The sequence below is a fragment of the Strix uralensis genome, chromosome 8 (assembly GCF_047716275.1).
Source record: "Strix uralensis isolate ZFMK-TIS-50842 chromosome 8, bStrUra1, whole genome shotgun sequence".
NCBI classification, from domain to species: Eukaryota; Metazoa; Chordata; class Aves; order Strigiformes; family Strigidae; genus Strix; species Strix uralensis.
The window spans coordinates 31,697,250-31,817,812 of NC_133979.1; the positions used below are offsets into that span (position 1 = coordinate 31,697,250).

Genomic DNA, 120,563 nt, shown 5'->3' on the forward strand with positions numbered 1-120,563 from the left:
ATCCCCGGTCTCTCCACACTGTGTCACCCTCTCTCCATCGTTCCTGCATCGGACAAACCCTGGCTTAGAGCCTGGCTCCAACAGCACAGGCCATGAAGGGAGGGCACAGTCGGGTGGCCTTGGGTCTCTTGGTCCCAGCCTGCAGCTGCGTCCGGGGACACCGGGGTCCGTGCTCCTACTCTGTGGTTCCTGCTCTGCTCTCCTCTTTCTATCCCTTTTCTCTGCCTCTTTGCAGCACAAAACCATCAGCGATAACCCCAGCTGGAGCCAGGCACCTTCCCTACCCACTGTCTCTATGGGGCTGGGTCCAGGCTGCCAAAGTGAGCTTCTGGGAACCAGCTGTGGGGGGCAAAGTTTCTAGCTGGGCTTCTTCAGGGCTAGAAATGAATCTGAAGTTTTCCACTTAGTGCCTACAGGAGCAAGAGGCTTGTGAAATCAGTGCCTGTATGTCCACTGTGATGGGCTCAGCCACAGAGATAGTAATAAGGAAAATTTCAGAGGGAAAAGATGATGATCAAAATCTCCTGACAGGTCTTTTGGGTCCTGTCTCTCCTTGCATTACAGGGTCTGGTCTCCTCTGAGAACTGCTGACAACACTCATGTTTGGAAAGGAGATGTGGGGAAAGAAAATAAGGACCACCTCATTGTCCTTCATTCAGAGCATCACACAGCTACTTTGGGTTGCCCACTACATCTCTCATCTAGTTAGGAGTGCAGTGGCCAGGGGGAGCGAGACAGAGAGGGACTGTTCCATGTCTTTGCTCCTACTGACCACACAGCGATCCCCATAGACATGCAAACCTTCCCAGAGGGCTCTGAAATAAGGGGTGACGGGCATCTGTGGAGCCCTCCAGGGCAGCAGTGCTCACCAAGTCTGCTGTGCTTGCTGGGGTGATGCAAGGCCACAGCAGCATTTCTCCTCAACTTCAGAATCCTGACCCAGGACCGTAAGCAGAGCAAGGCAAACTGGCAAATCCCAAGGGCAAAACTTGGTGCCTGCAAGTTGCTGAGAGCACCTTGAGGTCGCAGCCTCCATGCCACCTGCCTGGGGACCTCTCTCCTGGCAGGGCCTGGGTGTTTGGCTTCTCTCTCTGTTCGCCCTTCCAGCTCCCTCTCAGCAAGGAAGGGGAAATCCCCTGCTCCTCCTACCCCGACCTGCGCTTTTCCCAATGGTTTGTACTTCACAGCAGCATGGGTGTGTGACAAAGGATATCCTTTCTCAGCTTCATCAAGAGCAAAGAAAATATAATATATATTTATATATATATTATATATATGTATATATATATAATTAAGTTTAAATATTTGCAGAGAGATCACAACTACCTCGACCTTGCTAAAAGAAGCCTGTACAGCAGAGGGGGTGAATAGTGACACAATCCAGAGCAAAGACAGACACTCAGACGCCGGACCAGGACAAACATCCATGGCAGCGCCCGGGCTCTCTGCGTGGAGCCCAGCCCAGCGCATGGCCGAGGTGGCGCTGGACCCCTGGCTGAGCCCCTCAAGCGTGCACCTGGCGCCCGTGTCCCGGCGGGGTTCAGGAGGGAGCAGCGATGGGGGGGGGACCACCACGCTCCTGCCCTCCCATACCACATCCCACTGTCTGCTCGGTGGCAGCCACCCGTCCCTTCCATGCGTGGTGGCCATCCTCTTGCCTGGCTCTTCCTTACTCCTCCTTCCCCCTCACACTCTGCTGTTCCCAGCAGTCCCGTTACTGCCCCTTCGCTCCTCTGGTGCTCGCCTGACCGAGAGAGGCCCTTCATGGTGCCGCTACTGGTTCTCCTCAGCTGCTGGGTCTCGGCATGTGCATTCATCCTGGTCACAGTCAGCAGCAAACGGGATCACCTGGGGGGACCAAAGGGAGGTGTAAGCCTCTGCTTTGAGATCCCTGGCTCCTGGCACCCCTATGTCCCTGCAAGCCCTCTCCACCCCAGTACAGACAAACAGACACTCTGGGCTGCACCCTGATGTTCTTGGCATTGTGGAGACTGCCAGGCTCCACACTCACTAAGAAATGGGCTCTGATACAAGCTGTCCCTGGCTGAGTTTTATTCTTAGCATTTTCCTTTTTGTTAACTTGTGTTTCAAGTTTTGCAACCAAGGGTCAGCTTGAATCTGGTGCCCCAAAGTCTCCCCTGATGAGTATGAGGCATTTGGACTAGGGCTATCAGTGTCGAGGCACCTCTAGATTTTAGTTTTACTTTGGCCCTTGTTAGAAAGCCCCCCCTTGTCCATGTCTGAGCCCGTGAACCTGTCCTTAAAGCTACTCCTGGCTCTTCCAGGCTCAGCAAAGCATGAATGTAGCATAGCCTCATCTTCTGCAACTCTATGAAGAACTCAACGAAGCTCCCAGCTTCAAAGGCTGGCCTCCACACTACCCAATATAGGAGCCAGGGTAGATACATACAGTTCTTGTGCATTATGGATTAACAAAACCCAGGCAGGCTGGAGGCTGTGTGAGCAGGAACAGCCTTCAGTGGGGGAGGGAGTGGGTCCCTGTAGGGCCACCCACAAGCTGTGCTGCTTTGAGACATCCCATGCAGGTAGAGAGGCTCATTGCAGATTGCTTTCTCTACAACAGCTGTATGTGGCTGAGCAAGATTATGTCACCTTAGCTGGTGGCAGCAGAGCAAGGTGGGAGGGCACCAGCAGAGCGTCTGGCTCCTGGTTGACAGTTGCCCAGTCATGGGCCATGGGAGCTGAGAAAACAGTTTCCTCCAGAGGTTTTATACACACCAGGCTCCGAGCCAGGAGTTTTTCTTACTGTGAAAGCACATTTGATTTTTTACAGTCTGGGCCAATGAGGAGCTGGAGTGGGTTTTTGGTGTTTAAACCCCATATTCCTGCAGTTGCCTTAACAGTGACGTGCTGGAGGCTTGTGCCGCAGGAGATCTGGGATGTGTGGCTGGGGCTAGGTCTCCTGAGACCCATGGGACTGAATCCCCCCCCACCTTCCACTGTGAACCCATCCTTTATTTTGGCCAGAGATCCAGATGTCTCAGACCTCTTGAGAGCCATGCCTTGCTCTGAGATGTCATGATATCTCTGTAGATGTTTCACTCATCACTTGGGTGTAAAGCCTTTTCTCTCCTATCTCAACTGGATCTTCCCAGGATTTTATTTTTCCTTTTCTCTGTGTGTGTACGTGTGATGAAAGGAAAAATGATTCAAGCTCCACAACAAAGATGAGAAGATCCAAATTCACATATTTTTGCAGTGAGAAATTATCTCATGCCTATGATTTGTTTTGCTGTTGGATATGCTGAGGAAGGATGGGCTGTGAGTGCTGGATAGCAAGTTAGGTGGGAGGGGAGGTTGTGATGGGAAACAAAGAATGGTCTGTGCAACCCCAATGCCAAGTTGCTCCTTCTACACTATTCCTCCCTCCTTCCCTTCCCAGGAGAATTGGGAGGGAAAGACAGCCTACAGTGGATGCCAATGGATCATACCAAAAATCCCCTGAGATTTCTCAATTATATGACAAGGTGACTTCTGACTCACCATGGCTAGCACTACATTCTATGGAAGTCATTCCTTTGGGACTTGTTTCCCAAAATGAGAGGGAATCCCGTGAACCTCAGTGGGAGCTGGGCTGAGCTTTCAGTCCGGCTGGCCTGAGTCCAAACCCCGCTGTTAATCAGTGGGATGATGTCTATCAGCTTCAGCTGGCTTTGGTTTAAAATCATGGGTTTGTTCTCTTTTCGTGGGAGAACTGCATTACAGGCTCAGTTCCACAGCCAGCAAAGCATAAGAGCATGGCTACCAGTCACCACTTAATCCTAAATCCCAGCCAGCACTGCAGAAATTGCTCACTTACCTTCCTGGAGGACAGTGTGGAGGAGCAGCAGTCACCCCCGTCATACTGGCAGTATGCCCGGTTGTTAATGGTGTCGCACCAGCCGTCTGCTTGGAAGGGCTAGGCAGAGAAACAAGTCTTTGCTGAAAGGATTGTTCAAAAGCATAAGGTTTCCCCCAAAAGCAGAGATCCCAGGTCCTCAGCAAGGCCCCTGTGCACCTCTGGGAAGGGTCGAGGCCCAGTTCCACCATACACAACCTCCTCTTTAAAGCCAAAGGGCACCAGAAGACTGGTATCCTGGCTGATATGTGTGGAGGATTGGGTGCTCCGAGGTCAGCAGTTGTAGCTCGAGTATGTCAGCAAGTGAGAAAGCAAATCCACATCACTAGGGAGTGCCCCAACCTGAATGCCACATGTCCCCATTCCCATCTCACTCAGTGCTTCTCCACGGAGTCCATTGCCACCTGACTATTAGTGAGTTCACCACGTCATCTGCTTGTCCATCTCTCACACCACTCTCATGTGTCTCTGCTGTAACCCATCTCTCTGCATGTTCACAGCTGGGGCAGGACTCCGTAAGAAGCTGACCCAACTCTTCTCTGCAGCATCCCACCTCCCAAAGAGCTTGGCTCTGAAGTTGAGCTTGGTGACCTGGCTTGGGCGGATAAGTGCAGGGAGGCTGTTATGAGGATCAACAGAGAATTCTGCTAGAGGATCAATGTCAGGAAGGCAGGTGCTTTATCTCCCTTGGACTATGAGAAAGGTTCAGCAAGGTCAGGAGTCTCCCAGAAGTACTTGCACTCAAGCCAAGACAAGCCAAGCATTGACAAGTGCTGGTTGCAAGGATTATGCCTTTCCAGAATGTTCTTGCTCTGGCTCTGACCCCAAGCAACATGTCCCCAAATTCCTCTCGACTCTCCACTGGAGGCTTTAGCCCTGTCCACAGCACATGGCTCCACCAAACCTTGCCAGGTTGGACTACAAGGCTACTTATCTGGTGGCCAGCTGGGACAAACAGAAGGGATAGTCATTAAGCACTAGCTCCCTGTGGGCAAAATCCAACTCTGGATTGAGCAGAGAGGGCACAAGCCTACTGGTAACCAGCAATAAAAGAGAAGTGGCCACTTTGCAGCTTCAGGCTTGACCATCTTCCTCCTCGTTTCTCTTCTTGGTGGCCCAAATCTCACCCTCTATAAGGAAAGCATATGATTGAGTGGTGATGGATTTTGCATTGTCAACATAATGGTGGCTCCTCTTTGGCACTGGCACAGCCCAGTGGCCTTTGCTGCTCTCCTGTGAGTCACTGTTGGGTCTGCCTGGACAGCTGAGGATTTGCAGAGCCCAACTTGTTTTGGTGCAGCTCAGATAAATGCTCCATCACTAACAAACATTTACTTTCAGCTCTAACATGGAAACAGAAAGCTATTGCAGAATAGCTTTCTGTCCAGAAATGTTAAATGGCACAAGCTGCCATTCAGAAATCCATTTTACTGTTGTTTACATGAGTCATCTGATCAGAGAAGAGAAACAAGCAACTGGGGCTGAGAAGCAGCCAACTAGGGCTGAGAAACAATGCTGTGTGACTGGTGCAACCAAACAATGTGCATGTGAAGCACTTGTAATGAACTGTCAGAAACTATCTGCAGCCGAGGTTTATTGATCACAGAGACACATCAGCACTGCCAAGTAACAACCCAATGTGCTAACAGAATGGAGAGGCCATTCACTGACCGAGTGATTAGTACTGAAATGTTTCTCCCACTCTAGGCCCTGTGATGGTAGCTACTGACCCAGCAACCATGGCCAATCTCTAGGAGGACTGCTGTCATCAGAAAGGACTCTTGGAAACCTGGCCACCCCTTTGTTCATGGAAGCAGCCAACCCGTTTCGCTGGATCTGGTGACCCCAAACAACAGCTGGGCATCAGAAAATACCTGCACCCAGCCTTTGATGGACACTGACCGGTAGCATCCCTAAACTGAATGACAGACAGCTGAAAAATATCACTGCACCATGACAGCCCTGCTTCCACTGCGCCGAAGCCAACATGCGGGACTAGTGATAATACCAATAATTCACATGAAAAAGCCATGCCAAAACCAGGGAACCAATGTGGCTTTTTGTCATCATGACTCACAAGGAACAGAAATGGCCTCAACCCAGTCTAATGTCACTTTAGGAAGTAGCAGCAGGGATTATGGCAAACCACTGTGTCTGTGCTGTCAGTACCACAGTCCCTGGGACAAATCCAGGCAGCCACAGAGAGATTACATTTGCCTGGAAGATCTCACAAGAGAAGAAGAAAGAGTAACCTTCCTACAGCTGGGGAATTGAGGCACAGCCAGGTTAGGTAGCTCACTCAAAACCAGGAAGGGATTTGACTCCCATCATTGCTGTTGCAAACAATGTCTGGAGGAGACCAGGGTGCAATTTCACCAGGGCAATAGGGTTAACACTCCTCTTCCATTGAAAAGCGTCAGCAGATCTTAAATGACGGTGATCAAAGAAGGTCACTGAACCACGAAGCAACTTTGAGCCCCAGGAGGGCCAGGGCAGGGATGCCGGGGCTGGCCAGTGGAGGGATGCAGGCAGGGCACCGGCCAGGGCCACTGGCAGGGAAGAGCTCTTCTGGGTGTGATTTGCTTTTGCAGCCTTCCATGTGGTGGAGTTTTTCCTTGAGCTTTGCTCCATATGTCATGACTCACTGGCAAAACAACACCCGCCGCTTCGGTAGTTTCCATACAATTACGGGGAGGTTTGCCCATCCCGGCTGCACAGGTCTGAAACGATTTCCAGATCTTGTGTGCAAGGTGGGGGGAGGACAGAGGCAGGGACAGGATGGGGAAGGAGAGGCTCTCAGTTTCTCTCTACACCTATTAGGGCTAATTGCCCCCTCCTCTCAACCCGCTGAAGCCCGTACCCCACCCTAAACAAATACAGGCTCCTATGGCAACACTTGTTGGGGAAACTTAACAACTCATGCTCCAAATTACATTGGAAAAACATATGAGGGGAAAATAAAAAATGACTAATTGGACTCAAGGCTCAAGAGAGCCAGGAGCAGGGTTCGGGGACTGCTGTCCCTACTCCTCGCCCAGTGCCTGGAGAACACAGTGACTCCTGTTGCTTCACCTTGTCAAGAATCTCCAGCTAGTTTCATCTTTGCAAGCAGAAAGATCAAAGTAAGGTGCTGGTGGGTCACCATTGAGGGCACAGGTGGCCATCAGTCTCGTTTTGATCTTGCAAAAGTCACGGCAAGGGAGGACATGGGCAATGCAACATGCTAAGAGCAGGTGATGTGAGAGAGGAAAACTGTTCAGCCTGTGCTTGAGCCATGTGGCTCTGCAGAAAGCAACGCCAGTGGTGGGAGAAGGGAGGCTTGCCCATGTTGGTGACTTGCAGACCAACGATGTTTTAAAATTCTGGCATGAAAAAAGAAAACACCAATGCCCAGCCATGCCATGCAAAGGCAATGGATGTGATCCAGGGAAATGGCCAGCTGGGTTTCAGTCCCCAGAATATGCATCCTCCAGCACGGGGGGAAAAAGGGCCGGTTGAAACAGCTCATATAAACTGAGGAAAAAATGAATAAGGTAATTGCTGCAACCGCTTCACGCCACGTTAAGTGATAGGGAGCTGCTCGCCTAGGCGGCGTGCCACCGAGGCAGCCAAAGAGCCGGGCTGTGTCAGCAAATCTCCCCGCTCGCGCCATCCATCTTCCTTGTTTATTCAGACAGAAGCTTCAGCGGGGCATGTGTTAGCACGTGGAGGTGCAGCATCTGGCACTGCCGGACCCGAGCCCTGAGCTGCCGGCATAAAAATAGTAACCACGAATCAAGTGCTTGGCAATTTAAATAGGCTAAAAAAACACACACTCTCAAAGCTGGGAATAGGCACAAATGAAAAGAGAAAAAATTAAAGAAAAAATAAAAAGAGGGAAAAATATTGCAGGCAAAGGAGGGATGTGAGAAAGGACTGGTTATATCCCACTGCATCCCAGGCAGAAGCATCTCGGAGGGCTTGGCAGTGCCATTTCACTCGAAGCTGCTGAGAGATGCCATGCAGGGAGCAGCATCTGCACACAGTGTTTTTCCACCATCCCTGCAGAATCCCTGGGGCCAGGGCTGAGCTGCCTGGCTCCCTCCCCAGCTCTGGCATCCTGCCCGGTGGGGAGCACCCAGTGCCATCGGGGAGGCGGGCAGGGTCCAGACGTTTTTCTTCAAATCCACCTTATTTGTAGGTTGATTCACTGTGAAAAAGCGCGAAAGGGTGCGACAGAGTGAAGGAGAGATGGAGCATGAACAATAAGTCACAGATGCCATCGATATCATACATATTTTGGTGCTGCGTCATGAGTACTTGATGAACATTATTTCCCAGGAATGCAGGTTTTGCTCTGGTTGAGCAGACCTGAAGGCCCGGTACCTTGCTTTTGGCAATGAGCTGTTCCAGATGCTTCAGAGGAAGGTGGAAAAAAAGAAAAAAAATTCAGTGTGCACCTGGCCAATTGTGTAACCGAAGAGCTGAAAGGCTCTTCTGCACTGCTGCTGGGATGGAAAGCACTTGCAATTTCAATCTGTCCATAGCAAGAGAAAGCCCAGATCCCAGTTTCAGGGGATCAAGTCCAGCCTTAACAAGCAAAAAGTTTCCGCCCAGCCTTCAGGAGGCTGATGCTGCTTCCATCCAAGGAGGGTGTGTAGTTTGCTTTCATGCTGCTTCTAAGTCAGCATGGATTTTGCTGTCCTTGCCTCCTTCCCTTTGGAAACTGGTATTTTGTGCATTGACCTTGGACCTTTTGCATTCTGAGATGACCACATGCAACCCTGCAGCTGAGGATGTGCAGGTGTCTTCATCCCGTTTTCAAAGAAGCCCCAGAGGAACAGGGGAACCATCATTTTGGCAGGGCAGACAGACAGGTACCAGCCCTGGAAAAGCTGTTGTGCTGTCAGACCCACACCTCATGCATCAGCTTCACCACTGTTAACTCTGCTCTTGTGATGAACGAGTCACTAATGATGGAAAGATCAGTTGGAGGAGACAACAGGAAGATGGCATGACAAGGGAGACAGGGACAGGGTTGGGCGATAAACCTCTGACAGGGAAACACCTCCCTTCACTGTGCACATGGTCTCCCAAGAGCCACCACCTGGCAAGGTCTTCAAGAGCAAGCCCCCAAAGGCACCAGCACATGCTCAGCACCAGAAATGAGGAAGCAGCTGTAGCCAGGGCCAGGCTCTCACCTAGCACAGCTGCAAACCCCTGCCCATCTGACAGCAGAGGGATGCGTATTGGGTTTGTGTGGCAAGGTTTTGGTAGTGGGGGGGCTACAGGGGTGGCTTCTGTGAGAAGCTGCTAGAAGCTTCCCCAATGTCTGACAGAGCCAATGCCAGCGGCTCCAAGATGGACCTGCTGCTGGCCAAGGCCAAGCCCATCAGTGACAGTGGTAGTGCCTCTGCAATAACATACTTTAGGGAAAAAAAACTGCACAACACCAGCAGCAGCCAGAGAGAGGAATGAGAATATGTAAGAGAAACAATCCTGAAGACACCAAAGACAGTGAAGAAGGAGGGGGAGGAGGTGCTCCAAGCACCAGAGCAGAGATTCCCTGGCAGCCTGTGGTGAAGACCATGGTGAGGCAGGCTGTGCCTTTGCACCCATGGAGGTTATTGGTGGAGCAGATATCCACCTGCAGCCTGTGGAAGACCCCATGTTGAAGCAAGTAGATGCCTGAAGGAGGCTGTGACCTGTGTGAAACCTGTGCTAGAGCAGGCTCCTGGCAGGACCTGTGGCCCCATGGAGACAGGAGCCCACACTGGAGCAGGTTTGCTGGCAGGACTCATGATCCCATGGGAAGCTCACACTGGAGCAGTTTGTTCCTGAAGGACTGCATCCCATGGGAGGGACCCATGCTGGAGCAGTTCTGGAATAGCTGCAGCCTGTGGGAAGGACTCATGTTGGAGAAGTTCATGGAGAACTGTCTCCTGTGAGAGGGACCCATGCTGGAGCAGGGGAAGAGTGTGAGGAGTCCTCCCCCTGAGTGGGAAGGAGCGGCAGAGACAAGGGGTGACAAACTGACCGCAACCTCCATCCTTGCCCCTCTGCACCACTGGTGGGGAGGAGGTAGAGAAATCAGGACTAAAGTTAAGCCTAGGAAGAAGGGATGGGTGGGGAGAAGGTGTTTTAAGATGTGGTTTTAATTTCTCACTATCCTACTGTGATTTGATTGGTAATAAATTAAATTATTTTTTTTTTCCCCAAGTTGAGTCCATTTTGCCCATGATGGTAACTTCTGAGTGATCTCCCTGTCCTTATCTCAATCCACAAGCCTTTCATTATATTTTCTCTCCTTTGTCCAGCCGAGGAGGGGGAGTGATAGAGCAGTTTTGGTGGGCACCTGGCATCCAGCCAGGGTCAACCCACCACAGGATGTCAGCCCAAGCCGGGGTTTACAGAACTGCGGGACATGGACCTTGAGCTGCCCCAGGACTGGAGACCACTGCAGTTTCAGGGGTCTAAGACATGCAAGAGAAGCAGCATCCCAGTTGAAAGCTGCTGCATGTGGCAGGGATGCATGGAGAAAGGAAAGCATGAGGAGGCTACAGCAGCCCTTGGCCAGGGATAGGCAGAGGGCAGCTTCTCCCTGCCAGATGCCTTTCCTTCCTTCTTTCCCACCTCAGCCACTAGCCAAGATGTTACAGAAAGTTCTGGGAGGTCCCTGGGAGGACTTGAAGGGTACCCAAAGCCTTGTTAAAAGTCTGGTTCACTTAAAGCCCCTATGCATCTACCACCCCAGCTTAGGTCCCTGGAAATTCCCCCGCCTATCTCTGTCCACATCCCTCCAACAGTGCTCCAAACCACTGTTTCCCTACAGGAAACTCGGAATGGTGTCAGTCCCTTCAGCCACATGACAGGAGCTAGTTAAAGCAATGCTGTAGAACAGTGTCCCCAGGACACATCCCTTTCCTTGCACATACACACACACACACACTCATGCTGGTGAGGCAGAGAGCCCGGCCATTCTTGGCTCCCCCTGCTTGCCCAGGGAAGTTGACTGGGAATGCAGACTGTGGGAGGAAATGACAATGTTCATTGTTTGGATTAAATATTTTTCTTGGCCCTCTCTCTGTTGCAGTGTGTCTTTTATTTTATTATTTTTTTTCTTCCCCCCTCGACACCCCAAGCACATTCACTTTCCCTCTCTCCTTCCTGAGGCTCTCCAGCACGCAAGGAGGAAATCAGCTCTGAAAAACACAGAGAGGGACAAAGAGGGAACAAGACTGACTTCTGCTCAAAAAGCTTTTTGGGATGCCTCACTGCCCTGAGCCACTCCAAGGCGTGAGCTCTACCTGGCCCATTGCAGCGAGGCAGGCAGGGTGAACACCACTCAGAGGAAGAGAGCTCTAGAAATTTGGCAAGAGGCACCTGAGACCAAGGGGCCTGAAGAAGAGAAAAGAGAAACAAATTCCTACAGACCCAGCACTTCATCTATCATTTTTGTGGCTCCCAGTTTCTGTCCCCTAAGCCAGCCCTCTGCTCCTTCTGAATCATGGCAACTGTCCCTTGGAGCCACATGCTTGCAGGATGGCTTGCTTGGAGACATCATGGACCTGCCCCATCACCTCAGACACAGCCAGAAAGCAAAATGGAGAAATACCAATTGTTTCTGAACTTGCTGGTGTCCCTGAGCCACTCACTCATCAGCTCAGTGTGCATATCACCTCTCAGGTCTTTGGGAACATCTGCTCAGCTCCAACATCCTTCTTGCCAGGCCAGGCCTCACCAAGAAAACAGAGGCCTGTTGCTTGAGAAAGTGCTCCATATACTCAAAGGAATGCTTCAAGGAAGAGGTGACAGACTGGAAGGCAGCATCCTGCTGTCTTGTTTCAGCCTGTGTGCCATCACTTGTACCACCATGCCCAGGGCAAGCAACAGCTCAGCTCCCAGCAGTCTTGGTATGCAGCTCTAGGTGTTCTTAAGGACCAAGGGGGTCCCTGGACATTGGTTTCCTGTAAACATCTGGGCCCCATTTGAATCAGTCTGATTTGAGTTTGGACAGGATCAGTGTCTGAAGTGGGGAGGTTAGATTGTTGCTTGTTCTCCAGCCTGAATGCTGCTGTAAATTACTATACTGAGAGAGCAGGTCCTTGCTGTCATGGTGTCTGAAAGTGCTTCTGTGTCCCGGGTCAGGATTTGACTTGGACACACTTCTGCTGCAGAAGTAAGTATGCGGCACTTTGGGCTACTGAATGGGGATGCATTTCTTTATTTCTGTCCTGCTCTGTGCCTTGCTCCTCAGAGACCCCATGTCTCAACAGAGAGTGATGTGGAAAGGGCTTTGCACAGTCCATGGGGAACAAGAGTAAAGAAAGGGATGGAAAGCTGATGTAGATGAACATCATATCAGAACAGGTCTTTACTTCCATAAAGCATCCGTGTCCATGATCTATTCATGGTGGGGTCCTTAACCTTGTCCTTTTTACACTTTTCAGTGCTAGCAGGAGAAGAAAAACAGAAACAGGAAAGAACAAGCAAAGGGGAGCAGAGGAAGGTGTCATGTGTCAGTAGTGCTCCTGGCAAGCATGGTGGCTCCTGGAGATGGGTCCCCAGCACTCACCATTCCCAGGGCTGCTTCTGCATGCATGAGAGAAGCCAGGACTTCCCCTGCCATGAGCACCAGCCTGCAATCCTGCCCTCAGCAGCTCGCCTGCCGCCATGGATTAGATCTCCTGCCAAGCCGTTTGTGCAAAATATGTTGCAGGATAGAACGGGTTATGGAAAACAAGCCCTGAAAACCACAAGGGCCTCCTGACCCACTTGTATCTGGTTTCTGCCAAGTTCTTGTTACAGATCTTAAACAGAAAGAAAAACAATGTACAAGGGATGAAGGAACTAAAGGGGAATGAATATTCGTGTTGGAAGAGGAGTTGGCTGGGCTATGCCTGGGGATGTTTGTTTATTATCAGAAGCAACTCATTGATTTTAATTTCAGTGGTGCTTTCAGTGGCTTTCCACTCCTCCCTCTGTGTCACCACTGCATGACTGTGACTGCCAGGAGAGGGGAAAGTGGGATGTGGACAGGGATGGAGGGATGGCACCTGAGCTGGAGAGGGCAGAGAAGCAGCCATAGGTCAGGGCATCCCAAGTGCAGGCAGCCTGCGCAGTGTGGCCTGGGCAAGCTGGGCCTGCTTCCACCTCTTTGGCCCTCGACCACCACTGGTGGTGTGCCTGGATGCTGTGGTCCTACCCATGCCAAAAGGTCCCCATCTCTCGGGGCTCTTTAAGCCTGTCCCTGCAGGCAGGAGAGATGCACCTGGCCCCTGTCCTTGCATCATACTGGCATGTGATCATTTTATTTCCTTCTGTTTTTTCATAAGAGAATGAGGTTTCTATAATCACACTCTACGTGTGTGCAGGGGACAGAGATCTTCTCACAGTTTAGGAAAAGTATGCCTCAGCTGAGATTTGTGGAAGAGGAATATATTTCTTTGGGCCCATCCGCTGGAAGGCTATATCCCATGATAGCAGCCTGTGCTGATCATGCCAAGAGCACCATGAAAACATACCCAGCAGATATGTAGAGAGCTCCCCATCTTGCCTTCCACCTCCCCAGCATGAAGGGCTTTGCCTTCACCAGTCAGGGGCCAGGTCTGATCCAGAAGTGACTGCTACCTGCAGTCCATGCTCCTAGTACTCCCCCACCATCTGCAGTTGCTGCATTAAACATGGTGGAAGGTATAGCTTTGCCTGGGCCTTTTGGTATCTGTTTGTAGCCCTGATGTCCACTGATTTTTATAATCCCTTTTTGAACTTAAAGCTAGTACTCACCCCTGCAGTCTCAGGTAGCAGCCAGTTTCAGAGTCCAATGTTTGCTGTGTCCAAAGCACTTTCTTTCACTTGTTTGAAACAAACCCCTTGCCAGTCTCTGTGAGTGCTCCCCAGTTCTGCATCCATCGTACCCAGCACTTCTGTGACTTGGCAAACCTCCAGCAGTCTTCTGTTCTCCAAACTGAAAAGTCTCAGCTGTTTTAGGGTCTCCTTGAAGGAGTGGTATCCTCTTAATCATTTTGATCGCTTTTTCCAACTCTGCTGCATCCTCTTGAGATGCGGAGGCCAATAGGTCATGTACTATCCAAAATTTGAATGTACCAGGATCTAGGGCAACTCATCAAGTCCTGTTTGGTCACCTGGACTACATGGGCTTTAGACTTTGGCTTTGGTGAGACTTGTGAAGAAATAGCAGTCACATGGTCAACAGTCACATCCAGTAGGATCTTCTCTGCATTTTCAAAGCCAGACAGCAGACAGAGGAAGTGCAGGCTGGATAATGGTGTCATGAAATGCTCCCATGGGGACAAGAGACTGATGATGTGAGCAACAAGAGAGGGGGACTAAATTCTGGCCATGCTGTGCTACCTAGTTTCTCTAGAGAGTCTCCTTGGAGAAGCTGGGGTGCCTGTAGTCCTTAAGGCCCCAGGAGAGCAGAAGAGGATGTCTTTCCTGGAGCAGAGCACCCTACCATGTTTCTGCCTGGTTTCCTGTGCTGAGCTTTGCCACGGTACAAAACCAGAGCCCCCCAAGGTCTGAGACGAGGGATAACCAAGGGGCCCCAGCCCCATTGATGGTGAGGAGCAGAGCCAGATGCCTGCAGCTGGATCCCAACTGCAGTGCTTTGCTCAGGGAGCAAGTTGCACCCTGTCCCCTGTCACATTAAAACACAGTGGGACCCTGATTTTAGATAAGGCTTCCCACCATCCCTATTGCATATGCCTTCAAAGGGGTTAATTCTGGCTGACAAATGCTGGACACAAGCCACAGATATGTGGAACAAGGGTTTTGTGCGTGCTGGTGGGAAGAGCCAAGGATCCATCGGGATCCTTGACTACCTGTTGGATCGAGAGACTTGAGAAAAACTTGCAACCACAAACACACTTCAATCCCTATCTCATCATTTCCATTGTAATACCTCAGCAAAACCACAAAACAGGGAACAGATTAGTGTTTTACGATCGTGATAACATGACCAGCAGCACGCACAAGGGCAGCGAGACCTTGTCCACACACAGGGAAGACCTGAGAAATTTCCCAGCAGCTCACGTTCACAACAGCTTTCTGGTATGGCCCGTCTTCACCAAAGGCATGAAGCGGAGACCTCAAGCCAGAGTCTCTGCACGTTCCCCCAGAATGCAGGCAGGACTGCTCAGAGCAAAGCACAGCAAAGCCAACCCCAGCCAGAGAAGGCACCGAGTCACATCAGGAAGGAATTTCTACCTTACTGAGGCAGACCACAGCTGTGGTAGCTTTTGTCCAGCTCCTACCATACCAGTATGAAGGTCTGACTCCCTGTAGTCTGCCCAGAGCATGCTGTCTTAAATCCCTGCAATTAACCCTTTGCTACCTGCAGAAAATGATGAAATAGAGCTGGAGGGTGGGGGCAAGGTCAGCATGTTGCACAATGTATTGGCTGCCCAGAAGAGCCTGCCCACCTTCACTCTGATCACTGCAGCAGCAGCCTGCCTTCCTCTAAGTGTATTTGAGCAGAACAGTGGTGGTTACTCCATCCTGTGAGTAACACTGGGTAAACACGATGATGATAAAATAAGTGAACTTTTCCACCTAAACCACAGCCACAATGTTGAACCACAGGAGCCCCTGTGGTGGGACATCGCAGAGTGCAGAGCTAGTGAGTTGCACAACAGCAGCCACATTCATGCATGTGCTATTTTGGACCATGACAGGAATAGTCCAAGGGAGCAACCTGGATCACTGTACATGCTGTCTCCTCCTCTGAAGTCAACAGCCTCACTTGCTCTGGGGCACAGGAGGAGGGTAGCTGAGAGGTGGTCACCTCAGGATGGATTAGGAGAACTGGCTCCAGATGCTGCAAACATCTCCCTCACAGGAGCTGAGCACACCACCAGGACCACGACCGTGTTCTCCCAAATCATGGTGAGGAAGAGGGGTTTCTCTCCTCCTCCACTCCCCTCTCCACCCAGCCCCAAGCCTTCTCTTCCAACACCCCCCACCCCTGCATCCTCTCCCCCCCACACACAAGCCCCCCTGCCCCAGCACTGATGGCAGGGGATGAGGTGTTCCGTTGGGCCTCAAGAGGCAAAGCATGCTCGGTGCTAACTTGTATTCCTGACAGGCTCCTGGAAGGGTTTGCATCCCTCCCTCCCTCACTTGCTGAACTATGTGTCTCCCTGCGCTGGGAATGGGGAACTTGGCAAGGCACAGCGAGACACTGGGAAGCAGATGGATGACCAGATTAATGGAAAGAGAAGGGAGGTGGGGAGAGGAGCGAGAGGGATGAGCAAGCAGGCTGATCTGCTGCCAGTGTACAATAAAGATGAACGAGAATCCCTCTAATGCCATTGCGTGGTGACCTGAACTTTCCAATGTGAGGCAGGGCTCCAGCTGGGGCTGGAGAAGTTGAGGCTTGGCTACTGCTGCCGTGCCCCAGCCTGCAGTGACTACACCAGGGAGATGGTACAAGCAGCCCGGTGGCCTGGATTTCTCTTACATAGCGTTGTTCCCCTCACTGAGGCATCCAGATGAAAAAGCTTCCTCATCCAATGTGCTCTTGGCAGTCAATGGAGAGACAACATCTCTAAGGGGTGACACAGACCTGAGGTGACTTTGGCAGTCCAGTGGAACAGCATTTCATTGCCCAGTGGAGAGCAGAGGCTGGGCTCCTAAAGGAGGTGCCCCCAGTAAGGGATTACTGTGAAACGAGGAAGAACCTGGGACTAAGATGTCCCATGGACATGGCAAGTCAAGCTGACCCATGTCAGACCCAGCAGGGACTATGTTGTGCAGCAGCAGAACATTTCTTGTGTAGGTAAGTGAAGGGGAGAAAATGAAAAGGTGGGTGGAGGGGACCATGCAGCAAGGACAGATTACAGGCTATATTCCATCTCTACCTGACTCTCGCTGTCTGATGTCCCCAGACCCCACAAGAGATTGGGTCCCAAGTGAAATGGACCTCTGAGAACTGCAGTGCTTTTGGTCATAAGAATGGAGACAGAGGAGGAATAAGAATGAGGATGGAAGCCAGCACAGATGAGGTGGAAAAAACATTCACAACATTTTCTGTGGTCAAACAGAGGGACTGGTAACGCCTCCCTTCTTCCCAGTGATGAGCAGCAGCTCCCAGAGCAATACTTTGAATGAGACACTTTTAGTAAGAATTATTCTTTATGGCCAGACAATGACTACTATAAAACACGTGTGAAAAAAGTTATCTAGGAAGACTTGGCTTATAAGCCCAACCTTAACAACCTGCAGCATTGTAGAAGAAAACCTAATGGAAGGAATAATCAAAGACACATATGTGAGAAGTGAGGAGGGAGGAGGAGAACAGGGAGGAGGCAGCTGTGAGCTGTATCAAAAAGGAAAGCATCAGGGTGAAAGAAACAATCTGAGGATGAATCTTCATTAGTATTACAGTGAGTGACTGTGACCTTAAAAATAGGCCTGTGCTGATGAAACTGCTAACGAGGAAAAAGGCATTGTTCCACAGAGGAGGATCAGGATATCTGACCCGAAGGACTAGAGACAGAGAAACAGAATGACATTCACTTGTATAAAATTGAAGGGCAAGCTCTTGTACTGATGGTAAAACATCTGCTGTTAGCTTGGAGTTCATCAGCTGGAAACAAAGGAGGTAGAGAAAGGTCTGGATGTACTTGCTGACCTCAGGATATCTCTGAGCTGCCAGACTGATGCAACTGCAGAAACAACAGATAGAGTCCTGGGTCCTATCAAAAGAGACATTTCCAGCACAAAGAAGCTTTGTGCAGGGCTTTGGTGCGACCTCAGCTGGAAGAGTATGTACTGCTTGGTCATTCCTGATGAAAGATTAATTGAAAGCAGAAAAGGCATAAAAAATCCTACAAGTGTGTTGAAGAGCATGGATTCTCCATCTTCTGGTAGGACACTGCAAGATTTTTGCTTTCTAACAATAAGAGGGGATGTCAAGCATCCAGGAACAGAAAGAGGTCAGGCTGGCTGTGAGCATGTTTGGGTGGCCAATGAGAAGACTGTTACTGTGAGATGCTGGGACTTCAGGCAGTCCCCATCTCTCTCTCTCACACATCACACACAAATAAGCTGGCATTTTTCATCATCCCCTACAGGATCTCTTGCTGAAGACACAGACCCAAAGTGAGGTGCAGGAACCATAGATGAAGAAAGGCTGGGGTTGGTCCAGTGTACCTGAGACTAAGGGAGTACCCTCATGCCTGTGTTGGTGGCTTTCTCTCACCTGAGCTACATAAGAAGGGAAGAAGGAGCATCTCACACCCCATCTGTTTCTTTTTTGGAAGGACCAACTCCCAGAGGACACAAGGAACAGTTCTCCCTGGCCAGCAGGAGAACCATAGAGAGGATTACCAGACGGTTGATCTGGACTGCTCTTCCACATAAGCCCATCCTACTTCAAATACATTGCCCCAGAGCTGAGCTAAAAGATGTCATTTAGAAAGACCCGGAGCTCCCAAAATGCTGGAGGATCCATCACTAGGCTCTGTAGCACAGGACCTCATTCCCCTACGCTTGCAGACCATGCCTTGCAGTAGAGACGCAGAACACAGCCATCGAGTTTGGGAAATGACTGCTGCACCTTCTGTTGCCCATAACATTCCGTTCCTGGGGACATGCCCTCTGCAACATTACCCTTTCTCCCACACTTCAGTTGACAAAAAGCTGAGCTAGGCATAATCGGTGAGCAAAAGCGATCATTTGCATTGAAATGAGCACATAAAAAAAACTAATCAGCACATCCCAAGGCTATTTTTGGTGTGCAAACTTCATTTATATTTTTCTTTTTGGTAAAAATCCCAAATTTTCAGCATATAACATTCCAAAATACCCCCTCCTTTTTCCTTTTTTCCTCAATCATAATAACAACTAGTGCTTGACAAAGACTGCCTACTTTTAATTTCCTTTGCAAACTGACTCCAGGCTGCCTATGATTTTCTCCTGCCTGGTCATTATTCAAAGCAAAATGAGCGGCTAACCGATTTCTGCAAGGAATTCTTTGTCTGCAGATTCTTCAGGAGCGGTTTGTTTTGCATGTACGAGGCTGGAAATCCTAGTTGTTTTGGTTGGATGCGTGAGTCACGCAGGGCTTTTCTAGATCCACGCTCTAGAACTGCAGTTCTGGTTAAGGAAATATTCAGGCTTGGAGTCAACATGGGCTTTTTGGGGATACCCCTTGCCAGTGAAATCCTTTTGCTAGAACATTCTTCCTGGGATGGTTAAGAAGCAGCAGGCAAGGAAGGAAATGGGTTATTCTGCAACTCTTATTCCCCAGCATTGCCCTGGCTGCGGGGGACCATACCCAAGGACGCTTGCTCTGGCCTCTCTGCTCAGCCAGCAAGCCCTGGTCCCAGCTCAGAGCAAACACGAACTTAAAGCCCTCTGGCTTTGTGCTGGGGTGAGTCTTCAATGCCAGGAGCTCTCCTGCAAGGAGCAGGCGGCTCATGCTGGGGTCAGGGGGGGCTTACCTCACACGACTGGATGCAGTGAATGATGGAGGGGTCCGGATACCACCGCAGCCTGCCCGTGCACACAATATGCTGAAGAGGGAAGGAGAAAAGAGCTGTTAGGCAAGGCAGCAGAGGGAGGGCAACAGCCACCGATGCTTTCTGGAGGTAGAGGATCTGCCACAACACTGCATTGCTGATCACAGTGCAGAACAGCAGTGGCACACCCAGGACCTTCCCTGCACCTCTGCTCAGCAGGAAACACTTTGAAGCCCATCAAACCCAATGCAGCTACACCTGGTTCACCCACAAACCAATGTACATTGTTCAGTGCAGAGGCTCGATAGATGTGTGTGTGTGTGTGTAGGTGTATATGGACGTGCAACTGAGAGAGGACAAAGGGAGACAGCAGAGACCACCAGAGAAGTGGGTTTGGCTGGCAGTGCCACCTCACGGTGGCTGACCCGACTACAAGCTGGTGCTTGGAGGAAGCCACCCAGGGTCACAACAGGCTGAGTCTGCCATCACCTCTCTGCGTGATGCTGGATTCACCAGCTTCTTGCTCCCACAGGATGGGGGTTCAGCCAGTCATCACTCAGTGCCTGCCTCAATTTGCTCATTGACCCCTGCTCAGGCTCCAAGAACCAGGTCCCAGGAGGACTCACCTCCCTGGACCTGGTCTGAAGCAGATTTGCCAGACTCATGTTCACTCATAGGGCTGAGGTTATCGCTGGTATTTACAAGGCACAAACTCAGCTGTTGCAGCCAACTGGACACAAGAGCGAGATGTGAAGAGCTCTGTTTCATCATGCTGGAAAGCGCTGTCCCGCTCATTCAGCAGGGGTTTGTGGGGAGCACTCATGATTATACAGGGGGAAGAAAAGCCCCACCACACATGCAATTTCCTCCTTGTAAAGTTCAGGCAGACTTTGAAATCTGAGGCCCCATAAAATGATGGCTGGCCTGTGAAAGTGTCCTAGGATGCCCTTCACAGCACAGGAATCACCCAGAGGGACACATATGTTTTCTTCAAGCCTCCCATCTGAAATCTGCAGCAGCAAGCAGACCAGCTCCATCATTCCTGGATGGCACAGCAGCTGAGGATGAGCCATCTCTGCCCACATTGGGACAGGGTGAGGTCCTGGACATCCTCAGCCAGCACAGGGAAGGCAGACTCAGAGGGAGCTGCCATCAGACGGGGCAGAGGCTGAGGATGTTGGCTGAGCTAGCCTGTTCCTGCTCAGCCCGGATGATGTTTGCATCTTAACCCTACTGGGGTGTTTCATATGTGGTTGTTGTGCAACTTAAATGGCATTTTAGCATATCCATACTAGTATACTCATATTCCAGGCTGGGAAATAAAGGCAGAGGGACAAACCTGCTCTGCTGCAGGATGCAATGGATCAGAGCTGAAAGCAAAACAGGACCATGCCCTCCCCAAGTGCCCACTGCATCTCCCTGTATGGTTTGCCCCATCCTCTCCACCACCTCAGGAGCACAGCAGCTCCCAAGAATGGCAAGCTGCTAGAGGGTTGGAGGAGCAAAGCAGGGAGCGAGGCAGAAGCCAGGGCAGAGAGGAAAACAAGACGCTCCTGGCAAGGGGAAGCCACTGCTTCTTAAAATAACGCCTCCCTCCCTCCTCCTCCTCTCTGCAAAATGCCTCCTTTGCACGAAAGCCCGCAGTGGCGGTGAAAGGGAAGCTGAACAACCACCACCTCGACAGGCCAAGCCATCCAATCCCTCAAAGGCGAGGACTCCTTCCAAGGCTCGTGCTTAACCATCCCACACGCCCCGGGCGTCCTCACCCCCCGGCAGCGATCCGTCGTGGGTCTGATTCAAGGCGACATACAGTAGTATCCACAAGCACGATGCTGGGCCTCCTGCGGCTTCCCAGGAGGAGGGGAAAGTGTTTGGATGGGAGTGCTGGCTCCTGGGAAGACTGTTTGCTTTTCTTTGTTCCACCTCCTTCCTTATGCATCTCATTTTTATTTTAAGAAATATTACCCCAGCGGAGCTGCTTTTTGGGAAAGTCGTGCCATGAGGATCCAAACTATTTGAGCTATTTGAGCTGTTTTGCCTACAAAATGAGTAAGAGATGGGGAGGGAAAGGCTCCCCTGTTCCAGCAGCAGAAGCAACCGGCCGGCCAGCGGGTCCTGGCAGCCAGAGACACCTTTCAGCTGACAGTGCCCTGCCTCCTCCCTGGCAGAGAGATGCCTGCCTGGGATTGCATCTCTGCTGCCAGGTAATCGGGGACCCAGGCTCATGCTGTGCCAGGGGTGGTTTTTGGTCTCCCAGCACACTGGCTGACAATAACAGCAGCTTAGTAGGTTTAGGCATATGGCACGTCCCGAAAAATCAGCGGGATTCCTGCATTTAACTTCATTCATTGTGGTATCCTGCGAGTCCTTGAAAGCTGGCTTAGGAGCTGATAACTTATGCTGAACTTTGGTACGGGAGAGCAGGAGGCTGTTCAGTAGCATCCACAGAAGAGGGAAGAGAGAAAGAAGCGGTGGGAGGGGGGACCTTGGCACTGGAACCTGGTTATGGGGAGCAGCAGGTACCTCCAGAGCATGCAGCCTGGGCAGCTCCTTGGAGAGGGCCAGCCAGCTCCAAGCTCACTTATGCTGCTTGTTTTTCCAAATCTTACCCTTCTTCACCCAAGTCAAAGAGATTTTGGTTAAAAAACACTAGATAGAGAGAAGGGGGTCTCCCCTCTATGCTGCCAACAAACCCTCTGCTAGAGGAATCCACCTCCCTGTTTACCTGGACTCTGGTGGGCTGCAGACGGTGATCCATAGTCTCAGCAGTTACATTTTCGGGCAGTATGACAGGGTCGCTGGGAGGTATGATACAGGAAGGTATGCACACAGCACCTGCAGGAGGAGAGAGAGCCTTGAGGACTCCATCAGGAACCAGGCAATGATATTTTACAGAAGGGCACCAGACCCAAACATGTAGACTCCTCACTGAGGGTAGAAGCAGACATAGAGGAGACCCTTTTCCTCCCAACCTGCAATGACATTTCCTTCCTCAAATCCTGAATTATGCAAGAGCCTACAGGAGTTGTGGCCAGTTCCCTCCTCCCAGATGAGACGAAAATTCAACACTCCCTAAGAGACAGATTCAAGCCCTGATGGCAGGACGTGGGATCCAGCATGAAAATAAGTCTGGCCTGGATGCTATTGGATGTTTGTTGACATGTTAGGAAGCATCTTTCATAGTTCTTCTATCCCACTGAATTCCCACTGCCTTCCTATGACTCAGGAAATAAAAAAGCTGCAAAAACCACCTTGGAAAACCTGGTGGATCCCAGCCCTAACCTCAGCCACACATCAGGTCTGTCCAAAGCTTAATGTTAGCAGGCCCTGTCCTTAGACTGCCTCAGCCAGTTTTGATTAGACCCAGATGACTGGTGTGTTTGCTTCAGAGTTATATAGGCTTTGCTCAAGTGTCCTGTCCAGCAGGATGCCAGGCAAGATGCAACGACTGTCACCGAGCATTGCAGCTTTTCCTGAAAGCGCAAAGCGACCAAGTTCTGAAAAAAGAAATGGATGATGTGGTCCCTCATCTGGTGAAAGTGCCCTGTTACACACAATTGTCACTGCGGCTTTTATCTAGGACCTGCCACATTAAACCTGCAAATGGCAGCAGTATTAACAAGTCGAGAGACCTCAGCAGGGATGGAGGGCTAGAGATTAGGAAAATTACTGCAAAGGGCTGGGTTTGCCCTAGAGACAAGTCCCTGCTCCTTCTGACAAGAGAGATGCTTACACTGGATCCAGCTTTAGCTTTGAGTCTTGCCCATGAGTACAACCAGGGCATGCACAAGGCTAAAGCCACCCCTGGTTTAGAAAGAGGATGGAAGAGAGAACAGGATTTTTTTTTCATATATTTAGCAGGGATTGGTACAAGAAGAGTCATAATGACCTTCAGCTCTCTAGGAGGGCTGAGTCAACATAAGGTTTGGTTTACTGTTTAGCTTTTGCATGCCCTCACCTATGCCGTGCCCCTGCTCACACTTGTACTCCACAAAATTCAGCTCCAGGGGTGGTGGGCAGGTGCCCCGTAAGCTCTCGCACAGTTTGAACTCCTCTGTCCATAAGCCCTCCTTGGTGCAGACGATGGGAACCTGCAAAGCAGAGGAAGAGCAGCTGGCATTGCTACCAGCAGTGGCAGGGCTTACCCTGCCTGGCTGCTGCCCAGCTCTGGTGGCAGAAAAATGCAAGGACCCCCCTCCTGCCAGCAAAGTCCAGAGGGAAGTTGTCCGGGGCAGCCGGGTTGCAGCCATCTGGTCCAGTTTATGAGTGCTTTGCAGTACCGACCAGAAAGCAAATAGTTTTCCAGCTGCTGCTGGATCCCACCAGAGGGACACAACCACACTTCTTTTAACAAGACCCTTCCAGCAGGTTGGATGCAAAACCTGGGTGGAAAAGCCTGTCAGGCAGCAGCCTCCATCCCCACGCAAGCCCCTTGTCTAGCAAGCCTGCTGCAGCAAGGTTGCCCATCATCCCAGGCAAATGCATTCACATCAGCTCCCCAAACCCACTGGAAACCCTCTACTTTTGCTTTCTGACCCTTTTCACTCAAGACAAGCAGGCTTGCTTAGGACCAGTGCTTTTTGGAAGGGTCACCAGGGAGGAGAGCACCCCAGGCAGTGGTCCGCCATGTGCTGGTATGAAGCAAGAAAAGCTTTGGGTTTGCAGGGCAACTGCTGTTTGGTTGTACAAGGGCATGTGGCCCTGGGGATGGTCAAGCTGCTTTTGGGTTCTCCAAAGCACAATGCTTGGCCGATCTCTGCCTCACCCCCAAGTCACTCACCTGTTGTCCCTGCTGCTCGCAGTTGAGGACGCACTGGCTGTCCAGCTCGAAGCCCTGGGTGCAGTTGTACATGCCCTCGAAGACGGGAGGGGGTGGCTCGCACACCACGGGGACGCAGCGCCCCGTTTCCCACTGCCCACTCTCCAGGCACTGGACCTTCAGGAACTTCCTGGGGAAACACAGACACCAGGTTGGGCTGCAGCACCCCAAACAAACCCCACCTTGGCCGTACCAAGCATCACACAGAGGCAGGAGAAGCCTAGAATCATCTCTCCTGGAGCACAACCAAGTCCCCCTGCATGGGCCTTACTCACACCATCACAGCCCTAACCACGGGCAGGTCCTCCTGAAAGGACAGCCCACACTCAACCACGACCTTTTCTTCCCCTCATTGGGGGTAAATCACACTGATTTAGGAGAACTGGATGTTTTTTCCTTGCACTCACCACCCCATTGCTCCCTGCCTCTCCTGGTGCCTCTAAACTGTTCCTCTCTGCCTTGCAGACCCTGCGAGTCCTGGGCTGCTTTGTCCTACCGCCAGTAGCTACATACTTTGCTGGATGGAGTGAGCCTTCACCAGTAAATCCTGCTGGCCTGCACCCAGCTACTCCTGAGGCTTCTCTTTGTACTCCAGCCAGATCTGTCAATCCCGCTCTTGCCGAGGGGCTGTCATACTGCAGCAGACCAATACCATCCTGTGCTGCAAAAACAGCCCAGGCGCAACCTACTTGCCAAAAAAATGATAAAAAAGAAAGGAAGAAAAAGTTCAGGAGCAGAGCCCACCCGCTTTTCAGTCTCCTGTCTTTGGCAATGATAGAGACACTGCATCTTTTATATAGAGGTATCAAGACCCCACCACGCATCGGGTTGGCTGGGGACTGCTCTCCCAGAAGAGGACATGTCACCGCAACTGCAGACTTTGACACAGAGGTTTTGACAGTGCTGATGGGCTTTGCCTGAGCCGGTGCTGATTGCTCTGTCCTTAATGAGGCTTCTCCCCACCTCACTCCTGTCCTTCTTTACTAGATGGCCTGCTTACCTCTGCCCTCTCCCACCACCGGTGCCAGCAAGCAGAGCTCCAGACACCACGTTATGAAGCTTATAGCATGATGCAGGTATGCAGAGCGGGGTTTAACTAGGTTAGAGAACCCCCCGGGAGGAGGCACTAAACTGCCCCTTGTTCTGAGCAGCAGCAGCCATTGCATGGGGCCACCCAGATGCCTCCAACGCACAGAGAGGGGACACACAACCTGCAGCGGTGATGGCACCCCATCCACACCCCACCACCAGACCTGGGGCAGGAGCTGGTGGTCATCTCCATCACATTTCTGCTGGGAACTCCTGGATGGGAAATTTGAAAGCTTTTTGAAACATTCTCATCTTGTTAAATATTTGCAGCTTTTATAGATTTCCCTTCTCCCTTCAGAAATCAGGGATCTGTTTTTCCTTATGGACTGTATAAGGTGGCAGTGGGTTCCTGCTGTAGTGAATTCAGGCTCCGGCAGGTAGCATGGAGGCAGGCAGGGGAGGGGATGGGGTGTGGCAGGTCCCCCGGCACAGAACTCCGCACAGATCTTCCCACCCGACCACACCAGGAGTGTGGGTGGCCACAGTGTAAGCACCTGAGCAGTAAGTGGTGCTGCAAACTCACCTCGAGAGCAGTAGCCTTGAATTGACTGAAGGGAACTGCAACTACCTACTATTTTGGAAGGGTGGCGAGGAGGAGCAACTCTGGATCCCATAGTGGACATCTTTGGTTTCAGCCCACCCCTAATTTAACTTTCTTGGTTGCTTGTCTTTTCCACTGGGATGATGGTCACTGCCTTTCAAAGATGTCCCCATCAGACCTTGCCTCCTCCCTTGTCTGTCTGAATGCTTTGCTTTGCCCACCTTTAAAGGTGAGCTGAAGAGCATGCCTAGAGGTACTGATCCCATGTTGGATGTCCAGGTCCTCAAGTAGCATTTTCCTTTTCTTGAATTGCCTGGCACTCAGGGTGTGATCCAGCCGTACAACTTGCAGGGGGTAAATAGCTGGGGGTTAAGCTGATGTCATCACGGTCATAGGAGCAAACTGGTGGTGCAAAGCCTCACTGCAACAGCGATGCCTCAAGCACCAAGCAAACTCCTTTACAAACCAGGAGCATCCCAGCCACATGCTACTACTCACTCCCCCATGGGTCACTGGGGTATAACAGATGTAGACACTGCACCTCCCTATTGCTCCTCCAAATCATGGCAGAGGCCCTTTGCCCAGGAAGACCTGGGGACAGGGCCAGTGCATGGGGAGGACACGCCGCAGGAGCTGCAGTTTGCACAGGTACACGGTGTGGTTCAGAGGCCCATCAGAACCCCATCATCTTCACCAGGGCTTCATGTCTTGATGTGGTGCTAGAGTGACCCCAGCAGGGGCCGGCACTGTGCACAGCCTCTCCCACCTCTGCCCAGACCTGCACCCCACCTAGGTCTGGGGGGAGAAACCACCTCACTCTGGAGGCTCACCCCACCACCAGTATCTGTGCTGGGGAACTTCAAACAGGGCTAACCTGGGCTGACCCCAGCGTAGAAGGTGGTGTGTGGACCACTGCCACACATAGGAAGTGAGCAGTTTATATTAAGACACAGAGAAGTGAAAGGAGAGGCTTTAAAAAAAAAATAATATATATATATATATATATATAAAACCTCATAGCAGCTTGAAATTTCCAGAACACTTAACTTCTTCTGAACTGGGTTAGAAGCATTTCTCAAGGATTAACAAGGGGGCCAGGAAAATTGGAGTCAAAGCTTCCCCCTCCAAACAGGCAAGCATATACCTAATGGGTAGGGGAGGCAGGGGAGACGTCTGAGGCCAGCGAGGGCTGCGTCTGACGTGAAGGCATGAGCACTCACCCGGCTCCAGGAGCTGAGCACGCAGGAGCCTGGCTGGGATCCAGCCATGTACTGGGTCCGCCATACAGGAATGGCGATAAAGCCTAAAGCCTCATCTCCTATGGTAGGAGACTGACAGCTTCAAAAGAATAGAGGGGAAGGAGGGAGATTTGTTAGTAAATTGAAAGAAAGCAACACCAGCTTGTAGGACCTCTGCTGCTCTGCTCCAAACAGCCTGGGCAACCTGTGCTGTAAATCTTCATCAGGGACCTTAGAAGTGGAAGCGACACAGGAGTCTGTTTGACAGCCAGTGCTTTCTTTACCTGGCTGTTTGGCTCCCTCAGCTGTGTGGGCGTTTGCCTTTTATCTGGAAGGGGCCAGATGTGGGCAGAAGCAGCAAGCACCCCACGCCTTTGCACCCACCACAAATGTACAGTGGCCCTGTGCCCTGCTAAACTCCGATGTTCCCAGGACAGGTTGTCCTGATTTGCCTGCTGCAATCTTTCTGATGTATTTCCAGCCACTGGTCTGCTAGTTCCTTCCAGTCCATTTTGTCCTCCACATTCTCCCAACTCCTCTCCCTCTTTCATGATCTCCATAGTCTTTGAACAAGGAGAGGACATGGAGGGACTGACATCTCCATGGAAGCTCATCAGGGGGCTGCACTCCGCTCCCTTGATTTCTGGTCAAAATGCAGGCTGAGACTTTCAAAGCTACCTGAAAAGACCTGGATACCTCATTCTTCTTTGCTTCATTCCCACAGGCTATCAGAAGGGCCTCAAGCCCTCACAAAGGTGGCTTTGAGATCCCCAAATCTCTTCTCTCCAAGGAATCACGCTGCATTGTGCAAGTGAAACAACCACTCTGCAGGGTCTGACCTTTTCAGTTCCCAAATCGAGAGCACCCCCTCAGCATTAGAGTGCTCCTCTAAAGGACGTCCTAGATATTCCTTTTAGAGAGCTCCTTCAGATGGCACTTCATGGTGGAAACAACAGCAAGGACCACTGCAGGGGTGATGCCCATTTTCCCCAAAGTATCTGACCTCTGACTTTCAGGCCAGCTCTTTTCAAAGCTGCAGCTGTGGACGATGCCAAACATTGCTCCTTGACAATTCATTTCTCTGTGTGATCCAGGTGGGTAGGTTGGTGCTGGCTTTGGACAGATGCTGCCCAAAACCAGAAACCTCCCATCAGAAAGCACAAATGAACAATGCATACATTAAGTTTTCCTCATTACCATTGTTTTGGGGTTATACGTGAAACAGCTTGGCAGCTGAAAACCAGGCTGTTATGTGGACTCTCCAGGTTGAAAACCGATTTCCTTTAGGAAGAGTCAAAGAAGCTTTAGCCTTCATGTAAGAATTGTCAGTCAGATGATCCTGCCAGCAGAGAAGCAGCAAATCTCTGGCAAGATCTTGATTACACAATCAAGATTTCCTCAAGGATTCCTTGTAGACAAGCAGTGATTTCTGAAGGGCCTTTCCTCACCCAGGTTAATAGATAAAAGTATCTTCCATGAGACAACAGATTTCTTCATCCCCTTTCTCTTCTACTTGTGCTATGGGAAATGAATTTCAACTAAGATTGCAGGATTCTAATCTTCCTTACTGCCCCTGCAGTAAAATTCAACTAACAAAACAGAAGTGATAAAATAGCATGAATATCTGTGTCCAAGAGCATCTCAGCTTGAACAGAGACATCTGAATCTCACCATGGCTCAGGCCTGCATAAGGTGGACACCATAGCCCTACTGTGTGAGAAGCAAGGCCCCAGGGTTGGGTCCCCAGTCCAGGGGGTACAACACTGTGCTGGTAAAACACCAGCAGCCATGGTGTTTTACAAGGTGTGTGACAAAGAAAGGCACTCCAGAAGGCTGATCAAAGCCGCAGCTAGTCAGGAGGTGATGCTGAGCGCTGGCTGGGTTGAGTTCCTGCTCACTCATATTATAGCTTAACTGTCACTGTCCACAGGGGATCTGAAGCCATCCCTGAAGGAAGGCGCTTACAAGCAACCCTTGAAGGAAATGACCAATCTTCTCATAACAGTGCTGTGAGAAGTTGAGTCTGTCTTTCACATAGTAGCAGAGTGGACTGATCCCTTGGGAATCCATGAGCACCCTAAGATGCCTCTACACCTTCCCTGGAAAACAGACCGATCCCCATAGCTGTTGGCAAGGCCAGCTGGGGGGTCACACTCCCTCCATTGTTCCCCTCTAAAAAGGCATGATCGCTAGAGCTAGAGGAATAATTCAAAGGGAGCCTGATGATATTTCCAAGGTTGAGATAGTTAGCTGGCATGAGAAGTCTTCATTGTCAATGGTAGATCGTGCCTGATTGTCCAATATGTAGTACACATAGAGAGTCTTGTTTTCTTATGCCATCAACACCTGTATGGCACTAAATCCTTTAGCAAGGCTGGTTCTTGCTGGGTTGATGGACAACAGGGAGAAGATCAAGAACTCAGTTTGCTGGACCCAGAAATACTTCAGAAGACTGCAAAACCTGATGTCCAAATCACCAGCTGAGACCCTGCCTGTGCCCCCACCAGCGCCAGCCCCTTCCAGAGCTCTCCATCACCCTCAATAACTTGCTTTCTCCAAAACTGGCTGGAACAAAGCAAGCTCTCACTCCGACATCTCCCATCCTCCGCCTGCTGGGGCTGAAACACCAGAAGGATTTCCAACAATCCAGCAATTGACCGGCCTGCTTACTGGCTAGTAGCTGCTACTCACTACATGGGTTTGTACTCATGCTCAGTGTATACACAGAGCTCCAGATGCGATGGTACACCAGCATTTACACTTCCAAGGAAAGGCTTTTGCTTTGAATCAGGCCACTCACATAGCAGTTAATCTGCATGATGAGAAAGCAATGAATTTTCTGTTTCTGTTAATGTTTTTTGCTTAAAGTAACAAGATCGTACTCTAGCATCAAAGATATTAGACAAATTAGTAGTAATGATAATAGCAAATGTGAAAATGTTATGTCGACATGCATTGCTATGAAAATGTAAACCACTTCGCATGATTTTCCTCGACTTGTCTCACAAGCTGTTCAGACCCATAGGGTAGTTATACACACACCAGAGGAGCCTCAGGAAGTCCCAGAGGGCATCTTTTTTACCAGCAGTTGCCGTAGCATGACTGAGATGGCCTAACTTTGCAAGCTGAGTTGATCTGATTGCACGTCCAGTGCCTGAAATGCCACAGGCACGCAAGCTGCTCTGCAGTTTGCAAAGCAGTCCATGTGATCATAGCCATAATCATAATTTGCTCAGCTCCCCTTGGCCCAAGAAATGCTCCTAATGCTGTGAAAAGCTGTTTACAGAAACCACTTCCTTCATTACAAGGCAAGAAATTTGGCAACTGCTTCCCAGTGCACAACAACCCTACCCCAGAGCAAAGTAGAGATGAAGTCTGCATCCAATTAAAACTGGAAGGGGGCATTAAACAATTAGCACATAATTACCTGATTTGGGCTAGCGTCAAGACTCTGGGGAGGACCAGGCCAGTGCCAGGGAGTCTTTAGTGACCGTACCCAACAGGGACTTCAGCTGAAGGCGTTGCAGACAAAATGCTGCTTTACCCCCCAGCGTCACAATATTGGCTGAGCGCAGGGCTAGTGAATCACCAGGAATTTTTCCCCAAAGCATCAGGAAAAATCTTCTCCAATTGAAATGACAGTGCTCGAGATTAAATTTAGCCAAGATGTGCAGGGGGTAAAATGTTAACTCTGACAAAAGGCAGTCATTCATTCTTACAATTCCCAGTGTCTCGATCTACGTTTTATCACTTTTAGGAAAGACAGCAGCTCCAGGAATCTTCCAGCATCTCATTACATCTAATTACCTGAGAATCTGCAAACACTTCTGTACATGCTTAATTTTCACCAAGCGACAAGTGTGTTGAGGTGCATGGGAGAATTTGCATGCTTTAGGTTAAGGCACTTAATATACACTCATGTGCAATAGCAGTTTAGATCTTGCTCCCAACTGTTTTCATCTAAACCAGGGGAATGCCTCTCATATTTCAAGAAATCTGCACGACCAGAGCAAGCTGCTCTGTCTTGTACCTATCAAATCAGCTCTTCAGGACTGTCAGCATACCATCAGCTCTCCTCCTTGCTCACACTGAGAGAAGAGAAGGAAGGAAACGGTGATAACAGACCCACCACAGACTTACTTCTTAGGCTTGCCCGCTGTGTTCTCGGCCACGTGGTATCCAGGCTTGCACTTGTAGCGACAGACTGAGCCCACGTCGTGGTTCCCCTGAAGGCATCGTGGGACCAGGAGCTTGGCGTTGGCCACCACAGGGGGAGCATCGCACTCCAGCTTGCAGTAGGCTTCAGGGAGTGACCAGAGGCCATCCTCCAGGCAGGTCAGCCACTGGTTTGTTCCTGACCCCAAAATAGAAGTGTGTTAGTGTTACAGCTGACCCAGGGATGGAGTCCTGCTGAGGGAAGCTCAGAGCAACCAGCAAAAGTCCTCTTTTTAGAGTGGATACTAATGCCAAGGGAGGCAACAAAGACCATGGACTCCATTGCATGCTTGGTCACACTGCGGCAGAAATTCCTTGAATGCAGAAAGAAGCAGGGAAGGGACAGTTTCTAGGGGATGGAGAAAGGATCTTGGTTCTGTAAATTTCCCCAAAACTTTCCCTTAAACCTCCCCTCTCTGGTGATGCCTCGAGATAGCGTTCAGTGGGCTGGGGGCTCCTGTACATGACATCTATCTGTCATATTTAGTTTAACCCGTCTTCATTCTCCCCAGGTGCTTTCTGCAGCTCGTCCTTACCTACCCTTACAAGGTGTCATATCCTGCGCTACATGTGCAGAGCAAGATGGGAAGTGCCAAGAGGACAGACATGGAAGCCTTAACTGGTGTGACTGGGAATTCAAACCACTCATTATTAAAGGTTTAAGTTGAGTATTACAGCCCAATTCTTTTCTTTCCCTCTAGAGAAGAGGGCATTTGGTAGACCCAGCTAGTAGGTGGCTGAAACTACACAGCTCTGGGTGCCTGCCCAGGACCGAATCACCCACATGGTGTGGACTATGGGTGGTTCACTGGGAACTGCTGAGCAAGAAAAAAAGCTGGACTGGAGTGAATGGGACTCTTCCTACCAAGAAGTTTGGATCAGCAGATTCCTGGTGCAGCCAGACTTCTCCACACTCCCTTCAAGCATCGCTTTCTTTTTATGGGATCACTGCTCTGGCTACAACTGCTCTTGGACCAGGGGCAAGACCATGCCTCCGCTCAGCACTTGCGTTCCTAGCGGGCCGGTGCTGCCGAGGGTCGTCCCCCGCCTCCAAGCGCCACGCAGCCGTGTCATCCTTTCCTTGCCTATTCTTAGCATTTATTAGCCTTGAGAGCCTGCCCGTAAGGATGCGAGCCTTCGGGGAGAACAAGCATCAAGCACGTCCCTGCCTCAACAGCTCAGCCAAGTCAGCTGGACCTCTAAGACTTTACCCGCGTGGCTCGGCAGCCTTGGCCGAGCACCACCAGCCGTTGTGTCAGCCGCTGGAAGACACCCAGGGCGCTCCACCGAGGGGACGCCTTCCCACCGAGGGAGCCCATGGCAAACCTCCTGTTGACTTCAGCGGGAATAAGAGGCGGCTGTGAGTGAAAGATCAGACTAAAGCCCTGCCCTCAGCTGACCCACCCAAGGCAATGGACATCGGTTTGCACAGAATTTGGGCTGTCAAGTTGTTGTCCGTGTGCTACCCTTTGATCAGCTCACACTGGGGATCTGCCGGCATCCCCCTGTCATGAAATGAGACCTTAATTCCCTGCAGTTTTTGCTCCTTAGATTTAACTTAAAAAAAAAAAAAAAAGTAAATGATTTTCATACGTTTCAGCTATAAATGTCTCCATAAAATAGGGCACCCATTAAAATGATTTGTTGTATGTGATTGTTCAGAGCAAAGGCACTGGTGGAAACTCACATAAAGTCCCAATGCTTGAAGCTGTCAAGGCAATTACCCCCGAAATCCCATCCAGCTCAGCCTTGCATAGACAGGAACAGTAGCTCTCTTTCTCCGACTTGGCTTAAAAACATTCCTGCGGCTATTGATGGAGTCGGCAGAATGAAAGCCAGGCCATGGCGTGTCTGGAGGACTGCTGTGTGTCTGGGTGGTGAACATCTCCCAGACTGCTCTGCAGCTGTGGGCTTCGGTCTCTATGGCTTTATACAGCCCCAGGCCTCCTGAACCACAGGCTTTCCCACAGCCACCAGGCACCAAGCCACTTTTGGCTCTCTGAAGTCCTCTCTGTCTGTCCGTGCTGGCTGCCTGTACGCTTCTTGCCTCCCCCGTCCCCATAATACTGAAGGCTGCCAGACCTCACCAGCTATCAGGAGAAGACCTCCCTACACCCTGAAGTGGATGGATAAGGGCTGCCAGCCAGGGGATGGGAGTCAGAAGTAATTATCCCCACACTATGCTGTCTCTGCTCAAGGGGGATGGATGCCCACCATTTCAGGAAGTCTCTCAAGAGCCAACCCGGCTGGCAGAAGCCAGAATAACTGAAAAATTCAAAGCAACAATGCTCTGTTTGAACAGCTTGTGACAGGCACAAAAAGGTGGCACCAAAAAGGGTGGTTAAATCTCTCAGCACTCCAGACCATACCTTGAAGCTTGGCTGGGTGGATGCAGGAGAAGGAGCATCTCTGCAGGTAGGTGGTCCCCTTGGGGCAGGAGAACTTGGCGTAGTACACGTGGGACTGGTCAGGAACACCGCAGTCAACAGCATCACAAGTCACAGATCTGTCCCACCATCCTGAGCTGCACATCAGCACCACCTCCTGCTGCAGAGAAAACAAGGCTCCGTCAGACCCCTGTGAGTGAGCTTTAATCTACTGGTTTGCCACCACAGCAGAAAGGGCTGACCCAGGTTTCAGGACAAAGAGATCTTTCCCCCATTTTTCCTCCCTCAATGTGCCCTTTTCCCCCACTCTGGACACCGAGTCCCACAGCTCTCACCTCTTCACGGGGTGACTTTTGGGGTGTGAAAGCAGTGACTGGCCCTTGGGGTGACACACATATCACCTGCACAAGAGACATGCTGATGCTTGGTCTGTAACTCCTTGCCTCAGGAAAACGCCAGCTGCATGCACGCTGTCTGAACGGTGCCAGAGCACACCAAAGGAAAAAGGAAAATCCCTTCAAGATACACTAGAGCTTCCTGAGATACAAATTATTCCCAGCTCTGTGCACTGCAATTTTCTCCCCTACAAGATCAAATCTTACTTCAGCTGTTGATGGGCAGCTCTCCTGTTGATTGTTTTTCTCTAAATGCACAGATTCTCTCATGTGTCAGCCCACAGACGCTACTGAAATCAGAGATTCATATAACCTCACTTAAAAATCCTAATTACACCGCCCTTCTTACACAGCTGGGGACTGAATGAGAACCTGACCGCCAGTGGTCCCACCACTAAATGTGTTGATCATGTGCCACAGTCTTCATCAAAACAGTGGTGGATGACTGTGTGCAGCAAGCAGTCTGGTCTAGTGAAAGGTGTCTCTAGCCATGGCAGGCAGCTTGGACAAGATGATCTTTTCAAGGTCCCTTCCAAACCCTTTCCACTCCCAGACTGCTAGCCTCAGTCCAGCAGTCCTTAGGCAGACGTCACAGACCAAAGAGATGTCTTTCAACTGTTTTTGATGTCCCTTCACTGTCTGAGTACAACCACGCTGCTCGTACAGTCAAGTGTATGACCTGTCCTCCCAGCCAACACATTTTGATTGAACCCCGACGTGGTGGCTCTGAAGGAAATCACTAAAATTTGAGTCTGGTACTCCTGGGTGCACAAGCAGGATCATGATGTAGCTGAACCAGGTAGAGAGGATGCTCAGGGAGAGCTGTGTGCGTTTTCCCAAAATGACTCAAGTTGAGTAGGGTCACACAGCCAAACGAGTAACTGGAGGGCTCAGTGCAGGGCACTAGCAAGCTGCCATCTGCTGTGACAGCCACATGGCGAAGCTCTGTCCAGAAGTTTCCCATCTTGCTGCCAAACACAGGAAAACTGTCACCCGAGGCAGATTTATTTTGTGCGGTTTCATTTTAGAGAACGGGAACATTTTGTTTTCCCTGGGCATGCCTTGGCCCACAAAGCCATGCGGCCATGTAATTAATAACCTCCCCAGTGTCAAGGGGCCGAGCAGTGCATACCCAGATGCCCCAATGCACTTTCCAGCGCCCACCTCTCCTTCAACAAACACCAATGGCTGCAGCACGGGAAACCTGCCTGCCAGGAATCATGAGCGCTTGCAACTCTCCGAGGAGAGGAAAGGTCCATCCTGTTGACGTGGCCTGACTCACCTCCATCTGTCTCCACCCCGTGTGAGTTCACGCTCTCACTTGGGCTGGCGTGGGGACCAGCTCAGCCCCAGAGACTCCTCTTCCCCCTCCAGGAACAGCCTAAGGACGGGACACACTGTGCCCACAACCCTGCCAAGGTGACTGCCCAGACCCGAGGCAGCTCAGCTCCCAGGGACACATCAGTCCCAGGTCTCCTCTGTCAACAGCTAAGAGCTGTGCTGGCTTGTGACTTTTATGAGACATCCCCCGGCCCTCTGGAAAGCGGGACAAACTCTTTCATGGTGACCTCTGCACTGCCCCGCTGGCGTGGGCAGTGTTATTGCAATGCAACACAAAGGAAGAAAAGCTCTCTGTGCTGTCTGCTGCCTCTAAATATAGTCGCTCTGCAATGACTTCATTTTTTCCTGAGCCACTAACTTCAGCTTTAAGAGAGAAAACATCCCAGGGATGTTTAACCCTCCCAGCAATGCCCATCTGAAGAACAGAAATGTCTACCTCTCCCTCTTCAGGAGTTCATCACCCCAGCTTAGGATATCCCCTGCAGTAGCCTTTAGCCTGGCAAAGCCATGGTCTGCAGGCAGCACTGGGCTGGGAGAGCTAGGAGGACTGCAGTGAGGGAAAGAGAGGAACCTTCAGAGAAGGACCACCAGCAACCAGCACAGAGGTCCAGCACTGGAGCCTCTACTGGGCTGAGGTTTGTTAGAAAAATGATGAAGAGGTTGAGGCTAGAGGAACAAGATGTCCTGGGGTCACGCCAACCACCTCAGGGTGGTTAAATCTTTCTTAACTAGCACTCTGTCCAACAGGCTGTGAGATCACCTCCACCCTGAGGTCCACTCACCTGTGCGGAGCCCAGGCTCTTCCCATTGCTGGAGCCAAGGATGAAGCCCTTTTTGCAGGTGGCAGTGCATGCCATGTGTCTTGGGCTGTCAGAGGTACAGTTGATGGTGGCAGCATGAGCAAGCAGTGGCCGCGTGCATCTTCCTGATCCTGCACAGGCACCATGGACACAGCTATGGAAGAAAAGAGGGAAGAGATCAACCTGTGGGCCCCAGGACTACTTCATCAAGGAGGGGCTCTCTCTGGGTGGCACCTATGTGGGATGTTCAGCAGGGCACAGATGCCTACAGAGATGTACACCTATCCCTCGGCCCCAGCTTCTTCCAAGCTTGAAGTCTCCTGACGATGATGCCAGGAGGATAGTTTTTCACAGTTCTGCCTTGGCTGGACCTCAGCCTAACGCCAACCCACACCTTCCCCCAGACCATCGTGTCCTTCTAGGCTGATGAAAGGAGGCACAGCCCAACAACACTCCTTCCAAAATCCATGCTGTCTGGTGGTGCTAGGCCAGGTCCTCTGCCCCAGGGTGTGACAGCTGCACTGCACAGAGCCTGCACACAGCCTAGCACCAAAGGGCCTGGTGGTGCTTGGTGTAGGTGGACCAAGAAAGCAAGAGGAGGGAGGTGACAGGGAGAAGGCAGGCAGACAGCATATTCAGCAAGGCCACAACTCTCCCATGGTCGAAGTGGGAAAGTTGGTTTCAGATGGTCCTATCAAGCAGCATTCCTGAATGCACAAGGAGTAAAGCTATAAACAGCAGTTATTGTAGCACCTTCCTGAGGGTGCTGCAGCTTCTCCAGCAACAAGGGGGTCTCTACCACATGACAATTTCTCATCTCCAACATGCTCAAATCATATTGGACACCGGAGAACTTGTGGCAAGAGACCCCCTGAAATCACGCTCTGCAGCGCAATAGAGAGTACGCTGTTAGACTCACGCATGATTGCAGACACTCATGTGTGTCTTCCCATACATACTCTGCTCATACATATCTCAGACACTAGTGTTTGAGGGCAGACAGTGGACAGCAAGAGATCTGCACTTTCCAAAGGCAATAAAGCCCAGACAGTAACACTGGGTGTTTCTCCTTTCCGGTAACTTTTGAATCCACACTTCAATTTCAGTCAGCCTTTGCTCAGAATAAGACAAGATTTTCAGCAACAGATGCTCAGGAAGAAAAGACCTTTTTAAAGCCTCTGCTGATAGAAGAGTGATGGGTATGATAAACCCTGTATTAGACATTAGAAAACCCACAAAGGATTCTCCAAGGAATGGTTTAGCTGGAGAAGAAACCTCTGCAGATATTAGGGAACCATTAATGAGATATTCTTCAAACTATATGCAGTCCCCCCAGACCCAGAAGCAGAGCTGCCCGAGCTTCATGTCCACACGGCTACACCACAGCCTGTGGTGGAAGGGAGAAGCTGGACATGCTGCAGGTGTCTTCTCCACCCCCCTCTTGTCACCTTCCCACTTTGCTTTGATGGTCTGCAACACCTCTGCTCTTCCCACAGGCCCACGCAGCATTTCAAGCCTGTGCATAATGATGCCAGGCTCTTTGGGATCAAGACTATCTCGGCAGATACCTGTCCAGCTCCACAGACTCAGCTGTGGCCACCAAGGTGAGTTGCAGCTAAAAGGAGGAATTAGCCTCCCCCATGCGCCACCTCAAGTTACAAGAGGTCCCTGGAAAGCTTGCAATGTGTCACCTGTCCCTTGGAAAAAATCAGCCCCCTCCTCACTGCAGCAGCTTCCCACCAAGGACCAGCTATTAGGTACTGATTAATTAAGCATCACAAATAATCCCACAGTGAAGAGGAGCACTGGCTAGAGGGCTACGGTCTCCATCAGTGAAATGCAGTCAGTAGATGAATTACCTGGGATGGAATGAGGCCAAGACATGGGGTTGACACAAGAGCTCCCACAGGAAAATGCCCTCATCTGGCTGTCAGGCTTATCCCTTTACCAAATGATATAGGTGCAAAAACTGACAACAGCCCTCCTGAAGCAGGGGCAGAGGTGCTGCAGGTTCAGGTGACAACTGTGGTGTTGTGCCTGAACGTCTACCCTCTGCTCCCCGCTTTGCACAGAGCTGCCGACAGTTTTGTGCACTGCATTTCACCCAGAGAAGGCAGAGCCAGCCTTTGCCTCTTGCGTTCGCTCAACCTCTCCAGTCAAGGATGCACAACTAGAAATCCCACAAATGACACCAAAAAAAAAAAAAAAAAAAAAAAAAATCAGTGCCGACACGGACATTAAGGGAACGCAATGTGCTGTTGAATCTGGACAAGTCCAGAGAGCCAAAGACACGGTGGAAACCTGCAGGCCTTAGCCCTGAAAGCTGGTGGGCACGGGAGGGGACCACAAAGGAGAACAAGAAGAAAGGGGCTGTTTTTTCAATGCAGACCTGTTTATGAAGTGAGAAATGGTTTCAGGGCAGCTGCTGCAAATTCTTTCACTAGCTTATATTTCCATTTGCTTCCTTTTTAAAGAATTTGTTTTATGAGCACAGCGTTTGTCAGGTCATTAGCTTCTGAGGGCATCTGGTACCAATTGTAGCCCTCTCCCCTCCCCTCCCGCAGTCACCTTCTCCGGGCGGTTGCTTTGCTCCCTGCCTGTGCCCCCGGCGCAAGCACGCACACATGCTCCCGTCCCCGACTCCACTTCCTTGTGACGGAGCTGCTGTCCTAAACTTCCTCATGTGCGTGTCTCTGCACATGCATGTGGAAAAGAGGCTGAACTTCTCCTCTTTCCAGCATTGCTCTTGCATCCTATCTGCTTCCTTACCAGCCACGGGCATGCAGGAAGATGCAGCTGGTGTGCAGCATCCCACCTACCATGGTGCTTGGTACTACATCAACACACCACCGCAAGAAAGTCCTTTACCCCTGGGTGCCTCCAGGCATGTGGATGTCATCTAGCCAAATCACAGACCACATGTTGGGAAGCAGCACTGGGAGATGAGTGGTGGGTTCACCAAGCAGCCGTAGGCTACAGGGCAGCTGGGTGGCCACACCAGGACCCCAAGACACCTAACTTGATCTGCTTATGGTGTTGTATTGAGGTGCGGTGTGTGCGCTCATTGCAGCATGAGTTCGAGGAGGGGTGGCAGCACCCTCTGGACACATCCAGGCAGGCCAAGTGCTTGGTTGGAGCAGCTCTGCTGGTGCTGGTGGAGTGACAGTTCATTGTCTGGGACAGCCTTGGCAGTTGGGACAAGGTTGGTGTTGTGACAAGTAACAAAGCTCTGATCCTTTTCAGCACTAGTGGGCACATCTTGGTTTTCCACCAGTTTGGAAATGTAACTGGCAATGCTGGTATAAAGTGGATCAAGAGATCAGCAAGTTTCTTACTCCATTCTTATATATGCAAAATGTTATATAGATTAGTTATACATAAGGGATTGATAATTTTAGGCCAGAATATCAAAATCTTTCTTTTTATATACATCACATGTATATATTAATTCACATAGATATATTTTAGAAATAATTAGCTGTCTCTTTGCCCCAAAAGATGACTAATCGCTGTTTTCTCCTTGACTAACAACCCCCATCCCACAAAAAGCCAGTAAGCTTTATTTTGGAAATGGTCCGGGACCTATCGACTCAAGTTCTGAGAAACTGTTCTCATCCTATACATATCTTTGAAGTCTGGTGCTTCTATTCCAGACCTGAAGAAGGGTTCACATCATTGAAAGCTGTCTGATTTTCTCAAAAATACCAGTTAGCTTAAAAAATATTTATCATCTCTACCTACAAACTTTGCCTTGATCACTTCCTTTATCATTATCAGCATCACCATAAGTATCACTGCAATACTCAGGGCCAGGACACCCTTGAGCCTGACGGAGTACAAGTGCAGGACGAAAAAAAAAAAAAAAAGCTGTGTGGCCTGGCCCCATCATGATCCACATGCCTTACCAGGGTTCGCGTAAAGTGATGGAATAAATCACTGCTCCCAGCCGCTGGAACACTAACGAAGGCTGGACGAGGAAATTGTGCAGTTAGCCCAGTTCTGATCTCAGCATGAAGGAGCTCTTTCTCCTTTTGATGATAAATGAAATTCCTGTATCGCAGCTGCAAACTCCTGACTTTTGCCCATTTTTGATTCAGGCCGTATAAGATGTAGGATGAGCCAATATTTTTTTTTTTTTCTGTATGAAACATCCAAAAAAAATTTCCATTTTTATCCCAGCATCTTTTGAAGCTCAAACTAATGATTTGTCAACAACATTTTTATAAAATACCAAGGTTTTTCTCCTAACTTATTCCACGTCAGCACCAAGCCTGCATGATTTTCTGGGCTCACCGAGTCCCCTAACTCATACATCAAAGAAAGTTTCAGATCTGGAAATTTGTGAAATTCTGCCTAGCGATGGCCCTAACTGCTCTGAAATGATAAGAGCTTTGTTTTTAAATGGGACCGATCCCATAAACTAGAGCAAAACTTTTCCATTGGGATCCTATACCAGCAATGGAGCACACTGAACCAGTGGTGGCAACGCTGGTAGGGAGACATCGTTTTGTTATGACAAAACCCAAATTCTAAAAAGCTGGAATTTCAAATTTTACAGCAATTATTCCATGGAATCCAGAAAATACTAATGGATTTACCCAAGTCAAGCTAAGCCAAGCCAAATACAGTGCAGCTACCTAAAGTATAATAAATCATCTATACATTGCTGTAGTATCTACCCAAACTTTCAACCCAAAGATTGCTGCTAAAACAGCACTTATCATCAAGGTCCAACTCTAAGAGGGGAAAATTATTATAAAGAGGTTCATCTCATGGTGCAAATTTTTGGGGGGAGAAGGGGTTATAGGAGATGTTGATGGAAAGGTAAAGGTTTTGGTCAAATTTTCTGAAGTTAAAAGTAGTCATTGCATATACTCTGATGAAGTCTGGATTGTAGCACTGAACATCAGTGAGATAAAAGATGTTTACCCCAATGTGGTCTAGCAAAAGAGAATAGCTAGGAAATGAGAAAAGGTGTTTTGGAAACACTTGGGAATTTCTCCCTTCAGGCGTGTTTCTCATGAAGGGGAAAGGTCTCACTTTTCCAGTAAATCTGATAGCAACCATCCTTGTGGGAGCAGGCTACGTGTACAGACCCAACGGTGGTGATGCTTCTTGATTATGATCTTCATTGAGGTTGCCATCTCAAGAAAAGATGTTTGCTTCTGTACGTGAGTCCCAAAGAAACTTGGCAAAAAATAACATCTCTGTGAGTCATCGACTGTCATCTACCTCACAGATAGAGGAAAGGCATCAGTAAGATGTCAAATGACCTGTTGGTCCCTCCATAGCCAAGGAAGGCAAAGGAAGGAAAAGGAGCAAGAACAGGTCATTTTTTGTTGTTTGCTACACCGAAGTAGATTTATAGAAACACAAAAAGTGAGGCTGAAGGGATGTCAAGTTTGGTCTAGTCAGCTTCCCAGCCTGAGGCAGGACAGACTGTACCTTCATCACTCCTGAAAGGAGTTGGCCTAACTCCTTCCTGAAGGCAGATGGCCCACCTGCCCATCACGAGGCCAGCATGCAGGTAGGATTTATCTGCCAGTATTCCTCAAGGGTGCATATTCAGCTATCCCAAACACCACCTTTAACCATATCCGATCCCCACGGCAACACACTGCACCTCATTTCTGTCACCTCCTGTCTTTTCCAGAGAAATTAACTTCTGATCCACATCTACCAGCAAGACATAGAAATAGTGGAGGCGTTTCAAAAGGGAGCTTCAAGCAGATGTCATAGCTGGACTGCAAGACTTATGCTATAAGATTTAAGGAGGAAAAAATATTTATCATGACAGAGAAGACAGTGAGAGAATCTGATCATTCTGTACAGACATATATACACAGAAAAGTAATCTCTGCCAGGAGGCATTTAGACCTTTCTGTCAAGGATGCAGCAGAAGCAACAACTTTCATCTTGAAATCAGAGGCAACTTCTCAGCAGAGAGGGTTACTAGATAGAAGAATACTCAGCAGGGGAGATGGTGGACTCATCACCTCCTACAGCCTGTAACATGAAATAAGAGATCCTTCCAAAGGACACATTCAATCCCGTTTCTGCGAAAAACGCTAGTGCCTGTACATAACGTTAGGGAGTCCAGGGCAGAACAAGGGCAGGCTGACTGCAGTGGTATACCGAGGGCTCTGCAGGCAAACCTTGGGGTCTCTCAGCGCTTGTTGCCTTCTTCGCTGGACACAGGATGGACAGAAGGCTTTGTGTGGTTCACATAATGCCCATACGGGTAGGAGAACAAGGAATCAAAATCAAGCTTCAGGGTTTCACCAGGAGCTGTGCTGGGGTCAGGAAGGAAACCTGCCTTGCACCTCACACAACTGCTCTGTGTTGTGATTCACCTTCCCATGATGTATCGGGGGTTGGCCATACTTGGAACAAGTTTATCAGACAGGGTGGCCCTTTCCATGAGGTGACACCAAACACCCTGTTTCTAAGCTGTTCAGATGCTGTGATTGACTCAAGATCAAATTGGTGAAAAACTTTTCTGTTGGGAGATATTCTTTTCTAGGTGAGACTGGCTAATCTCAGGGAAAGACAGAAAATGCCTTGAGCATCCTAAAAAAAAACCCCTATACAAAGTATTAAACTCAAGAAACTGACTAGGCTGCAGAGAGCAAATAGAACGGGGCAGCCCATGAAAATGGTCTCTGCACCTCTAAGGGATTCACTTGTCACCTTACATCTGGACAGTGAAGCCACAGTTGAAGCAAACGATCAAGTCCTACAGTATATCCTTGGCCACCACTGACCATTAGCCAGTCAGGGATGCACAAGAGAAGCACCAGAAGTCAACAGGCTTTGATGCTGGGAGAGAGGCACCTTGAGAGGTCTCAAGGGCAGAGGCAAAGGCTGAGGTGAGCCCCTACCCCAGGAAAAATTGTGATCAGGGTCCTAGGCTTGGTTCTCGAGAGGTCTTTTCCTCCAGACCAAGGAGAGAGAATGTGCATGGTGCAGTACAGACACAGCCTGCTCTGATGGGCCTCTTGCTGCAGCCAGGAGGCTGCACTTGCCTGGGAGATGCAGGGAACAGACATCCAGGCAATACATGCTGTCCTCACAGCAGTCAACTCTCGATGCCGGCTGCACTGCTTGTGCAAGCAGAGCCTGAGCAGACTCTGGCTGGGAGGACAGAGTGGGGATGGAGGTACACCTTGACCTGAGCATTTCTCAGCCCATCAGACATGACCCTGGAATCCCAACATAAGGGTCCATCCCCTTCGTGCCTGGTCCCTGACCATGGGGCAGCCTAGGCCAGAGGGAAGGAAATGAAACACCAGCATCTCTGCCCAGGGCCCCCACAAATTTTCACACCAGCACAGATGCAGTTCATAAATTGACCATGCATAGATTTGGCGTCTGGAAGAAAGAAAACAAACCAAATAAAACCTGCTTGGGAAATGGCCCTCTTTGCTGAACAAAGTTCAGCAATTGAAAATATGTAAACAACCCCCTCCCTCCATCTGATTTTCTCTCCCTGACATCCACTTTCCATATAAAAGGAATCCAAACCAGACTCCCCTTGATGCATTAAACCCGCTTTGGGGAAGCAAAGGAGGGCACTCACACAGGAAATAAAAACACAATACAGATTGCATTTTGTAACACCTTTCCTGTTAACTTGCCAAGGAATTTCCCAGCACATGCTAACATAAAATAAAACGCACTAAAACCAAGGTAAAACTAAACATAACAGAGGAAATCAACAATGTTCCCCTCGTTCAGTATATAGCCTGTACACCAAGGAAAACAGGAGGGACTGTAGCTCTGTTTTAAAATACAAAGAAAAGAATGACAGCTGGAGAATTTGAGTTTCCTGGGTGGAAACTCGCTAGAAGTCTGATTTCTGCTTGACCTCATAAACCTGTGATTGGGCACAGAAAGCAAAGAGCCCTGAGCTGCTGGCAGAGACAGTGGAGAGGGGTTCCTGGTGCCAGTAGCAAGGTGCGAGGGAGGGACGCCACGCTGCTTTGCTCACCAAGTGCTCTTCCAACCTTCAGTGCCTCAAGCGGGTCCGAAAGCAAAAGGCAACTTGTTTTTCAAAAGAAGAATGTACTTTTCTAGCATCAAACGCCTGCTGCATCCTGACCTGGAGATGGCTACATTTCATCAGCTAAAACATGATCTCTTTGTTTTCCCCAGCCTGCAAAGCGCTCTGAGATCCTTCAAGATGAACGACACTACAGAAATACCAAGCCATCATATATTTATTATTTTGGCAACAAGCATTTCTAGGCTGAAGTCAGGAAACCTCGTTTCTTTGTTGCTTTTGTTACTATCCCTTTCTTGGGTTATTTTAGGAAAGCATTCACATGCAGGTACTGTGTATATGAGTCTGGGTGCGTGTGAATGGTCAGTTCAATTCTTTACAGGAATAACACAGATGATCTGTGATCTTTTGCAGTCAAATGTCTCAAAACTTCTTAAGATTTTATATTCCTGGATTTTTATAGGGAATTTTTTCCCCAGACTCCACCTGCCTTATATGAAATAGATTATTAGCCCTTAAAAATAAAAATCCTTCTGTACATTAGTTCTGGAGATGAAATAGATTTTTAAAATATAATAAGGGGGGGATACTTGGATGTTTCCTGAGTTAGTGGCAGTTCCTTTATTATTAGTGAGGCTACTGGAGGCTGTAAGCCTAACCCCCCTCTAAATATTCAACACTTTTGTCCAGAAAAGAAAGACTATAAATAGCACTTCCTACTCTGAAAAACTCTGGGGATCTGATTTCTTCTGAGTGTTTGCTAAGGGCATGTATGTAACCTGCAATTCAGCATACCACAGCTAAGCCAAGGCCACGGGGGAGCCTGCAGGACAGCAGTGAGAGGAGGAGGAGGAGGAGAAGACACGAGGATCCTGCTGGGTCCTGCTGCGCCCATGCAAAGGGGACAGCATGCAGATCTGTGCACTTTGGTGATATGGGAACTGGCTTGTGCTCCAGCTATAATGAGACTTTTAAGAGAAAACCATCTATTTTCCTCTCCGTTTGTCCCTATATGAGCTTCTCTTCATCCATAGGCAATGCTTAGCTGTGTCTGGTCAATCTATTCTTCCTTGCAGTCACTTCTGAGGGGGAGGGGGAAGCTCTCAAGCAATGAGAGTGCAAAATTATTTTAAAGGATGAGAAAATGTAATTGAAAAACCACATCAGTTGGCTGGGGTCTTAGAAGCATGTGTGTACATAGCTGTAATGGCTACCAGGAGGAAACGGACTGCATTTCAGGTGGACGCTGATCCTTTAATGTAAGGCTGAGAATAATATTTATATGCTGACTCACTGAGATTTATGTTCCTGTATAAATCACACATGCACTTAAAAAATAAAAAAGTAAAAAGCAACTGCAGAATATTCACAGCTTCCAGAACTCTACGTAAATCAGTTGTACCATGATCCCCCAAGCTTTTAAACAAACACACGCACACTTATTATCAGGAATGTTTGTCCATCCAGGGCCATCAACAGAAGAAAAATGACAGTAGCAGTGATGCAATGACCCTAGCCAAAGCCCTTTACTCTTAATGCCCCCACAACTCCAGCAAAGCTTGGACCCAGAATCAGTATTCCCAGTGGTGTGGTTTGAGTAACTGGCTGAACCAGAGCTTTGGATCAGCATGCTTGTAACTTCAGGGAATCTGGGATCCAAAAGCCAAGCCAGACTTGGCAGGTCTGGCTGTCGTCAGCTCTACTACCCCTCTAGGACAGAGCTGAGCACCATCGTTCCATTCTTCCTTGGGTCTGCGCCTCTGCTTGGCATGCTCTTTTTGCCTTGTTTATTTAGTCTATTTTGGACGACAGTCCCTCTGCATCCAGCAGGACCTGCTCGGAGAGCAGTGCCCGTTCTGCAAACGCTGCCTCTCATTTGCTGCTTTATGAAGACAGGCAGAGGCCTGTGAGTGCTGGACATCAATAAATTAAAGTGCCGTTGCCACTATTATTGTTATCGCTGCATTACGATGGGGCAGCATGAGACTTGATGAGAAGCCTGGGATAGATGGGGAGCCAGCACAGACAGGAGGAGGAGGAGGAGGAGGAGGGTTTCATCCCCACCTCCTGCAGTGTGGGGAAGACTGGATTGGATGGACATGGAGCCTCTCAAACAGCTTCAGCAGCAACCCTCAGCAAGAACTCAGCAGAAGGAGCTTGACTTTCCTACCAGGGAACAGTCCTTTAATGCAGTTTTGTGCAGATGCACGGGCCACACACAAAATCTATTTTCCTGCCTTCTCCCCTCACAGTGAGATAAGCAAATCAAGTCATTACACTGGATTTTCCAACAACACCTCAAAAGCCACCTGAGAAGAGTCATGAAACACTCAGAGTAGACAAAAACGCCAGAAGTGAAGCACAAAGCCCCAGAGGAGAGAGGTACTCTGGGTGCCTGTTGGAAAGTACCCCAAGGAGACCATACCTGTAGCGCTGATGGCTGTGTCCCTCCTCGTGTTGCAGGAGGCATGTGGTGGGGTCAGAGAAGCCAGGCTGAGCTGAGGTCCGCAAGGCCACAGCTGCGATGCCCACGAGCGGGGAGGAGAAGTTGAGCAGCACTGAAGCAGCACGGTGGTGTGGGACCTCTTGGCCATGGGTCACGTTGATGACAAGGGGGTTGTTCTGGCATGACAGCTCATACATCCCTGCGAGATGGGGCAAAGAAAGAAGCTACTATCTCAGCTCCAGGGATATTTTCTCTGCTTTCAATTTACCTCTTCTGCTCCCCCACACATCCCAACAGACCAGCTTGAGAAGCAGAAGATGCTGCAAGGGGGAATAGGGGACAGCAACACCCAATCCAGTGAGACAATGTGGCAATGGTGGGGGATCCTGATGTCTCTGCTGGGACAACAGAGACTGGTGCCACAGCCCATAGGTTGCTCACCCAAAGAGCGGTTCAGCCCATCTATGTCACTCAGCTGGACATTGACCCTTGGCTTGCGCTGGTTGCTTGGGATGGTGCCGTCAGAGGCCAGGAAGACCAGCAGGGAGGTGGGCACTGCAGGTCTCTCAAAACATACCTAGGCAGGAGGGCAAGAGAGACCCTGAGATCATGCATACCAAATACAGCCTTTCTGATCCCATATATGCAAGAAGGAGAGAAAGAGGGAGTGCAGTGAGAACACAGAAGCAGGGTTGGGGGGTCAGAGACTGCAGATGTGCAGGGCAGCAAATGGATGGGAAGAGAGAAAGGAGGGAAGGAAAGGTGCAGGAACACAGTCCTTTCTCTCCCAATTCCCCTTCTCCCTCTCACTAGTCTTCCCCACGTGTATCCGCCCTGCCTTGCCATAAATTTATGGCATCTTCCCAGCTTCCACATTTGCTGCTCTTAAAATTGAGCAACACCTGATTGAGATCTGGATAACTCCTTTTTTTGCCCTCCCTTCATGAGGCTCTGACTCCCACCCTGCGCAGTGCCGGCTGGGCAAGCAAGGCATCCAGAGTGCACAGCTACCAGCCTTGCCACCAAAATATTTCCATTAAAAAAAAAACCAAAATAAAAACAAAGAATGGCCCCAGTACCCGGAGTGACTGCAAACTGTCTGTCAGCCAACACGTGGAAAGATTTGTGGGAAGAAGCCCTGCCTGCTAGGAGAGCCGACAGCTCCCCACTTGTCTACAGCCCTGAAGGCTACAGGAGGCAGCTGGGAAACTCATGGCACAGTCATGGCAGGGCAGATGTTCTTTGGAAGTAAGAAGATAGAAATGTTTTTCTCCTCCACCCTGGTACCCCCCCACCTAATGCAGAGATGTGTTTTGATCAAGATCCACCCTATGGAGTGTTTTTGTTGAATGCCAGCATAGACAGAGCCCAGAAAAATCAAGGCAAAAGTGTATTTCAGAGGAGGACAAGTCCCAGCTGGACAGGCACAGCCCAAGGAGCAAATTGGGAGTGGAGGGGACAACCACCCAATTTGTGATGGCAGCCCAGACTTGGGGTGATTTGTGCCACACCAGGCATTGCGTGCATGGGAGCAGGAGAAAACCTTGGGCTTCAGCGCAGGGCTCCCAACCTGCATGGAAGTGCTTGGCCACAAACACCCCACAAGCAAGTCCCCGCTGCTGCCTACATGCTCCTTTAGCCAGGGCTTGCTCTCATGCAGGGCTGGCCTGGCTGCAAGGAGTGGACAGGGAGGCTCAAACATATTTATTCAGTCTATCCTCACTGAGAAAAGTAGGGGGAGAAAGCAAAAGAAACAGGAAAGCAAGAAGGGAATAAAGGAAATCAACAAGACAAGACAGACAGAGAAGAGCCAGCAGTGCTCACCACCTGCTCCAAGGAGCCCCCCAGGACAGGGGTGCAGCTGGGAAGCTGCAGGGAGCTGGCTGATTTTAACCCAGCCACCTGCTGCCCACTCCCCTCCAAGCATGGTTCCTTCAGGAGAGGAGACATGCTTGGAGAAGTCAGGTGAGGCTTTTGCTGGACTACATGGCTTAAGGTGGAGAGTTTAGTTTTTCCCTTCCTACAGCGCATCTACTTGGAGGTGAAGGACATTGGCCCCAAGTTACATCAACAGCAGCTGACTTGACTAACATCCCAATTCTTTTTTTCTTTTTAATACATATTATGTGCTTGGCCACAGCAGGCTATCTTCTTAATTTTTCTCCCTCCCTCTCCCCCTTTCTGTTTAATTTCCTGCATGTTACACATCCTGACTCGCTTACAAGTGATTTCGATTTCTCTCCTCATCGGATGTGTTAGAAACTGAGAACAAAGCATGGCTGGAGATCTGCAAATCATAACGATTCCCATCTGCAGACAGACCCAAGGCACATGGTAAATGCTTCGTTAGGTGGCACAGACACACACATGCCTCTTGCCCCCACCCCACTTACAGCATGACCCAGCCTTTCCCTTGCTTATTGGTGCCACCTCTTTAGAAACTCTGTAGGAAGTGATTCCTACCACCTGATGAGTTTTTTGGTGTGGCTCTAACCTGGGTGACACAGGTGCAACAACCTTAAAATGGCCATGGGAGTTAGTGGCCATGAAACACCACGCACACGTGGGTACGCATGTGCACAAACAGCACCATTCCTGTCCGGGCAGGCGGGTGTGCTAGGCAAATTGTCAACAAGAAGCTGTCTTTCCTAACTCAATATGTTACCAATCAGGCAAACTCTATTAAAAAAAGGGAAAAAAGAAAAAAAGAAAAAGGGCATATTTATTACTAGTCCATAAATAATTTTATGGGCGGAAAATAATAGCACTCCTAGAGAGAGCACGGAGAACCAGTAATGAAAGTCTTTAATATAAACATCCATAGAGGAAGGGAACTGACCACAAGCTCCAATAAAACTGGAACACGCTTTAACCCCTGGTGAGAAGTGCAAAGCAAGCTTTCATCTAGGTAGGGCAGAGGGGAAGATTGCTGCTTTCTCACTAGCAATGGAAGAAAGGAGGCACATTTGTCATGGCTAGAGACTGAAACCGGAAAGTAGGTTGTGAGCACACAGACAAGGAAGAAAGGAAAAAAAAAAAGCGCAGTTAAAGTGAGTTCTTTGGAGAGACAGAGGACCTCAGAGACAATAGCCACGTTTATTGACTCAGGTTTAACAATTCACTAAGTTGTCTGAGCATCTTCAGAAGAGGTCCTCTCTAGATAAAGCAGGGCAAGGTGCCCCTCAAACTGCAGAGGAAGCAGCACACCAGAGCTCAGCTTTCCAGTAACACCGGGCAACAGCCACAAAACCTCTAAACTGTGTCTGTGGTCAGAAAATCAACGTTGTAAAAATCACATTGGCCTAACCCTCAGTTCTCCTCTGTCCTGCTCCTCTGCCTTCCAGGACAGAGAGGTTTGACCCTTCAGGTGTCCTTCCAAAGCCCCTGGCCATGGAGGCAACCCCCGAGCCCCCACTGGGCTGCAGGACCAGCAACTTGGGCACAGAAGTGCCTTCTTTGGTCTGGTGTCACCAGGGCGAAGGAGAACCTGCATGTCACAGATGATTGCTGTAGGTTCGGGATGCTCAGCAGCAACCTGGAGTGCTCAGGACCCCTCAGGATGGCAGAGTATATCCAGCTACCCTCTGTTGCTCTTCACAGCCATGGGGAACAAAGGCAACTAAGACTTCAAACACAGCTTGTGATCACCCTTTGTGGGTGTAACGGCACAGCTTGACTGCAGGGAATAGTCAGGAGCAAGTTGTTTCTCAGCCTCAACACATTTCTGTGGGCTTCTGGTTTCGGGCACAGCCCTTCTCCTGGCAATCTGCCCCAGGATGGGTTTGCTGTTCACAGCAGGAATGGGGCAACTACATAAGACCCAGCCACAGGCATCTGGGGTTTACAAAGAGTTCAGCAGGATATGAAGTCCTATCTGAGCAGTTTTTAAGACTGCTGAAGCTCCTACAGGACAGAAAAGGATGGGTCTTTATCAAAGACAAGCTGATCCTTCTGTGCCTGACCACACACCCTCACTTACCTTGAGCCAAACTCCCTCATCACCCAAGGGCAGCCTCTCCTCATCTGGATCCTGAGCATTGGCTTGGCTGGGAGTGCAGGGGAACCAAGCAGCCAGGGAAAGGTCCTTTGGCACATAGTGAAGGTGGGATTTACATACCTGAAAGCAGAGATTTATTTCTTTCTCTCACTTTCCTTGCTTCTTTCTGGATTGAAACAGCACCTACAAAACCTCAAGGAAGATTCAACAGACATTGAGAAGGATCCCAAGTTGATTCCTAGCATGAAGGCAATTGGGATGTGGGTTCCTAAGCAGGAGCAACATCTTGCCACCCACACATGTGCACAGGAGGCCTTTGCCATTTTAAGGTGCTGTAAATATGCTGTTTAAGCACCCCATGGTGTCTGTGAGGCTGAGTAAGAAATAATGAGCCAAGCTGTGAGATGGTAGGTAAGACCACAGCCTCCTGATTTTGGCTGAGCTCATGAGATCCAAAGGTGTGATTCATTTGCCTGAATACCGGTCTTCTGTGCCATTTGATGCCCTATGGTATCCCAGGCATCCCCACAGGCCTGGCAGACAAAACCCGGGAGATATGTGTGTCATTCTAGAGGAGCAGACACCTAAGCCCAAGGCATCCATTAGACATGTACATCTGGGCAATTTAATCATGCTGTAGGTTTCAAGAAGATTGTTCCTTGTATCAGGTCAATAGAAACACATGTAAAAAGATCTAGATATGACCTCTCTACATATTTCTTGCCCTTCTTCAGCTTGCTAGGAAAGAACATACACACTCCACGTTAACACCCATCAGGCAAAATCCCATTCTAGACCTCCAGGCCCTGCTCCAAAGCCCATATGAAAGATGGGAATTCTCCCATTGATTTTTCCTTGGCTTCAGATCAGAGAGTTGGAGAACAGCACAGATGCTGATGTATAGCATGATTTTATCCTTTCAAGCCCTGACCTTATAAGGTATTAGATTTACGGGATATTTTTAAGCCAACAGTGGGACTACTCACATGCTTAAAGTTGTGCATTTAGCTGGTGGGATGGGGGTGTTTAGCAAACTGTATGGTCAGGGAAGGTAATCCCTGCCTTGATGAAACACCCCTCCACGTACTGCAGTTCCTGGGCTTAGGGACTACTGAAAGAGGGGTGTGAGAAATGCCCTGGTCTCCTGCTGGCTCCCTGCATAGGAATATAGTAATCAATGGACACTTCCAGAGTTGCTCTGAAAATTTTCTTTTTGCCTCAGTACACTCTTGCAGCAGTGACTTCCCCAGCTTTATTGCATGGGCTTTGCTAGAAAAGTCTTTTTATTACGCCATGACTTCACTCACCTTCACAACAGGCTCTCCAGTGACCAAGGAAGCAGGGCAGGCCTCCTCCTGATGGGAGGCATAGGCTTTCACTGCCCACAGATCCACATATCCATCGGGTGTGTAGGGACCACAGTCCAGGACACTGCTTGTCTTCTCGAATGGCTCACACACACCATCCCCATCGTGCACATAGCACAGGCTTGGTTCCCCTGCAAGACCAGGGATGACCCATTTACAAACCAGGCTCCAGGCACATATATCTTCTCCTGTCCCAGGAGGCATGCTGACCATTTAGCCCTGCTATTTCCCACCACAAAAGCCTGACAAGCTTCATGGATCACTCCAGCTGTAGACCCACATTTTTTTGTGATAAAGTGCATCACCCCCTGCTCTGAGCAGCAGTGTAAATTATGTACAGTTTTGATTCCTGCCTCAAAAGGATGTCTCAATCCATTTGGACTCACCGACACAGTTGAAGCCTTTTTCCTTTTTACACTTCCTGGAACAGCCATCTCCATCCAACAAGTCCCCATCATCGCATTCCTCCTCCAGGCTCCTAAGAGGACAACAACCAAATGTGTTACCAGCACCCTTGACTCAACACTCCTGTGCTTCTGCCCAGTCATGAGTGAGGATCCCATGTCTTGGTTCCATTTCCACAGAAGCAGGGAGAAGAGGAAGAACCACATGTGGAGTAAGGTAGAGGAGAGAAAACACCATAAAGAGGTTGAAAAACACAATATATGGGAGAAGGCATGACTGTATTGAGACTTCATTAGGACCTGAGGCAAGAAATATGGGAGAAAATGAAGCTATATAGAATTGAGGATGTAGAGAACCAAGCATCAGAAAGACTTGCTGCTGGAGAAAGCAAGCGTTGGAGAGGGCAGGAGGTTCTGAAAAGGGTCTGGTGTTTCAGTGGGAGCTGGAGAAGGAGGCAGGAGAAGGGAAAGAGAGAAGGTTAGCCCAAGAGGAGACAAGAATCAGTCCTCAGCTGGCATGCATGGCATGTCATGAGGAAAAAAATCCATGCAGTTTCCTTGAAAAGGTTCTGTCCCCATACTGCAGAAAATTGACCTGATGGCAAAAGCTGGCAGAAATGCCTCAATTTGTACCTATTCCTTTGTGCACAGAGTTACTTAACCCAAAACACAAGGAGCAAAAAAACTTCAGACATACATCTTGTGATGCTCACCCACCTCCACCCTTATCTAACACAAAAGATCCACTGTGTCCCATCTTCCTACCTTTGGCTCACTGTTCCACACATGGTACAAAGAGAAACACTTTCACAGACAAAGCTTTTCACATGGCCTTCCCTACAACAGCTCAGGAACAGGAAAGTCTGCCAAAAATCTCAGCTGCTATCTGCCTATTTCTTCTCCTCTCACTTTTTTATTGACTTTGACAATGGAGCCTTATGTGGTCATTTTCTCTCTCTGAACCAAGTCTTCAGCTAGTATGAATTCATGGCTAAAATCATACCAGATTACACCACTTTAGCAGCTAATCCTGCTGTATGTTTCTTTGCTTTGCTGAGTCTTGCATGATACCACAATCCCTCTTGCATTTGCTTCAGTTGTTCACTTTCCTCACAGTGTTAAGAAAGCTGTTTTCAAAGGAAAGTGATTCTGAGTAACCTGGAAGTTGAAGTCTGAAAAAGCTAAAATATAGAAATTTGGCATAATTATCCCCAGACGGATCAGGTGAACCATGGAGTCTCTCAATGAAGAGGTGGTACATTCCTTAGAGATGGGGTCTCTAAGCAGATACCAGAGAGCTCTCTAAAGACACCATGCCGTGTGGGACTGCATCTGCTGTGGAACCTACTCCTGCAGGGCCACCACCGTGCGCTCTGTGCAAAAGGTTGTATTGACTGGTCCCAAAGGCAGAACCCTTTGGGGTCAGACTCTATGACAGTTTGCTGAGCTGGACTAGAATCATTGCAGTCAAACACGGAGGATGTTCAGGTTGGACGCCTCATCCAGACCCTGCTTCTCAAAAAAAACATCCCCATGCACATGGCATTTTACAAAACACAAGGTCTATAGCCCAGTGTGCTGTAGGGATTCAGTGCAGCATCATCAGTCAAATACCCATGGGTGGAGAACCAACCCAGTAGTGCTCTTCGGGGCAGGATGACCCAACAGCTTAAAGAACCTCAGCTGAGAGCGTGAGTTTCTTGACTTACGTGGTCACCTTCCCATCCCCACAGTAGGGTGCTCCATGGACATGGATGAGCGGTGGGGAGGCTTCTCCTGAGGTTGTCCCAGAGACTGCCTGCACCTGGTAGTGGTACACCTGCCCAGGTGTGACTTCCCTGCAGGAACAGAGAGGACTTGAAGAAAGAGCAGAAGAGAACAGCCCATACATCTGCAACAGATTTCCTTACCACAGCTACAGAAATCACGTGTGTGCGCCCACACAGTATCACAGTTTGACATATGTCTTCATAGTTTAAACTGCCAGAGGCAGAGGCTGTGGGAAGAGGGTCTCTGCCAGGTCGTGCAGAGGGGCCTGCTGCTTATTTCCCTAGGGTCTGAGCTGGGGAGAAGTGGCATTAACTTGAACAATCATTTTACTGGTTGTGTTGACGGGGAAAATGTTTCCAGGTTTAATAAGCTTCTTCTAGTTAGCCTGGGCTCATGAGCAAGGGTCGTGCTAGCATGGTGGGTCTGCAACAAGGTTCCTCAATGCTGAATAGAGAATCCACTCATGGCATTGAATGTGGTAATTCCCGGGACGGGGTGGGTGGGGAGTAGGGGGAGAAAGACAAGCAAAACCATCCAGGGATTCAAAGGTAGGACCTGAGAAGGTCATTAAAACTGTCCCAGCCACCCACTCAGCCTGTGACAGAGCAGCCTCGTCACTCACGTGTCAACAAATTGGCGGTGCACCTGTGCTGGGGCAGCAGGGGATCCGTTTGCAAATGGGGGGTCACGGAGGACTCGGTATTGGATCATCTTGCAGGTGGAGCAGAGAGTGCTGTGGGGCATGGAGGTCAGAAGGGCTGTGTCTATCTCCATCCTCTCATCAAAGGTGTAGATTTTTACTCCAGACACCTTTCTAGGGATGTTGAGCTTCACAGTAAAGGGGACGTCACAGAAGGTGTCCAGGGGGCCTAGATGGATGGACTCCCCCTGCTCTGTCAGGACTTCAATGTCAGACAGTGCCTTGGGAGAGCCCGTGGAGAGGTACGTGGTCCAAAGGGTGAGGGAATCGGGGTAGACGGGGTGCAGGAAGCGCAGCTCCAGGATGCAGCCATCTGGCTGGGGACATGGCACCGTCATGTTCATGTGGTACAGGTGGAGCTCCGGACTCCAGGCCTGCAGGCTGGGCTCACAGGGCTGATCCACATCTGGGGGCCCTGGGCAGAAAGGACAAGGAGGAGGCTGATGAGGACCAGGGGACAGCTGACCTCACAGGGGACCCACAGGGGCAATCCTTCCTGCAGTATCCTGTAGGTGCTTACACATCTCTGTGCTATAGCTGCACACCCATGCAATTTTGCACCCACTACAGGCATGTACCAGAGCTGGTGGCATCTGCTCTAACATCCTAGAAAGCAACAAGCACCACTGGCCTCCCAGCTCCTGGGTATGCATACAAGCACAGGCTTGGCAGATCTGGTGTCTCACAGCCTTCTAAAACAGGGACAATGGTGTCCGTGCTGCAGGTGGTCGCAGTGCCAAGATCTAGAGACAGCCTGGACACAGCTGGGCGACATGAAGCTTGCTCTGTAGTCTCACAGGCACAGAAGGCTTGCCAAGGGCACCTGAATGCCAAGTCCCTGTGGGTCCATGTGTTTGGACATAGGCTAAGCAGAGCAGAGACTGAAGCTTTCCACGTGCTGGAACAGGTCACAGGTGGAAAGGGACCAGGTCCAAAGCAAGTCAAGAAAGCAGCTCTGGAAGGTTGTTCTTCCACCAGTACCTCCAGGACAGCGCCCAGGCTGACCTCAGGTCCCCAGTCTACCTCCCCTGGGGTGGATTTGCACTCAGCAAGAGAAACGTAACGTTGGGCTTTCAGTCTCAGAAAGCATGGCTGGAATTCCTCATCTTGAAGTAGAAATACCCTTGACTTCATCAACCACTGCAAGCATTTCTTAGGACTCAGCACCAACTCAAAGCCTGCATCCATTTAATATTAGTCTTCTAAAAACCATAAAACCCATCTCTTTCACCAGAGCAAACATGCACTTATGTTAACTGCAAGTCATACACAGGAGAAAACAACATCAATAATTCCAGAAACAGTTTTAATTTGCCAGTTAATCAGACAGGCAGAGGAAACAGGAACCACTGACAATAAATGAGCTAAGCTTTGATTTGTTTGGTGTCACTGAATAAGCACAAATTTCACTACTTAAGTTGATTTCCACCCTCCCCCCGAACTTACAATGCTAGCAAGTGATACTTAAATTAAGGAGTTTTCAGGCAAAACCTCAGCTACATCCTGACACTCCTGTTCTTAAAGTATGGGCTACATCCCAAAGGTGTAATAATGTCCAGACTGCACTTTCTCTGCAACCACCCCAGCACGTTTTCAGTCGACCTCAGTGGTTCAAATGTGCAGACGTACAGAATAACGGATCCTCTGGCTCCACAGGGTTCAACAGCAGCATGTGCACTTCATAGAGCTCATGGGATCATTTCACCTGGTCTCCTGCCTCCTTTGCTTTGCCCTTGGAGGAGCTGAGACAGCATGAAAAGCTCAACAGCACCTATGTCAGCTGCATGACCCTGAAAGTCACTACCATGCCCACAAGGTGGGTCTCTAAACCAGCATCTGGGTCTCAGCACAAGAGAAGTGATAACACTGCTGTTCACCTTGCCAGTGAGGAATTGCCTCCAGCCCAGAGTGCCCCGGATCTGGTACAGACTCAGTGGGACTGACTAAGGAGCTCCTCTTGCTCCCTTTGGACAAAGCTGCATCAAAGCCTGTGAATGTCCCTGAGGTTTTGGATGAGGTCACAAGATCTATGTTGTTAAGGCTTTTATTTCAATGAAATGTCCCTCCCTTTGACCAGTATCTCTCACTAACACCTTTCTAGGCAATGATTTGGGTTAATATTGGGGTGGTTTTTTGTTTGTCCAAAGCCAGCTGGCAGTTACCAGGTATGTCCTGGGCACCTAGAAGTCCTGTCTGCACTAAAGAATTTCCCCAGAGAAGGCACAACTCACTCTCTAAAAGAAAAAATCTTATTTTTCTTTTCCCAACAAGATCTCATCTTTGTCCAGGGGATTTACAGCCAGGGAAAGAGGAGACATTTACCTTCTGCTTCTTCCGGGGTCCAGTAGCCGGAGGAATCACAGACCCGAGGGGAAGAGGCCTCATGCACATACTGATGGAAGGTGCCGTCCTCTGCACAATTGTCACAGAGTGTCTCCTGCTCCCTGCAGAGAGAATACAAAGGCACTGGCATTTCTAACCATGACTGGTTAATTTTCCATCCTTATTTGTCCAAGCAGGATCAGATGGAAAGTTGGAAAAGCAAAGCTAATCTCTCGGGAAGCCCCTGGGCATATCCTCCTGCTTGGAATAAGCTTTGTCAAAGACAGGAGAGTAAGAGTGATGGTGGGACGAGATGGATTTAATCCCTCCTCTTCTACAGGCTTTCTGGGTAGTCTTGGATTAGCCATTGAATCGCCTGCTCCCTGCTCACAAACCAGAACTAACAGACTTCATGCTTCCTGAGGCAATGTCTCTGCAGTTGGGTGGGTGCACCTGGGTGTATCTCTGCTAGACCCCAGAGTCAGGTTTTGGCTTTCGTCACTACTGTAATACAAAACAGTCACAATAATATCAATTGAAGGGGGTCACACTGTTCTCTCCAGGAAAGAAAAACAGTACGTTTCTGTGATAAGGGCCAGCCTCAGCCCCTTTCCTTGACCAGTTCATCTCAGGGGTTGCAGGACCCCCACCCTGGACCTGCTCCTGAGCCAGTTATGAGCAAGAGCTGGGGATGGATCCAAAGATCCAGCACCTGCCTTCTAGACCCATGTTTTCCTGCTCCCAATCCACTCTATTCCCCACCAAATCAGTTTGTTTGGATGACTTGAGGCCACCCAGCACTCAGAGGCTCTCATGCCTGTGGGGTGACAGGCATATGCTCTTCTAATCCCTGGGTGAAAGACCCATCATAGCAAGCACCAGTCCTTTGAGAAGGCAGGAAACCCTGACCCAAGAGTGTCCCAGCTGCCCTCAAACAGCACATTTCTTTTAATTGCAAGAGACAGCTTTGTGAAGCAGATTTAAAACAAATTCAAGAGCTCTTTAACATGTGCTTATGGTCCCATAATAAAAACACAATCCTAAAACCTTGTGGAATCCAAAATGTTTTAGTAAGAGGGGCTGCTGAATAGAGGCATTGGTGGTGTATCCAGGTCTTAGTAACTCCCCGGTATTGGGGAGAAGAAAGACAGCCACTCAGCACCTGGGGCCATGCACTGCTCACCAGCCAAACAACACTGGCTCCTCTGCATCTTTTCTCTGGCTTGAAAAGTTTCCTGACTTACCCCCAGTTAGTTACACCATGAGTCCGTGACAGCGCTGGGAACGAAACCCAGCTCTTGCGGTTCGAGCTCCCTGCCTTAACCACAAGGCTGCATTTCCTCCTGGTAAATAGCTATTTTATACAATAAGTGCTAAATGAAACTCATTTTTCATTCCGTGATTGCACTCTGGGGTTTAAGAATTGGCATTGCCTCCTGATGCACTTTGGCTTCCCCTCCCAGCACCCCGAGAGCAGAAAGCTTGCGGGAGAGCCCATGTGCCAGCAGGACCATCACAGCAGCCCAGCTCTTGTGTCTGAGGGCTCAGCTGGAGACAAGCAAGGGGGAATGGGACCGGGGGGTCTGCACCACAGAAGATCCCTTGTCCCTTCTAGCAGGCTCCCGTGCAAGCCCACGACCATTGCAACAGCAGATCCCTTACCTCTCATGGATGACACCGCTGATGGGAGGAAGCCAGTAGATGCTGAGGGAGTCCTGTGTCTGCCCCGTGACCATGGGAGGGATTGGGATGGGCACGGGCTTCTTGCTCTGGCCCCAGCGCTGATACACCAGGTCCAGGTAGCAATGCATCCGGGCCACTTGGTTGGGGGTGAAGGTGTTGGTGCAGTCATCATCTGGGGGAAGAGAGGTGTCAGGGATCAGCTGGTAGAGCATGACAGGGTTCAACCTTCCTGATGTCCAAACACTGTTTTGGGGACCTCTGGGCAGACCTGGGGGACAGTTGCGTGTTAGCTGCTCTCCTGCCAGGACTCTCTGGTGTCGTGTGTCCCCAAAGCCACAAGATGGCACTGCCTCAGCAGCTCCACATCCCTGCACCGGCCTCAGCAGCCCCCGACTGCCCCGGCCTCAACACCAGCTCTAACACCCGGGCACTACCACCATCCCCCTGGGACTCGCAGGCTGTCAGCAGAGGGGGACAGAATTGCTCTACAGGCTTTGGTCCTCCTGGGCTGGCAGGAGGAACGCCAGTCCTTCACAGCACGCCTTTGGAAACCAAGCCAAAAAGGCTCAACGCGAAGGTCCAAAATTGTAATAGTAGTAATAATAATAATAATTATTTATTATCATTAAGTTGCTTCAGCACTGAAGAAGAGAGGCACATCACCATGCAGACAAGAACGGCCTTAGTGCCTCTCCAGTGACCTACAGACTGGCAGGGAGGGAGGGAGGGAGGGATGGAAACAGCCAGCAGCAAGAAAGGGGCTAAGGAGAATTGCAGCCTACTACATCACTGTCCACCACGAGGGACCACATCAGTTAGGGAATGAAGGAAGGCACTATCGGTGGAGGCAGAAGGGAGAGAAACCCACGTTTCTAAGGGAGGTAACCCCTTACAATTTCTAACGACTATTACTCATTACCTGTGTAACTCATGTAGTTGTTGAAGGGTGTTCCCATGAAATGTGTCTGGCCGCAGGTGTCGTTGGTAGGGTCTGGATCCCGACAGAGTTTACTCTTTGGGGTGGGGGCAGTGTCAGCACAGAGGTCTCCCGTCTCCATAGACGGAGTTGTCTCCCTGCAGGGATCGTCACAAGATTCCCGCTCGCTCACTCCCTTAAAGACGTGGTACAGCCCCAGTACATGTCCTACTTCATGGATCATGGTGTTTGTGTGGCCGTGCATACCATAATAAGCAGGGTTGAGGACAACTCCACCTAGGATTGCAAGTACAGAGAACATCATCCAGAGAAAGAGACAGTGGGCAGCTGCCGTTACTCACCTGTGCTAGGTAAAGTTCCTCTCATTGTGCTTCCAGGTCACAAATGAGGTGCCAGATGGAGACCTGCAGATGGAAATTCACCCTCTTGTAGGATGGGAGGTCTCCTTTGCCCTCTTGGAATGGAAAGGGGTGGGTGGTTTTTTCTTCCGCTTCTGATCACACCACTCCCTCCAATATCTTCAGTCATTTCAGCTACCATTTCCCTCTGTCTTTTGCATGTTTATAATTCAGTGTCTGCTTTGGTTCACACTTACAACTCCAAATGAGGTTTGGAGCCAGGGCACCAAACCAAGACAATGCTGTGAGTTTACAGGGATAATCTTTTGAACCAGAGGATAGAAGACCTTGCCTAGCCTAGACAGGTGGCTAAAGCATGCCAACTCTCATGGCAGGTGAGAACAACGAGCTGCCTAGCAAAGTCCTGAAACATGTGGCTGTGCCAAGTTGAAGCCACCTTCAGCACAAGTTCATATGAAGATTCCAATGCACTGCCTCTGGCTCCTACTGAGAAAACACCAATGATCTATTGCTTCAACCTCCAAGCCAGATCCTAAGGAGTAAACTAAAATTCTCATGAGGTGGTGTTGCAATCCACTAATCTTCTACCACAAACCTGACCCAAATTCACTGTGTATTTTAGAGTGGGATTTTCTAAAACGCAGCTTCTGAAGATCCCTTCCTCCCCTTTAGAGGGGTTTACGTGTGGGTAAAGTGCACCAAGTGAACCGGGTGAGAACCCCCCACCCATCACAGTCCTACTCCTCTTCACTTGGGCATCCCAGCCCCTCAACTTAAGGGGGCACAAAGGGGCAGTTCATCTCCAAGCCACTTTGGTGCAGGTTCAACTGTCAAAGATGCTGAAGCATGGGTACAGACTAAGTCCCCCAGAAACTGCCCAGATCTGCCACCTCATATTAACAGCAACCGCATGGAGCTGGACAGGACCCATGCTGATCCTGCCCTAAGCTGCCCCTTGGCTGCAGGACAAGGTGCTCTTCCTCTCCTGCCCACCCGCCTGCCATGGGAAGAGCAAGGATTAATGACGCTGAGGAAAGACAAGTGGATCAGAGCCTTTCTTTTGCTTACTGCCAACATCTCCAACTCCTGACCTGGGATGTACACCCTGTACCACATCTGCTGGGAAACTGTCCATGGACACAAACTTACCTCTCTTCTCTGTCCTCCTTTCATTTCTTTATTTTGCCCAAATTAAAATCTCTTGGGAAACTTTGTATTTTTCTCCCTGCTTCGAGGCTTTTCATTGGCCATTATCCTCCCCTTTCCTCTTCTTGTTTCCTTGTTCCATCTACTTTCCATGCTGTGTTACGGTGGAGGAGCAAAGGCTGGGGAGTATCAGCAAGACAAGGGGATGACCCCAGCTTGTGCCCAGGCTGACTCCAGGCAATACCTCCATGGCATGGGAGGCTGTTTTTACCCAGCTGCTTTTAACCCAGACAGCTTGGATGGCAGTGTGGAGAATAGTTGGCTCTGTCACATCTTGCTCCCTCCTTTGCAGGGCCCTGGAGGATTTACTGTGCCAGCTACCTCACAGCAGCCTCTGCTACTGCATCTCTGCTGCTAATTGTTACCCCTGCCAGCAAAGTTAAAATTGGCAGAGGACCACAGTGTAATCCTGACTCCAGTCACATCATAGACTGCTTGAAATCTGCTCCTGGATCAGCTCCGTGCACTACTGAACTACCTCATGTCCTCAAGTACAGGGCATTCCTTCCAAGAGAGGGCTTTCTTCAGATCACAGTGTCCCTGGCAGGACACCAGCCAGGTCAGTGACTCCTCTGGTGGAGCCATGCTGGGTCAACACTGGGTTGAGGCTGGAAAGGGGCCTTCAGAGATGCCCTGAGCAATTCTCTCGAGCCCCACAGGGTTTCAAGAGTGTGAAGAAATAAGAGTGGCATCTTCTATGGAGCATCCTGCGTGTGTGGCTCATGGAAAGGCTGAGACACACCAGTGGCCTGTCAAGTGGCACCATTTCTTAGCTAAAAATTGATGTTTGTTGTTCTTCTTCCCCACAGTGTAGATCTTCTGCCCAGGGCAGCTTGACTTGAGGCAAAGGATGGGTCACAAAGTAGCTGCATTCCCTTTCTCCCCAGTTGTAAAACACCAGAGCAGAGGACCTTGCATCCCATCAGTCAGCTTTTGTCCCTTTTGTTGACTTAAGATGGACCATAAAAAGGTACAGAGGTTGAAAAATCCTTGTGGGACCTTCATGTTGTATCCTGTCAATCATTAGGTTTTTGCAAGCCTTCCCCCTCTCAATTACCAGGCTGGTAAATGCTATAGATAGCAAAGGGCATCCCGTTGATAGAGAACCCAGTGGGCACGTTAAAAAAAAAAAAATGCTGCTTCACATTTAAATCAAAACAGGGCATGAGAGAAGAGAGAACAGAAAGAAAAGGCATCTCTGCAGCCAAACCCCAGCCTGAACAAGGCAGGGGGCTGCCTGCCCAAAGGTCAAAGGAGGAATGAGCATGCAGAAAGAAAATAATGTTCATAAACAAATAAATGAGATGTGAAAGCCCTGCATGCATCCTGCGGCACTAACCACAAGGAACAGGGCTGAGCACCAGGGGCACTGGAGGCCCTGCGACCAAACAGCCCTCCTTCCAGCAGAAACCCAGCGCTCTTCCCATGCTGGGAAATAAATGGGATTCCAGTACAGGGAGGGAGAAAACTGTCACAGGGAGGGATGCCAAGGCTGGGATACCCTGTCCCTCCCCCTCCTCTCTGCTGGCTTCCCCTATTCCATTCCTCCCCCACACTCCACAAGGACGATCATATTTTTAGGTTTTTTTTTTACAGCTAATTAGATGGCAGGATTAGAAACAGCATGAGAACTCTGCCTTCCTTCCAGAACATCCCTGTCCCTCCATTCCCTGTCCCCACAGCTCCCTGATGAGCTGGGAGGGCTCCCAGCTTTGGACCAGGAAGTTGTATTTCCCCTCTGCAGGATACTGGCTGTGAAGGCAAGATGTTGAAGTGTTCGTAACATCCCAGCAAGACCAGCCTCCCCTCTCCCTCCTCTGCAGATCACACTTTCTTGCCTCTGCATCCTCCTGCCTTGGGCAATGGGCTAGGTTGGTCTTTAAGTGAACTCTCCCTCTCACACCTGAGAACCAGCCCAAGGAGGCCCCCAAGGTCAGCATTTATACAACCAAGCTAAAAACTTCAATGTCATGTCCCTGTGACATCAAGGAGGTCCAGCACCTCAAGGCAGGTGAATCAGACTCTTTTTTCAACTTCCTCACCTAACCAAGACCAGGCAGCTGGAAAGCTTCAGGTCTGGCCTCACAACATCCTCTCCATCCAGACCAGACCTACCACTGCAGAGCTGGTAATGTCCCCCAGGTCAAGCCTCAACTCTGCTCAAGCAGCAAGAGGTGCCCAGTCATCAGTACAGTGAATGATTACATTGGTGTGGACCCCACTTCATCTTTACTCATGCTTTCCTTGGAAGCTTCCAGTTCCAGGACATTGCCCTGCTTCTAGCCATGATGTGCAGCAATGCTGAAGGACTCTGGTTCAAGCAACCCCCAAGAAGCCAACCATGAATCCTGGATCAGGGCTGTTGTAGAGAACTCAAGCTCAAGCAAACATGGGATCTTTAAAGAGCAAACCACACATCTGAACCTGTATCACAGGGCCAGTCTTCCCCAAACACTGAGTCACAGCAATTAATGGAACAAGCGCATGACGGTTAGTCAGACAGGAAGACGGCCATTGCTTAAGGTACCTTTGATGGAACGGCTGGCCCTCCTTCAGGATCCACTGACCTCAGCCAGATATATGAGCTGGCCTCAGCTTATATAACTGCAGAAAGTATTTATAACATCAAATATTCACAATTCCCTTGCCCTTCTACCATGTTTATGCAAATACAGTTCACATGCAGCTACACATGAAGTTTAAAGCGTCTGCATTATTACATTGCTAGGGTTTTTGAGGCAAGGCTTTCCACTGCGGAAAGCTAAGTTTTTTATAGAACAGCAGTTTGACTCCTTGTGTTTTGTAGTTTAAAAGATTTACTTCTCAGAAAATTCATTCCAGACTCCAAGAAAGAACTCTGAATTTGAGAGGAACTCACTGTGATTATGGTGGAAAGACTGAGGCAGTATGGTTAGAGGGAGCAGTGCAAACAGACCTGAGATCTTCTACCTCTGCTGCTAGCTGGCAGCAAGCTGTCTCTGTCTAGGAGCTCCACAAGCAGCTGAAATACTGCCTATAGAAGCATCATAGACCAGTTCACCCTCTCCAAGTCAGTAATTATCTCTTATGCTTCAATGAATGTAGTTGCCATTGGCTGGTACTACTACTAGTCTAAAATGGTAAACCATCCCTAAAGCTTCTGGAAGACTGCCTGAAATTCAGATTTACTCAGGAAAATAATCTGGAGGAGAGCAACAGATCTGTAAATCATCAGCATAGGGATGGTCACTTAATTTCTGGTAGCCCAAAATAAGCATAAGTGAAGAGAAGGTGAAGACGCCAACAGGAAGGTGAGGAGGACCCTCGAAAGACACATTCAAAAGCCATGAAAGAATGGTTTCTAAGGAATTTAAAGTCAAGATTGCAGATTAAAAAACATCTAGATAAGAACTGATGGAGAACAGTTTGGAAACAGTATGTCTAGTGAGCTTTGGGATGAGAGGAAGTGTTAAAATAGAAGAAGGAAAAGCAGTTGGAGAGGAAGAGTCACATGGTACTTCTCCTGAAAACAGCTAAGTCCAGTTCAGAGAGACAAACAGGGCGAAATCTGACCAAGAGTCTCTGGAGCCAAGAGGCAGGTTAGCTTCTTGGAGAAGTCAAGTCAAACTCAAAGAACGAATTTCATTCAGGAGAACCAAAGCATGAGAGCATCTGTACGCGTGTAGGGAAAAATCAGCATGGCATTTCTGCTCCATGGAAGCAGACAGTGGCATGGGGGGAGCAGGGCCTGTGTGTTGACCTTAATATTTCAAGATCAGGATAGACAGGTGATAAGCAAGTTTCAGTGCAAGGGAAGAAGTCTGTCTTCTTGGAGACAGATCCCTCTCTTGTGTAAAGACCTGTCTCCACTCCTGGTCACCATTAGATCTTTAAAGCTCAGGAATTTTTCTCAAACTACTACTCACCCCTCCCAAGGTTTTCCTTGTTCTTTTCTCACTTCTTTACCTTCATGTCTACTCAGATTCTCCAGTAACTTATTGTGAGATGTTTTGTTAAAAGCCATATATTCATGACCTGCTCAGTCCTAAGTTTCTTCTGTGCTGGATAATAATATATATTGTGCATGATACAAAACACTTGGTGATGTGGTGAAGCCTACTGTTTACAGAGAACAGAGTCCGCCACCACCCGCCCTCTCGAGCTCATTAAATCTAAAACCAAGGACAGTCTTGAACCAAAGTCTTCAGTCTGTGCCAGAGCTTCAAAGAAGTTCAAATCCAGCTTCATACTTCACAGCTCTGGCACCAGAGCCAAGACAACACCCCTTTTCCCCTGAATCTCTGTGGTAAAACCTGATCCAACATTTCCAGATGGTGCCACTTCTTGTGTCCCTGGCTGGACACAAACTCTGAGATGGGAGCTAAATGCAAGCTTTTGATGAAACCAGTCACCCTGATTACCCCTCCGTACAACTCCTTGCGAGCCGTTGGGAGGGGTCGGAAGAGAACATGTGTGGCTGAAGCACTTGCTGTAGTAAGATGATTGTCAAGCTGAGCCTTGGAATTGATTTCTGGAAGCTGAAGGAATAAATTTCATGGAGATTTGCCTTCCTCAACAACCAACTGTAGCAATACGCTATTGAAAAAACAGTCCTGCAACTCATTGAGGGAGGGAAACTGGCAAAAAATAACTTTAAAACAGGTCTTTAACAGCAGCGTAAAACTTTTAAGTGTTGAACATCACGCACTTGTAAAAGCAGAAGGTCTAGGTCTGCTGTGCAGGTGTCAGGAGTAATTATTTCCAGTTACTTATTGAGAAACACTTTAGATGTTTTGACTGCAAAGTGTAAAGGGCTTTGCCAGAAAACTCTGACACTGAAGAAGTGGAGGGAGAGGCAGAAAAAAGAGACAGCAGAAACAGGAGAAAACACACAATACATTTACATTCTAGTGAAGCAGTTGCCGTTTTGACTGTTTTGTAGCCTGCCAGGGCTGATGACCTTAAGGGTCTGCCTTGAATTCACTGAAGCCAAAGAGAACCTTGCCTCTAGCAGGTAGTAAGCCAAGTTATAAAAACATGGTTTAATTTGATAGTCATCCTCACATTTGCAGCTGGATTCGGAAGTGGCCAGCGCTCGCTGCTTGGTCAGCTCTGGAGTCGCTCAAATCTGGAGTCTCAGCTCTGAAATCACTGACACTCCTGGTTTGTCTGTTTGTCATTACGTGCTGCAAAGTGAAGTTCACCATTTCCAGAATCCTGGAAGACAGACCTGGAAGGTCCCAGAGAAGCCAAATGCAAGTCTAGACCCCTGATGGTGAAACTGCATCTCTCCCCAGGCTCTCTGTCCCACTGTCTCACTGCCTTCACCATTAAAAGTTTCTCGTAACAACCTGGAAGTCCCTTGTCAGGGTGTAACCCCACCACCTTATCCACATGTACACGGGGAACAGGCAGGTCCTTTCCTTACAGAAGCAGCTATTGGTACACCCAAAGCCTGTTGTCATGACCTTCTTATTAAACGTCCTCAATGTTGAGCCAAGTCATGGCTGCCTCTTTTTGCCAAGCCAACCAAGAGAGAGGAAAACCAACAACCCTGACACCCCATGAGCAGGGTAGCTTACTTACCCAGGTGACTAAGGGCCTCTTTATCCCATGGCCAAGTGGCAGCACCAGCCAACTCTTCCCTCACCGAACTGGCGAAGTAAACATTGAGGAAGTGGGTGCTGTTCAGCTGAAGTGACTCCTTCAGCTCCTTCACGCTCATGTACGCCCTGTAAGGACAAGGGACAGGAGATAGTCAGCATAGGCTTCAACGGAGCAAAGAGGAAAAGCAGGAACCACTCGTAGATATCCTGGAAAGTGTGCAGCAGACCTAGAGACCCCATCCTCAACTCTCTGAAACCAACAGCGTTTGGTAAAGTGTGGCAAAATTCAGCAAGTTTCAACAGGATGTCCCATGACACTACTAATTCTGTTCTGTAAGGTACAAATTCTGCCAGTAAGGTGTTTGGGTGGGAGGCAGTCATGCAAATCTGAACAAGTTTTACTAATTACAGTAGCTTTGTTGATGAGTTCTACTATTAGAGAAGGTTTTCGAACAATGAGGACAGAGAGACACCAGAGAATAGGATAAAAGGAGACAAAATTGGAGGACAAACAATGAGAGAAGAAAGAAAATGCAGAGGTCAGACCTGCTAGGGAAAAGAGAAGGGGTTTGACATCATAAAAGTGGAATTTGAGAGGGGGGGAAAAAAAAAAAAAAAAAAAGTGAGTTTTCCTCAAGGTGTGAGGACAGAGAAAAGGATTCAGAACTCCAGCTGGTTCCAACAAGGATTTTCAGGGGTTGTCCCTGATACAGGTCAGGGCAGGAGTGGACAACAAACCTTATTTTTGGGAGCAGAGAGGGTTTGCCAGCTGGGGGCAAGAAGTCTCTTCTCCAGCTTCTCTAGTCTGTCTGGAGAAGCTCACGACCATGGCCCTCCACTCTAACCTTTCCCCCAGGGCAACCAGTATGCCAGAGGTGGCAGTGCATGGTAAGAACAAGGAGTCCCTGCAGAACACAGGCACATAACACATCAAGAAACATGTTGCTTCACCCCTATCCCTGTGTATTGTATAAGCAAGAGCATGAGAAAAAGGTGTCTCAGAATTTGCTCCAAGAAATCTCTCTTCCAGCTCAGCTCAAAACGGACCTTGGAGAAGAGTTCTGCTTGGGTCCCCCCAGCACTGAGCCAACAGCAGGGCCCTCTTCACATAGATCTGTCTCTCTGCACATGATCCAAATCCTCTCTGAGAGGTGGTCTGGGATGTCTGCAGCAACCAGGGCAGGGAAGCACAGGAACTCCCAAAATAAGCTAAACGGGGAGAGACGGACATCTCTGGAGACAGATCCATCAAAGGGCATGTTTAATGGGGAAAGTCTTCTGACAACACTGCTGGCTGTCTCTCCTCCCATCTCCAGAGCTGGGAATAAAGACTTGCAGGAGCAGAAAAAATACTGAAATGAGGATATCAAAGACATCCATTTCTAAAGGGCATGGGAAGGTAATGGGCTGGGAGAGGTCAGTAGGCAATAGGCATTGCAGCAGAGCAGTTACACCCGTGGGTATGTCTGGGTGTCCACAAAATGATCCTTACAACGTGGCACATCTCTCAGCACTTGCAGAAAAAAACCCAGCAGACAGGAATTTTAGGTTTCACTCTCCCCTCTGCGTGGTTGTTTCTGCACAGGTCAGAGGTCTATATTACATTCACCCATACACCAACAGTCCAAGCATTGATCTTTAGGGAGTTCATGTCCTCAGCTGTGTAAAACGATCAGGATCTAACTTAATAATAACAATAATAATTCCAATAATAATAGCACTGGGATTGTAGAGCCTTGAGCTGTGCTGCAAATGCCAGATACTCTTTTAAATCAAGGACTACTGTTTCCACCATCAGTGCCATTAACCTCACGGGCTGAGATGGCATTAGGACAGCTAGCCTTAGAAGACACCGTCTCTAAGTCTCTAAGACTTGTCTCTAAGTATTCAAAAATCTGAGGGCCCTGACCCGCCGTTTGTGAAGCCATTAATTTAAGAGATTCTAAGCAGGAAAAAAACTCATGGAAAGGCTTCAAATACATCACTGTGGAATGATGATGGAAATGCACCATTGTGGAAGTATGTCATAAGAATGACTAAACCTGCAGCATAAGGCCAACAGCAACATTAAGGTGGTGGAAAGCATTTCACTTATTCCCATGCTTCCAGGAGCAATTGGCATCTTTGAGCTGCACGGAGAGATTATGAAGGGAAAGCGATCATTTCCTTACACTGGACTAGCCATGAAGGCACATCAGCTATATTTGAATGAGCAGCTTCTGTGGAAGCGGTGTCCATTAGTGCATTCCTCACTGCACTGAATTATGGAAGGAAGGACAAAAAAGCTGAGCATGGGCTAACAGGAAAAAGGCATGTGCTCACTGCAGATGTGAAGTGAGAAGGGAAACCAATGAGAGATGTGCAAATACACTGTTTGAGATGGCAAGATCCCTAGTCAAGTTGTTATACCAACAGACTTGTTTAGAAAGAGAGAGGTTGCCACAGCAAATGGGAGAGAAGGAGGAAAAAGTGAAGAAATAGAGGAAAAGTATTGCAGAAGTAGACTAGAGCGGGATGGCATGTGGAGCAGAGCGTGGTAAACCCAAGGGTGGCCACTTCCCTGGATCTGAAATAGTAGAGACTTTCAGAAGCCATTGTTGTCTTGGGAGGTGCCAGATAATCAGGATCTGATGACTGCCTCTCCCCTTCCAGTCAGCCCCAATAGGCCATCCTGGGCTGGAGACATCTCACCCACCTTCCCAGCGACAAAGCAGCACTGAAACTTCAGTCACTTTGGAAAAACTTGACTGGACTATATGGCAGCACTTAATGGTGAGATGAGGTGACCAGCTTGTCTTCACCAGGCCCTGAGATCTCCCACCACAAAGCAGCATTCCCAGAACACTTTCCCGAGCCACATCAGCTTGTGGAGAGAAAAGTCTCCCAACCGGAAACGGCAAATTAGGAGAACATGATCTCTTCTCTGTGATGTCTAGCCTGAGCATCCCAGACACGCGCCACGCTGACGCCATCCCTTCAACCCAACCAAGACAGGAGCAGGCTGGGAGGAATAGATAGGGAGAAGAATAAATAAACCTGAAGGACATATTTGTGGCATGACTCGGAAGGAAGAGAAGCAAAAATTTCATAGAAATAGAGCATAAAGGAGGGGGAAGGGGGAGAGAAAGTCTCCTTCATGCACCAGAGCTGCTCGGGGAACACAGACTTAAAAATAACTTTGATTCCTGACCTATGATATCTTGGAAAAATAGCCCCAAACGGTTCCAGGCTGTTCAAATTCCGAGAGCTGACGTCAGCCCTATTCAGAGGGATATTCCCGCCGTCCCTCTTCTGGAGACATGATGTTTTTCTGGCTGTCGCCTGCCATTCCCTTGACACTAGCAACATTTTTTGTCAACCCTTAATTATAAATAACTGTAATTTCCTCCATTGAGAGATTTGGATGGTTCAGGGCTGTGTCAGGGGTAGGGGGAGCCATTCCAGCACTAAGAGATGGTAAGATGGATGGAGAAGGAGAGGAAAGGACCTTGATTTCACCCACTGCAACATAGAAAGCACAAATATCCTCCTGCTAGTGTCCCCAAAGACACAACCAAGACCAAAACAACTCTAGAATGGGCAACTCCAATTCCCCTCAATCCACATTTCCCACTGGCATCCTTAGCTTAGACAACGAGCATGTAGCTGGCGTCTTCGCCTGTCACTTACTGACAAGGTCATGCTCTCCCTCTTCCTCAGCGCTTCTCTGATTTTCCCAGGGGAAGGCAGAGCAGCCTTCGGTCTCCACAAACAGCCTAAATGACAGCCCTCTGTTCTGCTCCCCAAATAGCTTCTCAACGCCTGAAAGACTGGAGTATTCCAAACTAGGTGGTATTTACAGCAGGGTGGACACTGCAAGCCAACACACAAACACAAAGAAGGCCAGAAGGACACGTGAAGCCACAGCTATCAGCTAAGCAGCAAAAAACACCAACCCCAAAGAATAAGGCAGAGGATAGGAGACAGACAGAAAGGCCATCAGGTTTTTCAGATTCAAAGCAAATGGTTTTCCAAGAGCACCCGAAACTCATTGGTGAGAAGTTAGCTGCATAGTAGTACCACCTTGATCTGGGAAGTATTTGCAACTCTGGGGGAGTGGAGCTTGCAAGAAGAGCATAGGCAACAGTAAAGAGAGATTGGGGATGGGAAGACCATGGATTTCCATTATTAAAAATGAGTGTGGGCATGAACACCATCTGAAATTATGGTTTTTGAGGGAACGAGTCCAAATATGAGGGCCTCCCTCATGACAGTGCTGACCTGTGATATTGTTGACTTAAAGTTCTGCTGAATGACACTAGCTGACAACCTGACTCTAAGGCAGGCTTAGGTACCACACTGCATACTGCTTTACTTGTGGGACTCACGGTTGGCAGAAGGCAAGATGGGGAAGAAGCCTGGACCTTGTATTGCTCTACAGCAGCACAATAGAACCACACTGACACTTGTGTGGTCCCGGTGCTGGGCTGGATCGGGAGCTCATGGCTCTGTGTGGGACTTAATGATGTGCTGTCATTGTGTGACATTTCAGGCTATCAAAAAAAGGAAAGGAAGATGAAGTGCAGCAGCTTCAGTGACTGTGTCATAATAGAATAGTGGAATCAGAGACTCATAACTGCGGATGCAGAGGACCTCTACAGGTCATCTAGTCTGACTCTCTTGTTCAAAACAGGTCTAATTGAATCAGGTTGCTCAAGGCCATGTCCAGCTGAGACCTGAACAGCTCTGACGACAGACATTTCACAATTTCTTTTGGCAACCTATTCCAGTATTTAACCACCCTCATGGTAAAAAAAAATCCTAATGTCTAATCCAAATTTCTCACATTCCAACTTGTGTCCATTGCTTGCTGTCCTATCATCATGAATCTTGGAGTTCTGCTCCATCTTCTCCGTGTCACCCCATCACATCAAATTGGAAAACCATCAAATGACTAGAGCTTTGCATGGAAAACTATTACTGCACTGGACCTCACCACATTAAGGTCTAAAGACCCAAAGCTTCCTTTCTGAACAGTTGAAAAATCACACTCCACTCATGATCCCAGGCCTCCCTGGAAAACCCTTACATCCCTTTCTCATGCTTTTCCTTGGACAATTTTGTTCTAGCCTATGGGGCAGACAGCATCTTTGTACTTGTGGATGTGAGTCAAGCTCTGGGCTGGCTTGGTGAAAGGAGAAGACCTGACATACTCTGGAGAGACAGAGCTGTTGCTGTTTTCCAGGCAGCAATTTCTGGCAGCAACAGCAGGACCACTGCTGTGTACAGGTGAGAGAGAGGAGAGGATCTGCTTATCTATGGGGCAGTAGAATGGACAATCCTGCTGTAACACAAGCCTGATGTGGTTTAAGGTGGGAGAAGAGGAACAAGAGTGGCACTTTCTAGTGACAGCCATATCATAACAGGAAGTCTTGGGGCCACAAAAGTAGCCATTACCACTGAAAGGCAAAATACAGCACTTCTGAATGAAAAGCAAGGCCAGCACATACCCCATACAGTACCATAAATCAAAGTGAATTCTCTGGGTACTGCAAAGGACACAGTGTGTAATGCCACAGGAATTCCACTGCAATTCAAAAATAGGAGTCTTTTCCCTGTAGACGGTTCAGAAGGGATGTGGGAGTGAGGTTGGGTGGAAGTTGTCCAAGTGCCCTCCATGGACAGCTGGAAAATACTTGAGACCCAGCCAGATCCAGCTAACTATACAGCCTAATGAAGTCACAGGGGATTCCTGGCTCTGCTTTCATGTCCTTCACCCACTGCAAGGAAATTCCTCTTCCTACTCCCCCCAAGCAGAGAGGCTCCCTTTTTCCCCAAACCTCTGCTTGACAAATGAGGAATTCCTCAGAATTCCCAGGAAAGAGCATCAGTCTGCCACTAACATTTTTGGTGTGCTGACAACACATTCCCTCAAGGCTGCAAAGGGTTAACGCAACACACAGCAACCTTGCATCTGAGGCACCAGCCAAAAGTCCAAGAGCTACAACTCAATTCATAAAGACAGGTGCTGAGTCAAGTGGCATGAATATTTTCAGAGAGCAGACTCTCTAAACTCTCCATATCATCAATGAAGAGATGCTCCTCTGGACGGTGAGCCAGGATAAATGTCTTCCAATTCACCCCTGCCAAAGGACTCCTCTCCATGGTGAATCTTTAGGGGGCTCTCTGACATGAATCCTCCTTGCCAGAATTTGTGAACCCTTATCCTTGTTCCCAGAACATGAACTCCCAGCTGATGTTCAGCCTTGCCTCCCTTCTGCCCTGCCGCTGACAGGCAAAGCCCACTACCACGACGTAAAAAGGACATGGTACCATCTTGGCACAGCACACAAGCCAAGACAGGTTGCTTGGTCTGCCTCTAGACTAGACTGATGGTCACTCTCATAACTGCAGCGGCCTCACACTCTGGGTTTACCTACCCTGATATTTCTGGCATTAAAGCAGCTGGGGGGATGCTGTGTTTTTAGGCAAAAGCTTAAGTCCTTCTGTACTTGTTAAGTCTATTTGTATCCCCATGACCATGGTCTAGCAGCTCTGACTCCAGTCCAGCACTATGCTGGTACGCCACAAACATCATTGCCAGCATCATGACAACTTGACAAGGCAGCAGCATCCAAATGACTCTCATCTGGACAAGCTTTGGTAACACAGCCAGATACAACACACATGCAAGAGGTGAAGGGAAGGCTAACGAACAGCCAGACATTCCCCTAGGATCACAGGACGCACCACACTGCTGGAATAATACCCTCTGTAGTCCACAGGAATCTCTCATCAGCTTCACTGGGTGTTGGACTCCAGCCAAAGAGCATTTGGGTACGCAAGGAATGAGGGCATCGCACACCTCTGGGACATGCCTGGAAAAACTCACCTCTGAGGCACTGACAGCATGAGTAGAACAGCAGCCTGGGAAGCACCCATCACTGGCAACACTGCTTAAGAGACAGTTTAAAATTTGCCTGAGTATCAAGATGTCAAAGAGTGGAACAGGGCAAAACAGTCCTACATGAGGGCCTTCAGGATCAGGGGTTTCCCTTATGCATGAGAAATTCCTGTTGGATTCAGAGGTAACCCTCAATCTCCATGTGGGAAGTGAATTTAGCTTTGGGACTGAAGCAGTAGCAGATGCTGCAGGGTCAGAGTTGCACTGGCAAAGCTGGGATCAAAAAGACAACTTGTGGTTTGAGAGCATGACCCTTCCATATAGATTTACTGGGGAAAGGGACCAAGAAGGCTGCAGATCTCTAGCACACAGCAGGCAAGTTCCCAGTTACATCAGGTGGTAGTTCACAACTTCTTGAGGTCAGACTTGGGCAACAAAGACTATAACATTAGTGTTAGACCAGAAAGCCCTGCAGGGCATTTTGCCCTGAGATAGGATGAAGAATAAGTGTTGTTAACAATGGCACAGCCCAGCTATTCCTGGAAGTGTTTGCTTAAAAGTTATTCACTAAATCATCACTGCACCATCCAAAGACAATGCTAATTTAGGTCTGGTTTTGGTAAGCAGTGGAGAAATTATGGAAGAGCTGATGAGAGAAAGAAAACTTGGCCTGAACTAGTAATGTGTTGATTCAAATCAACTTAAATGGAGGGATGAACACAGGTCTTGGAACTAAGAATTGAAAACCAGGACTGACCAGCAGACACCACTGCATGCAAGATGCTGGGGAGAAGGGGGTGAAATGTGAATTTCCTGAAATCAAGCTGACTCCAGTGAAAACAAAGAGTAAAAGACCCTTTTAGAAATAAAAAGAGCAAAAGAAGGAAGGAGCAGATCTGCTGAGCAAGGAAGGTGGAGCTGAAGCTCAGCGTAATTGAGATGCATCCCTGGACAAAATTAACGTATGGTCTTCACCTTTATTCAGGATTGTGAAACATAATTCAAGTTCCCTTCTAGTGGAACAACAAGATTAATGGCAGAGCTCAAGATAAAAAAAATAAAGGTGGCAGCAGTTGGATGGGGGCTTAAGTGCCATTTGAACTAGATGGGAAGGAAGATGAACCACTGGTGCAGTGGCAGTGAGTCCCAACTCTGAAAGGGGCAGCATGTACAAATCAGAACAAGGGGCAAAAAGCAGGAGGGAAGAGTGCAGATATAGAAATGTTCATAGATAAATGAAACTCAGTGTGTGTAATAAATTTGCAGCAGAAGCCTGGGGAAATGCCACCCTAAATCCAGAAGGACTGACCACAGGGGGGGCTTATGACTGGAGAACAGGTAATATGGTATATGCAGTGACGTCTACGGGGGTGAACAAAGATCATAACAAGACAGGCTGATCTTCTGGTTGTCCTCTCTCTGACAGACCTTAAATCCACCTACAAACTTCAGCAGACTTTCAGGTATAAAAGTCTCCATGTTATTACTTTCACACTCCTACCCCATCTTTCAAACAACATAATGGAAATGTTTAAACACAGGGACTGGTGTAGATGTGATCACCTGAAGGTCAGTGAAGGACATGCAATGCCCTCTCTAAGTAAACTCTGAATACACTGCCAAGGTTGACAAATTTTTAACCAGCTGCCTGCACCGACAGATTTCAGACTCTGCTGGCATGAATGCAGGCAAGAGCATGCAGCACTTGCTGGCCATTCTCTTGGGAAGCAACAATTGGGCTTCAAGGACTTATCTTTGCCTCTGGCATCACACCAGGGCACCTGACTTTAAGAAACCCACGTTAATTCCTCCAACCAGCCTTCTCAGAGACGTCTTGCTTTTCTGCCATGTGCTGGTTTCCTCTCTGGATCTTGTTATAGCTCTGTTGGCAGCTTATGTGCAGGGTGAGGGAGCAGGGACCGGTTTCAAGGCTCGTTGCACATGGCACACTGCTACTCATGTTTTGGGGACTGAACCAAGGATGGTCCTCCCCCACTTGTGTTGAATACATGAGAATAAGCCTCAGGAGAGGTTTACCCCCAGCTGTGCTCTCACATCATGGTGGGCACCCTCAGGACACCCATGCCAATGGGTGCACACCCCTTTGCAGATCTTCTGACCTCCCCTTCTAACGCTGTCTTCAGATAGAGCCTCCTCTTGTGGCTTCTTGCTGGAGGCTTTGCCAAATTTGAGGCTTCCCTTGGAGGATGCTAAAGCATCTGCCTCATCAGGCCCTAGCCCCTGGGATTTCTGACTAGCACTGCAGGAGCGGGGAGTTCCCTCCACTACTCCTCTGAAGGGACAGGGATGTTCAGTGGCTCTTTGTTCAGCCAGATTAATCATATGTGTATCAGATGCTTGGATCATTGAAAAACACTCGTTTCATGATATTTGCATCCTCAGGACAAGGCTGGCTTACTGCCTCACTCAGCTACTAGCTGCCATGCATATGATGGGCACCACAGCCTGTCTGAGGGCCTCTTGGGATGGCTCTGCTGGGAATCCCAGCACATCTCCATGTGCCTGTGTAGGTTTCCTGGCTATAACAGAGGTACCACCAGTCCTAGCACATCTTAGGACAAGGTAAGATTTTTGAGAACCACTCATTTAAACCCAAGCACCAGCATTTTATCCAAGTTGCATTTCAGTTTCAAAAAAAATTCCAGTGGTTGTGGCTGATAGACCTATATCCTCTCCTGAGCTCCTGGAGGAGTTGATCCTGCACCTGCAGAAAGCACCAAGACCAGCCACCAACAACCACAAAAGGTCAAGTGGTCCTGGTGCCTGACATAGAGGGCATTACATTTTGATTCCAGGAGAAAGTCCCACAACACTTGCTCTAGGGATAGATGTCTACACTCTCCCCAGGGACAGGAACCCACATGTTCCCCTTCTCCAGTCTCAAATTAAATTCCCTTAAGAAGGGGGGAACCAATTCACCACATTGCCTCCTCCATGCCCATCACAAATACCATCCAACATCCCACGTTGCTGAAGGGGAAGGGGCATCTTTTCACAGTGGCCCCATGGAGAAGGCATCTAGACATTGCCCTATAGAACAGACATCCCCCAGCAAGAAATGGCTCAGACAGGTGACAGGGCAGCAGGAAGAGTAGTGCTGGGTCAGGATCAGGCACACACAGTGGAGAAATCCAGGACTGCAGAAGGGAGCAGAGGGCTGTGGTGAAGCTGATTGAAGGAGGCATGAAGGGAGAGAAACAAGGGAAGCATGGCCTCTGGCTCAGCAGGGACTACCTGACCTCTCCTCCAAGGGGGCACGGCAGCTTTCAGCTGACGCCGGCAGCCAGCCTGCATCCTGAGAATTGTCGCTGTCTGGCAGAGATGGTAAGCAGCAAGCCCTAATCGGAAAGGACAGCTGGATTGCAAAGCTCCCTCCTGTGCTTCTCTGCCGAGCCAAGACATGGGAGCCAGAGCTGGGATCCCTTTCGCCTGTGCTGCTGTTCCTCCATCCTTGGTGCTCCCCCTGAAAACTGGAGGCTACTCTCAGAGGGGACAACAGCCACACTGATGGGTCCCAGCCCTTTAGGTCACCTCCTGATGTGGACCTGCCAGATCTGTAACCCTCCATCACCAGTGCTCAGCAAGGACACGCAGAGCCTCTCTGCTCTGCAGTATGTTTTAGGACTGGCACAACTCTCACCTCCCATGCACAGAAAGAGCCACCAGCAACGTTGTGGTGGGGACATCTACTCTTCCCATACTTTCTCCTCCACACTGTCAAGCCCCTGATCACCAGCTTTCCATCTCTTGAGCTGCTCCTCACTCAGAGGCAATCTGCACGGATCCCCTGCAGTCCCACTACATTCATACCCCTGCAGCCTGCTTTAGGGTACACCACAACATCAGCAGTCCCAAAAGGCTTCCTTCCCAGGTCAGAGAGGCAAGGACCTCATCTCTGCAAGATCGTCTTCCTAACAGCTTTCCTCATACAACCTCAGAGGTGTAACACCTTTGTATAATTCAACATGAAAAAACCTGTGCCACAAAGAACAGACCCACAAATTCAGCATTTCTTACAGCACTAAAGCAACATTTGGTTCTGCCAAACAACCAAAGCCTGTACTCACTTGAAAGTTAATACAAAACAAGCCAAATGTTTCCCAAAAAGCTCCCGCAGGAGGCTGGCTTTGAGCTTGTTAGCACTACTGATTCACCCCATGAACCTTCCTTTTTACCCCCCCTCAGGGAGGACAAATCCATGCAAGTACCATAAACTTCCTGGCTTATGTGACAATTCTTGTGTTGCTTAAGCATAATGGGCCATCAACTTTCCCCTGGGATAAATTTGTCCTGGTAATCTGCATTTTAGTGCTCTACATCTTGGGGGAGTTGATAGCATTTGGGGTTTATTTTAATGGGAGTCGGTAGCCATGATCAATTGTAAAAGCTCTATTTCCGCGGAAATGGGTATTTAATAGATTTTTAAAAATGGTGGTTATTGACCCAATGGGGCTTAATGGCTTGAAAAACATCTGATTGTAGTATGTAAGAGTAAATGCATATGATTTTCAAATGCATACTGGAATAGGTAGTAAAAACCCTTTTAAATTGCAGGGACCTGGTCAATAGGGAGTTTCCATTTGCTTGTTTGGCCTTTCTATTTCTATCAGAGTGAATCATGGCCATCTCTTCCTTGGAGAGGCTTACCGTCTCCTCACGGGTGACATCATCTTAAAACATGCGACCCATCTGAGACCCATCAAGGTACGGGGATGTCTTTCATTAGACCAGGCAGCGACACAGAGTCAGGATTTCAGAGCAGCTGGGCTCCCAGCTGCTCTAATGGTGGGAACAAAGGACACATGGACCATCTTTCATCCTCCATGGACCATGTACCCTCATTGTTCCCAGGGAGAGCACTTTGGGAGCGGAAAAGCCACATGTGCCTCAGATGCCTGGGTTTAAACTCAACCTACAGGCTCCCAGCTGATGATTCTTCAGTGAAATTCCCAGGCAGAAATCTTGGTTTATCTGGGGTTAACACATACTGAAAACATCAATAGAAGTGAACTCCAAAGGAATGTACTAATTACTAAGAAGTAATCCTGGAAGCAATGAACAGACTAAACCCTGGTATTTATTTCATGGTGTCTGTGAGCACTGACTGAAGCTCCCCCCATCTCTCCCCCCAGCTAAGGCATGTATTTAGGGTTATCACCCCCACCAACCCTTCAAGGTCTATAAAAGCTCAACACAGGCTGCAGTTACACCTCACATTTGCCCACCACAGGGGCAGCTCTCCTCTCCTGCCTTTTTCATGAGCCTGCAGGAACACAGATGTCCAAGATTTTTATCTGTTTGAAACCCGCCTGTGGGTTCAGCCATTGCAAAGAGGAGATCCCAACCCATAGATGTGCAGGACAGCAAGGCTGAGTACATGTCACCTCTGTAGAATAAGCCAGACGAAGCCAAGGACCTGAAAACTCCCAAATTTCAAAAGGGACATCTGTCCTCCTGCTCCCTCTTACCTTCCCCTTCAAAAAAAAACAGTGAAGCAGGAATTGGAGAGGTCAGAGCCACAGCCAGTTGCTTCTCCTCATCAGTGGAGTAAGCAAAGAAGACAAATATTGCAGGTCACCTCCTGCTTCCACCCTGGTGTCTCCCACTGCCATCCCCAAGTAGGTCCATAACACAGTGTCCCACCTGCTTGCAGCAACACTCACCTTCACCCCCTGAACCCCAGGAGCATGCAAGGAAGGAGAAATTCTGCTCGCCAAGTGCAGACTCTGGGTGCAAACCCCAAAGCTTGTGCATGCCTGGGTGATAAGACTCTGCTGGGTTGGGCTTTCCACCCACACCCAGCACTGATCCCTCACTCTTGGTGGGCATGAAGGAGGCTCAGACCATCACGGTGGCCTCTGAATACACTTGTCATTCTCCCAGAGCACATGCCTGGCCATCTGTGAGAGCAGCGTACCTAGCAAGTCAGGAAGCTACTGCACATCTATGGGGGCTGTAAGAAGGAGGGGGGAGCTGTCATCATGAGACATCATCGCTGAAAACAGGGAAAAAACAGCAGCTGGGGGAAGTTAATAGAAAGAATTCAAAAGAAACAGAGTTAAAGATCTGGTTTTGAACCCTTTAGGGGAAGGAAAGGAGCCCTGCCAGGGAGAAAAGCGGGGAATCAGCAGCCTGGAGAGGGAGGGGAGCCCAGCATTGGCCTGGGTGGCCGGGCTCCAAAGCCCAGCGCAGGCAGCATCCCAGCTACAGCGCACACCGACACGCTTTGGAGACTCGCTATCCATCACGCAGGGTGAGTGCTTGCCTTTGTTTGACCATGTTGATGCTGGCTGGCAAGACGCTGCTGTTATACACAACATGTGTGAGAGGGCGAGTGAGAAGTGCTTGGGAAATGGAGAAATACGTTTGCAGGCCCTTGCGGTTTTGCAAGGCAGAACTCAACAGTGGCAAGTTATTTTAGAGCAGGTTCCAAGCTAAACAAAGCCAGGTATGGTTTACTTTCTGCCTGGATTGTTTCTTTCAAAGCAAAATAAGAAACATCCCAGGTCAGGACCAAGTTTTACAGCACTTTTTGCCTGTCAAAGATTGCAGATAAGCACTGTCCCACCTAAACCACAAGAGAGCTACAAATCAGCTTTCTCTTACTTTTTGCCTGCAGCAAAAATACGAAGCAACACTGCAGGTTTAGGGAGGTCTTAAGGTCTCTGCAAAAAAGTCAGTGTCCCCAGGAGCCTGAATTTCACTGCCAGTTTTTATAGTGCAGTTCACAATCTGCTGAGGGAAGGCAGAGCAGATAACATCGGTGGGTGCAACACTCGTGGTCTCCCCCAGCACTGCACAGGCTTCACGTAGCTGAGCAGAGCCTCAGAGCCAAGAGGATCAGCAGAGCACTCCAGACAAAGGGGAACTGCACAAATAAGAGCATTATTTTTTGCCTTGCATTTAGCCAGGATGGAGCAGCTTCTTCACATTTCACTAAGTGCCTCTCTTCCCCATCCATGGACTAGAAGGCAGGAGGCCAGAGCCCCAGCATCAGTGGCAGCACCTCATTGCTGCACAACTTGGAGGCAAGATGTCTAAGGCTTCTGTGCCTTGGTTTCCCCAGCTGAAGAGCTGTGATTTCCCTTGTCCACAACACAGGCAGGTATCTGCAAACATCTTAGAGGACATGATCTCTGCTGTGCAGGCTTTTCAAAGAAGCTTAGAGCAGTTAGGCACCCACATCCCACTGCTGTTCAATGGAAAGCAAGCGTCCAGCTTTTCACCACATGCCTCCTTCTTTCCCACCCATCTCCCACAGCATCCTCCTATGTAAGACAGCTCCCAGAGGGCTGATGGGACATAGGGAGAGCTGTGGTCTGGATGAGCATGGTGAAGATGGCACATGTGCCAGCAAGGGTGTGCCACACTACTGTCTGAAGCCTGTCTTCAGCCAAAGAGCTGGGACCGGTGCACATCACCACCAGAACCAGGTCTCATGAGACAGCTCTGTGCTAGGACCAGTCAAGGCTGGAAAAAAGTATGGGCTAATGCATAGCAGGAGGCAGCTCAGTCCCCTCCTCAAAGAAGGCATGGTTGGTGCAGAGGGGCCAGACCACAAGCTTTGGCATGGTTTCTGCATGGATGGGGCAGGCAGAGCCCCTGGCTTGAGATTATCTCCAAAAACTGCTCTGGTGACCACCAGGTGATAAGCAAAAGTCAGTCTCTCTTCTTCATCCAGACTCCCTGACTAGTAGGGCAGCAGAAAAGGAAATGCAGACACTGAAAGACTGGGGAAGGATTTTTTTTATGATGCTCAGATGAGCCCACAGCAGACTGAAATGCACATGCCCATCCATCATTATGGCCCTGCAGCAGAAGTCAATGAAAGGGTGGCAGAAGACCAGAGTACCACCCTTCCAGTCTCTGGTCTGCCTCATCTGTTCAGACTGAAAGCTCCTGGGCACTGCCAGAAGAACCACCCTTTAACAGGGCTGACAACAGTGGACAAATTTGCTGAGCAGGGATGATGCTCCCAGGGGCATTAAGCTAAAAGCTCCTCGTTCCTCTGCAAGGGGAACCACACATCCCTGTGGTCAATAAACCCCCCTCAGGCACTCTTCACCATGATGGTAACATCTCATCTTGCTAAAAGATCCAAAACTTTGCTACATTCACTCTAAACTTCTCACCAAAGGGCAAAAACTTGCAGCCTTGATATTGGTCAGGAAAGGGATCGAAACAGAGAAAAAGAGGAAAATAAATATATACAAGCCAAACATTTCCCCCCTGCTTTTTATATTTAAAAAAAAAAAAAAAAAAGCAAAAAACCAAGTCCCAAGTCTCCAACTTATTTTTAGGTCCAGGCAATTGGGTGTCCCAGCCGGAACACGGTGCATGCAAGCCAGCATTCTAAAAATGCCTTCCTCACAGATATAAAAAGGATGCAAGATAATTTATTGGGGAAGTTTTGTAATGTAACGATCATACGTTAACCACAAACAAAAAAAAATAATCAGAGGCTGCCTCTGGTCCCTAGCACAGCCCTTGGCAGGCAACAGTCACAAAGGCTCAGCATTGTCACCATCTCCGAAGTTTCCTAGTAAAGTCCTCTGCCTCGTGCTGTCTTGGTGGGTTTGGGTTCCACTGGACCCATTCCCTCTTGCCCCATCACCCTCTGCAAAGGGGCAATTTGATTTCCTAAATAACAGTGGCAGCTGGGCCAAGGAAAACTAAAAGCAGTATGTTCGCTTAACGACTCCAATGGCCACGGCTCAGCCTGCCAACCCAAACGTGGATTAAATCATCCCAGAGACCCTGTCAATGCCAAGCTGACAGTGTCCCTCCACATCGCCCTGCCGTTTCAGTTCCTGGGGTCTCACTAGCCTGGCCAGGGTCTCGGCTGGCATCCTCCACCCGTGGGCAAGGGTATGGTCAGATGAGGAGGAACCCTGGGGAGGGCTGAACATCAGGACAAAGAGTGACCCCCTCCAGCCGTCGGACACACGCTGTTTCTTCACAATTGTCATCCTGATACAATCAGCCCCCCTCAAATGAGCCCCCGAGACACTGGTGTTCGCTAGAACAATAGCTCACATCTGGAACAGCTGTTTTCCCCGAAAGCACCCAGGCTGCCTACAGCCTCTGGGCAGGGGTCCTCTCTCGCTCACACACAGATCGTGTTCTCCCTCTCCCACAGAGATGCGGCCACTCCAGGGGGGACCTGGCAGGTTCCTGAAGGAACATGCAGCCTGGCAGCTCCATGCTCACAGGAAGACTTGCAGGAGTAAGTGAGACTTGTCCTCCAGCAGAGGCTTATTGGAAATTAACCCCTGAGCCTTCTACCTTGGAAAGAAAAGGAGTGCATTACCATAGATTTTATTTCCTACTTCTAGCACCCCAAAATGCACAGAAGAAGATTTGGGCACATCAGCAGTATGCTGCAGCTTGCTATACAGAGTAAGCTGCTTTGACTAGTGCCAAAGCCAGGCGCTGGGAACCAGCCCTTGGACCTGGACACCTCTACACCCCTGTGCTCCTCTTCCAGCCCTGCTCCTCTGATCCCTGCAATAACACAACAGAGCTCTGGTCCCACCAAAAGCCACTGTGATATGGAGTCTCTGCTCTTGACCAGTGTCCCCAGGACCTTGCACAGTCCCTTGGATGGCTGCACCTTGGTGCTACCTCCCCCTGGAGGTGAGAGTGAGAGAAGTGACTCCCACAGTCCAACTGGCCTGATGGAGGGGCTGAGTCAGACCCTGGTCTTGCCTGGTCATGCCTTAGAGAGTGTGGCTCCATGCTGAAGCCCCCATCACCACCTCCTCTGCAACTCCTCATGGGCCTCTCATAATTTGAGGTTACAGCCCACAACTACCCTTTCCTTTTACCTATCAGCCCACGCTGGAAAAGTTATAATCTCCCTCTCTCAAATCTTTGTGAGAACAAAACCCCCAAAGATGCCTTTGGGGTGCCCAACTTGTAGCTTCATTTATGATAAAGTTTTGGAGATACAAAAGACACAAGGACAGACAAGTGCATAACATGGAAGGAAAGGAGCAGCCTTCACGACAAACAAGGAACAAGAAAGAATAAATAGGAAAACTAAGCAAACAAAATCTATCTTGCAGGGACAGCAAAGGCCAGAGGCCAAGGTGTACAGTTCCCCAGGGGCATAAATGTAAACACACTGCAGAGCCCACCGAGTCACACTGACCAAGCCCACAGTGCAGGCATTATCTCATCACCCCAAGTCCTCCCTCTTAGGAGCAAAATCCCACTGTCAGGCTTACCTTTGGCACAACACACTAGACACTTACTAAGGGGTAATAACATGCCAAATACTCTCCAATGTACTTTGATAAGGTCAAAAGAAAATTTGGGGTCTTCACCCACAAGGCAGGGCTCTGTGTGAGCTGAATCACCCAGAAGCACGTTCACCTGGATATAGCCTCCAAACGCCATCGTGAGCAAGCAGCTTGGTAGACATCCTGCCTGCTTGATATAATGGGCTCTACCAAGGACAATACCTTCTATCGTTGCCAAGTTTTGCAATCAGTAATCAATGGGAAAGCTCAGAAAGAGCGGGCTTTCCTACGAGGAAAGAATAAGGCTTTTTTATGAGCTCAAATCCAACCACTCTCATGAAACTTTAAAGCATCCACCAAGAAACCATTAGGCTCCAGGAAAAAGCCGTTTATTACTGCATCTCCCCAGTCCCTGCAGGTCTACTAGAGAGGAGAAGCACCAAGCACAGAAGTCAGTGAACCCATCACTGCCATCTTTGCTGTCCCCAAAGCACCCATCTCACCACCACACTTACAAGCTCCGAGACTCAAGTCCAGCACTTGAGGCTTAGTCCTTTGGGAACACCAGGCCGATATTGGGGTACAGGCCAGTACATCTGTAGCCCAGTAGGTTACCAAGAGGTGCCAGAGGGAGCTAAAAAGCAGCCAGAACTCATGTCCTGAGCAGGGGTACTTCCTAACCACCCTTTCCTCATGGGAGCATCATAAGAAAATAGTCTCTTACACTCCACAGGCAGCAAGTTCAATAGTTTGCAGATAACACACCCTCTCCATCCATCCCTCAAGGGACTGACCACCACAAGCAACAAATGAAGGCATCTGCACCTACATCTCCAAATGAATCTATGCTCTGCAACCATTTTGGTGACCTCAGATTGTTCCTAAGACTTGTAATTTTGAAATAACATTACACATGCCTGCTCTCTTTCACTGTGAGAAAGATCTGCTAAGGTTTCCTGTAACAAGAGTAAATAGAGAGGAAGTGAGCAGCTAATTTGAATGTTGTTTTACCATCTGGTTGGGATTAAGGTCTAGGCAGGGCAACTATTGCCCCAAAATGCCATCCTTGCCTCAGCTGCTCTCAGTTTTACACCTTTTATGCTATCAGTCCAACCACATTCAGCTGAATATCTCTTGACAATGGGCTGCTCAGGTGTGGAAGAATAGCTCCGAGTGATTCGTTCATCCTCAGGGGTCCACACAAGGCATTCAGTGAGGTTAATATGGATCAGCTTTTGAAGACACTGCTTAAACAGCAGGGGACTCCCAAGTAGACTTAACCCAATTAAGCATCCTTCCCTTAAGACAGGAGGCCAGCTAAGCTTGCATTAAAGCCCATCAAGTGTCCTGTTAATCAGGTACCCTTTAGTATCACAGCTGTGGTCATCCCAGTGGAAGCTACCAAGAGGCTGGACACCTCATCATTTTTCACCTCCTTTTGTCACTTCACTTATTTCTGCCTTTACTTTGGGTGGTGAGATGAAAGGCCCAGCAGCTCTGCCCTTATCCACTTTGCTCTCCAGACTCCCCTCCAGTTTTTCTTTTCACATTAACTGTGTCACACACCAGACTCTCATTGACTAACTGCCGGAGGGGGACCCTCGCTGAGTGTTAATTGCTATTAATGAGCTGTTGCTGCTTTCCTTCCAAGAACACCAATTACAACAGCACTCAGGCACTGCAAGAAGATGCATGTCTGCAGCAAATCAAGGCAAATTCTCCTCCAGACCCTGGCATCGCACTGCCAGCAACTCCTGGAAAACACTTTAAATCAGGCTGAGACTGGGTAAAGGATGACAGCAGGCAACTCTCCTGTCCCCTCTTCTTCATATGGTGGGTCAGGATGAATGTCCCTGACTTGCTTCCTATGGCTCCTGGTGTGGTGCCTTGCAGGGATGTCTGTGCTCAGCTGTTGACCTGAGCTCTTGCTCAAGCCTCCCTCCAGCCACAAGCACACATTCCCACTGATGGGTTTCACATGTGAGTGGTGGCCCAGCTGGCTCAGGGCAGTGAGATTTGTCTTGTCCCACACACTACTTGAGAAGGTGCAGGAAGGACTTGGCAAGTTGGCTTGATAGCTGGCATTATGCACAGCAACACTGTCATCATGTCAGCATCATCCCCTGTCCTAGAGCTGGGGGAAGCTCCTACCTCAGCTACGGTGTGGTCCATCCCCACCAGAGCTTTATAATCCTTCTTTCCAAACTTCATTTCCCTCTCCTGCTAAGCATGGACAAGAGTATATTTTAGCACCAATTGTAGCTCAGGAAGTATACTGAGAAGTCCACCAGCTAAGAAGCACTAGAGCACTGTGCTTAAGGCTTCTCCCTCTGATTTGCCTTTCTCAAAGCTCCAGCCCAAGGAAAGGAGATTTTAAATGACGGATGTACTAAGGTGGTAAAAGCTTTTGCATGAGTGCTTAAGGTCATGCAAGTCAAGACAAGGTATCAAGACCCTTCACTGAAACAGACTGAATCTGTCTACAATGCTAGTAAGAAATTGTCCAGTGTCTCACTCTGACTTTCTCATTTGGGTTATTTTTGGCTGTACTGAGAAACATTCACATCCAAACCACTCTTTGTGAGAGCCTTGAAATGAAATACAGCAGAGCTGACTTACTTCACGAAAAAAAATTCCAAGATTTTTGTCTTGCCACCTTGGTCTGAAAGGAGATTTAGAGAGCACCACCTGCAGTGGGGTTTCTCTCTCCCGCTGCTCCCCCAAAGCCGCAGCTCCCTCCTGGGATCTGGCATGTGGTTCTCCAGCAGGTATAAAAAAGCACAGGCATCTCAGCGGAGCAGCAGCCAGCTCTCCTCCAATTACAGACCGAAAGCTGTTGTTCACATTGAAGCACCTGGCTCCTATTGTGCTGCCTTTCCTCAGTTTGTTAAATTTTATTTCGTGTTATTTCTCCCGTTTTGGCTTCCACCCTAAAAATCCTTCTGTAAGTTCCCCAGCTGCCCTGCTCCTCATAAATGTTCATTTAAGTATAATACCTTACGAGTAAGCTCAGAGGTACTTGGTCAGCAGGAGCTCTGCCTGAACAAAACCCCTTGGGCTAAGATCACCTGCTCATGTATCTTGGGATTCATCTACCAACTTTGGGGGAACAACACCAACCTGGCCATGCCCTTGGGCGAGCTCAAGCTCTTCTTGTTTTTTCCCAAACCCACACTACTGATTTCCCAGTGATTTTCCCACAAATGTATATATTGTTCCCCAGAAGCCAGGGTACCCTCAGCAGGAATGAGCCCAGAGAGGGTGGGTGTCCACCAGTGTCTCTGAAGAAGCCAGCCAAAGGCAGCTCAGAAGAGCTCAGCAGCAGCAGGATTCAACTCATGCCCCCACATTTCCCAAATGCCGGGCACACCGGATTCGTTTTTCAGAGCTTAGTCTACAGACAATCAATCTTGTCTTCTGCACAGGCCAATGAGGTCTGCAGAAAGAAAATTGCAAAAGATTTGTTATTTCCCTAGTGTTCCCATTTTCCCATTCCTTTCCCACAGAAGCAAGGTTTTTGTTTTGTTTTGTTTTGTTTTCTTTCCCAACTTTCAGGGGAAAATCCTGACAAATGGAAGCCCTGATTCATACCAGCAAAAATTTGGCCTTTTTTAATTTAAGGTGGAGCCCTTCTTGTCTGAGGATGAAAACATTTCTCTAACTGCACACAGAAGGCAAGGACCGAGCCTTTGCCCTGATGAAGCAAAGGCCGAGTGGCATTGGATGCTCATGGCCACCGTGAGCGGAGAGTCACTGTGCAGGCAGGAGATCCATTCATCTCCCCCACACTCAGGAAAGCACACTGCCCGGGCTCGCTCACAGGGATGGGAAACAAGGAGACAGACAGGCACAGGGTGGTGATGGTGGCTGTCACCAAAGAGGCTTCCAGGGGTGGGGAAACATCTTCTTGGGGGGATGCTCGAACACAGGCAGGGTGTGTGGCTCCATGGCCAGAGAGGTGCATTGGAAGAAAGGCTCCCCATCCTCCTCCTGTGCCTTCTCAGATGACTGAAGGACATGTGAGAAAGGCTCAGAAAGTGAGGAAGGGAAGCATTTGTCCTCTCCCATCACCACTATCTGAGCAGAGACACCTGCTTCCCTCCTCCCTCCATGTCCCACCTGTGAAGCAGCAGAGTGAAGAAGCTGGCTTGGGAAAAAGGGATTTATGGCCACAGCCTACCTGCTCCTACAGCCCAGGAAAAAAAAGTAAAGGAGAAAGAAGACAATCAAAGGAGAAACATGTCCCTAAAACCCTCCCTTGCACCTTTTCTTCCCAGATGCTGCCATTCACACCGCACCGCTCCAGTGGGCACCTCTGCCTGTTGCCAGGAGCTGGCAGCAGGGAATGAGCAATTTTCTCTGACATCGAGACAGAAACGGCTTTAAAAAAAAAAAGGAAAAGACGTGACTTTTTTTTCCCCTTCCCTGTCTCCAGCCAGAAAGCACATTTGGCAGAGCCCTGAGTGCTGGAATCCATCAGCGGGGCTGCCGCCACCTCAGAGGCTCCAGGGAGGAGGGCAGGTGTGTGCATGCCACTGACCACACTGAGGACACTGTTCCCACCAGCCCAGGGTCCCCCATCATGCAGGAGGATCCCCCTCTTCATCCCGCCCCAGCAGCTGCCTCCAAAATGCTCTGGGCAGAGCAAGGGTCCCCTAAGGCCACACGCTGATGCTCCACAGAGCAACATGGGTTTTGCAAGGCATTTTGCACCTGTGGCATGTGGTAAAGGCACGTGTCCTCCTCCAGCACCGAGCAGCCACCCCATGCCTTTGCTTGAAGAGAGGGATTTTCTCCCCAACCACTGTTTGGCTTTGAGGTTCAGGGTTTGATCAGCCCCTGCCCATGCCTCAGCCAAGGGCATCTCCCCGCTGGCATTGCTCCCCAGGATGAGATTCAGCGAGGCTCATGCACACCAACCCACACCTTACCAAATCCTGGCACTCACACCTAGCAGTATCACCTCTTTCTCCCCACCCCAGCACTCAGGCAAAGGCATTTTGAATACAAATTAAGAAATCGGGCTTTTAGACACGTCCAGGGAAGGTGGGGAAGGGGCAGTAATCCCCCCAGCTGCATCCCATGCAAGGGGGTCGAGGGAAGCAGCACCCTTTGCACGAGGCGGCTCTGCCCACCCCAGGGATGCCCATGGTCACACTGGTGTGCCACCAGAGACCAGCAGCTCTGCACTGGGATCCCCCTGGGGAGGAGATCCCCATCACCCCCTGCTCATTTTGGGGGGGAAAAACACTTAACAGCAGGGCATTGCAGAGGGTAAGGACTCAGTGCCATCCTGCACCGTGGGATTTACTTGCTCTCAATGGCACAGCACACCCATCCCACGGGAAAACACCACACCGCCTTCCCACACTGGGAAGTGGCAGGTCAGAAGCAACATCCAGACACAGAGGGGGTGTCAGGAACCCCATCCCTCAACATGTCCCCCCTCCATAAGCCCTGCACTTACCGCTGGGGCGAATCAGGGTCAAAGCAGGTCCTGGTCACGTCGGTGGCCCGTGGGTCACAGCAGTCACCATCGTCGAAGTCGTCCAACATGTTGTTGCACTCCATGTGGCAGATGCCGTCGCGGCGCTTCCAGGAGAAGCAGCGGCCTGGCCGGCGGCAGTCCCCACCATCGTAGCCGGTCAGGGGATGCTCACACTCGGGGTCGCAGCGCTCGTTGCCCACCTTGCTGGGCTCGCAACCCAGGAGGATGGCGCGGCGGCGCAGGGAGGAGTTGCGTACCTCCAGCAAGCTGAGCTGCCAGGAGATGTTGTAAGGTCGGAAAGCTTCGCTCAGTGCCCAGTGTTGCCTCCAAACCTGCTCCCGGCTGACGGTCGGCCGCTCGCCATCGTCCTCTGCCAGGTTCACCACCCGGTACCGCACAACCTTCCCACTCCGCAGAGGCCAGTGCTGGTTGTAGTGGGAGACCAGCTCCACGTTATCACAGGCAGTCTGCCCGCAGGCAGGGGGGCCCAGTGGCCGCAGGACAGGGGATGGCGGAGATGGCAGCACCCACTGCCGGGGGAAGGCACCCTCCCGAAAAGGCACCCAGCGCTCCTCTGGGGTGGCAAAGCCAGCGGCCAGAGCTAGACCTGCTGCCCCGCCAGCCGGCCCCTCTAGGAAGGGACGCTGGAGATAGGGCTGGGACAGAGCGCTGCGCCACAAGGCCAGCCCAGCCAGGTGTCCCCGGAAAGCGTGTGTGGACCCCCAGGCGTCCCCCCCCAGCAGCAGAGTGCGGCAGGAGGCCATGAAGGTGCTGTGCAGGGGTCCCCCCTGCCCGCCAGTGCGGCCCACCCGTGCCCCGTCCACGTAGAGGGCCATCCACCGCCCATCGTAGCTGGCGGCCAGGTGGGTCCATGCCTCGGGGCGGTAGCGGTGGTAGGAGGTCACCTCGGTGGCAGTGGCCGCCCGGTCCGTGCGGAGGGAGAAGAAGAAGCGGGCATCCTTCTTGCCTCCAAGCTGCAGGGCGCGGATGCCCAGCGCCCAGCCCTTATCGCTGGCCGTGTGCGAGCAGTTGTCAAAGACACCTGCAGAGGGGATGGGGATGGGGATGGAGAGAGAGGAGAGCTGGTGAGGACCAAAGAGCATCGCCGCTCCTTCCCAGAGCATGAGCCAGGTCCTTGGCAGCGGGACAGCTCTTGGCAGGGCTGCGGGGAGGCTCCCACTGCCACGGGTAAATGAAAGTGGCCAGAAGCTGGGCAATGAGTGCTGCACCAGGGAGGACAGCCCAGATCCCATCCAAAATCATCTGGGTGAGTAGGTGGGGTAGCCAGGAGGGACAAGCAGAGCTGGAGAGGCAGAATGGAGCAGGGAGGAAGAGCATGGACAGGAGGAGAGGCCGAAGAGCAAGGTGTTTCTGAGCTGCTCTCCGTAGGAGCACTCCTGCAGGATGGGATTAGAGGATAAGCTTTTTATCTGCAGGCCAAAGCTTTTAAGAATTAGAGCACAGCAACCCGAAGCAAAACAGCCTCCTCCAGGGACTGCTTCCCCAACAGCTTCCAGGCAGATTTACAGCTCTCCTTTATGCTCCAGTTTTCCTCCCAGTCATGCATCCAGTGCATGCAGGCGAGGGTCAGAGAAGGATGCGCTGCCTCCAGGTGCACTCCTCAGCCCCCAAGGTCTCCCAAGCATAAATCCATCCCCAGGAATAGGTCTGGGCTCAGCCTCTCCCTGTGCACCCAAGCATGTTGCAAACCTGTGTTTTAGGCTGGGCAAGAACTAGAGCTTTGCCGACTCCTCGAAACTCAGGCTGCTGTGTGCCCAGGGTTGAGAACCAGAGGCTTTCAGGCACTGAATGTCCTTAGGAATCAATGTCTGGCAAGGACAAATGAACCACTGCTTGAAATAAATGCTTCTGGGTTCCTAAATCACCACAGCCAGGTTGCTCACGCAGGTCATCGGGTGGGGCAAGCAAGCTCAAAGGCACGCTTTGAGCCCTATCAGTGGCATCTTCTGGGAGATCCCTGCTCTCCCATTCACCACCCCAGCAAATGGCTTCCAGACGCAACGGTGCCCTGATGCTGCCGAAACCTGCTGCTGTGCCCTGAGGCCCTTTTTATATTCATGCTGTGGTATTTCTTATGCTCCAGCCTGCTTTTCCCTGCTGCATGGGTTCTCCTGCTGCTCACTGTGCCACTCCCATTGCATGCACTGACTGCTCATCTCCGTGGGGTCAGGGCATCACAGGCCAAAACAAGGCACTCCCACCCTGTCCCGCTGCCTCACCTGTCCTTGGGGATGCTCAGCATGACACTCTGAGGAAACTGTAGCTGCTGCTGGGATTGCAGAGGGAGGCAGAGGTGTAAAGGAGCAGGAGCTCCAGGAGGAGCAGGACTTCCTGGCTTTCATCCAGGGGATGTGACTGCAGCCAGGTTACCATGACCCCACCTCTCCCCCACCAGCCCCCATAAATGTGGCCAACAAAGGTCACGTCAAGCCCTGCTGCAGCCCAGGAAGCAGCACCCCTCCCTCCATCCATCCCTTTCACAGACAGAGAGACGGGTGGTGGCCTCTTGGCCATCCCATGGTCGTAACCACCCCAGGCACGGATCCCTGCCACCGCTCACTACAAAGGCAGCCACGCACAAAGCCTCTGTGGGCGGATGGGTTTTGGCCGACTCTTGTTTTCTGGTGGATTGTGAAAGGGAAGCAGAAAGAGCAGCGGAAGCTGAGATGGGGAGAAGCCAAAAAGCAGGAGACAGGCAATGGAGCCTTGCAGACGTGAGAAGGCAAATCTGGAGAGTACTTTTGGGCTGGGTGTGACTGAAAGGTACTTAGACCTGCACGCTCGAAAGCCATCTTCTTATATCTGGTTGTCACTGGGGTCAAGCAAACAGTGCTTGGTACCTCCTCTCTTAGGAAAACTCACGCATTTCACCTTGAAATGATTTAGAGTGCCCCAGATTTAATTAAACACTATGGAAAAACTGGGGCAAATTGCATCAGGGGTGGAACATGCCTGATGCACCCCAGAAGTGGGGTGAGTGTGAGCTAGCATCCTCGCAAACTCATGGAGACAAGCCAAGCCTGGAAGTGCCTGACAAGTTCAAAACTGGCCAGAAGAACCTTAAGTGACCCTAAAACTCTCTGGAGTTCTAGGTCTGGAGACTTCATCAAAGAGATGCAAGTAAGGCTCTACAAGTCGGCTCTACCACAGAGGCTGGAAAGCCACTATAGCAGCAGCTGGTGCTTCCTAGACATGGCAGGGGATGTCACCTCCGGTGCAGTAGCAGCCATGGAGCGTGCAGGCCAAGCAGCACATCCCACGGCCAGGAGCTACTGCAGAATGGTGAAACAGAGCCACCCAGCACCAGGTCCTGACATGTCCCAGGAGCCTCCACAAGAAATCACCAGGGGACCAGTTTCAAGACCCTGGAATTTGCCAAGGAACTTGGTATTTTGTCCCAGGGCAAGGCACCAAGAAGGGAAAGATCTGTTTGCAGAGGAGGTGCAAGGTGATCTCTTCAGCACCTGTAAGTGCCTCTGATCCATCAGGTGGGAAAGGGAAGGTGTAACCTGGTTTGTGATTGTCATCAGTGCTTAGGGTGATAGCTTCAGGGTTTAAGAAAAGAGTTGTCGGGTACAGTGCAAAAAAAAGAAGGGAAAGGTGTCTGATGGAGAAAAAGCTTCCAAAGAGATGATGTGCACCAGCTTGTAAGGACCACACTCAAAGCAACACCTTCTCCTGCTGGGTCCAGGAGCTTTGCAGCACAAGGAATAGTTCAGCCACACTTTAAGACTCAGATACCAGGGGGAAATTAGCTGCTAAAGCTCTGGAGGGTCTGTCACAGGCCAGGAGCCCCTAGCTGTGTTATGAGAGTAGCTGGCCGCAGATGGTGGTCACTCCTTGGGGCGTGCAGTGGTGAGCAGCTCAGGGACCCAAGGAGGACACCTGGGCTTAGGCACAGCAGAAGTTTGGGACTGCCTCTGGTGAGGGATCTTCTGACCCAACAAAACCATCTTTGATCTGAGTAAGAACAAACCTCAGTCTGGCACAAAGGGAAGTCCCCTTGGAATTTACCAGGAGCAGAGCAGGCATGGATGGAGGGGAGACAAAAAACACGGAAAAAGAAATGGCATCCCATGAAAGGACTCTCATCTGCTGCCCCAAATGAGAAGGACGTGGAAGAGGGACCACTCTCCTTCCCTGGTGGTGTCCATAGCAGGTCACTGGGGTTATACCCCAGCAGAAATCCCCCCATGCATGAGGGGCTTAGAGGGATGAGCAGCCCCATCCAGGGTGGCCCTAAGGCAAAACATGACATCTGCAGGAACAAAGCCCCAACTTTTGAGACTTCAATCCAGGCAGCAGTCACACCAGCCAACAGGACAGCTTGCTTTGCCCAGACAGAGCTGCTCAGCCTGGCCTCATTTCCCAGGCAATGACGCCAGGAGATGTTCAGCTCTGCCCTGGTTTCCTCCCACCTTCCCTCACACAAGGACACCTGGAGCATCTCCAGCTCCTCCACAGCTCTGGACCACCTCATGGCTCGGTCCCCCCTCTACCAACACAGCAGGAGTAGCAGATCAGAGGCAAACTCGGCACCTGCCAAAGGGCTGGCAGCTGCCTGCATCACCTGCTCCCACGAAACACCAGCGGTGCTGGCCTGTCCCCCTTTGCCACCCGCACCCTGGCCCCGCCGTCCTGGCTGCAGGGAGACGGTGGGAAGTGGACAGTGACTCAGACAGCCGGAGGTGCCTGGGGCTGACTCAAACCCTGGAGCAGGGAGGCCAGGGGATATTACCCGAGTGAGTGCCAGCACTCACGGGCGGTGCTTTCAGAGCTAGCAACCGTCCCGCCCTCTGCAAGGAAATTAAAAAGAAAGAAAAAAAAAAAAAAAAAGAAGAAAAAAACCCACTCGCTGGCTAGCTGGGAAAAGTAAAACCCAACACCTGCAGGCCAGACCTCCGGATGCAAACAGCTGTGCTGCCGATGTGATGGCTGGGAAGTGGGCTCCCTGCATCCCAAGCCGCTGCCTGCCGGCGGGGAGGCAGCAAGAACCCCAGTGGGAAGGCGAAGAGCGAGGTGAACGCTAGGTAGTTTCCTTGTACACGGCTGCTTTTCCCCTCTGCCCCCCAGCCTCCAGCCTGTCTCTCCTGCCTCTTTCACAGCAAAGATGCAGCTATCGCCCCTACGAGCCGGGGAGATAAATTAATGAAAGGACCAAGCGATGAGCAAAGCAGAGGGAGGTTCAGTGGAGCAAGTGGAGGGAGAGCTGGGACAGAGGGTTTCCCCAGCCGCACAGAAACACAGCGGCCCTCTCTGTGGGGACCCCAGACAACCCCTGGGAGCGGTACATCTTGGCGCTGCCCCCCGTTGCCAGCCCTGCCCGGCATCACTGCGCTGCCCTGCGGTGCTTGTACCCTGCCACAAACACACCCCCCCCCCCCGGCCCGGCGGCACGAAGCCCCGCCGCAGGAGGTGACACTGCCCCGCTCCGTGCCCGTGTGCCAGCCCTCCCTGTCCCCTCGGGCTTCCCATCACCTGCCTGTTTCTTGGCTTGGTGGGGTGAAGGGGTGATTCCCGATAGGAGAAGCAGCGGGGGGGCACCCGATGGCACTCTGCAGAGCCCTGGGGGCCGGGAGCCCGGGGCGGGGAGCAGGTGGGGGGGGGGGGGGCGGCCGGGGCCGGGGCCGGGGCCGTGCGTGCGGCGCGGCTGCCACCGTGCGGTCGCCCGCCCCGGGGACCCGCCGGCAGCCCGGGCAGGGCGGGCGGGGAGCGGGGACCCGCGGCCGCTTAGCCCGGAGGGGAGCCCCGGAAGGCCCCCGCCGTGCCCGCGGCCCCGGGGAAGGAGGAATGGGGGGGTAAGGGGGGGGGAGTCGAGCTGAGCGTGTCCCCCAGGGGGACCTTCCAGCTCCCGGCGGGAGGAGAGGGAGAAACTAGATAGGAGCCGGGGGGGGCGGGCTGGAAGGACGGGGCGGGGGGGCAAGAGAGGGGAGGGGATGTTTTAGGGTTTGGTCTCAAGGGAAGGCGGAGTATTTCACTCCTGGGGTGCAGAGGACACGGGTGGGGGCGCGGGGTGTCACCTGCCACAGCGGAGAAGGCAGGTGAGCCCCCCTCGGAGGTTTGGGGGGGGGTGTGGGGGGTCGAGTCCCCATCCCTCCCTGCCTGCCCGCCGGCGGGCCGGGGTTTACCTGCGATGATGGCCGGGTTGCTCTGTCCGCCCTCCGCCTTCACCCACACCTCCAGGGTGAACTCCTCCCGCGGGATGTCGGGCAGCGCCTCCGGCCGCGCCGCCAGCTGCTCCCGGCCGCCGGAGAAGTACAGGGCGGGCAGTCGCCGCTCCCGGGGGGGGCTCGGCACCTGCGGCTCCCGGCCCCGCAGCCCTTCCCGCCGGACCTGGCCGTCCGCCTCGCCCCCCGGCTCCTCTCCGCCTCCCCCGGCTCCCCGCGGTCTCCGACCCCGCGGCCGCCCGGAGCCCGGCGGGGCTGCAGCGCCGAGCACCCGGTGCGCGCCGGGACCCGGCGGGTACAGCCCGTAGGGGTGATGCGGGGGGAAGACTCGGCGGCTGGGTGCCTCCATCCCGCAGCCGGAGACCGGCGGGGGGTCGGGGGGCCGGGGGTCCCCGCGGGCCAGACTGAGCGCCGTCAGCAGCAGCGCGGCCAGGGGGGCCCCGCCGCGCAGCATCCTCCTTGGGGACGAAGTGGCGGGGGGGGGGGGGGGAACGGGGGGACGGGACACGGGGGACAGGAGAGGGGGGACACGGCCCCCGGGGAGGGGGGCGCTCAGGGGGGCGGCGGGCGGCAGCGCCGGGGCATCCTCCCCCGGCCCCCGCCGCAGCCGCTGCCCCCAACTTTTCCCCGGCACCGCTCTCCTCCCCTCTGCTCCTGCGGGGAGGAGGAGGAGGAGGAGGAGGAGGAAGAGGAGGAGGAGGAGAAGGAAGGCGAGAGCACCGCGGCGGGGACCCCCCTTCTGCCTGCAGCCGGGGCTCCCGGGGCACGGCGGCCCCCGCGCGGCTCTCTGCGCCGGGTGGGAGCCCGGCTCTGCCTGCGGGAGCGGGGGCTGCGTTAGACGCCCTTATCTAGAAAGTCCCGAGGCGCCCCGCTCCCCCCCCCCACCCCAAGGAGGGGTGTGGAGGGGGGGGCTGCCTTATTTAAAGATGATTATGTCCAATCTAATAAACCCCGAGCGGAGCATCGCCCTCCCTTCCCTCCGCCCTCCCGGGCGCTGCCCAGGATGCTGGCGGGGAGGGGATGCGGAGGGGACCCAACGCGCTCTGGGTCCCCTCCGCATCCCCTCGCCCCCCCCCAGGACTTTGGGGCAGTACCAGTAGCACCTGCCCTGTCCTTGCCGTTATCAGCAGTCGCAGCCCGGGCTGCTCTCGGCTTGGCCCAGCAGCCTTCCCCACAGTCCCGCTCGCTGCCTCTCTCATTCCCCTGCTTGGCAGTCCGGCACTTGGTTTCTTTTCCTTTCCTTTTTTTAATTTTTTTTTTTTTTGTATTTTTCTCTTGTTTTCTTTCTAAGTTGAAACGTGCCCGTGTTTTCTCCTGTTGTAGCTTGGGGTGTGATATCTGCCTGCCCACCTCACCTCTGTCCTCCATCTCCATCACATAAGGGGGAGGAAAGGAAGGTAAAAGGAGGGGAGACCCCCCCCTCAGCCCTCCCCCAGCAAGGGGAGAGGTGGTCTTGGACTCAGTGTGTACAGAGAGACTCAGGGTCACCCCTCAGCCAGAGATTTTCCTGCTTTTTCTCTCTTTTTTTTTTTTTTCTCCTCCCCCGAACAACAATCCCATCTGTTTGACACGTGCGGAAAGGTGGGCTGGAGGTGCCTTATCTGGGCAAGAGGGAAAGACCCACGTCCAAAAGCCAGAAAACCCCCCATAGCTGCACCAAGAGAGTGGGCAGTGGTGGGAGACGCATCTCACCCACCACCCTGTCAGAGGGTACAGCCCTGGCACTGCCAGGGGAGAGCTGCTCAAAGCATACGGGTGAGAAAAAAAGCCCCCAAAGTTTCCTCTTGGTTTCCAAGATGCCATCACACCAGCACGCGGCGCGGGAGACTAGGAAAACTTCAGCAAGGAGAGGTTTTTTTTTTTCCTTTTCATTATTATTATTTTATATATATTTTTTTTTCACTCCCAAACACTATCTGTGGCGGTCAGTCTGAAGCAGGGTTGCCAGCGAAAGCTGGGAGGCCCCTTCCAGGGTACAAGCTTTCAAACGAGCAAGGCAGGAGGGAAGGGATTTAAGAACAAACAGCAGGAGCTGGCTGCATGGGGTTGGGATTGGGGTTTTTTTTGTCTTCTCAAGGTGGGAGCGTGATGGAAGGAGGTGGGGGGGAGCTGGTGCTTTAGTGGGGGGAGATAGATACTAAAAAATAGTGCTGGAAAAACTTGAGGGTTAGGAGGGGTGAGCACAGTGGAAGGAGGAAGGTAGGTGTAAGCACGTGGAGAGGTAAGGGCATGGCGAGGCTGGGCTGGAGGTGTGTGGAGAGGAAGGGAGGACATGCAGAGGGCAAACAAGGCCAGGCAGAGCAGGGATGGCTCATGCTCAAGCAGCTCCCAAGGACCTTTGGGGCGTGAACCGCATTCAAGCACAACACGAACACCCATCGCTCACAGGGAGGTGGTGAGAAGAGGTCTGCAGCTCTCCCGCCTGCACTGAATGCACCGGTGCCATCCTCCAGTGGTGGGGGTATGGACACAACCCAGCTCGGCGCTTGGCGCTGGTGAGGTGGCCCAGCAAGAGTGTTGTCCTGGGGCCAACGCCAGCAAGCGTTGCTTATAGTGCGTATTCATTCAGGAATGAACCAAGCTCCTGATAGCCCTGTCTACCAAGGCCTGATAAGATCCCACGGGACAGCTTATTTTGAATGGTAGCGACCTTATTAAGCGGTTATTAATCATCTTGCCACGCAACACCCTGCCCTACCCGGTCATTAGACTGGCTACTCCAAAGAAGCAAGACCACGAGACCCTCAGCAGCGTGTGCTGCCATCCAAGAGGTTCGGCGGTGCTGCCTCCTCGGGGACAGCGTGGCTGGGATGAATCCAGCATCAGAGCAATAAAATCCTCCAAAAATGCACCCAAGCAAGGCCTCTATATATAGGCTCTGGCCTGGGCTAAGCTACTTGCTTGACAAAACGGCACCCGCAAACAAATAGCTCCGCTGTCTGTTGGGTTTGTAGGCAGCAGGAACTGCAAAGGAGGAGTGAAAGCCCACCAAGGAGCGTCCTTTTTGGAGGGGAGGTGGGTGAGAGCAGAGGAAGGCTCCCTGTCACGCCAAGCCCCCAGCTCCTCCTGCCCTGCCTGCCTGAGCCCGAGCCTGGCTGAATTTGGGGCACCATCGGAGCAGGCAGCCGAGGGCATGACTCTTTACCCGGCGCTGGCTCCAGCGTGCTCTCCAGCCACACGCAGGCAGGTTCCCCTCACCACTGCTGCCAAGGTGAGGCCTGGAGGAGGCTGGGGAGGAAGGGGAGCGCAGGACTGTGGGGCCACCTCAGTGAGCTGGGTCAGCATCTGGGGAGCAGAAACACCAGGATGCTGTTCCCATCCCAGCACCACCGCAGACTACAAAGTAAAACCCTGTTGTCTGTGTGGTTTTTCTTTGTTTTCCCAAAAAAGGGGCAATTAGCTTGACCAATGTGATGATTTTACTGCATGTAAAGCAAAGACTGGCCCTGGGGATAAGGCAAGGGACTTGAAGATGGCAGAGTGGTGACAATGCACCCTCAGCATGTTTTCTGTCTCTCAGGGAAGCAGGGCGGGCACCTGTTAGAGGTCTCAGCTCAAGCTACCTTCACCGAGGAATGCAATGGTCCTGCATCTTCCAGGGATCCCCACATGCAGCATCTGGATGGAGATGGTCATCCCAGGCAGGGGCCAGCTGCAGTTCAAATCTGCTGATGCTCAGGAGTAAGAGAAAGGATGCTGGATGGGAGGCAGGAGGAGGACAAAGAGGTGGCAGAGGGTAGGTTTGACTGGATATTCCTTGTCCCTTCCCCACACGTTGTCCTTCCTGGCATGTCCCTGCTCTTTGGACTCTCTGGGCTGCAGATCTCTGCAGGCAGGGTTATTTGGGGCAGGGACTGAATCAGGCAGGCTGCAGGTGCTGGGCAGGAGCTGGGGACCCACGTTGAGCCCCCAGCCAGGAGCCTCTGGAAGGATGCAGTGGGAAGGGGGGAGCCCCATCAAAGTCAGATGCTGAGCCAGGGCTGTGGGGTCACCCCAACACAGGAGTGCGGTTCCCAGCGCAGGCTCAGCCCACAGCGGGGGAAGGTGGAGAGGAGCATTTTAGCTGGAGCAGAGGCCGAGCTGTGCTTTTCCCCACGCCTGTCAAAAGCCATCAACAAAAGCCTTCCTCTCCCTGCACTCCTCCTCGGGAAACCACCAGTGATCTCAACATGGGAATAAAGGCTCCGGGAGAATCCAGCTTTTTTGTTCATGGCCAGGCAGCCAAATCCCGCAAGCCCGAGACAGCAAGCCTCAGCAATCAAAGCCACGAGCGACAGCCGACCCCGCTCAGGGCACAGCCCCAGCCCTCCCTCCTCTCCTTCCCGAGTTTGCCTGCTTTTCCCAAGCAGATTAGAAGCCTGTTCAAACACGCAGGACCCCCGGAGGTCAGAGATGCTGGCCCCCCGCACCAGAGGTTTGCTTGGGAACTCACTGAGTTTCCTGCTTCTGGTAGGTCTGGAGATAAGCCCTGGTGTGCGGCCACCACCGGTGCCAGTGCCGGCAGGAGTCCACAGTCTCACACTGAAAATCCAGCAGTGAAAACTCCAGAGCCCCGTCTCTTGTGTGTTTGTGCCTTGCAGCTGGGCACATCTTGTAAGGGACGAGACAACCAGGGAGCCCTCCCACAGGCTCTCTCGCCTGGATTCTCCAAGGTCTGACAGGAAGGCTGGGCTCCCCTCATCCCTCAACACCTAGTAGGGTTTCCCCATGCCATTCAGTCCCATGACTTTGGTGACAACAGTTTCTCCAACCCCCTGTGCTGAATTTGGCTATACTCCCCTCAAGATTTCAATGAGCCATGTACACAACCTCAACTCCTTTAGCAACGGAGCCAAGGAATGAACTTTAAATAACAGCGAAGAACATCCAGCCAAGGATATGTCTGCTCCATCATCCTCACACCACACATCTGCCTCCTCACCTTTGCTCTGAGCCATGCAGCCTGCAGACAGCGGGTGGAACCCCCATGGCAGCAGGGATGGTAGGAGCCCATGGAGGAAGGCAACTAGCCAGGCACTCATCGGGGCATCAACTAAGGCCCTTTGAAGCTGGTTTGGTGTATCACCATCAGGTGCAGATATTTTGGAGCAGCCTTGGATGTCACACTGGAGCCCCGAGCTGCAGCAGAACTGTAGTCTGAAGGGCTCTTGCAAGCCTCCAGTAAAAACCATTTACTTCCAGTTGGGAAGTGAGAATGATGCAGATGCTCAGCAGCATGCTCACATCTCTACATAGGAAAGACATTCCCTACACAATAGCTTCCAGGGGTCTTTCTGCACCCTGGAGTTTTGCACTTCATGGAGAACTTGCAGGTGCTAAATTAAGACCATCTAGAGAACAGAGTGTGACCTTTGCCAGATGGGGGGTCTCAGATATTGAAAATTATTCCATCTGCTCACAAAAGGCAGGGACTTATCTGCCTTTACATAATGTAGCTCTTCCAGCAGCCACAGAGGAAAAGCATACATGAAAAAGCAGGGGGAGAAAGGGAATCAGCCTCTCACTTCCATTCTGCCACTGTCGTTGGGGAGTTTCAGCCCCATTAAGTCAGAACTGTTCAAGTGCATCTCTGTATCCCAGCTGGGTGGGAAGCATCTGCCAAAGAGAAGAGATGAGAGAGGCACGATGCTGCACGGGTCCTGTGCCAGCAGCAGAGGCAGGATCCTGGAGGAGGACGTGAGCTCCGCAGGCACCCACAGGAGGAGCATATTGGTACAAACACAGCAGGGACTGGCTCAGGCTTCCAAAATCCCACCCCAGCAGAGCCAAGGTCTGCTGGCAGGAGCTCCAGGAAGAGCACCACGCTCGTGGCAGCTCTGGCATTAAATCCAGGTGGAATAATTACATGACCTTGCTGAGTTTTCACTGTCCCCATGCCCACACCAACATCTTGTTAGTCCCCCTTGGATGTGCCACTCATATGATGGCATCTCTTCCCTAGTTGAGCATGACTTTCCTTGCAGGCGTGTCAGTGCAATTACTTGTACAAACACACCTCACCATCTCCAGATAGCCTTTGCTCTGACTCTTGCATTTATATACACTTTCCATGTGTTGTCCAGGCAGAAAAGCCCTTTTCTAGAGCCAGACAATAAGACACAGAGTGAACATTTAATCTGGCACAGGTATCTGAAGGACAAAGGGAGGGGGAAAGGGCTTGTGCCACCCCAGCATGGCAGCTTTGCAGATGTAAAGCTCAGCAACTCCTCAAACTCCTGTTTTAAAATCTCTCCATCTGACCCAAGACAGGGAACAGCTGCTGCAAGAAGAAATGGAGCAGGAGCAAATGAGCACATTGGCTGGGGTGGAGGCAAAGGGGCTGTGTTTGTTAACTTTGTCGCCTCTGTCCTCGAGGTAAAGCAGGATTTTTGGCACTGGTCAGCACTGTGAATTAGAGGTGCCTCCTGGTTGCTGGTCCAAAACACACTGTCATTGTGACATCCTCTATCCTGCTCCTGGGCCAGCAGGGAGAGCCTGTTTCATAATCTGGCAGTGAGCAATAAAAAGAAGTGTGGAAGAGTCAGACTCAGCTCTTACAAGCTGGCTAGCAGGGCTTTAAGCATTTGGGGTTTGGACACATTTGTCACAACAGGGAAACACCTCTGCCCTCTCCACTCATTTTTAGAAGAGACAAATAAAAATAGACTTGCCAGGAGAGCCACAGACAGGGGAGCAAAGGGAAGAAGCCACATGCCAGCTGCCAAGGCAGCTCACAGCCTCCAGCTTGCATCTGTGCCACAGACCTGCACCACCCGGTTCGTTCATGTCCCACCTTGGGGCAGGTCGGAGACTGGGTGAAAAGGTGGAAGAAAGGCTGAGTGCATACACACACACATGCTCTTCTCAAGCAAGAGGAAAAAGTCGTTATCCCAGGCTGGGAAAAAGGCACATCCTGGTTTTCACTGGACAAGGAAGGAGACCAAGCGATTAATCCTGGCGTCATCCATTATCCAGCAAGTTTCCAGCTGCTTCTTAGCAACTGCTGGACATCGCTCTGTAACCAGTTTGGTTTTGCATCCATGTTTTTGGAGGTGATGGCAGCGCCGGGTGTGCATCCCCAAGGAGTACGAACACTCCATGCCAGCAGCATCCTTGTACCTGTGAGTCTATACAAGTAGTGGGACCTGGAGGCACCAAGAGCACTGGTTCCCCCAGCCTTTGCAACAGAGTGGGTACTTCCATTTGCTGGAAGACTGGCACTGGGATGTATTCTGCCATGCTGTGCTTTCTGTGCCAGTTAGCTGAAGCTCACATAAGCCCTTGAATCTTTGGCTTCATGTTCCTGAGGCTTAGCCTTCAGTGCCTCTTTAAAAATGGTTCCATGGTCATGGCCCACCTCTCTGGCCTGCCTCAGAGCACAGAGACATCTTCTGAGGGTGTTTGGCACCTTTGCTCCTGAGACATTTGTGGCATTTTCCACCTGGTGCCAATCCTGGTGCCACCCCAAGACCCCAAGTCCAGAGCACTCATGCTCACCATGGCTGTTGAACAGAGGAGGGCAAGGCATGAGCATGAAAGCCTTGGTCAAGCCAACATCCTTGCTGGCAAGGACCACCCCTTCCAAATCAGTGCCGTGCTGGGTGCTAAAACCCACTGCATCTTTGTAGCCTGCTCTTGTAGTCTTTATCTCGGCTCAGTCAGACCTAATTAGCTCTTCTAAGCTTCGTCCCTACGTCAGGTTTTCCCCTCAACCGCTTCTGTGGCTTCTTTTGGAGCTGTACATGCACATGTGATCCCTGGTCATCTCTGAGCTCATTCCCACGCTGCCATCAGAGCTGCCGGCCTCGCTGTGCTGGCAAGAAGCACAGAAGAGTGGGAGTCCCACTCCAGGGTGAACCAGCAAAATCAGTAAGATCACTTTGGATGGGTACGGACCCACCAGGCAAGGTTGTTCCAGTTAAGCATGGAGACGAGAGGGTGATTGCCATCATGCCCTTCCCATGCAAGCCTCCAGCTACTGAACCTGCTGCTCAAGAGTCCCTTGCACCTCAGTGCAGACCCCCAGCATTATCTCCTTCCTGCAGCCCACACTGCGCCCAATGCCACAGCTCCACCAGCATAGCCTAGAGTGGTCCTTTCCCTCCTTGCCTTCACCCAGATCCTGGTGAGTCTGGAAACATGCCATGTCCCACACAGCTACCCACCATAGGGCTGAGGGCCAAGCTGGAGGAGCTCCAAGGGTGCAGCAGTTCTTGAGCATCATCCATTGCCCAGCAGATTCACCAGAGGGGTCCGTGGCTGGGTGCTGCCCCTAGCCCGGGCATGGCTCTCCAGCATCACTGCAGGGGACTGCAGCGGAACGTGCTGCTCCACAGACTAAAGGTAACTGGGATGAAGGAGGATAAAGCTAAAGCTTCATGTTGCTGGGGTGTCAGTGTGCTGGCACTTAGGTGACCCTCTTAGTTCAAGGTGGTTAGCAGTGCAGAAAACCTCAGGCCAAAGACATCCAGCAAAATCCCATAGTATAGATCAAGTCATCCCTGTAAGGGGCCATTTGGCAGCATTGTTGTCCCATGTCAGTTTGAGGGATTAAAACAAAAAGACCCTTTTGCTGGTACAGAAGGTCCCCTGCATCAGCTCCCTTGTTCCTGGGAAAGGTGGTTAAAATGTGCTGGGGAATATGTGCTTTTCCACCTGCTGCTGCCCATGGCCTGAGACCAGGTCCTGCCTAGATGGGTTTTTTTGGCTAACCCTCTGCCCTTGCAGCACCGATTTCTCCTGCCAGGCTGCCAAAGCAACCTGGAGGCTGAGACGCGTGCCCACCCCACCATGAGGCCACCGTGGGCCCCGTGGGACCTGGTGAAACACCGCAGTGAGAGAAATCCTCGGGTGCCTACGTCCAAGGCGGGCAGCGGTCCAGGCACATGGCGCGCACCCAAGCGTGCCAGCGCGGCGGGGACCCCGGCACCCATCCGGTCCCTGGCGAAGGTGCTGCGGTTCTTGGTCTCCCCCCAGTGACCAGACCACATATAACAAAGCAGCAGGTCTGGCTCCCGCACAGGAGGTTTCCAGCCCCACAAGCAGAGCTGCTGGCTCCCAGAACAGGCATATTATTACCAGGTAATTATACTAATAATTATTTCCCCGAATTCTCTGAACGAGCGAAGCCCTTTTGCTGGCGCAGTGGATTGCTTTTGCATTTTTGGAAGCAAGAGCCTATTTCCCCCCATACACCAGCACTTGAAATGTATATATTCATTCATTAGGGAGCACCAACACTGCTGCAGCAAATGACCTGTCAACAAATTTACAGCAGGAAGTAAGTCACTGCCTCCAAGCCTGCACTCTTAATGTAATTAAAGTCCTCTGTTTGGAGTTCGTTGCTAATTAATATTCATGCTCTGTTCCCCATCTGCCATTCCCATGTTGCTGGTTCCTTCTGAGATTGATCAGAGGGTTATTAAAGCAATGAGCAGACAGAGAAGGAGGGGGGCAGATGGTGAGAAGGGGTTGGATCAGCTTTTGGTAAGGGAGAAGAATTGCATCCAGGACCCTGGCTGTTCTGGGAGGGGATGGAACATTGGCTTGCTCCATCACTGGGGTGAAATTAAAGGGCTGGTGGGAGTAACGGATCAAGAGATAGACACCACTAGTTGGCTCCCAGACTCTCTCAGGTCTTGCTTCAGCCCTTGGAGAAAGGCAAGAAGCATCTCTGGAGCTGGGCTGCCAAGAATAACCTGGCAGCTGGTGGCGTAAGCAAAGCCTAACTGAGATAGAGCTTAAGTGCCGGCTCTTGTGGTTTGGCATGGGGAAGAAGCTGTGGCAGCCCAGGACCAGGAACCAGACCCACCAGGGCAGTTATTGGGCCTGGAGGCTCAGAGGGAGTTTTTGATGAAGTTGTACTCCCCTGGGCATATGTGGGGAGGCCACAGGTATATGGGCACCAAAAACTTGCCCCAACCCAGTGAGGGTCATGAGAGGACACCTTGACCAGCTGCTTTGGGTGGGCACAGCTCTCGCAGTGACAACACACGAGGTACTCCTGTTAAGGTAGGTCATGGGCTGCCCCGTGTCCTGGGTGGGCACTGAGAGCTTGCCCTATCCCTGCACAGGCTGGAGGTCTTGTTCTCCTCTCTGATTCACAGCTGCTGTGGCATTTCCACATGCCCTCAGCATGGATCCTCACAGGATCAGACACCCATGGGAACAGCCACAAGTCCTGTGCCAAAAATACTTTCAGCTGAAACCAGGCACACACTGTCCACCACCTTGGGTAAGAAAAATGTCCCCATGTCACAGGCTGAGAGCTCGGTGCGTGTCATCGCACTGAGCACACAGGCTGCCATGAGTAAATGCAGTGCTCTGCAGCATGAGAGGAGGCCAGGCTGAAGACATGTCCCCGATGGTGGCCCTGCATCACCCCACCACCACATCTCCACATGCTGGAGATGCCAGAGCTGAGCATCCTTTGAAATTAAGGGCACTGCATGCACTGCAAAGCCTCCTGAAGACCCTTCCTGCTCCCAGGATACAACCCAAGATAACTGGTGGTCTGTGGTCAGCACAGAGAGGTAGGCAGCTGGAAGAGAGGTCCTGCAGCCAGTCTCCCTCAGCAGGAGGATGCTGCCCCTCTCCCTTCCCTGGACACATTTTCTTCCCCAGGAAAGGTGGCACAGGGACATGGCATCTCAGGACAGAGGTTCCCAAGGGACTAGAAGGACTGGGGCTCTCAGCCAAACCCTGAGTGCTGAGCGACCCTGGCTCTGTCGCAGGAACACTATGAGTGGGGTTTCCTCAATTAACAAAGCCCATTTCAAACAGCTTTTAGATCCTTAAACACAATCATAGGGCTCAAATTGGATGCACCCCGCTTTGAAAGCCAAGTCCCGCTGGCATCTCCTGTTTATATATGAACAATCAAAGTGATTTATTCATCTGCCTAGAGCACGGTTGCTCTTTGACCGTCCATCCATTATCCTTATCTATCTGTCCTAGTTAGGAGCCGAGCAATCCATCTTACCCAACCTAATGTATGCCAAACAACTCCGCAAGCCACCGCGCTCTGAGTGGGCTCTGCTGGGGCAGACGACAAGGGCCTGGTTTTCAGCAGCGCTAACGCAATTGCATTGACGTCAACTGGAGCTGCCCGCCGTCACCCTCCTAGAAAATTAAAGCCTAGGATGGGCAGACCTGAGGCAGGCACTGAAGGGATCTGCAGTTGTAATTGGGACCGGATCTGCCACCGGGCTTGCCGTGCAACGTGCAGACCCTGTGCCGTCAGCGTGCAAGGAGTCCGTTTAACCCAGAGAACTTGTTGTTTCTCCTGATTAAATTGCAAAAGGGGACAGGTGGTGCAGTCCTGGGGCAGCATCTTCTCATTCATGATCAAAAGACCATGCTGGTCCTGTGCTGCATGAGCATGCAACAGTGGCAGCTGCACCCAGGGTCTCCAGCTGGGACTTGCGGAGGGGCAGCACCTTCTGCAACCAGACCTCAGGGGGTGTTGCAGGTGACAGCAGGCTGCAGCCCTCCTGTCTCCCAGGGCAGAGATGTTCCCCACCTTGTAGAAGAGGAGTAAGTGAAGCACCATGTGGATGCCCCTGGAAGTGTTCAAGGTCGGGTTGGACGGGGCTTTGAGCAACCTGGTCTAGTGGAAGGTGTCCCTGCCCATGGCAGGGGGGGTGGAACTAGATGATATTTAAGGTCTCTTCCAACCCAAACCATTCTGTGGTTCTACGATCTATGACCATGAGAAATTAGCTCAGAAAATCTGTTGTCACCTTTCTTCTCATCTTTCATCAGAGACAAGCAGATGTGACAAGCTGAAGGTGCCTGCAAGCCCTTTGTCTGCAGCAGACAGGTGCCCAGCAAGGAAAAAGGGGGTCCCTGCTCCCTGTCCCACTCTCTGTCCCCATCCTGGGCTCTACAGGAATTGTTCAGTCCCATGGCCATGGATGGGGGAGTGCTGAGGCTCAGTTGTGCAGGAGACGTGGAGGGTCTCCACACTGCAGAAGACACGGCTCAGGGAGGATGGCACTGGAGCTGCCTGCCATGCGTACCGTGACTGGCACCTCTTGGCCAGCAAGTTGAGTGAGTGACTGCTGCTGAAACTTTAACTAAGAAAAACAGATCTACAAGCTTAAACAAGTTGCAAAGGGCATTGTGCCCCTCTAAGGAAACCAGGCAGGGTTTGCAGCTGAAAAAGGTTGACAGCATGGTCCCATTGAGAGGGACCTCCTTTGCCAAATTTCACCTCCCCATGTGAAGCACGGGGCGTGACAGCTTTCCAAAGGAGGTTCGGGAAGGGTGTTTTGCCAGAGGCAAACAAAATGGCTTTCCCCTGGCTTTTTCCTTGGAAAAGTTGACCCAGCTTGGCTGAAATTTTACAGAGTTCAGGTCGAGGCAAATCCCTGGGAGACAACTTCTGCCTAAATGTCCACATTTTGGCATTGTTCTAAGCAGTGAGAAACACAGCCCTATAATGGGAAGTATTGGGTAACCTCAGTAACAAGCAGTATTATCTACCCTGTCTACAATAAAATAATTAATTCTCATTAATTTGACCTCTTTGCCTTTGAAGAGAATTTCCAGACTGGGGAAAAAAAAAAAAAAAAAAAAAGACAAAAAAAGAGAAGAAAGCAATGGTATTAGCTAACCCCCTCTGGACTCAAATCACTCCAGATCTGTGCGATGGCATCCGGCAGAGCAAGGAGAGGTGTTAAGTGCTGTGGTTAGGAGACCTCTGAGCTCATCTAATAAACAAGAAGGTTCTTGCCGTTGCCGTCTCTGAGCAATACCTTCAATGGTTGGGTAATATCAGAAGAAGCTCCTGGGTAGTGGAGGAAAAGCAAGTGGTGGTAGGAGTAGGGCACTCGCACTTCCAACAAACACAGTCCTGGAGAGGGAAAAGCAGGTATTTTCAAGGTATTTGAGACCATTTTCATCTGTGCAGAGTGGATCTTGCATCAAGATTCTCCATAGCATTAGTGAATGGAGTTTACAGCCTGTTTGAAAGCAGAACTCACCAAACTTTTGTGAAAGAGCCCGTTTTTGAAAGATCTCCAGCCTGAGAAATTCATGGTTTGGATTATCCAGAGAAGCTGCAGGTAAGCATCTAAAATTTGGGGAATGAGGCAGACCCAGACCCTCAAGGCCAGTGTCCACAACTGGGTACCAGGATGCACAGTTTGTATCCCCAGTTCTGCAGCCAACTTGGTAGGTCGAGGTGAAATGAGATGACCTCCCCAACCATGCACCTTCTCCACCGTTGCCCTGGTTGGATGGAGACACAGGTACTGAGCATCACTGCTGCCAACACTGCTGCCCTGCTTATTCAGTCTGACCCAGCGAGCCACCAACACATTTTGAGCCATGACCAGTTGTCTTATGGAAATTCCTGCTTAGATTGTGCCAAAAGATCACTCAGGTTTGACAAATTTAGTTTACTGTAGTGTCAGATGACTCTGTCCGCAAGCCAGGGTGACTTCATAGCCGGTGTGAGCACGGGGACAATCATCACGTGCTTGGAGAGAAGTCCACAAGCCAAAGAGGTGCTTTTGTGCAGTGAAACTATTTTCACCGAGCTTAAGTCAAGCAATTAAATATTCATAGGACACTAAAGCAGTGGGCTCACTGGCTGCCTTCTTATGGGAATTCAATAATACTGGAGACAGCCTTAATTCAATATTCAAAAAGCCTCTTTCTTTTTCCCTCTCTCTCCATCTCCCCGCTGCCTCTTTGGGTTCAGAGATCTTTTCAGAAACCTCACTTATATGCACTGGATGCATTAGTGGAGAGAGAATGGTGGAGAGGAGAAATGGGGGGAGAAGGAGCGGAAGCACAAGGATGGGGACCACACACAGGACAGCTGGGGACTTCTGGTCCCCAAGCTGCCTGGTGATGCTTGGCTGGATGATCTGAACCAGCTCTTCCTAAAGGCATGTCTGCGTGGCTGATGTGGGGCTGGACCCATGCTTGTGCTCAGACATGGCTGGCTGGGAGTCAGCTCTGGTCCAAGAGTTGTGTAACCATGGTTATGTGGTCCTGTGCTCCCACTGATAAACCCACTGAGAAACAGGCTGCCTGGCCCAGCTGTGGTACGACGCTAGCAGGACTGAGGCCATTTTTGGCTCAGCATCTAACCTGTGAAAAAAAAACAGTGGAGATGAAGCCCTTGTCCACCAACACGGACTGGAAATTGGAGGAGTTGGGCCTAGATGCTGATGAGGGATAAAGCCCTGTAGCTCCAATGACATGGGTGCTGTTCACATGGACATTCATCCTCACCTGAGGTGAGGACACAGATGCTGGCAGGACTCTAATGAGCCATTTTGGTCCTCCCAGCTTGTCCTGCTCGACTCTCGATCCTTGTCCTGGAAGAGCAATACTGACATCCCCCTCCCCGTTTCAGAGAAAGCAAGGACCAAGCTGTGAACCTCTTCCCAGAGATCATGTTTTGGGCGGAATTGCGCTGAGCTAACCCCTAGAAGCCAATACTGACACACAGCTACCCCATGTCAGGGGATGGGCACTGCTTCGTGCTGCAGCTGGGTGGGAGGGAGCCGTAGCTCTGCTGGTAGGACCTTTCTGTCCATTGCAGGGAGGGCTGATACTCAAGGATGTGACCAAACCTCCTCCAGTCATTGAGGGGCCAGGGGACTGCTTGCTGCCCCTCCAAATAAAAAAAATGTGGGGGGCACCAAAAGGTAAAAAATGGGGGGGCACCAAAAGATATGAGCTGCAGAAGGTGGCTTTCCATACTATTCATAGACACCACGGGTGCTGAAGTTTCACATGGTTCAGACAAATTCAGGGAAGTCCCCCACAGTGACCCATTTGTCACCCACAGCTTTGGATGGCAATGCTCTATATGCGTTGCAGCAAAGGGGAGACTTAGAAGAACAACAGTTTTCCAAGCACTTAGCAGGGGTTTTATCCCCCTCATAGGATCCTTTCCCGGAGAGTATTTAAAATCAAATTATTTACTCTACAATGCACTGGTTATTTGGTTTCTTCTGGCATCTCCCCGTCACAAATGCCCTCAAGCAGATCAGTTTCAACCTTCAGAAAACCTCTCTATTAGCATTTGATCTTGTCAAGCTCTTTTTATAGCCACTTTTAAAGCTAAGTGGAAGCTGTTCGATGGCTATCTGCCACGCTGGGGCGTGTGGGCAGATGCCAGCTAGCAGGGGTAGAGCACAGTCCCCATGCAGAAGGCTCCAAGGCATGAACTATGGTACAAACAATGCAAAAAAATTGGGAGAGATGCACAAAATTTGGGTCCATGTTCACGTGCTGGGCTGAGGATGGGGAGTTCCATATTGCTCTGAGCTTCTCCCCATCTCCAAGAACAGGTGGGAGCCCTTCGGGGAAAAGAAAGATGCTCTATCCCATTGAAGGGAGGGTGGCTGGGTGTTTGGGGGGTGCCAGCACCTTTTGGGGGCTGTGCTGGTGCATCCTGCAGAAGGAGAGGGCAAGCAGGATGCCTGCAAGTCCTTTCACACCTTCTGCAAGAGCCTGGCATTAGAGAGTCTCCAGCCAAACTCCAGCAGGGACCTGACATGCTGCCTCCCTTTCCTGCACTTTCCATGGCAAAAAAGAGATTTCTATCTTTCTTTCTTATTCTAGCATCTCCAGGCCTGATGCTGATCATGCAAAAGCAGTGAAGATACTCTTTCTCTCTCTCAATCCTTTATAGATTCTGTTTCCAGCTGTACTTGGAATTATTTTATTTTTTTAAGACTTTCTGGCAAATCACCAGTACCACAGATGACTGTTTTGGAGCAGATTTCCCTGTGCACTTGGAGCTGGTGCAGGTCTCCTGATGGGGTCTCAGGAAGCTCTCCTTGTCCCTCGCCTCTCTGCTGGTGCTCCAGGTACATCCCAGCCATAACACTCACTTCCTACCCATTCTACCAACAGCTTGGGGCCTCACTCTCCCCTTTGTGATTTCAAGCCAAGTGGAACAGCTGGACCATGTCTCCCAAGGGGCACAGGGACCTCCTGCTTCTGGGGCACCTGGCCCATGAAGACGAGTGGAGGTACTGTGCACTCAAATGAAGCTCCCAAAAGGCACTGCCGATTCACTGTCAAGCAGGACTTTGATGGTGTCAGGCTCAAACTTTTCCCCATCTGATGTAATATCTCAGATACGGCATGGCAAACAACAACCCTACCATAGATAACAACTATAGTGTCATGGTATTGGTGTGTGTCCAGGCTGGAGAGGGAAGGCAGGTATTTTATCCCATGGCAACACATCACTGGAGTATTTAGCTGTTGGAAAACTAGCTGTTTTGTGATGAACAGAGAAGATGAAACTTAGTTTTCTCCAGATTTTGAATCTTATACTTTGACTCCCAGTTTTAGAGTTTCAAACTAGGCTTTTTCTGTATTTGTGGTGTTGACTGTTTTCATGACACTTGAACACCAGAATATAGTTGATGGATCTCGCAGACCACGTTGGGAGCTGAAAGCAGAGACATGCACTGATGTTTCAAGTGGGAAAGTAAGTTATAAAGCAGGTCTAAACAAGGTTACACAGGAGGTGTGTGGCAGAGCAGGGATGGGACACAGGGTCTACAGTAATGCCCTCCATACCTTGCCTTGATCCCTTTCTTCTCAAGGACAGCTTGAAAAACCTGAAGGTCCTCCTTTGCCCAAAGCACCTATTTCACCATGGCTCTTGGGCTGCTGGTGGGTGAAGAACCAGCTCTGCTCCCATGCAGCAATGCGTGCCGGGGTGTCCCTGTGACCCTGGTTGCTCCCAGCTTCTCTCTCGATGAACCCCTGCTAGGTGGAGCCACCCACAGACCCATAAGCCTCCCTAGAAGACCTCTGCAAGGAATAACGTCACTGATGGATGTTGCCTGTCTGCGTGAATCGTCTGCCAGCAGGTCATGGATTACTCAGATGTGTCTGTTATCCCGAATTATTCCCTGATTCACACGGCAGCTTACGCAGAAGCTCCTTGATTAAATTCCTCAATATCAAATGCCCCGGCTCATTGGCCTGACCTTCTCATCCACGTAAGCCTCCAGGCCATAAACCATTCTTATCCAAAATCTTGACCTCATATTTAATTTTATCTTCGTTGACGTTAATGGAGGTTAGGTAGGCTTGAGCACACACTGGAAGTTAAGCTTTCCTGTACCAGGGCCTCTGTGCGTTTCCCTATGCTGACTGATGACCTGAATTCAAGGATGCCTTTTCCCTGGCTTCAACAGACTTCAGCTTAGCCCACACATAATTCCTGGAATTGGTTCTCCACCACCGACGATGATGAATCAATCATTTTCTTTCTGAACGTGTTCCACAGAATTCCCTCAGCCTTCAACACATTGGCAGTCTTTCCCACCAGCAAATTAGTCGGCTCAGTGGTTCTTGGGATAGCAAGCACCCTGAGCATGGTTCCTGCCTGGAAACAAATGGATTTAAACTTTTGAAGTGAACTTTTGTGGGATGACCTTTTTCAGCAGTTCCCCAGCCTTGGTGAGAACCAGACTCAACAAAAACGGTTTTGTGGGCCGAGGGTGGTTGGGGAGAAGGAAGTGTGCATGAGGGTTGGTGTATTGACATCTGTCAGCCTGGTGCAGTCTAAAGAGGGTTTTTACAGGTTCAGCAGACCCCTGGGTACCTGACCTCACCTGGGTGGTCCCATGGAAAATTCCTCTAACTCAGGTTGAATTCATCTCGCATCGGAGGTTGGTTATTCAAGGCAAATCATCCGGGCTCCCTCTCTGAAGAGATGAGCAAGAGTTCAGGCCAGAGGCTGATTTATCCCAGGTATTTGAGGCAACTGGCTTAGATAGGATGAATCATTCTCAGACAGTTGCTTGTTCAGTCCTTCAGTCATCAAGGGATCTTGGACAACAGCTTTTGCTGCAATAACTAACTTTTGGATGGCTGAAGCTAACTAAAGTGAATCCTACCCCTCAGTGCCCACCTGTACCTTTGCAAGTCTCCCTCACTGTCCAAACATCCCAGTCTCCAGGGTCCACAGATTATCCTCCACAGCTGCTGTGTGAGGAAAGACAAAGCACCTTCAGCCAGCAGTGGGAGAGGAAGCGTCGGGGCATCCCAGTTCATGGGGCAAACCTCATTCGGCATTTCCCCCATAGCTGCTTCACCAGCAAGGTTGGATCCTCCTGCCAGCAGGGACTACCTACAACATCTCTGAGTGCTTCACTATTTTTTTCTGGCAGACGGTGGTTTCCCCAGTTCTTCCTAACTCTTTTGCTGTAGTTTAAACAAATCATTCCTTGCCTTTTTATCAAGGGACAGTTTATTTCTTCTCTGGCAGTTTCGAGTGTATTTGGAGCCAGTTTCTGTACCCTCTTCTCAGTCTTCTCTGCTCTTGGTGAAACTGCTCCAGCCACCCAGTTTCCCCATCCTGGCTAGTTTTTCCATACTCACACAGTAAGTTTTCAGTATTTCTGAGGCAGCTGAAAACATTAAGTTTCTTCCAATTCCACAAACTGATTGTCAGCATCCAAAACAGGAGCCCAAACTCAGATGAACTGGTTGAAAGCAGCCCTGCAGAGAAGAACTTGGGGATACTAGTGGGTGACAAATTGGATATGACCTGGAAATGTGCTCTCGCAGCCCAGAAAGACAGTCGTGTCCTGTGTGCATCACCACCAGGGTGGCCAGCAGGTCCAGGAAGGGGATGCTCCCCCTCTACACTGCTCTCCTAAGACCCCACCTACAGTACTGCAGCCAGCTCTGGGGTCCCCACTACAAGACAGACAGACATAGGCCTGTTAGAGGGTCACCAAAACAACCCAAGTGCTGGAACATCTCTCCTCTGAAGAAAGTCTGAGAGACTTGGGGTTATTCAGCCTGGAAAAGATGAGGCTCCATGGAGACCTTATTGAGGCCTTTCAATGTCTAAAGGGGGCTTATAAGAAAAATGGAGACATTTTGCCAGGGCCTGTAGAGATAAGACAAGGCGTAACAGCTTTAAACTAGAAGAGGGTAAATCCAGGGTAGATATAAGGAAGAAATTTCCTACGAAGAGGGTGGTGATACAGTGAAGATGTTGTCCAGAGAAGTTGTGGATGCATGTTCCATGGCAGTGTTCATGGTCAGGTTGGAGGGGGCTTTGAGCAACCTGGTCTAGGGAAAGATGTCCCTGCCCACGGCTGGGGGGTTGGGCTAGGTGATTTTTAAAGGTCCCTTCCAACCCAAACCATTTTATGATCCTCAGATCACAATTTAGACTTTAATTTAGACAGGAAACCCTTGCTTTCCTAAAGATGGCCAGCTCCCAAGCCTGGTAGGGAAGTTTAGGGGGGGCAGGGGATCCCCAGCACCCCTGGTGATCACATCACACCAGCTTGAGTGCCAAAACAGGGCTGAGGAAAGCTGAAGTCTCAACATTGGGCCAGGTGTGAGTGTTTATGTATAATGCATAATGTAGAGCATGTTTGCAAAGAGGAATGAATCATTTTTACCTATCAGTTTAATTGTTGAACACTGCCTCTCTCTGTAAACTATTCAAGAATAGATGACAACTTTCTCTAATTTAGTCATTAGTCCTAATTATTCACTCCATCTCTCCTATTAATAACATGCACTCAGCAGATTGACAGTAAACAGCTCCATGCAATTATTTTGCTCAGTGAAGTTTGAAACACGAGCTGTGCCAGGTATTTCTGATGGGGCACAGATTGCATGACACATCTCTGTCTACCTACCGCGTGGCTATGAAACCCTAGAGCTGCATTTCTGGTGTGAATGCCCCTGTTTGCAAAATGAACACGTGCCAAAAAGCTGCTGGTTCCCAGACTCAAAGGCATTTGTTTGAATATCTGTGAAAAGTGAATACAAAGAAGGACCAAAGCAAATATCTTAAATAGCTCAATAAATCACCAGTCTCAACTTCACAGCAGACAGCTTTCTTTAGGCTCATCGTGCATCCACATATTAAGTGACAGTGTGAGAATTTGCCACCTGAAACCAAGAGTGATTTATTGCAAGGGTACATGAGGAGTATCCAATATTTAATTAGCATGATGTTAATTAGCTACATCACATTGCTTTCTTCCATCAACACTGTGATCTAAGCAGATTCAGGCTCCTGACCAGTGTGTGCAGCCCTCTGCCTTTCCTTCCCTGTGCTACCTGGGCAAGGACTCTGGGCATCACCAAACCATCAGCAAGTTACTTATGCCTTAACAGTTTTAAGGCCATTTGAGGTTGTAGTCCTAAATTTCACCCTTAGCAGGGAACAGAAACGGGAATCTCCTTTATATACACAGAGACCTCAATTTAAAGCCCTATATCAGGCAAAAATCGACAGCTCACAAGCATGCCCTCATCCCCTGGAAGAGGCGGCTGCAGCATTAACTCCAGACAAAAATCCCTGCTACAGAAAACTTATCGACTTCTGGTAGAGAGCTCCTGTCTTGGTTTTAAATTCACTTGAGATACAGACTTTATTCAATTATCGGCCATCTAGAGAATGAAATGTGGCTTCGCTCCAAATATCAACTGGGCAGGGGAGATGACAACCAGGTTAACCCTTTGGTTACCCTTCAGCTAGACAGAGGGTGGGCAGCAGGATGGCAACAAGCGGTCCTACATACATGCATCACCAAGGTTAAAGTTATTGGCTCAGTCCCCTGCATGCAGAAAGAGCTTTTACACTGGCTATGCCTAGGAGGGCAGGTGGAAAAAAATCAGTTTGGTGTGGTACCCAATGGGAGGATGCTCTGTTCACAAGCCCCCTTTTATAAGGGGACCCCATGTAGTACAAAGGGCTCTCTGTCCTCAGGGGAGACCCACGGCTGTAAAAACAAAGAGAGACACCGGGAAAGCGTCTGGTTCATTATTCCCCTCTGAAAAGCTCTCCAGCGTCAGGCTTTTTAAAGGAAGACTCTGGGCAACGACGGGGGTGTGGATTAAAACTGAGATTCATTGGAATAGGCAAAGGGGGGAGCTGGCAAGATGTAAATCCTCACCAAATGCCCTGGGAAGCATGGAGGGTCTTGGGCTGGCAGCAGGGACCACATGCCAGCACATGGAGCTCCTGGGAGAGGTCAGAGCTGCCCTAGTATAAAGGAGCTTTCTTTGCCCCTCCTTGAGGGGCACCACTCCCTTAGAGGTCACCTTAATGCCACTGGTTTTGCTGGGGCTGCACAGCCACACTCACTGGTGGCTCTGGAGAGCAGCAAGATAGAAAGCAAGCACCAGCCAGCACAACTTTTCCACAGGCTGCTCAAAGTCTATTCTTGGCCATAAAAACAATTTCTGCCGGAGGAGGAGGGGGTGGGGAAGGTTATATTGTATTTGGGATGCTAAAGTGCAAACCTGCTGCTTTCTGGGAATCTCTTCTGTGTTAAACTGATCCTACTTGGATCTCACAGCATCATCCTTGCACCCGCTGCAGGCTGGGTGTTCCTGCAAAGCACAGTTTGCTCTCCGGAGAACTGGGGAGCAGAGCCCTTCCTGGCAATAGGCAGAGATGGGAAGCTGGATCCGTCCCCTGTGAGAGAGACGGTAAATGGCCTCGCTTTCCTTTGTCATTACCTGGCAGCAGCAGCCCTGGCAGAGATGGGGCTGGGAAGCAGCAGGCTGCAGTTACCGCGTATGGAGCATCTTCGCCTGGGCTGAGCTTGCCCTCTGATGGTAAGCGCTGGTAGTGAAAAGAAGCAGGTTTCTCCCAAACCCCTCCTCTCCCCTGATGCCTGAGGGGTTTCCCCATCCCCAGCAGATCCCCCGGATGATAATAAAGCATTTCAGAGCGCTGCTGCCATGAAGACATCCCCAGCTCCTGGGCTGAGGGTTGCCCCAGTGAGGGCAGCTTCTCCAGACAGCCCCAGTTGTGCCCTGCCTCAAGCAGAGCTGGGGGGCAGAGGCTAGCAGAGGGCAAGCAAGGCAGAGCAGGGATGCTGCAGCAGCTCAAAGCAGGCAACAAGGCCACAGACTGCTTTTTTAAACCCTAGTTTAAAAAAAGGAACCAAGGAACATGAAGGAGAACCAGCAGCTTCCGCGAGCCATCCCAAATCCAGCAGTGGACTCTTTTGGGGGGACCCTTGCAGTGCTAACCCCTGTGACCTGCCAACCACCCAGCCTGGCAAAGAGAAAGCAGCCAGGGCACAGCCACATCTGCAGTTGTTCATGTCAGGGAGCAGAGGGCTGCCTCATGCAGGGGGACAAGCCAGGGGCCAAGGGTGACCCCAGCACAGCAGGGCACTCGTCAGCAAGGGTGCAGCCTGAACACATCAGGCAGGGCTGGGTGCTGGTAACAGGGTCCATCAACACTCCCAAGACACAGCACAGGAGTCAGGTCCTCCCAGGAGCAGCAGCAGATGAGGCAGGACTAGAGACCAGCTCCCTAGAGGACAGGCACCGGACCTAGCCAGAAGTCAGGCCCAGGGGTAGGCACCAATACACTGCATCCCAAGCAAAGGGAGAAGCCCAGGCCTGACCTTAAATACAGTGTATTTATAAACACAATTTGTGCCCCTAACCCCTTAACCAGTTTCCCCAAGGCCCTGAAATCTCTCTTCATTGATTTAGGACTTCTCCTGGCAGCTGACATGATGCTGCATGCAGGGGCAGAGCTTAATACCTGCCCCCCTCTCCCTTTTCCTGCCTCTCCCTTATTTCTCTGCTGAAGGTCAGGCCCTGGGGCCCACCTCCACAGTGACAGAGCTGTTGGTTCCTTGCTCTTCACAGGAATCGGCTTCCAAAGCAGGGACTAAGCAAGGACTCTGCTCCCCTCCATGTTCATGGGGAGAGACACAGAGGATTTGACACCTGCTAATCTTTTTCCCCTGTTTCAGATTGAAGAGGAAAAGTAACCATATGAGCATGGAGGTTGCACAGCCAGGAGAGAGTGATACACACACTCCAGGGTTGTGCCTGGGGAAGAAGAAATGTAGAGCGGGTAGTAAAAGTGAAAGGGAGACCTGGCTGGGTTAAGGTGTCAGGAGTGTAGGTCGGTGGGTGAGGGCCAGGGGTGGTGAGGATTTTGGTGCTGAGTTTTGTGGGTAGTCCCTGGCATTCAGCCTGGGCATCACACTGTCTCTCTCTGGCCATGTGTGCAGGGAGGGATGAGAGCAGGCACAACTTTATGTCTCTTTTAATCACGACAAATCTGCATTGTATCTGGCCTGTGAGTGACCAGACAGTATCACCATGGGTCATCCTGGGCTGCAGGTGACAGAGGTGACACAGGAGAGAAGAGCCTGCTCCAGCCAGGCAAAGCACCAAGCAGAGGGCAGGCAGCTCAAATGCAGGCAAACATGTATGGATCTTTGGGCTGGTTCAGACAGCAACTTTTATTTCCCAACTCCAAAGGCCTTGAGATAATTTTTCTCACCAGATAGCCAGCAGAGACATCATTTTCCTTCCTAATTGAAGGAGGAGTTGCACCAGACATTCCCTTGTGCCCAACACGGGTTTGATTTGGGCAATGAAAAATAGCACATGTGCTAGATGGAAAAACTCACCTGTGCAGGCAGAGTTCACGTCTGGCAGAGGCAACAGGGCAGTGTGAAATTTCCCATGTCAGAAACCACCAGTAGTTCAGTGGATCAGACCCTGAAATGCCTTCATTGGTACCTGCCTTCCATAGAAGGGTACATTTTTCAAAACCCATTGGTCTGCATCAGGAGAATCAACTCCAATGAATGAAGGTGGGCTGGAAAATATTCAGGCTGGTCAACCCTAATATGGCTTGAAAATACTGAGATTTCAAATAGATTTCTTTGTATGTGTTTCATGTTCTGATTTTTTTAATCCTTCCAGTTTACTCGTTCGAGACTGCCTCTATAACCACACGGGCCAAGCACACACTTCCCTAAAAATACTACAGAGCAATGTGGCTCAGGCAAACAGCAGATCCAGGCAGCTGGAGCTGCAAGAAAACATCAATTCTTGCAAGTCACACAGTAAATCGTAACAGGTGGCAACGCTAAAGACAGAAGACTTTTGCCATGGATAACATAATGGAGAGAGTTCACAGGAGACAGCATCACATGCTAATGCTCAAAAAACCAATTGCAAGCCACAAAATAGACCTGTTCCATGCTATAAGGGCACTTAAACTACACCAGTGTCAATCATATGTTGTGGGAAAGAAATCATCCTGGACAGAGATGCCAAATTCATCTTTATTAAAATAATTAGTACAGTTACACAAGGAATTAATCTGATCACCGATGTATTTAGGCCTGGTGTATTAGCTGAGAGTGGGAGCGATAGCAGGGGCTGAGTTTGGCCACGTTTGGGGGTTTTGATGGGAGCCAACACACCAGGTAAGGAACGGCTGGGTCTTGCCCCTGTGCTGCATGAGAACCAGTGGGCTTTGGCAGAGCTGCAGCATCCTGAGAGGGACCTGGGGTTGCACATGTAGGGTGGGCTAAGCCTGTGTGAGAGAGAAACCATGTCTAGCCCCGCTTATGCCAAGTGGAGGGTTTAGTCAATACTTGCCTAGAAAGCCCACTCTTTGAATACAACAACTTTCAGAGCAAAAGGACATGCTATAAGGGAACCTTCACTCTACCCCCCGGCACATGCATTACAGTGTGGTGTTTAACAACAAGACAGCATCTTCTTTTTTTTTCCCTGTAAAGGGAATTTCATAATTTTGAGCAGTGAAACTGGTATTGATTGTGTAGGTCAGGCTTGTGTAGGTCAGAAATGAAGTCAGGCTCCTCTGTAGCTTTGCTTCAGTGCACACACATTGAAATGGCAGTTGCACATGCATTTCTCTTCAGGTTTCTATAGTGCCTGGAAACTTTGGAGACAGTATTTCAGTATTACAGAAGAATCACCAAATTATTTTAACCTCATTTTAGTTCAATCAAGTTAAATGCCTCTTCAGAAGACCTGAATGGTGCATTTTGTAGTGTAAAGATGACA

General features: G+C 50.4%; 1 protein-coding gene across 1 annotated transcript; it reads right to left on the reverse strand.

The window, feature by feature from the left end:
- Positions 1–1,773: 1,773 nt before the first annotated feature.
- On the reverse strand, positions 1,774–96,204 carry PAPPA2 (pappalysin 2). The gene is made up of 22 exons (XM_074877272.1): positions 95,712–96,204; positions 89,542–90,604; positions 66,907–67,052; positions 59,759–60,052; positions 58,819–59,011; positions 57,157–57,278; positions 54,757–55,249; positions 54,074–54,202; positions 52,347–52,438; positions 51,901–52,091; positions 50,576–50,713; positions 47,038–47,173; positions 46,576–46,795; positions 36,131–36,302; positions 33,595–33,772; positions 31,151–31,364; positions 24,104–24,272; positions 23,282–23,414; positions 22,049–22,158; positions 19,306–19,377; positions 3,821–3,919; positions 1,774–1,848 (listed from the first exon to the last, which is right to left on the reverse strand). The coding sequence occupies exons 1-22, from the start codon at positions 96,202–96,204 to the stop codon at positions 1,774–1,776; spliced, it is 4,932 nt and encodes a 1,643-aa protein (XP_074733373.1).
- Between the last annotated feature and the right edge of the window lie 24,359 nt (positions 96,205–120,563).

Bases quoted from the DNA above. Each gene is read 5' to 3' on its own strand.
- PAPPA2 (XM_074877272.1), bottom strand. From the start codon at position 96,204: ATGCTGCGCGGCGGGGCCCCCCTGGCCGCGCTGCTGCTGACGGCGCTC. The intron at 22,159-23,281 runs GTGAGGGCATGC...CTCCTCCTGCAG, and splicing joins TGAGCAGGGGCACGGCATAG to GTGCTGTGTGCATACCTTCC. The intron at 19,378-22,048 runs GTAAACAGGGAG...TTCCCTCTTCAG, and splicing joins TGCAGCCCACCAGAGTCCAG to CATATTGTGTGCACGGGCAG.